Source organism: Lonchura striata, chromosome 1 (genome assembly GCF_050655825.1).
Source record: "Lonchura striata isolate lonStrDom1 chromosome 1, ASM5065582v1, whole genome shotgun sequence".
Lineage (NCBI taxonomy): Eukaryota > Metazoa > Chordata > Aves > Passeriformes > Estrildidae > Lonchura > Lonchura striata.
Window position 1 is genome coordinate 111,311,175 of NC_140703.1, and position 132,399 is coordinate 111,443,573.

General features: G+C 40.3%; 2 protein-coding genes and 2 long non-coding RNA genes across 6 annotated transcripts; 1 reads left to right on the forward strand and 3 right to left on the reverse strand.

The window, feature by feature from the left end:
- The first annotated feature begins 518 nt into the window (after positions 1-518).
- USP9X (ubiquitin specific peptidase 9 X-linked) lies at positions 519-96,274 on the forward strand. Of its 3 annotated transcripts, none has more exons than XM_021546153.4 (45): positions 519-657; positions 24,304-24,557; positions 28,169-28,314; positions 28,616-28,695; positions 32,670-32,782; positions 33,115-33,333; positions 34,542-34,657; positions 34,907-35,158; positions 35,236-35,374; positions 36,854-37,006; positions 40,689-40,793; positions 42,291-42,497; positions 43,345-43,481; positions 48,640-48,773; positions 52,918-53,005; positions 54,596-54,938; positions 56,406-56,501; positions 58,104-58,315; positions 59,828-60,068; positions 60,263-60,412; positions 60,517-60,637; positions 61,109-61,239; positions 61,538-61,816; positions 64,862-64,987; positions 67,029-67,154; positions 69,801-69,967; positions 73,219-73,327; positions 73,916-74,062; positions 74,211-74,357; positions 75,152-75,374; positions 77,650-77,870; positions 78,264-78,454; positions 78,882-79,055; positions 80,959-81,100; positions 81,269-82,019; positions 82,475-82,598; positions 83,725-83,950; positions 85,040-85,169; positions 86,807-86,992; positions 88,652-88,872; positions 89,475-89,563; positions 91,917-92,073; positions 92,505-92,717; positions 93,142-93,237; positions 94,677-96,274. In XM_021546153.4, the coding sequence occupies exons 2-45, from the start codon at positions 24,462-24,464 to the stop codon at positions 94,809-94,811; spliced, it is 7,659 nt and encodes a 2,552-aa protein (XP_021401828.1). In that variant the 5' UTR covers positions 519-657; positions 24,304-24,461; the 3' UTR covers positions 94,812-96,274. The 3 variants fall into 3 exon arrangements, with proteins under 3 accessions (XP_021401828.1, XP_021401830.1, XP_085416334.1); XM_021546155.4 differs by having other exon boundaries at positions 75,152-75,359; XM_085560208.1 differs by lacking the exon at positions 64,862-64,987.
- Positions 96,275-106,496: 10,222 nt separating this feature from the next.
- RPL8 (ribosomal protein L8) lies at positions 106,497-110,390 on the reverse strand. Its single transcript, XM_077781670.2, has 6 exons — positions 110,326-110,390; positions 109,998-110,141; positions 108,469-108,610; positions 107,787-108,005; positions 106,916-107,031; positions 106,497-106,696 (listed from the first exon to the last, which is right to left on the reverse strand). The coding sequence occupies exons 2-6, from the start codon at positions 110,133-110,135 to the stop codon at positions 106,538-106,540; spliced, it is 774 nt and encodes a 257-aa protein (XP_077637796.1). The 5' UTR covers positions 110,136-110,141; positions 110,326-110,390; the 3' UTR covers positions 106,497-106,537.
- Positions 110,391-112,074: 1,684 nt separating this feature from the next.
- Positions 112,075-112,434, reverse strand: LOC110479109 (uncharacterized). The gene is made up of 2 exons (XR_002466868.4): positions 112,307-112,434; positions 112,075-112,176 (listed from the first exon to the last, which is right to left on the reverse strand). It is a non-coding gene; the product is annotated as an uncharacterized LOC110479109 (long non-coding RNA).
- Positions 112,435-120,937: 8,503 nt separating this feature from the next.
- Positions 120,938-122,469, reverse strand: LOC146768826 (uncharacterized). The gene is made up of 3 exons (XR_014950006.1): positions 122,034-122,469; positions 121,298-121,387; positions 120,938-121,198 (listed from the first exon to the last, which is right to left on the reverse strand). It is a non-coding gene; the product is annotated as an uncharacterized LOC146768826 (long non-coding RNA).
- Between the last annotated feature and the right edge of the window lie 9,930 nt (positions 122,470-132,399).

Consider the following 132,399-nt stretch of genomic DNA (forward strand, 5'->3'; position numbering starts at 1 on the left):
GGGCACACGGGCAGCGCGTCACCGCCGCGCTCGGCTGGCCGAACCGCCGCCGCGCCGGGCCGGGCGCGGAAGGCGCTGCCGGCGCCGCCATCTTGCCCACGGGGCCCCGCCAGACGCGGCTGCGCCGCCGCCGCCGCCGGGAGCGCGAGGAGCCGCCGCCGCCGCCGCTTCCCTCCGCGCTGCCTCCCCCGCACCGCCGAGCCCTGAGCGCCGAGCTCCCGCCGCCCGGCCCGGCCCGGCCCCGCCACCCCCGCCCGACCGAGCCCCGGGCGCGCGTCCGCCCACCCCCCCGCGTGCGCCCGGTGCCCGGACGGGGCGGAGCGGAGCGCGCAGGCCCCGGCCCAGCCCCAGCCCGAGCCCAGGCAGGGCCGCCGCCGCCGCCGCCGCCGGGCAGCAGCTGGTGACGCAGGAAAAACGCCCCAGAGAGAGAGGAGCGCTCAGGGCCGGCACCCGGAGCGCGGGCAGCGGCTTCGGATTTGCCCTCTCGCTTCCCGCCGCAGCGCAGCCGAGTGGGAACCGGGGGAAGCGGAGCCGCCCCCTCAGAGCCGCGGCCTGGCATGAGACCGTGCCCCGCCGGCCGCCGGGCATGAGGCAGCGCCCAGGGGAGCTCCGGGCCGCCGCAGCAGCCGCCGCGGGACGAGGGGAAGCGGTGCGGGGGTGAGTGCGGAGCGGTGCCCGGGCGGGGCCGGGCAGCTGTTTGTGCTCCCCGGGGATGGGGCTCCGCGGGCCGGGGCGCGGCTGGGGGCGAGGACGGAGCTCCCCGGGACCCGCGGGGCGTGAGGCAGCGGCAGCGCCTCCCTCGGAGCCCCGGCGTGTCGGCCCCGCACCGCCGTGTTTTGGAGGGTGAGGGAAAATGGCTGACGGCTCCTCATCCCCGGCTGCCGGCGGGCGGGAGCGCCCGGCGCCCTCGGGGGCTCTGGCCGCCTCTCCGCGGCCCCTCTGGCCGGACCCCCCGGTGAGGAGGGCCCGGGGCGTCCCCGCAGCGCTGCACCGGCATCGCCTGCCCTGGTTCTCGCTTCCCTTCGCCCCGAACGCCATTACTGAGGTGGAGTGACTGGGGCCGCGTAGGCCCGGGCGACGCCTGGAAATCAGGCCCTGCCGAGGCGCTTTCCCGACGGTCTCAATGAAACCCGCCAGCGGCAGCTCGTTCACGCCCGCTGTAAACACTGTTAACACGTAGGCCACTCCTCTGGCCTCTGCTTCCAGCGCCCCGGCTTCCATGTACGAAAAGCGTTCGTGGCTTTTTCATCTGTTTCCTACAGTTCACCGCGCCGCTTCTCCTCAGAGTTGTGTCTTAGGGCTCGTCTGTAGCGATTTATTTTAGGCAGGACAGTCCTCTTCCCTTGCCCTACGTGAACGGCAGAGGTAGTTGCGTGTAGTTTGGCTGCAGATACTCGCTGTTATTGTCCTCGAGAAAACGGGATTTCACCAGTTGGATGGATTGTTGGGGGTTTTGTGTGTTAGTTACCGCTGCGATAACGTGTGCCGTCCCACTTTGTGCAGCTTTGCTTGTATACAGTGGGAATAGCTTTTGAAAATTACTTATTTTGATCTTGAGTGATGATTTTTTTTTTCTTGTAGAGGTATCCAGAAATGTTGGGGTAGTTTTTAAGATGTCATATTTAATTTTCAGCTTGCTCCCTGAGAAGTCCAGTTAGGTATTTTGAAGATTTGCAGTAGCGCGCAGCTGTACAGGAAAAAAAAGAACCTTTCAGAAAAGAGTTGTTCTAATTAAATGTTCAAAGGACTCCCAGGCTCGCTGCAGACATATTGCGTCTGTCTCAGCTGTTTTCACGTTATCTGTACACCTCGGTTTATATTCGTAGTTTGGCAGATGTGTTCATATCACCGGACGTTTGTATCAGCCCAAAGACCCTCTGAAGTCGCAGGCTCAAAGCCAGCACCAGGCCTGCTTTTGCTGACCTACTTGCAGAACTGGGGCCTGTATTTTTTTAAAAAGTTGTTGAACTGGGATACTGTTATAATGCATTCTTCAGTATACTTGTGGCAACACTTGCTATGACAGATCACGTAACATGCGTTTTTCAGCAGCTTCTCAGAGGCCTGACAAATAGGTGGTAAAATTTATACATTTAGGAAGGGGCTATTGATAGGTGTTTGGGGGATTGACCTGTATTGATTGTGGAATAGAAACAGTATCCCTAGTAAGAGTTAGGGGTGACTGAAAGCTGTAGACAGCTAACTTTATTATTCATATTGTACTTGGGAATTTTTTTTTTCATATTTTACTTGAGAAATTGTCAGGCCTCCCAGCCAAAAATGTTGCTGATAAAATTGCATGTTTATTTGAGCAAAACCCAAGTCATACATGAGGGAGTTGGTTTGTTTGGGCTTTTTTTTGTTTTGTTTTGTTTTCTAAAACAATGCTTTTGATTCTTGGAGTTGAAGTAATGTTTATTCTTTGAATCAACAAACTACAGCAGCTGATACCAGGAATTTCAGGGAGGCATATAGAATACGTGTATTGATTATTCTGTTGCAATACACCAGATGACAGTGATGCTTAATGATAACGGTATACAAAACCCAAAAGCATAATGATAAAGCTGCAGTGGAAGAGACTCAAATTATCAGCATGTTTGTGGGGAGGGGGTTAGCCAGAAATAAATGTAAGATTGTATCATAGTAACTTTTCTCTCTCCAGGGGGTCTTGTGCTTTTGTGTAGTTTGTCTTCAGGGTGTTTGTTTTTAGAAGCTTCTGTCTTAATCTGCCTGGCTGTTGCTTCATGCCTTGCAGAATTGGCCTTTGTGGCAGTTTGTCTGCCCATGGAATTGACAGGAAGACTGCATCTGGAGGTGGTAATCAATAAAGACAGTGGTAGCAAAACTGTTTTCCATCTCTGTGGAACACTGTCACCCTTACATAAACATTTTATTTCCCGCATTGTGGTGCCTTTATGCTCAGACCAGTGCAACTACTCTGTGTTCTAAAGGCACACTTTTAGGTTTATGCATTTTATTAATATGCTGAAATTCATAGATGAGAGACTCAAAATAAACTAAAATAGTGATTAATGTCTATTTTGCAGAATTAAATAGACTTCTGAGAAAATAAAGGTACCTGTAATACCTTTGTTCCAAGACATCTTATATTTGAAATTAAAATTAGTTTAGGACCTTCCAGTATGAATACAGCCTTGGGTAAGAGTGGATAGGAATTAATTTATTTATTAGTTTGAACAATTTATTTTTAAATGGCTTTGAAGTTCTGTTTGTGTCAGGTGTGTATTTAAAATATATTAAATTCCATGGAAAGTACTTCTGCCCTTTCTGCTCTGGTTTAGACAAGTTCATAACTTATTTCAGATATTTGAATGGAAACTACTTTTGTGTTAGGCAGTACTCTGAGTTTAGAGATATATCTGTGTATGTGTATATAAATATGTTATATATATGTATATAACGTATTTATATATATAAATATGTTATACACACATATGTGTGTATGTATTTACTCACTTTTTTTAAAAAAATACTGTTTTATCTGTTCTAAGAGATCAAAAATAGGTATGTTTTGAAAAGATCTGGATGAAGATAGCCTCATTTGTGAAGTAAATGAATCAAAGGTGTCCCTTCCTGTATTTAACTTAAAGTAGGATTTTATTTTTTTTTAAAGACAATCCAAACCCTGCAAAACTCTTGAAACTATAGTACTTTAATTCTTTCTCTTGTAAGCACAAGAGCCTTGCTTATCCAGCATTCGCAGAGACCGGTGTGAAGATATAAGAAACTTTGCTGGATTTTGTGTTAATTTGAAAACTTGCAAATGTGAAGGCTTTTGTGTGCTGTAGGCAGTTAATTGCTGGGTGTGAGCATTAATAGTAATCTGTATGTGGATTCTCTTGTGCAGGTATCCTAAGTTTTTCTTAGTGGATGTGTCTTCAACCTCTGTGTAGCTTAAATAAACAAAACCCAGTTTTATTGTCCATATCATCTCTGTTTAAAAATCAGAATTCTAAGTTTAAAGCTGTACTTCAGGGTATGTTTTGGGAACACAGCTTGGTAGTGTCTGTCTTTCTTTGTAGTCCTTGTCTTTTGCAAAGCTGGCAGCATTGTGTGCCACTCCTGTAGGTTTGTCTCATATCACACGTGTTATCTGTGATCTGTAAATACACAACATTACCTTTATTTTTAACATAACTGTGCGTTGTTCTGATATTCCAGAGCAGAGTCCAAGAAAGTCTTCTATTAGCACATACTTGCATGCAATGAGACTTGAGTTTTTCTATCTGGGTAGTTTGAGCTACTTCAGCTTCTGTGTTAGAAAAACACAGTGACTTTTTTCCATGTATTAAATCTAGTTTTTTGTTCTCTTACTAATGTAGGAACATCTGAAAGTTCTCACACTCTTACTATGAGGGTCATAATTCATTATGAGTTCCCTTTTTAGAACAATTACGCTGTATTGGCTGGTTGTCTTTTGTTTAAGGCTAGAACATGACTTGAGAATATGGTTAACAGAGGTTTCCTATGCACTTGGGGATCTAGATATTTGGTTTAGAGTCTTCAGTAGATAGACTGGGCAGAAAACTTCTGTCATTACTTTGCACCCTCAAGATGAAAACTGCTGCCTTTCGGATATATTACAGTGCACACCTGGGCCCGTTGGTGTTGAGCATGTTCTGTAGATCTGGGTTAGTAAAATAATTTAAAATGGGGTGTTGGTAACATTACAGGAGAGCTGTTAATAACTGTCCTTACTGTAGAGGATAGGAGGAAAGTAAATAAGGTCTTAAAGTAGCCAATTGTGGTTTAGTATTAAATCTTTTTGCTTCTCTTTTGGTTTTTGGTGGTTGTTTTTTTTTTTTTTTTTTCTTGAGGGAGCTTGACAGCACAACCAGTTTCTTCAGCATTTTCTGTTGTGAATTTTCTAGTATTTGTTTTATAAGAAACAATTAGTTATTCATTTTATGTAAGAGTTGAATTCAGTTTGCTTCTTAGGAAGGCTTTTTGGTTGTGAGTTGCTGACATGTTTTCAAATAAAAATTATAATGCTTGAAATGAAAACCACTGGGATATAGGTATGTTCCCAAGCTTGCTTTTTAGAAGAACATTGTTGATATATGATTTTCTTAAAGGTTTAGTTACTCCTACTATGAGAATGGTTACTTCCTTTTGGTTGGCTTTGTGTCAGTACAGCTCTGAAAGAGGTTCATGTGATGTAGATTTAAGATATAGGTGTATTTTGAACGCTGGTATTATCAACTCTTTTTCATGAAGTCAGATTGAAGATGCTTTGGAAGTAATGGGTAACTATCAGGAATGTTACTGTGGGAAGCTTTTATTTGTAGCATCCTTGATCTGCTTACAAAAACCACTGTGTAACCCTGTTTAGTGACTTAGTTTTCCTTACACATGTAACTGCTAAAAGAAAAATGTGATTTTCTTGCATTTAGATCTTTGCATGGACATTTCAGCAAATCCTGCTGTTTGGTAGTTAGCATTTAGCTGTGGATTTACTCAGAAGAGGGGAATTCCACATTGCATCATTCCTTAGAGATGTGCTTTTTTTTCCAAATTCCGTTTTTCAGCTAGGATTCAAGGCTGTGTGGAAGGCAAGACATCCTTGTTGCATGAGTTTCCTCATATCCTCTCTATTACAAATTGCAAAAGACTTCTTTTTTTAACAGAAGTGTTTAAATTACTGCTTCAAAGTAATGAAAAGTGTATGTGGAGGGAATTTCAGGGCTGTCTTTTCATTAAGCTTTCATGTAAAATACTCAAAACTCAAGTAATAGAAAATTGTCCCTAGAAGAGCCTTTAAGACAAGTAACACATTTTTTTAACAGTCAAATGGCACATGGAATGGCAGAAAAATGCACGTTCCAAATTCCATAGGGTTCAGTCCTTAAGTAATTTAACTGTTGCTTAACTTTTTCTCAGCTTCAGCAGGACTGAGTGTGGGAAGAGGAGAAGGTTTGATTTGTCTTAGCTGTAGCAACGTGAAATGGTGAAAGAAGGGAAAAAGGATTGTTTTGCACTGTGTTCAGTAAGAAAAATCAGTAGTGATGTGTGTCAGCTATGATCTCTGTTACCAGAGAGGCTTTTTTGGTTGGTGGAGGGTGTCCTTGCTGCCACTGTGGGACAGTGGGGACAGGCCTGTGTTGGCTGTGGGTGGAACTTCAGTTTTCTTGTCCAGAAATAAATTTGACAGTGGAGTGAAGAAAAGTCTCATTTTAAATATAAGATAGGAATGAACATTGCAGTCAAAACATAGTGGCATCTTGATAAATGAGCCTTGAGTTGTGTGTAGTCTTTCTGTTGTTTTAGCAATAAAGTACTTCAGTGTATTTTTTACTGTATATCAACAGGAAAGTTAAATTTGAAAGTTAAATTTGAAAGTTAAATGAGAAAGATGTTTAACTTAATTGATACGTAAATATGTTGATGTAATGCCGAAATGTTGATAAACCAAAACAGTAAACTATAGTTTAAACTATATTTTAGACTTTGTGAATTTCTGATTTAGAAATAGAATACTAATTGTATTTTAATGTGTTTTTAATGTGTTTTCCTGAATCCTTTAGCTGTGAGGATTTCCTTTTTTTTAATCTTAAAGTGTGACATAAATCCTCTGGAGGGTGAAGATTTGAGTCAAGTGGCTGGTTCTACAGTTTCAGGTTCCAGTTTTGCACAGCTCTCCATGTGTGTTGACCTGTCTTTCAGAGACAGTGTTTTATTAAGCACAGTGGGACCTTAAAATCCCAGGTGCTTTTCCTTGAATACTTTTACTGGTGTGTGTGTATACAGACACACGTGTGCAGACACTCATACAATGGGACTTTTTCTAGGATTATGTACTGACTTTTTTTCTTAGGTGAGGTGGTAATGTCAGATTTCTAAAGTGCTTTACACTTCTCTTGCTGTGCCACCATGTCTTTGTGATAGTTTTGGTAATTAGGCAGGAACACAGCCTGAAAATTCTTACAGTCTGTGTTCTTGTAGCAGTTCAGCCAGGTTGCTGTGGTTGAGGTTGACAGTTTGTCACATATCTAGTGAGGATGCAGCTGAAAACATGAATTCCCTTTGTGCTGTTTGGGAAGCTTTTTTTTTTTTTTTTTTTTTCCCCTTTCGTTCCATGTATAGGATTGGAAAAATAGGGTTGTTTTTTTGAATGGATGCAGCACCAGTTGGTTGAGTGATGTTCAGTGAGGTGATCAGTGAGTTCAGTGCTAGTGAAACTTTGCTGTAAGCTAATGTGTAATGAAAAAGCCCCAATCAGTCCCAGACTCTGGTTAGCAGGTGTATGGCTGGAATTTTCCACTTATCTGCACGATTCTGAGATTTTTGACTAGATGAAGGAGGGTTTGGTAATTCATGCTGTCATGAATGTTCCTTTTATTTTCTATCACTTTCCTGATAATGGTATGAATATTTAAGACCAGTAGAACTCAGGATATGTTGCCTGGAGGCAGCTGGAGGAGGATAGTGGTTAGTTTAGTTTCATTGTTGGCAGGTGAGAGCCAATATAAGAGTGTAATTTGGAGGTTCCACTGCACTGTGTTGGTTGATCCTTAGATGGTACTTCAGAAGATCATCTTTTTCTGAAGATGTAGTTGTACTGATACTCAGTGCACTGTTTACAAATACCACCCCGAAGGCTGAGGTGTTGTGCAGGTTATGGACTCATGTAGGCCAGCAGGGAGTAACTCAACAGTTGAGAGCAGAGGATCAAACTCTCTCCTGCTTTGTGCTCTCAAGTGTGTGCTTACACTGCTACACCTGAAATACACTTTGAGGATTTGGCAGTGTTGATGAGTCACTGCAGTTCTTTGTGGGTGAGAAAATACAATAAATAAGAAGTAGTTCACACTTAAAATGAAGACTAACCCTGTAGTTCTACTTTCAGTTAGTCTAACAGCAAAAATTTGCTTTAAATGTGAGTTTATCATTGTATGTCACTTAAGTTCTAAATTGCAGTTATCCACTAGAATTCTTTATTCCATATATTTGACATAATCTGTTTCTCTAATGTGTTTCATCAGTTGAAGTTCTTGTCTTAGAACTTCCTTCCAGAAATGAAGTGGGGGGGAGAAGCCTGAACAACCATGTTGACATTTAAACAGTTCAGTTGCAATGATTTTTCCTGTGAAAGGAATTGTGAAGAAGTTCCTTTGGGGATACATTTCTGTAGGTGTAAAAAAACTTTGCTTCTTACATAGCCTGCTGAAGTGTTTGTTTTCTCTTAAGCTATTTTCATTATTTTTGTGATGAATTTCTCTTAATAAGAAAATATTGTTAAAATCTTTGTAGTTTGCTCCTACTTGCCAATTTGGTCAGGTGTTAGTAATCTGCTTTTAAGGAGAGTTGTCTTGTCTCCACTGAATAGCTGATGTTCTGTTTCCCCAGAATTGGTGCTAGGGGTATACTTTGGAGACACTTTCTAGCTGTGAATAAGGAAGTGTCTGCATTACAGACAACAGCTTGTCACAGAGTGCACATAATTAGCTGAGTTTTTTCTTTGCCTTGCTGCATTTGTGAGTATGAGGTTGATGTTTGAGGTGCCTTGTTCTTGCACAGATTCTTGATAAATGGAAGTGAAAAGTTTGTTTTCTTCATATTATACTTCATCAGGACATGGGGTTTGTATTTCAGAGTGGATTTCTCAGCAGAACTAAAAGCTTATTTTTTAAAATATATGCATTATTCATTTTTTAGTCAAATTGTCAGATGGCTTAATGAAGTTACTTTTAAACTGTGTGTGGTGAAAAACAAATGATGCAAAGAACCTTGGGGAAAAAATTATGAATCATGGTCTATATAAGCATTTTGTAATCATTTAAGAACCATTTAGGGGGATAGTAAATGGATCCTGTGTTCCAACCTGGCCTTGGACACTTCCAACAATGTGACATCCACAACACTGGGCAACCTGTTGGAGTGCTTCACCACCTTCACAGTAAAGATTTTGCTCCTTGCCCCTCGTCTGAACCTACCCTCTTCCAGCCTAAAGCCATTCCCCCTTGTCCTGTCTCTACATGCCCTTGTCAGAAAGTCCCTCTGCAGCTTTTTTTGAAGCCCCCTTTATGTATTGGAAAGTGCTTTAATGTCTTCCCAGAGCTTTGTCTTCTCCAGGCTGAGCAGCCCCAGCTCTCTCAGCCTGTTTTTGTGGCAGAGTTGCTCTGGTCCTTTTCCTGATCTCCTCTGGATCTGCTCCAGCAGGTCCATATCTTCCTTGTGCTGGGGACCCCAGGGCTGCACACAGCACTGAGGGTGGGATGTCACCAGAGCAGAGTAGGGAACAGAATCCCCTCCTTTGTCCTGCTGCCCACCCAGCTTTGAATGCAGCCCAGGACGCGTTTGGCTTTCTGGGCTGTGAGTGCACATAGTCTGGGTTATGTTGTGCTTCCTGTCCCCCAGCACTCCCAAGTCCTTCTCCTCAAAGCTGCTCTCGTTCCGTCCTTTACCTGGCCTGTGCTTGTGTTTGGGATTGCTCTGACCCACATGTAGGAGCTTGCACTTGGTCTTGAGCTTCGGGTTCCTGTTAGTTTATATAAACATGGAAAATGGGGGAATAGGAGAATGAAGCATGTCATTAAACTGGTGTTTCCCTCCCCTCCACACCCCTTACTTAGGAGCTTTTCCTCCCATTGGATCCTTGACTCATTCAGTGAGATGGAATTGGACTGTCATTCAGTATTTTATCTGTAGAATTCTTTCTGTAAGTGCAAGTGTGACATCAGTCTAAATACTGAGTAGAATTACTTCTCTGTTAATAAGCTTGATAGCTGCTTTAGTTTTTTTCATTCTTATCCTGTTTGTTACCCAAACATTAATCTAAAAGTTGTGTTGTCTTTATGCTATTGATGAAGAACTGAGACACAGAGGCTGTGAACTACAAACCTACCTCTTGTCATAGCTTTTCAGTGGATTTTTGTTAGATATTCAGGTGTTACACAGTTTTGTTGGCTTAAGTTTCTGTTGTGTCTCCTCACTCTTTCTCAGCTTTCTCTTTCTCTCAATAGCAAGAAGAAGGAGAGGAGGGCAAAAAGGTGAATCTGAAAAAGGCTGTTATGTTCTCCAACAATGTTTTTGAACAAGACACAGAATTAACTTTGGGGAGTTCTATATAGCTGCCTTATAGACCAGATATTTTCCTTTTATTTCTGAAGTTCTGTTTCTTTCCTTGTTAAGCATCACTAAACTTCTGTGACAAATAAGATACAGACAATTTTTCTTCCTGGTGCCTCAGTTGATTACTGTTTACCCAGGGGACATAGTTCAATGGAAATGAAATTACAGTCGAAACCAGATTACTCTGAAAATTCCAATTAGGTAGGAGAAAAATGACAAATTCAGCCTTTGACAAATACAGAAAGCATGTTGTATCTGTCTCATGCAAAATGAAAACCTGTGAAAAAGTCCTAAGATGTTGACTGTCACAGTGGATGTAGCTGTTGTACTCAGCTACTCGTGCTCTGTCATCTCTAATTCCATTTTGGTTTTTACTTGAGTTTCCAGGTAATGTTTGAATTGTAGAGTTTTGCTTACAGTTTCCTAGCTCTGTTTTTCTTTTTTTTTTTTTTTTATTGTCATCAGAAGTAAAATTTTTGCCACCTTCTGTGTTTTACAACTTCTTTGTTACCTGCTTTGGCTTCATCATTAAGTTGTCTGCTTGTAGTGAAATTATTCAAAGTATTACTGCCAAATAATTTTCCTGACTCATTGCAATCTGCTGAGTATTTCACTGGCTTTATCATAATTTCCAGGACAGTTTGTTGCCTTCACCTTCTCAGACTTCTTGTACTTGGCATTATTTGCCGTGGCTACTTAATATTTCTTTTATGACTGAACTTGCGCTGTTGGTGGACTGACATTCTTGGCACTTACCACCTGCTAAACATCTTTATCTGTGTGCATTTTCCTTTGATATCAATTATGCTTGGGAAGAATTTTGCTCTTTATGACTTTTCTGTGTTGTAAAGGCTCATTTGTGCTATAAGGTATAATGTATAACATGAACCTTGATTATGTATATAACTTTTTATATATAATTGCATATATTATAATTATATATAATATATATAATATTATATGTGTAAATATATATATTAGTTAAATAAGTGCTAATTCTCATTGTCTGTATTCTGTTTCCTTCCCTTTCCCTTCTCTTCTAGGGTGTAATTTCATGAGAGATTTGCAGTGATGCTTGAAAGAGTTGGTTCTATTCATGGTTATGTGTTCTTCCTGTTTCTCCCACATTGTTAACGTTCATATGGCGTTTGATGTGGCTGAAAACTAAAATGATTTTATTCCTATCCTCCAGTTACCTTTCAGCTAGCTTGGCTTCGTGATCTGGCTGGTGATGTGGTGGTGATGCAAGGACTAATCCACAGTGGTGAAAAGGTGGTTAGGATGGAAGCCAGCAGGATTGCCCTCCTTCCCTTCTTGTCACAGTGGAGACTTCTCTGATTTCAAATGGACTGAGAGGATTTACACTGGGCAAAGGCTTGTCCACATGCAGAAATACAATGAGACTTATTTTCTAAAATTTACCAGGATATAATACTTGTACTGGGGGATGAGATTGCTGTTGCACTCTGAGATTCCAACAGTAGAAGTGAATAAACACACATGCTGTGGTAGCAAAACCACCTTAAGCTGTGTCACTCACTGTGGTGCTGGTTTAAGCACTGTCCCTGAGAAGAACAGGTCCAATGTTCCTCTTGTCTCTCCTGGCTTAGCTCAGAAGTGGGATCTTTGTAGGCTGTTTTGTGACTGCAGGGAGGGCTCATCAGCAAAGGGGTTTATGGGATTGGCAGTTTAGGGGGTTATTTCAGTGCAGGGAGAACAGCAGCAGTGTGCGTTGTGGATTTTTTTATTTTGTGTGTGGTGGGTTGTGGTTTTTTTGAATGACTTTCTGGTTTTCAGATATCTACAACAGAATTCTTAAATCAATCCTCAGATATTAGAATGTGATAATAGTTGATTTTTTTCTCCTGCATTTCTCAGTAAAGATGGTTAAGACATGCTTTTCAAAAGGCTTTATGGATATAGGAATACTGTGTTTCTGGGACTGTGGAGGGGATTGAACATAGCGGAAATAATTCTCTTATTTCCAACCCTGCTTTGTTCTTAGTGTACTTTCTAGGGGCTTCTTGTTCCTTTCCAGCCTCCTCTGCTATGTATCTTTTTGCATTTATATCAAACTACAGTCTTTTGTGTTGGCAGAAGGAACGTGAAGACAGAAGACAAAACTGCTGTTCTGTTGCCACTTCTTACTTCCCTATGGAGAGGCCAAGATTTTTGAAGGGAGTTGTTACACAAGTTCTCTGGAGCGGGTAGATAGTTTTCAGGGATTTCTGGAGCATTCGGTCTGCCTAGGAAGATGGGCTTATATGAGTTTGGTTGGAATGGAGCACGTTTAAGGCAGACAGTATTAAAAGACATGAGCTATCATCTTGTAACACCTCTAGGGAGCTTGTGCAAGCTTGATTTTTCAGGCTAAGTATCTTCTGACTGGAATGGTTGTAAGGCAGCAGAAAATGTCAAAATGTTTACTTGCAGTTATCTGGCATGGAGCAGTATAAAAACCGCCAGGCTGAGTAGGCAGTTGGTACGTTGAAATTAGTTGAAAGTTTGGCTAAGTTGGTTAAATAGTTGTGAAGAAGCTTATTGAAACATGAATTTTAATGCTGGTGTCACTTTCTTGTGTATTAGGGATATTTGAATTACACTTGACAATGATGATGGTAGAGTTTGGGTACTTGTGCTTAGTTTGTGCTGATTAAACATTACATGAAAAGCAGAGTTTAAAAAAAAAAGTGAAATTAAAGCTAGTACAGGAACAGGAAGGCTTAGATATTGGAATTTAAAGCATTTAAGAATATATAGGCATTTCACAAAGTTGTTGTTTTTGTCATGATTCAAGAACGTAATCTGCTTCTGGCTTGATACCTGTGTTAGGTGCTGTATCACACTTTAATTATTTACAATTAGCCAAGCAGTAAGTTGTGTTGGTTTTATACATTGTGTGAAAATTTCCATAATGTGTTGATAATGTCACAGAATATTGGATGTAAAGACGACTACTAAGTAATTGATTTTCTTTAGTACAGTGTTTAACATAGTTTAGAGAAGCCATTAAGTTCCATAGGCAACATGAAGAGAGCCAGAAGGGCTGAGCCTGATTTTTGCAGACCAGTTTTAAACTCCACTTTTCTACCAGAATCTTTACAGTCCAAGTGCAGTGCTGGCATTAGGTGCTGCACAGCACGGTGACCCATCAGGAGTTGTGCATAAGCAGAGTTTAAGAAACAGTGCACAAGTAACATGTAAAAATAGTGTTGTAGCAATATGCCTAATTTTCTGGCTGAATGACTTCGGCCAACATTTCAAATATTTATAGTCCTGAGTTTTGCAAAGCCTTAAGTGCAGTATATGTACTATAAATAAGGCCATGTTTTAAAGCTGCAAGTGGGACAAATCTAGAAGATGCCATTATCCTTCCCTTCAGATGCTTGAGAAAGCATGAAATTAGCAAAAGTCATTCAGCACTTACCATTTGCCTCGTAAAATGCATTAATTTAATCAGAAATTACAGAATTTGAAATGTGTTTATGTATCTCAGGAAGAAACCAAGCCTAGGGACAGCACTGAACATGAGTGAGGATTTGGATCTTGGTATGGTTTGGCACTGCCCTCCAAGCATGGAATTTTGAAGAGTTATTTTGTTTTTTACTCTGTTCCTTAGGAAGAATTTGAATTGTCAACAGTATTAAATGGCTCTAATACCTCAAAGGGAGTGTTTTGATTTAAGCTTTTCTAATTAACTTTTTTACATTTTTGTCTGCAGTTAGTATTATCTGTAAGACAGTTGGACTAGATGATCATTGGAGGTCCCATACAGATGAACAAAAGAATTCTATTCTTAAGTATTTTTGTGATAGAAGGAGGAAGTAGATACCTCATGATTTTAGCTTCATCAGTCCTGCCTACAAAATTGTGCTTTAAAAAGAAATCTGAGCTTTCTTTGTAAGCCCTGCAGCAAAAGAAGACTACAACATCCAAGGAAGTTTCAGAAGTTTCTTCTATTTATCCTCTGCTAGAGCTAGGATACAAAAGTTCTTAACAATTATGAAGGGTTTGTGCCCCACTCATAAAAAGAAGTGATATTCTGTGGATGTCTTTTGGAATTTACAGGACCCATATTCTTCTATAGTTAACAGTAGGACCTGGTTTAGAGAGACATTATGGAATCTAATGCAACCTAAAATAACAGCAAAACCTTCCTGCATAAATTGCAGAGCTGAAGTACTATCAGTGGTTTCACCACTACCCTCACAATATTTGATACAAACCCCAATGTTTTAGCAAGTTCCAAGCACTTGATGATGAAAGGAGAAAGGACCCTTGAGCACTGCCAGAGTTGGGCATCCACAATCTCCATGGGCAGCGTGTCCCATTGTCTCACCATCCTCAAATTGAAAAAATTCTTCCTCATACTTAACCTAAATTTCCCCCCTTTCAGTTTGTGCCCATTACTCCTTTTCTTGTCACTGCCATTCCTGATGAAGAGTTGCTCTCTAGTTTCCCTGTAGACTCTCTTCAGATATTGGAAAGTTGCTGTGCAGTCTCCACTCAGCCTTCTCTTCTCCAGGCTGACCAGCCCCACTTTCTCAGCCTGTCTTTGTTAGGGAGGTGCTCCACTGCTCTTACCAGCTTTGTGGCCTCCTCTGGATTTGCTCCAACAGTTCCATGTCCTTATGCTGGGGACACCAGGACTGTACACAGCACTCCCAGGTGGGGTATCACCAGAGCAGAGTAGAGGAGGAGAATCAAAACATGTTAGAGATTACCTGTATTTCTGTTGTTTCTGTATTGTAACACACTTGTCTGATTAAATTTACAGAAAAAAAAATAGAGTTAAAAAAATGAACCTTTACTGTGTGAAACCAGAATTATCAACATGATTTTAACAAACAGGAGCACATTCCTAGCCAAACCCTTCACCTAGCAATTCACAATTTCATACTGCTAATATATTACCAATTACATAGATAAAACTGTAAAATTACTAATAAATATTGCACATGGTACCCAAATGAACGGGGTGACAAACAGTCAGAACACATCACAGAGTATTGTGAGTTATCTGGTAAGCTTGGCACAATAAAATGTGCACTAGAAGAGCCAAGTATCAGGTCATTTACCTAGAAAAGAGCACCTACAGAAAACTTTATATATATGGGTGAAAATGACAAAAAGCACAGTTATTTTACAAAAGCAACTGTCTGTGAACACCACAATTGTATGTTTGTAGCAAGAATGAATCTTTGCACTGTTTTTTAATAGAAACAATTTTGGTCACAGAGCTGATAAGAAACTTAGGAATTACAGCCTTTTACATCTAGGGAAAAAATAAGTAGCCAAGAAGTTCTCCCTCCACACCAATTTGCTGCCCAAGTGAGTGGGGTGAATCAAATATTTGAGCCCATTACAGAACTTGAGAGACCATCCATTGCTGAGGTAGCCTGGCTGTTCTGGGGTTTGCAACTATTTATCTACTCCCTTGCAGTTAGGAAATAAAGATGTCCTTTTAAGATTGCTGTTTCTGTTCTCTTTGACTTTTGGGTTTATCAGAGAAGAAAAAGAACTGAGAAGTCAGCAGACAAGCACTACACAAACTGTACTTTTAACTGGCACTTTCCTTTCAGAAAAATCAGAATCATGCACACAAACAAAATCAGGAAGAGCAGGAGAATCTACCTTTTCCTCCAGCTTTTGAGAAGAGGTACAACATTTCCTCCACATAATGTGATATCTCCTCCTTGGTTCTGAAGGCCCAAATTATAAATACAGTAAGGCATTATTTGGAGCTAGGAGCTTTTAAGCTGTGGACTTCAAGAACAGAACCAATACATCTAAAATGTGTGTTTTGTAGGTCTTTTAGCTTGTACTGCAAGAAAACATTTGACTGCTTGAATTAGCACATAGAGCTGAGAAAAGCTGATACCACTACCACCTGTATATAGATACTTTCAATTAAAAGTAATGTACGTACAGAGAAATCATCTTTAAACATAACTCCTAAAGCACAAATGATAAAGAGTAACATATTCAGTAAAAGTGTTCTTTGTGCAAGTGAAAAGGGAGGATGCCAAATGCATTCCCAGCACACTGGGATCATTTTGTGCTCAAGTGCATTGGATGATGAACTTTGTTCCATGGCTTGCAGAGGTGTAGCTGTCACATCCGTTTTTGAATTGGATTAATCCAGGACCAAACTATGGATTTAACAATCGGAAGTGAGGGACCAAGAGCATTTAATCAGTCTTCAGTGCAAACTTTAGACATACTATTTTCTTGAAGTGGTGACAGATGTAATGATACAATAACAGTTACTCCACAGATGATAGATAAACCAACTGTGAATGTATTCCTTGTCCTTGCCTGAACTGTTTTAGGGCTGCCTGAAAAGGATTGGGTTTGCAGTTGGACCTGCAGTATCAGCTCAATCCTAATTGGCTCTATTACCAAGAACATGGTTTTTGGGTTGCAGAAGGACAGCTTCATGCATAAATAAACCATAGCATAATTGTAAAAAACTATAACAGTGTGAATTGAGTCTGTCTGGAAGAAATTATATTCTGAAGTTCTTTGATATTTTTTGTTGTTTTAGTTTTGAAGGTATTTCCTGTTGTAGCTCGTTCTATTAATACAAGGTAAAAGGAACTCTTACCTACTTCTTTGCATGTTCATTGGGAATTCAAGAAAAGGGCTTTATAGTAAGTGAAAGTCATGGTTCAAACCATTTAAGCATTTTAAAATAGACTTTTGCATTTACTAGCTAGAAGTAATTTAGTATGTTTGCTTTTCTTAGGTTCCAGTCTGTGCATTTACTAGTGCTTTTAATGTTTACTGCATTCTGTTCTTGAAAAGTCTTAGTGTTTTACTGTCACAACTACAATTTTCATCTCCCATCATAAAACCCCATATTATTTATCTACTTACCAGTGCCTTGAATGTAGTTTCTTCATTGCTGGGAAATGTTTAGACCAGTAGTTTAGGTAATAGAATTTTAGGGGCTGTGCATTTATGTCCCTCTTCCTTCTGTCACTGAGATACACTGAATATCCCTGAGGATGTATTTTGATACCAGTTGAACCAGTGTAACTCCCAGTGAAAGCTCCTGAGAGAGAAGGAATGGTTCTACACGAGGAGAGGCCCAGTCTTGCTCAGCACTTTGTCTGTGACAGCAGCCTGGGATGTGCACCTGTGGAAAAGCATGACTGGAGTGCCACAGCTCCCTGAGGGGAACTCTGACAATTGTCTTAACATTTGGTGGGTTTTTGTGTAAGGCATTGACTGGCTGCTGTATATTTGGATTCATCTCTGTTTACTGACACATGAGCTAAGCACTTCTTCAGAACACGAGCTGAAACTTTTCTCCATCTGGTAGCTGGAACTAAGTGTGTGAGCTGAAGACCTGTCCTTTCAATACGTTATTTTTGAAAAAATATCATGTCGTGTAAGTAACCAGGGGTGCACTGTCTGACTGTTACGTCCCAAGAATTACTGTGAGGTGAATGTCTTTTGGAGAAGGACCCTTGCTGCTGCTCTCCAGTTCCCTTTCAGGGCCTGGCCTTCAGCAATTATTGCTTTGAAGCAGGACAGTCCTTTGATGTAAGGGGTTTATTTTTTTATTTAAGTCTTCTAGGAAGCTACTTCACATGGCAGCACCTCTCCACTGAAGACACACTGACATGCTTGGGGCTGTTCAGCCTGGAGAAGGCTCTGGGGAGACCATAGACCCCTCCTAGTACAGAGAGGAGGCTTACAGGAAAGGCATGTAGTGACAGGACAGGGATAATGGCTTTAAACTGAGAGTAAGTTTAGAGAAGATGTTAGGAAGAAATTCTTTCCTGTAGTGAAGCACTAGTGCAGGTTGCTCAGAGAAGTTGTGGATTCCCCATCCCTGAAAGTATTCAAGTCCAGGTTGGATCAAAGGAACAGCTTGGTCTAGTGGAAGGTGTCCTGTCCATGGCAGGGGGTTGGAACTGGATGATCACCGCAGTCCCTTCCAACACAAACCATTCTGTGATGCTGTGAAACAAGTTAATATGTTTTGAGCATATTGGCTTTGTTGCCTTGATGTGCAGAGCCCAGTCCTTGGCCTGAATGCAGTTTGCTTTGCTTAGTATTGGGCTTCAAGTCTGGAAGTTCTCTTTCTATGCTCTTAATGCTTGCTTAAATTCATGTGCATGCTGCATGTAGGAGCATCTTGTACAAGGTGAAGTTGGATACTGTTAAGTAGATGTTTCTCAGCTGAACTTAGTCCCAACACCAGGTTTTGAAATGAAAAAGGAAAGCTCCTCAAAGAGCTGAAGTATATTTCAGGGCGATTCCCCTTTATTTTGTTATCTGGATTGGAGGGTAAATAGAATTGTATGTTTACATGCATGTTCTCAATGTTCCAGAAGCTTATGCTGCCAAATGACTTAATTTAAGGTGAATTATGTGGAACAATCACAAAAAAGGTTACTTGAAGTAATCTATTTTTAGTGGAAATAGTTTTAGTTTGTAACTATTACAGTTACTCAAATTCTGTCTTGTACTGTACGATTAAGACATTTATTGCTTTGAACTAATGTTGGAATTTGATGCAGTTGATTATGTCTCATATACAGTCACTTCTTTAAGTGGAGAAGGAATTTGAAGGGGTTTTTTTGGTAATATATGCTATTTGAGATAACATTTTCTGATTGCTGCTTATCAGGTTTTTTTTTAATGTTAATAGTTATACACTTCTTGGTCTACTGCATAGTAGCTTAATGACAGGTTTTGCATTAATCATTGAATGCATTTCACTTTCACTGCATGTCAGTGTTAATGAGTGAAATGCTGCGACCTCCAGTTCTCTATTCTGATTATGTAAATAATTTCCTCCTTCCTGAAAGATACAAGGCACGGGGAGGAAAGAAAATGGGAAATGTGTGGGGGTGTCTGTGTGTTGTAACTACTGAATTAGGTTAGTGTTACAGATTTGGGGGAGGTGTTTCTAGTTGAAAAGTCATTCTGGTTGAAATAAAGGAATAGGGTAGAAGTCTAGAATTTTTAAACTAGAATCACATCATAATCCTTGTGATGAGTCAGTATTTATTAAGGTTTTAAGAAGGCATTTCCTAGGATCCTTTCTGAAACAAATCAGTGATACCTTTCAACACCAAATTTGTATTGCTGCTGTTAAGCCTTTTTGCAGTACACATCACACTTGTGATGAAGCACATCCATGAGCTCCCGTTTCATGGGAACACTATTCTGTAAATAAATTGCTCTATGGTTGTTAGAAAGCTCTGTTATTACATGTTAAGAAACTCTTACTCTGGCATTCATTGTTACCACATGGCAAAGTAGATTTTATGACATATGTCCTCACTTGTGTATAACCAGAATACTTCAGTTGAAGGAAAAATAGGTCTGTCCCCCTAGATAGGGGTTAGGTAATGCTTATGAATAATAAAATGTATTTTGTATTTTTATTTATCTCTGTCATCTGGCACCTTGCACTTGCTTTTTTCTGAGACTCTGTATTTTAAGCAGCTAATTTGGGGAAAAGAGCTGTATGTAGTGGGGTATTCCAGTTACTTTTGAAGAGGAGACTTTGAGAAACTCAAATGAAGGACCTTCTAGAAGTCAGCTGTATTAGAAAGATGTGTTTGTTCCTTTATCATTGTATGATAAGATGCCATCCATTGTGTTATCCTGTAACAGAGTATTGTGTATATATTTGCTTCTTACCTACCACTTATCCAGGAACCATCTGATTTATTTCCCCCTGGCTTTTGAAAAGGTGCTTGATTTCTCCCCAAAACAAAATTAACCTATTCTGCTGTGTAGGCATGAGATTGCAGACTGTGGAATCTGAGGAGACGTTCAGGTGTGCAGCTGTGCTGGATGGTGAGTCTGGAAGAAGAGGCCCCTCCTGGAGGACAGTGCTGTCCTTGGTGTCCTCTGTGTGGGCAGCAGGGGCTCTCTTGGAGCTCCTGGGTGGTGCCTTCTGAATGGGGACCATATGAGCCAAGAAATCTATAGTTGCCTTTTTTGGGGGCTACTGAAATTCCAAGTAGTCAGCTGTAGCAAAAACTGACTTTCACTTATGGTTAAGACCTTATGACTTAGGATCAGGATGACAAAAGGAGATGGGAAAAACATGTCAAATAGGAATTTTCTCAGTTGGCATCAAAAGCAAGTGTCAGTGGGATCCATTTGACTCAACTCTTCATAGCCTCATAAACTGTTTGATTAGCAGTAGGAGGAGTGAGTTTGTCACTTAACAGGGTCCTGTCGCCATCTTGACCCTGTCTTAAAGCATCCACTCAGTGCTTTGGGTAAAGGTGGTAATTTTTTTTTTAATGTAGTTTGTACCTCTGGTATAGGGCAACCCTGGATGTATGGGCAGACTGGGGAATGAGATACTGGAAGACATTGCTGCAGACAGGGACCTGGGAGTCCTGGTCAATGGAGAGTTGAATGTGGGTCAGCAGTGCCCTGGCAGCCAGGAGGGACATCTGTGTCCTGAGGGGCATCAGGCGCAGCATGGCCAGTCAGGCAAGGGAGGAAATTGTCTCCTGCTCTGTGGTGGCCTTGCCCTAAGCTGGTGCGCAACAATTGTAAGAAAGATGCTAAGTTCTTAGAGAATGTCCAAAGGAGGGCCACAGTCACGGTGTGAAGGGCCTTGAGGAGCAGCTGAGGGCACTTGGTCTGTCCAGCCTGGAGGAGACTGAGGGGAAGTTGCAGCTGTAGTTACAGCTTCCTCATAGGGGCAGGCACTGATCTCTGCTCTGTGGTGACGGTGACACATCCCGAGGGAATGGCCTGAAATTGTGTCAGTGGAGATTTAGGTTGGATATTTGGGAAAAGTTCTTCCCCCAGAAGGTGGTTGAGCACTGGAACAGGCTCCCCAGGGCAGTAGTCACAGCACCAGCCTGGCAGAGCTCAGGAAACATTTGGTGAATATTTTTGGGCACATGGTGTGACTCCTGGGGATGGTTCTGTGCTGGGCCAGGAGTTGGACTGGATGATCCTGGTGGGGCCTTTCCAACTTGGCATATTCTGTTGATTCTAGGATAGTGTGCTGAAGCCAAAATCAGAAATAGTAGAAATGAGATGTATGTAAAAACTAACTTATTCATCAGAATTGAGCTGAATACAGGCAGTTTGAATTGTTCTATTGGGCTGTCTGTACACTTATATATACATACATGTCACTGCATGAATTTACATTTGTTTATAAATTATCAAATTAATTATAAACAGGTATAAAGGCAATTCTTCAGCTGAGCCAAACTGCCTTGGTGCATTGTATCTCTAAAAAATGGAATTGAATAGTCTGAATTAGAGAAGTGATGGGAATTCAAAGTTTCATGTTTTATTAGTTCTAGAGAGGTTAAAGCAGTGGTGTGTTCTCTGTGGGCATGCAGTTTGATGTTTTCTGTGAAAGATAAATGGTAAATGAATGGCTGAAGACAGGACTGGTGAACCAGTGCCGTCTAACACTGTTTAAATTGCGTGAATTGGATTATGATTGCATTTTCGGAAGTATGTTTGTATATTCTGTAATTAAAAGGAAAATACCTGAACAAGGATCTCCCTGCAATTGAGAACACACATCTGACTACAGGAAGTACTCAGATGATTTATTGGAGATGGAATGTTTTTAGTTAACTGCAGCATAGCTTGACATTACTATTATGTGTTTTGAGGACATCACACAAATTTGGAGGGAGAAGTTATGAACTCACTTAAGAAGTTGGCCTTGTCCAATGCATATGACTAAGACAAGTGAAATTCTGTGGAAGCCCTGAAATACACTTTCCTGGGAATATAATTTAAGCAATATGCATAGAGAATCATGATTAGACTCCTTAGCAACCAATCCCTAAATAAGAGGAAGAAAAAAAATAGATGAGTCCTTCATGTAAATGTTTTGTGTTTACTAGCATCTACAAAATTAATAATTTTTTTTTGCAAGATTTTGAGTAAATTAGTTATTTCAGTAGTAGCTTTCTTGTATCTTCTGGTTAAGTTGTGCTGCTTGCCTTGAGCAGAATAGAATTTACAAGAATATTTTGCCCACATCCTTCAGCTAAGCACAGAAGCAAAATCTGAGGATAAGTTCACACTAATGTCAGTCAGTCTGACAGGAGAGCTGCAGTTTGTCCTGGTTCCCTGGCTGGCATTAGGGTGTGTACTCTCTGGCCTTGCAGTGCACCACTTCAGATAATTGAAGAAACTGAAAAATAATCAGTCTTTGTACATTTGGTGGGGTTTTGTTGTTGTTTCTTTTAGTACTCTAAATTTCATGATATTCAGCCCAAAGCATTAGAATAGGGAAGAGATGAAATCAAGCAGCTTGCCCTTGGCATCAGCTGTTTTGGAACTGCAGCTGCTGGTGGATACTTCTGCCTGCAGTTTAAGCCATCCTGGACCAGGATTGTGCTGAAATGAGCTGTTCTACCATTTTCCTGCTTCTTTGCTACCTTGCTCCTTGTGCTAGCACTAGTTTTTGATGTGGCTGTTCTGTGACCCAGCCCTGTTAAGGAAGAATGGTGGTGATTAAATAAGGTTTATTGCGGTGGTGGTTGGCTTAGGGCTGTGGAAGAGTGCAGTGTGAGTTGGCAGCAGTTTGATTTCACTGGTTTATGTGAGTACCTCCAAACCTCCATCAGGTAGTGCAGAACTGACTGCATTGGACTGCAGTAGACTGCAGTGTGTGTGTGTGTGCGTGTGTATATATATATGTATATATATATATATTGTGGCAGGAAACTTACTCTTGCTTGTATTTTCTGCTTAGTGATCTTTATAAACATCACTAGAAAACAGTTAAATACTCAGGAGGGCATTTTTTTAAAAGCACAGATTAAATACCAAATACATTAATTTCAAAAATCAGTTTCTTCCTAAAGAAAGTTTTGAATTGAAAATGTATTTGTTCTGGACTTAGTAGGCTTACTGAGCCTTATGAATATGAGTTATGAAAGCTAGAGATGGATAACAGTTGAGTGTTTTGAAATAGTACAATTTTATTCAAAAGTGAACATTATTCTAGTGATATTATTAAAGATCTCTTAAGTTTGTTGGTGCTGTTAATATTGGAGACTGGGCAGAGTAGTTAGAGTGTATTCAGTAAATTTTTATTACATTTGCAATGCCTTGCAAATTTACACAATATATGAAAAGATTTTTAAAGTGTCTTGGAGAAAGATAACAGCATTGAAACTTAACTTGAGATGAGACATCATAATAAAACACTTGGGAATATGCATAGTGTTACAACAGAAATTTCACTCCAGTTGTTAACTTGAGGTTTTGGTGATTGGATCAGGAACTCAGCACTGCCAAATTCATCTTCCTGGAAGCTCATACTTTGTATCACCTTACTTGGCTTCTTTAACTTTTTGGGAACTGTTTTGTTTTATGTAGTGCTTGGAAGTGTGAGTTGCTCTGAGAAATTACGTGTCAGCTTCTGTGATTATACAATGCCTGGTGGTATAGAGTGGAATTGCTGTTATAACTTAGTGCAGCTCTTTTTGTCCGTATGTAACACAGTGAAGTTGAAACACAGTGAATATGGAACTATTGGTGTACCATTCCAAGTTTAACAAATCTGATGTCACAATTTTCTTCATATAATCTGCTTTGTTGGGATGTGATGGGCTTCATAGTGGGGCTGAAAGGCCATTGGACCCAGGCTTTTATAGGCACATGCTGGATAAAGGGAATACAGGTCAAATTCCCATGGTGAATACTGATGTGCTAAGAGGAGTTTGGCTGCAGGGTCTCTATTAGTCTCAGCTGAGGTAGAATTAGTCTCTTAACTCCCTCTGACATCTGCAGTTAGACAGTGTGAGAAGGAGAGTATTGCAAAGATTACAAATTTGGCTTTTTAGGCTCTTAACCAGGTAATTTCTGCATAGACCTTGAGCAGCACCATGAATTCAGATGGAGAATCTACTGTAGGAATTCAGGCACAAAAAGTCAGAGCAAAGAGCTGCACACATTTACTCTGAACACAGAGTAAACAGATATACATTTGGAATGTGCATTAGTTTCTCAATGGTATAAAGGCAATTGTAAGTGTAATTTTTACTTAGAACGTTAAAATAATGTTAAATATTTCAAACATTACTTTATCAGTTGTATTCAATAGAAAGAATAAGTCTAAAATAGAAGATTCTCTATAGCAGTGTATTTGTTTCTGTAATGTTCTTTTCCAGGTGTGGATTGAGTTTCCATGCGTATGTTAATACAGGATGTTGTCTTTTTTTCCCTCTCCAGGTTATGCAATGGTCTCTGCAAGATGGCATGTTCTTGAGTTGGAGCTTTTTAAGGCAAGCATATGCTGGTACTTCAACTTTACTAAGTGGACTATAATTTCTTCTCTCACATCAACTACATAAGCAGACAAAATTGCAAAGATCTGCCCTGTGTCGAGTATGACAGCCACGACTCGTGGCTCTCCAGTAGGAGGGAATGATAGCCAGGGTCAGGCTCCTGATGGACAGTCCCAGCCTCCCCTCCAGCAGAATCAGGTATGGTATTGACAATCAATTCATATAAAAATAAAGGAATTTGTTCTTTAGAAATAGTGTTCCTGAATTATTTGCATTTGTATACTTCTGGAGATATCTAGTTAAGTTAGACAGTTTTGTGTGCGTATTTGGAAGTACAACAATATTTTGAGGGATGAAGACAGTGGTATTGGTAAATATGGTTAGAGAGTATGGCATTGCAAAAAGTACTCCCTTTTCAGGCAGTGGCATAATTCTTTCAAGCATACCTGTTTTGTTGTGAAGCCTGTCTGTTTTGCATAAGAAGCCTTCTTGGATTAATATCGGAAGCTTCCTCAGAACCACATTGTAGAACCTGCCACAGATTGGTAAAGCCACACTACATCTGTGAGTTCAGTTTCTGCTCAGTTTTGCAAAAGCACTTTCTGGATAAAGCAGCTTACTCAGGTATCAGCCCTTCCAGAGCAGCTGCATCCAGGTCTCTGTTCATTGTACTTGACTTCCTGAGCTTCTCATGTTCCTTGCTTTCAAAAGAAAAGCAAAAGCTTTCATATATTACATCACAGTGTAATGATTCTTTTTAGTTGGGGAAAAAAATACCAGAGAAGATGCATTATCATGTAAATCCAAAACCATTTAAGAGAAGAGCCACACTTTGTTACTTAATTCAGTGTGAAGATGGTATTTCTTTAATACCATAAGGTTTAGTGATTGCTCCTTCTTGAGACTGAATTGTACTTTGATATGTGTGGGGGGCTGGTCCTGAACTGCCAAGGAAGTCTCCACTGTCACTGACTCCTTCTGCCTCAGTGGGATGGGGAAGAGAATTGAAACTAAAAAGTGAGAAACTGTTTGGGCTGAGATGAATGCAGTTTCATAAATGAAAGGGGTAGGGGGAAACAAGTGATGCAAGTGCCATCACTCACTACCAGCTGATGATGCCCAACCAGTCCCCAAGCAACAGCTGCCTCGGGAAAAGAACCCCTTTGTTTTATTGCCAAATGTGATGCTCTGTGGCATCGAGTGTCTTTTGGGTCATTTCAGGTCAGCTCTCCTGGCTGTGTCCCCTCCCAGTGTCTTGCCCTGCTAACTGCTGGGGGCATAGTGAGAGTCACAGGATGGGTAAGATTTGAAGGGACAACTGGTGGTTGTCTTGCTTGCCTGCTCAAGCAGAGTTCCCTAGACCACCTTACTGGGGATTGTGACCAGACAATATATCTTCAGAGAAGGAGACTCCACAACCTTTCAGGGCAATCCATTCCACTGCTTAGTCAGCCTCACTGTTACGTTCTTCCTTATGTTCAGGTGGAGCTTCTGTGTTTCAGTTTTTGCCCATTGCCTCTTGTCCTGTTGCTGGGCATCACTGGGCAGAGCCTGGTCCATCCTCTGACACCTTTCTGCAGATATTGATGAGATCCCCTCTAAGCCATCTCCAGATTAAACAGGACCAGCTCTCTCAGCCTTACCTCAGTGAGATGCCTCAGTTCCTTCATCATCTTTGCCATTATCTGCTGGACCTGCTCCAGGAGCTCCACCTCTCTCCTGTACTTATGAGTCCCAAATTGGACACAGCACTCCAGGTGATCCTCACCAGGGCTGAGCAGAGTGGCAGCATCACCTCCCTGACCTGCTGGCAGTGCTCTTCCTAATGCATCCCAGGATCCCATTGACCCTCTTGGCACAGGGACACGGTGCTGGCTCAGGGACAGCTCCTTGTCCACCAGGACCCCCAGGTCCTTCTCCCCGGAGCTGCTTCCCAGCAGGTCAGTCCCAGCCTGTTCTGGTGCCTGGGGTTGTTCTTCCCCAGTGCAGGACCCTGTATTTGCCCTTGCTGGATTTCAGGAGGTTCTCTGCCCATCTCTCCATCCTGTCGAGGTCCTTCCCAAGGGCTGCAGGGCTCTCTGGGGTATTGGTCCCTCCTCCCAGGCTTGTGTCACCAGAGAACTCACTGAGGAGGCATCTGCCCTCAGCCAGGTCATTGATGAATAAGTAAAACAGTCCTGGGCCACATATTGAACCATGGGGACCACCACTGGTGACAGGCCTCCAACTGGACCATGTGCCGCTGAGTAGCAACCTCTGGGATCTGCCATTCAGCCATTCTCACTCCACCTCACTGTCCACTCACCCTGTCCTCACTTCTTGAGTTTGGGAATGCGGATGCTGTGAGAGAGTGTCAGAGCCTTGCTGAAGTCAAGGCAGACAGCATCCCCTGCTCTCCCATCACCCACCCAGGTAGCTGTTTCATCATAGAAATAAGTCAGGCTGGTCAAACATGACTTACCTTTAGCAAATCTGTGCTGACCTCTCCTGATCACCTTCTTGTCTTCCATGTGGGTAGAGGTGGCCTCCAGACTGAACTATTACCTCTCCAGGGGTTGAAGTGAGGCTGACTGGCCTGTAGTTCCCCAAGTCCTCCATACTGTCCTTATTGAAGACTGGGGTGACATTTGCTTTCTTCCAGCCCTCAGGCACCTGTCCTGTCTCACTATGATTCCAGCAGTTCTCTCAGCACTTGTGGGTGCATCCCATCAGGGCCCATGGACCTGTGGATATGAAGTTTAATTACAGGGTCTCCACTCAGTCTTCTCAGCCAAAGGAAACTTCCTCTAGCTATTCTCCCTTACTTCCTCTAGACCTGGTCTGCTGGCTGAGGTAGCAACAGGACCACAGCTTCCCATGTCTTTATTTTGGTTATGATGTATTTGAAGAAGCCCTTGTTGTTACCCTTGAATCCTTAGCCAGCTTTAATTCCAAGTGAGCCTTGGCTTCTTCATTACATCTCTTCATACTGTGACAACATCCCAGGTGGCCTTTCCTGCTTCCACCTTATGCTATCTCCTGCCTATGTCTGAGTTCTGACAGGAGTTATCAAAGAGAAAAACAGGCCTTGAATCTGTGCTACCACTCTTCACCAACAGACAAAACACTAATGTGTTACCAGTGCTGTTTTGGTCACAAATCCAAAACCTAGCACCTTACGGGCTGCTGTGAAGAAAATAACACTCCCTGCCAAACAGATGTGGCACAGCAGGTGAAAAATGTTCTTGAGTTTTGTTTTCCTAAGTCTTGCTCTTATTGTCAGTTCATACTAATTCTGTGTATGAATAATAAGAGACATCTGCATAACAAGTTGTATTTTGCATGGCCCATCAAAGTGGATTTAACAATCATGTTCTTTGAGGTTGATTAGTAGATGGCTATAGTAGTGAGTCACTCATGTTTAGCAAACTCTTTAAGAAGGTATTTCTCGTGATTGTCTTCTTCTGTGCTTTTGTTGAAAACTGTCTCTCTACTTAAAGTAATCAACTTTTTGGGACAAGATTTATAAAAACTGGAGCTTCAGTGCATTTATTTCACCTTCTGGAAAAATGATCTGCTGAAAGTAGAACCTGTTACCAAAAGAACCCGACTTTCCTCACTGGGAAAGTAGCTTGATTTTTAAACTGGCAAGTTAGAAAAAATATAACACATTTTATGCTCTGTTTTTTGTTAATAAATCTGAAATAAAATTATTTAATATTGATATGTACTTGAGATGATTCTTTGGAATACATTATGACAGAAAACTGCCAAAACAAGTGGAACACAAGTGCAGGTAGTACTTGAAGTATTTTCCATCTTAATTTTAGACTTCTTCACCTGATTCTTCAAATGAGAACTCCCCAGCTACCCCGCCTGATGAGCAGGGCCAAGCTGATGCTCCACCCCAGCTTGAAGATGAGGAGCCTGCATTTCCACACACAGACCTGGCAAAGTTGGATGACATGATCAACAGGTATTTTCACACTTTTTAAAAACGGTGTTGATTTGTGCTTGTGATCTTGATAGTGGAATCAGAATTTTTATATCTTTGTTTCACTGGACTTCTTAAAATGCTTTTTTTTTGTTGGGTTAAACTTGTAAAGAGAAAGAAGTTTAAAGCAGAATGCGTTTTTGTTTGGGTTGGTTAGTGTAATACTCGTCAGGGCATTTAAAAATCTATCTACTGAGCTTATTTAAACGCATTACAATGGAGCAAGAATTCTTGATTTTTCAGAAGCATGATTGAAATTGGGTTTGTTTGTTTTTGAATATAGGCCTCGATGGGTTGTTCCTGTATTGCCGAAGGGGGAATTAGAAGTTCTTCTAGAAGCTGCTATTGACCTAAGTAAAAAAGGTAACCGAAAGACATTTTGATTATTGGACTGGTGTGCAAAGGTTTTTTTCTTTTTTTGAATCCCTGGTGAAAGCTTAAAAATTGTTAATTTCTATTCCAACCCTGGTCTTGAAGATTGTATTCAGAGTGCTATGCAAAATCTTCACAGATGAGAACTTTTAAGAAGCCATGAATATAGTTAGGAATAGGTGCCTTAGCATGAGTAGGGAAGTTGAATAAGCTCAGAGACATAAAAATCCTGTCATTCCTGTCATACCTGTTTTCTCTATTCACTTTGATATCAGACCTGCTGAGTTTGGTTTTTATAGCAGATACTAAAACTCAGAATTCTAATTGTTTTTATTTTTTAATAAGTTTCTAGTCTACCTTTCAAATGCCTTGCCAGAAATTTTTGTTCAGATGTGGCACTCATATACTTTTAAGAATATCAGAGAAAAGTTAGAATTTTAAACAGCATGGCTTGGACTGATAGTCCTACCAGTGCTTGCTGGTGTCTGACTTAGGAGTAAGAGGGTTCTGTATCAGGATAGTCTATGTGTTTGTTAAATTGTCCTGGTCAGATTGACAGGTTTCCTATGTGTTCTAGAAAGTTCTGTTCTTCTGGGAGGTTGCTTGTGTTTGAGTAATAGCAAGAGTCACAGCAAAATAATTTTTTAGGATATTTACACTTACCAGCTCTTTGTGTTTCGAGTATAGCATCAGGCAAAGTGCCTGCTCTTCTGCATAGGTGCTGGCCCAGGATAACTTCACTTCCATGTTAATAAGTGTTATTCTTAGGCAGCTTTAAGACTAAAAAGCTGATTGTGGTCATGATATTCTGAGTTGTCTTGATTGTTGTGAAGTCTTTTTTGCTTCGGAGCTCTCTGTGGAGATAGAAAAGTTAGGGTGCATCCTTGTGATCTAGCAAAGATAATGACATCTTGTTGCCAACACTGATTTATCAGCTGTAGTTATGCTTGGTATTGGTGGCTTTGTGTGTAACTGGGTCTGGCAGGAATCCTCAAGGAAGTGTAGGATGTTCAAGGGATCACATCTGTTCTGAAGGAAAAAAAATGTCATATTTTCAAGAGAAAGTGCAGCCACCTTTGTGTCTGCATTGTTGGAACAGTGCAGTAAAAAGAAATTTTCTGCTTGTGGTTTGTGAGAGAAGTATGTTCTGCCAGCTGTTAAGTCATCTTTGAAAAGAAAAACAACCCAAACCCTAAAAGCTGTCAATGCAGTGAAGTAATAAGAGCAGAATGAGATTTCTAACTACTCCTAACATCAATATGCTTTCCCAAAGTGTCAGGCTTAGTTGAAAGTTCCCCAAAAGAAAAGCTTATTTTTCCTCTTGAAGTTGCAAAAAACAGTGGAAATGTATTCATATGCTTTTGCCCTTTGATTTTAATTACGTTGTTGTTGTGCAATTCTAAAAAGTACTTCTGTGTTGCTACTTAATTATGTTTCCTCTTGCCCCCTAGATAAATTGCTATGTGTAAATGCTAGGATTATTGGATAAGGAGAAAACAAGGAAAGCTCTTAAAAGTAGTTGTTTACTGTGTTATCTTTAGAGCTTCTTTCTAGATTTTTTGCAGGGTTTTTTGCTGCTTGAAGTTACATGATGTCTAAGGTAGTCCCTTTTAAATAACTTCCATAGGGTGTAACTGACACTGTTTTGGTAGCTCAGAGCTTGGCAGATACTGTTTGGAAGTGGGGTTGTGTATATTTTTTAATAGATTAAACTGCTCCATTAGCTCAGTAATATCTAAAATTCAACCCCTTACTACCTGTCTATGGGAATTTTTCATATTCTGACAAGATCTGTTTCCAAAAGGAGGAACTGAAAGGACATACTGAAAAATAACCAGCTTTTGAATTACATAAGATACAGTCAGAAATGCAGAGTTTATTTAAATCGTTAAGCAACAAAACCTAGAAAGACCCCACTACGTGTTTTTGCCAAGCACTATTTTCTTGTGGTTAGGGCTCTTGAAAAGCTTTTATTCCTAACACGGCCCATGGCCATCAGCATTCTGGAGTGACTTCAGGGTAGCTACTTCTTTGTGACCCTGGCTATAACGTAAGAGTGATATTTGTATCATCTTTACATCTTTTCAGGAACTATAATTGAAAGGGACATAACTAAACTAATGGAAAGTACTTACATGAATGAAATGTCAGCATTACCACCTTCAAGTGAAAGGAGCAAATTTGACAGAGTAATGTGAATCCTGTTAGACTGTGACTTTCATTATTCCTGGCAGATGCACCCATTATGGAAAATTCTCTTTTTATGTGTAGGCATCAATGTATTATTCTTTGTTAAACAATGAGCCATGTAACTATCATCAGATAGTCTGCAGTTACTTGCTAATAGAAGAAAACCTATTTGAAAAATAGTGTTTAATAGCTAGACTGATGTTTATCTTCACAATAAATCTGGAATACTTATGGAGTATTATTAGTAATGAGATTTGCTCCAGGAATAAATGCCACGGTGAATTGGATACTATAAATTTAAAAGATAAAAAACTTGTTTATTTTAAGGTTTTGGTTTTTTATAGGCAAGAATATTCTCCACTCTTTCTTTCAGAAGGATTTTATTGCTCCTAACATTTACACTCAGTTTTTAACATGCTGCCAGAACTTTACAATGTGACACACACAAGCAAGATGCAAGGCAACTTCTGGAATTGATAACTAACTTAAACTGAAATGAGATTTCACTACATAATATAGGCCTTCAGACTTAATACCAAATCTGCGTTTTTGATTAATTGCATGGAATGGGAAAGAGAGGGAGGCTCTCAGGACAAAATATTAAATCTCTGTGTGCATGGGCACATGTGCATCCAAAAGTTGGGCCAGCCCAGTAATGGGAGTTGTTTCCAGCACCCTCTAAAGACCATCTCCGTCTCTCTCAAGATGATTCATCTGCATTTCTCTGGGACCACTACTAAGTTCCTTACTGGACCTGTATCTTCTGCATTTCCTTGAATTTGTTACTTTTACCTCTCTTCACTCACTGGTTTTGCTTTTAGCAAGTAGATAAGAGAGAGCATAAAGAAGAATGGAAGATAAAGATTGTATTTACTTTTCTTTTTGCTAGTATATCTATGGAAGTATGTTGTAAACATGGGAGAAAAAACAACCCAAATCACATGTTTTTAAAAACTTAAAAAATTATATAAAGTAGTATAAGTTTTTGAGGTGGTTTTACTGGAACATTAATCCATCAAGATTTTGGTCCATTTAAGCTTATGTAAGTTTGTTTTCGTCCAAGACTTGTTTAGAATCAGTTCTGAAACTTTCAACACCAAACCTTTGAAGTCCAAATGTTATGATTTAGCCCCAGCCAGCAGCTAAGCACCACACAGCCACTTGCTCGCTGCCCCTCTGCTGGAATGGGGGAGAGAATCAGAAAGTCAAAAGTTAAAAAACTCATGGCTTGGGATAAAGACAGTTTAACAAGTAAAACAAAAGCCTTCTGTGCCAGGAAAGCAAACCAAGGAATTCGTGCACCACTTCCCATGGCTGGGCAGGTGTTCAGCCATCCCCAGGACAGCAGAGCTCCATCACATGTAACAGTGGAGAGACAAACAACATCACTTCAAACATCTCCCCCTTCCTTCTTCCTCAGCTCTGTAGGCTGATCATGACACTGTATGGTCTGGGATATCCCTGTGGTCCTTTAGGCTCAACTCTCCTGACTGTATCCTCTCCCAAATCCTTGTGCACCCCCAGCTTACTTCCTGGCAGGGTGGTATGAGAAGCAGGAAAATCCCGGATCAGAGAGCACTGCTCAGCAGTAAAGAAAACATCCCTGTGTTACCAACACTGTTTCCAGCCCAAATCAAAACACAGCCCTGTACGAGCTACTGAGAACTTACCAACACCAGGACACTGAATCTCTGCTCTCAGCATTTAAAATGTTCGTGTAATAACTAATGAAATTCCATGTCTAATCGTTTGTTGTTCTTTCTTATTTTAAATAGGCCTTGATGTCAAAAGTGAAGCATGCCAGCGATTTTTTCGAGATGGGCTAACAATATCCTTCACAAAAATCCTTACAGACGAGGCGGTGAGCGGCTGGAAGTTTGAGATTCATGTGAGTTTTTAAAGTCGTTTTTCTGAAGAGCGTGGTAATTTAAAAAGAAAGGAGACTGCCATTGTGATTAGGGGGAGACTGTAAAAACAGGATCTAATCTTTGAAACTCAGTAGCGAGTTGTGAGAAAACTCTTGTATGCATGGATCTGGACAGGTAGTGGGGAGTCATCTTTCTGTCAGTGTTTCAGTTTATTGCCTCCAGAGTTTTGGAAGGAAATAAAACATGAGAGATGATTTGGGGAAGACTGAAACAGTGAATGTTCTGAGTTTATAGTTCATATTCATTGTACTGTCCCTTTCTACATTCTTTCTTGTTCTTTTTTTATTAACAGAGATGTATTATTAACAACACTCATAGACTAGTGGAGCTCTGTGTGGCCAAGCTGTCCCAAGACTGGTTTCCCCTTCTTGAACTTCTTGCCATGGCCTTAAATCCTCACTGCAAATTCCATCTTTACAATGGTACTCGTCCCTCAGAAACAGTTCCTGCAGGAGTCCAGCTCGCTGAAGATGAACTTTACGCCCGTCCTCCTGACCCACGATCACCAAAGGTATGAGAGCCTTTCCAGACCCATGTGTTTTATTCTATGCAGTGTTACCTAATGACACAGCAGCTGTAGAGAAGTGCTTTAAGACTGGGGGCCAAAAGCCTTCTTCATTCTGCTATTGCTAAGATGATGTGTTGCTTATGACTCCTGATTTAATGTACATTTCCTCTTCTTACTCTTCCTGTCTTTGGTCCACCATCAGGCTGTGTTGTGTTTCTGTGGTAAGCTGGCACAACTCTGCTGGAATGCCATTCCTACTGTGTTAATTGGCTTGCTTGCATTTGCCAGTTGATGGATTTACCTTCTCTCTTTACATGAAATTTTGTAGGTGACAGATTTTGAGGAGGAGATTATGTGATAGATTAGGAATTTTCTTTCCCTTTCTTTCCAGTGGTGGAAGAAATGTTTTTTAATTGGACATGAGATACCACTGTCGGTGTGTTTTTTTCAGCGGCTTTGGTTTTGTTTTGTTTTAGGGGGATGTTGAAGGTTTGGGGTTTTTGTTTATTTGGGTTTTTTGTTGTTTGGTTTTTTTGTAGTTGTGGTTTCTTGGGATTTTGTTTTGGCTGTTTTATTTTTTTAGCTGGAAGTGAAGATTAGCAATCTGTCCTGGTTTTTGAGTCTGAAGTTTTCAGAATTGATCTCCAAATGGCATTGATAAGACTTCAGGAGTTAACTGAATTTTATATACATACATATTTTATTTATATATATATGTATAATTTTTTTTTAAAGGTTTTCCTTTTTAGCTTGCTAAATTTTTTTCTTTAGTGTAACTGCTGACTATTGACTTGTAAAAACCAAGGATACAAAACTCCAGTGTCCTTGGACTTCCCTTGCATTGCTTGTTGTGTTTAGAAGACTGTTGCTTTGCCTTCTTAATGTTTTTATATGTGACATTATCACATCCAGGACAAAGAACAAATATCAGAACTGTCAGACTTTCTGTAGTAATTTAGCAGCTAAAGCTGGACCTAAATTACAGTCAATTTTATTCCTAAATAAATTAATTTGAGTAGCTCATATACAGCATCTGCTCTTTGACATGATAACAGAAAAGGTCTTGCTGCCTGTTTCTGAGCATTTCTTTAAAACTGAATATGTAAACTGTGTAAAGACTATTTTAAAGCAAATGTTGTTATTAAAAGGTACTTGAAAGTATTTCTACATAGTGCTTTGTAAATACCAGAAAATTATTTGTTTTATTACAGGGTTGGCTAGTAGATCTTATCAACAAGTTTGGCACATTAAATGGATTTCAGGTCTTGCATGATCGATTCATGAGTGGATCAGCATTGAATGTTCAGATCATTGCAGCTCTCATCAAGTAAGTTTTTTTCTAAATAATGATTTATGCATTTGCAAAAGTTGGACTCAGTATAAAATACTATGTTTGGTAGAAAGCTTAAGACTTCTATTGAAGCACTTCCTTTCACTCCATCTCTTCAGCTGGTTGTGTCTACCTTCATCATTTCATGTGCTTCTAAGTAGATATGAGTTTCTTTAATTGTACCTTATTATCATAATATTGCATGACTACTGATTATGAAACTTTCCTTGTTTTCTTTTATTTTAGGCCATTTGGACAATGTTTTGAATTTTTAACATTACATACAGTGAAGAAATACTTCCTTCCAATTATAGAAATGGTTCCACAGTTTTTAGAAAATTTAACAGATGATGAACTGAAAAAAGAAGCAAAGAATGAAGCCAAAAATGATGCTCTGTCAATGATAATCAAATCTCTAAAAAACTTAGCTTCAAGAGTTCCAGGACAAGAAGAAACTGTAAAAAACTTAGAAATATTTAGGTTAAAAATGATTCTTAGGTAAGATGCTACTCCTAATATAATATGCCACTGGTGACCTTTTTTCCCACACTTCTTACATTAAATTTTTCTCACAGGTTGTTACAAATTTCCTCTTTCAATGGTAAAATGAATGCACTAAATGAAGTTAACAAAGTAATATCCAGTGTGTCATACTACACTCATCGACATGGTAATCCTGAAGAGGAAGAGTGGCTCACAGCTGAAAGAATGGCAGTAAGTGCTCCTTTTCAGTGAAGTTCATTGCATGGATTTGGTTTCTCCTTTGTACTTGACTAGCAGTAGCTGTGTATTGTGGATCCAGCACACACTGTTTATTTTCATATACAGTGTTAGAAACATTAAGTATCATGTCTTGGTAATAAAGCACTTTAACAGTAGCCTTTCTGTGAAAAAATGCTGCATTTCTGTCAAAGTTGCTGTTGAGAATTACTTTTCAGTGCTGCTAAAATCATGGCTTAAAAATGGACCCTTGGATAGTGTGTGTTTTATATAGAGTTTTAGAAAAAACACAGAGAAACCTAGATAAAACAAGTGTGATTCATTTGAAGCTTCAGTGTCACACTAACTAGAAATGTAATGGTCATTTAAATAAGGATATAGTCTAGGTTTGGTGCTTCAACTTTTTCTTGTTAGAGTTCTAAGTGACTACTCTGCTTATCACATTTCAGAAGCTGGATGCTTTGGTACAGGAAACTCTAGATACCACATTTTTGTTTTAATCAATATTTTTGTATTTTGGATACTGTTGCTTGAATGTATGTATAGGGAAGTATGAAAATGAGCAATTATAAAACTAAAATAAGAACTATTGTATCTTAATTTTTGTGAAATCTAGTTGTTTTAAGTGATTTTTACACTGTTCTCCCCCATCTTTCTGGCTGGCCACCTGTTGTGAGGTTTGTAATCTGCAAAAGGACATCTGACAAGAAAAAATAACTGCAGTTTTGACTTCTTAAAGCAATAGGAGGAAACAGGTCTCTTTTTTTACACATTTCCTACAGTTTGGCATCTCATACAAGACCTGTGTTTTAACTGAAAATGTCTAGATTTCATGAGACCAGCTTGAATAGTGTAAGTCTGATCAAGGACAGTGTTGGAAGTGATGATGCTGTGGGATGTTTGTTTTCTCTTTCAGTGCTCAGAGCACATCCTGCTTTGCTTCACTTGGAACAAAACAGTCTAGCCATGTCAGTGACACCACTTAGAAAATTGCATCTCCTTAAATATGACTTGAGTATTTGCCTCTGGTTCAATTAGAAACATTTCAAAAACCCTAAAAGTGGCAGTACTTAAATGATCATTTTTATATGTCAGTCCTTGCTTAAGTCCTTTTTATGGGATATGCTGTAGGTGTACCAGTAGAGTTAGACGTGTTAAACAATTTGGTTTTGATACTTAATGAATGTGAATTGGAAGATAAAAATTTTGTTGCTTGAATAGAAGAGTTAAGAATAAGAAACATTGGTTTCTTATGTTTGAAATAGTTTCAGCATTTTCCAATAATAATCCAGTAATATACTGGATTATTTTAAATAGTGATTTTTTTTGAGAGGGAAAATTAAAGATAAAAGCCTTCCTTTTGTGCTGCATCTGTATTAATCTCTAACAGGTTGGATTTTTTGTTTTGTAGTTTAAATATCAGTGATGGCACCTGAATAATTTGAGATGGCACTACTTTCTTTTTATATTCAGGAATGGATCCAGCAGAACAACATTTTATCAATTGTATTAAGAGATAGTCTTCATCAACCTCAATATGTAGAAAAACTTGAGAAAATTCTCCGGTTTGTCATCAAAGAGAAAGCTCTCACTTTGCAGGATCTTGACAACATTTGGGCTGCACAGGTAAATAATTCAGCTGCTTGTCTGCTGCTGCACAGGAGGCATCTCCTTGTATGTCGTGTTGAGAAGAGAACCTCAAGGCTGTTTTTGCTCTGTGTTAGACAAAACTAAAGAAAGAATTGAGATTAAATGGTGTTCATTTTTGGGGTCTTGGAGCTTAAATTAGTCATCTGAAATGTCTCCAGTGGAAGGGGTCAGCTACACCTATATGTAAAGCCTGAGGGAGCAGTTCAGAACATGGTGCAGAGATAATCCTTTTCAAGTATGAGCAAATTTTCAACATTGAGCAGAGACGTGATACTTGATAGCTTAATATTTTAAAATGCATGAAGAAATATGTGTTGCTAATCTCTGAGTTCCTCTCGGTTGTGTAAGTTTTTCTTGGGCAGAGTGTGATTAATAAGGTTTATAATAATGACTGCTCTAGAAGTTAACTGCAAGTTCTTTTCCTTGTGTTGCAATAATTAATTTTGAAAAATTACAAATTTTGCAATGCTGAATTTTTTACTTCATGACTGGGGAGGTGGATTTCCCTAGCTGTGGGCTGCATGATTTTAATACACAGACTAGGCAGCTGGAGAGACAAAATCATTGAGAATTACTGATTATACAGAAAATTAAAAAAAAAAATAGGATTGAAACATAAATAAGGGGTAGTGAAACTCTTGATTGTACAAAAAAGCCCTCAGGCCGGTCGTTCAAGTGTGGGAAGGCTAACTCTGGTTTCCAAGAGAGGGAGAGAGGGCTGTACTGGTTTAGGCAAGGGACAGGGTTACATTTCTCCACAGTAGCTTCTGTACTATGTTATCTCAACTCTTGAGTTTTCTCACTTTCACCCATGTCACTCTCTTCCCCCATGGCACTGTGGGGTGGAGATTTGAATGAGCAGCTCTGTGGTGCCAGCTGGCTTATATCTTGACAAAGGCCAATACGAGCAGGTGGTGTAGGGGAGATCTCTGGTTTTGCAAGTAACTTTATCATGCCTAGGCTTCAGTTCCAGCGTTGCATTAACTGCAGAGATGAAACTCAATACGGTATTTACTTATTATCCCAAAGTCCTGTTAAGAAAATTTCATCATGTAGCAGAGCAATACACAGATTAATTAAGGTCTGGGATTATACTGTTAGTTTTCAGTTTGCAGTCTGTAGATCTTTCCAGACTATAAGATACCTGTGGGGGGAAGAAAAAAAGGACTTTGAGAAGTTAGTTTGCTGTTAGTAGGCCTCTTTCATCTATTTTAGAGCCCCAATTTTAATAGGAGGAGAAAAAAGTCTGAAATTTGGGGAAAAAAAGTCTCCCAAGCAATTACCTTGCTCCTAGTGTTTGGTAAAAGGACATGTGGATAAGCCAGTGTAAGTCAAACTTTCTACCCTTCCAGAAAAATGTGAATACGTCATGAAACCCTTAAAAAATGGGGATAGTCCATTTTGCCAGTTTAACAAAAGATTAGGAACAAATAGGGGTAATTTCAGAAGAAATGTTCCATGCCCTTAAATACCCAGCTTGCTCTGTTCACTTCTTATGCTTTCAGGTAGGTGGCTACTGCAGTGCTCTGGCTGTAATTTTGCTCTGTATATTTTTTGTGTGAAAGTAACTCTTATTCATGATGGTTTCACTGTGGCTTTAGCCATGGGATTATAATGGACTAAAAATTAAGAATACTAAAATCTGCTAATACAGAATGATTTTCACCTACCTCGCTACTCCTTGTGTATAGTAGTTTTTAGAAGTTCCTATTAAATGACTGCTCCTGAGAGCAGCTGGGGCATGAAATTCAGTAGTGAGGAGTTGATTTACTGTGTAGCTTTATATAACAAGCTATTTTAGCTCAGCCTCAGTGCAGCAGTGGGGGGTTTTTGCTTTCAGGCTCAAGCACTTGTGTTGCTGCCTGGCTTTAGAGGGTGAGCATACATCAGAGACTCTTAGTATTACTAAAAGTAATGCAATTATGCTGGTTTTGCCTTTTGAAGGCAACCTAAGTTTTAATTTTATTGAAGTGTTTTCATGTCTTACTAAGCCAGTGCTCACAATATAGGAGTCTGTTTGATTAAAAGAATAAGGTTGGAAGGCTATAAATGCAAGCATTAAGTTCCACCCTCTGGAGTTGCAGGGAAAGATCCAGCTGTACAAAATACAGAACGGCAGAGGTTGAGGTCTCATGACTTTTGTGCTGGAGTATTTAACTGGAACTTCACAGGCATTTCCCTGTTCCTGTGCAGCAAGTTGGCAAGTCACGCATCAGGTTCCTTACCTCCTTCCACCGTCTGGTTCTGCTTCCCCAGACTCTTCAGTGCTTCACAGCTTCCCCATACCTGTTAAAAACTTGCCAAATCGAGGTTGTTACCTGCTTTATTCTTGCTCTTCTTGCTCCCCCCTGGAGCTGGCCCTACTTCTCCTTTTATTTGCTATATTATAGATGCTCTTTCTGCCTTGTATTGTTCTCAGTTTTTCTTTCTATCCAGGAAATGGTCTGGTAAGAGGAAAAAAAATTACATTGTTTTCCAAAGTCAAGTGGAATTATGGGTTTAGTAATTCCCCTCTTGTAATCTGACCCATAACGTGAAAACAGACATTACTACTTAAAATTACTTTTTTTTAAAAATAAAAATTTATTACACCTTATAAAGAATTTAAGGCACAGTATGTAACAAAGCTATTAGTCTGGTTTTGGTTTTTAGTTTTGGTTTTAAATTAGTGATGGAAGCTTTTAGTAGGAATTGAATTTCAAGAGTGCTTATACATGTATTTTTAATAATGTACAAGATTAATTACATCAGAATGTGTATTCTAGGTATTTGTTTTGCATTTTTTATTTCTCAGAGCAAAAATTTCTACAGTGAATCAGCTATTGATTCTCATAGTCCAAATTTCTTGTTTTTTACTGCAGATGTAAAGTACAGGAAATGTTTTCCAGCCTGGGCAGAAAATTTTGTTCATGCTTGGAGTTAAATGGAACTAGCTTTTTTTCCCCTCATTGTCTTCCTCCTTAAATGTGAAAATTGTGATGTACACCACACTCTCAGTTAAAACTCTGTCTAGTATAAAACTAAGCATCTTGTCCTTAGTTGTTTCTTTGCTGGATTTGTAAGTTTAAAAGCTGCTGTACTTCAAAACAATGTCTGGTAACAAATTGTTTGTAATAGAAGGTTTTAGTTGTCTGTGAATCCACTAACACAAAGGAGGTATTTCAGCCTGAGAAACTGGCAAAATACTAAAAATTGCTTTATACCTTAAAACACCTCAATGAAATTCAGAAGTGGATTTTGAGTAATTCCATATTAAAAAAACCCCAACCATAAAAAGCCACACAAAACAACATAAAAATACCAGTTTGTAAGTTAAAATACCCTTTTAGATTTTACTGTCCTCTGTTCCAGCTTGATTTTATAGCAGGAACAAAAAAAAATAAATATTTTGATGCTGCAGTATTTATGGTCTAAATAAATACTTGTGTGCACACACACAAAGCACAGTTAAATACTTACACTTAAAAGGGAAATCTAAATATTGTGAATACCCAGTGAAGTATTCAGTTTGCTGTGCTGCTCCCACAGCATCAGCTTTTCTGGCTGGCCATCTCTAATAGTCTTCCTTATAAAAATCATGTAGAATGTCTTGCTGCTTGACTTAATATCAATTGTTAGTGGATTCTTTTTTTTTTTTTTTTCTTTTTCTTCCTGACAGGCAGGAAAACATGAAGCCATTGTAAAAAATGTACATGATCTCCTCGCAAAATTAGCTTGGGATTTCTCTCCTGAACAGCTTGATCACCTGTTTGATTGTTTTAAGGTAATTTTGTGTTTTGATTGTATTCAGGAAATGGGTTGTGAGGCTGTTTGTAAATTTGTGACTTTTTCAGTGTCTTTCTCCTTTTAGATTTGCTCAATTTCTGTGCGTTAAAAGACTTCTTAATGTGTAACAAGAGTCTGTAATATTTAATTCTAGAGAGGCTGTTCTTTAATGAGCACTCCTTGTGAGATTTTTTTTTGTTTACTTCCTGTCTAAAACAAAGGCCCCTTATTTTGTTTAGTAGACAGTTTTGTTTTCTGGTTTGAACACTTCAGGAAAATGCGGGTCTGTGAAGCCTTTAGTATTAAAGTTACATTTAGCAATCCTAGAAATATAGAATTTTCCAAATAAAGTAAGTTATTTGTCTTAGATACCTTTTTGCATTTGTTCCAAATTAAGAAGTGTTGGTGATTTAATAAATTATGTTTCTCTCCTGGCATTAGAGTAGGTTTTGTCAGGTTTACTGGGTAGTACTTCTTCTGATCTTTTAAGTAGAGGAGATCAAGGACTTCCGCTCCCTGCTACCCCAACTTCCTCTATATCATGTAATAACTTTTCTCAGTTTAGCTTACATACAAAATGAAACAGTCTCAGGAAGATAAAGTTGAATGTTTATAAACACACAGTGATTTGTTTGAAATGACAAAACAACTTGTTTCTGAAAGTTTATGTTATTCACTGGCTTTTATGTAGAACATTTAACATTTGCAGCTTCCAGTAGTGGTGCTCTCCAGCTTGTTTTACTGTTTCACTTTCAGGACATGATCTGCTGCACTGCTTGAAAATGCAAGCCAACTTTTCAGACTCTGTTTTCTCTTTTTAGATAAATTCGTTATAGTAATATTTTGGCTTACATGCAATTTGTGCTTTGTTTAGTGTGGTCTTGTAGTTTGGTGAATGTGGGTGTAATGTTCTGTAGTTCAGATACTTAAACCAGTGCTCAGAAATGCTGTGTGTAAACTGTTGTATCTGACCTTGAGAGATGGATCTGAAGTGATGGTATATTGAAAACTTATTCAGGAAAAGGTTCGTGAAATGTGGGGGCCATATGTTTCAGTTTGATTCAGAGGCATGAATGATACTAAAGTTTTACTTATGTAGTGATTATAAGTTATTTAAGAAATCTTTTAAGTGTAAGAACAGGAGCTTTGTGAAAGCATTTAAAAGAAACAGTTGAGTCCACTCTGATTGTTGGTGCAATTGTCAATGGCAATGTTAACTTTTGCAAACACATCTGTGATCTTTAAATAAAGAGCCGTCTTTTTTTAAACTTTGGGGTGAATATGCTGTAGTTGTAAATACACTACTGAAGAGAAGATCTCTTCAGTTATATCTGGCTTATGTATTGCTCTAATTTGCTATTTGTTATTAATGACAGGAATTAATGTTAAAGTTCTTTATGTAGTTGCATGACTTCATTGTTGCATCGTTTGTTAACAGTGCAGGTTATGTGTGGAATTTTAAAACAAGACATATTTTTTTAAAATACTGTCTTAGGCAAGTTGGACAAATGCAAGCAAGAAACAGCGTGAGAAACTGCTGGAGTTAATTCGTCGCCTTGCAGAGGATGACAAGGATGGTGTGATGGCACACAAAGTGCTGAACCTTTTGTGGAATTTGGCTCACAGTGATGATGTGCCAGTTGATATCATGGACCAGGCTCTTAGTGCCCATATAAAAATCTTAGATTACAGCTGTTCACAGGTGAGTAAACCAGTATGAAATCAGTCTCTTGAGTTTCCTTCCATTCCCCACAAATAATTCAAGCTATTTGGAAATTTAACAAGAGTGATACTTAAATAAATTTGTATGGTTCTATCAACGTCCTAGTACTATTAAAATGTTACGGGACCTATTTTAATCAACACCGTTGGTGCTTTAAAGGGAGAGAGAGAGTGTAATACATCACTTTGCCTGTCTTGTTGCAGTTGGTGACATACTGTAACAAGCACACTGGAAGAATTGGAAAAGAACCCTACCAAAGTAAATAGGGAGAAAGGAGAAGCAACCCCCTCCCCCCCCCACCACCCCCTTTGCTTTTTCCCAACTTCATAAAAATTTGTTTCAGTGAGTTTTGTTGAGCTATTTTTTTGTGCCAGTAAGTCCTTATGTGTCTTGTATATTAGAAAAGATCATTTTCATACTATTATACCCTCTCCTTTCCTACCCAAACTTCTGTGAAAGTCTGTCACAGTAGTAATTAATTATGGTTCAAAATGAATCCATTATCCATCTTCTTAAGAAACAGTTTTGCATTGTTTCTTGATATTTTATGACAGTGACTAGAAATGAATGGAAGAAAGAGAAAATTATTCAAACAATATTATTTATTGTTAAATAAGTAGTGCTTGAGTGCAGGGAGTTTGTAACACACTGGTAGCTTCTGCCAGCATGTAGTGCTGCTCGGATATTTCTGTTATGCTTTCATGCTTCAAAACTCAGGTGATCCAGTATTTGTTTCAATTTGAGTGTTCCATTATGGAAACAAAGAAAGTGAATTAGGGTAGTTCTGCAATATGCTTGATTTTGATTATAAATGCTGTTCTTTAAGGATCGAGATACACAAAAGATCCAGTGGATAGATCGTTTTATAGAAGAACTTCGCACAAATGACAAATGGGTCATTCCTGCACTGAAACAAATTAGAGAAATTTGCAGTTTGTTTGGTGAAGCACCACAGAACTTGAGGTAAGAATGGGATTCAGCTAAAATTTTGTCTGTTAAAAGTTGTATGGGTTGGAATTTTTTTTTTTTTTTTTTCAAAATATCAATAAAGTCTAGGTAAAACCATGACCTGTGTTAGAAGATGGACTTGAGTTTGTCCTAGTGTGTATAGATAGTATCTAAAAAGTCAGACACATAAGTTTGGTAAGAGAGCAATAACTGCTTCTTCATACATGTTTTTTGTAATTTTTATGGTAATCTAGTGGAAAATCTGGATTTCTTTTTCAGTTATTCATGGAGTATCTTGCTTAACAATGGAATTAGCTTACAAAACATAAATATGTTTTACTTGTCTATATGGCTGTATGCACACACATACATACACAAACACAGCCACCCGTCCTTGTTCTTTGATGATAAATTCTTGCAGGTCATCTAGTTCGTATGCTTAAAATCAAAGATAACTTTGTGCTCTGGGTGAAATTCTCTACTGATTTTCTGTCCTGAATGGAATAGATTTGAAATGTGTGGCATTTGTTTTATTGGGGTGAGGGGTTTCATTTGATGTTTGTTTTTGAAAAGAAGAAATAATGAGAAGCCATTATCAGTTTGGACTTGTTAAAGTATACATAATTATTTTAATTATTTTAAATGTCTTCTCAGTAAGCAAGACTGAGCCCCTAATAGTATTTGTATTCACGTCAGAATTTTTACAAACTCCTGAAAAATATTGTTGGCTTAAAAGTGCTGCACAATTGCTTTGATTTAATTCTTGTAAGCAGATAAAGTATTCAAGTCAACATTGCTGTTACAGTCAGCTCACAAGAAGGATCAAATCAGGGAAAGTTGAGGAAAATAAGCCACAGTTGGCACAACACTGTCTTCTTCCCGATAGTATTTTCAGGAGCTGTGATAATGTTGTATTCCTGGGTTTTTGAGTTTTCTTTTTTAATTTAGTTTGCAGCATACTTCTCAAATTCTCCGTATATTTTAATTCCTTACAGTTTTTCATTAATGATTGTTTGAGGTTTATCAAAAAAAGTCACAAAGTTACGTGCCAGTTAGCAGAAAAGTTTTCTGTGTCATGGAATCCTTAACCTTTTTCATGCTGGCAATCCTTAACCTTTTTCATTCCAGGCAAACCAAGCTACCTGGTTATTCAAGTTGAATGCATTTAGCACAGTGCCCTAAGAAAGATGCTTTACTTTAAGTAATTAATTACTGAAGCACTTGAAGCATTCAAGGCACTGATTTAGGTTTCTGCTCTGAAGTAATCTTGGAAGGAAGTGAACTTCTTTTGCTTATGGAAGTGTAGGTTTCCTGTATGGTCTGTGTACAGTTAAATGGTTTGAATGTCTTTCCTCTGTTTTTTGTTTGTTTGGTTTTTTTTTTTTTTTTTGTTTTTTTGTTTTGTTTTTTTTTAAATCTGACAATATCTTCCTCAGATTTCGGGTTAGTCTGCATTGCAGTATGTAATAGCACCTTATTTTTATGCACAATCTGAAAACAGACATGGCAGGAAAGTGAACTTGGCATTGAAAGTTTTAATCAAGGAACTTAAAAACACTTTATTAGCAAGATACTGTTGAGGGAGTTGTTTTAGTCAGGTGGTGTTACTGCCCAGGTGACTGGGAAATTTGCTGAGTGAAAACACAGTTTTGAAATAATCAGTGACTTTCCAGTCCTCTGAGTTTTCTCATAACTCTTAATATTGATACAGTTTGGAAACTGTAATGCATGCATGCAATACCTTTTCCTATCAGCTTCCCTTATCTGACTTAAACTTTTAACATCCTTCTAGAATCTGGAGTGAAATAGGTCCAAACAGGTGTTTGTGACAACTGCCTCAAAGACATGTCACAGAGCACATATTCTTTGTGCTACTCTTTTGAGGTGGGTCAGCTGACTGGCACTGGCAATGGAAACTTTAGTTCAGGTCAGCAAGTGCTGCTGATTCTTGGCAAAAATCTGTATAAATTATCTTATGAGGGGGAGGTTTTAATTGTTGCTAGTTATTCATGCAGTTGAACAAAGTGTTGAATTGATTATACAATTGCTGTGGCAAAATTTAGCTCCCTGATCACAAATAAATGCTGCATGTGTCAGGAAGTTCAGCTTAACCAGAATTGCAACAGAAAATAATATTTATGTGAGTACAAGGACTCTTAGGGGTGCAACGATGCTTATTAATACTTAGGAATAGTCACCTTTATTACTGATAACATTGACCTTTAGTCTACAGATAATCATCATAATTCTCTCTGTGTTGGGTGGTAGAGCCTCCAGTAGACCAATATCAAATGCTTAAGTTTGACCTGTATCTACCTGAGCAGTAGAAGACCAGTCTCTTAAATTACTTGCCCAGGAGAACTAACTGAGCACTGGGAGTTCAGTGGTTTTATAGTGCTTTAGGGCAATAGTGATGCTTCAAGTCACTTTTTAGCCTAAGTAGTAGAATTTGTGGGGATTCAGTTGCTGCAATTCGGATTTTTCATCCAGATAATCTGCACTCTTTTAGTGGTACATAGCATTTGTTCAGTTGGCACAACTGTCACCTTGAAAAGCTGAGTTACATATGTAATATTATATTGGGTGAGTTATATGTGCAGATAAATAATTCTTTTAAATCCATTTAAATTGTTTGGAATTTTGCCTTTGCCAGTTTGCCAGTATTTTTCTAACAAATAAGCATTCTAGCTATGTTCTTTTTTCATAATCCAAAATACGTTGTGTTCCCTTACAAAATGTTATTTTTTCTTTTTATACATTGACTTTTCGTATCCATTTAGTGTAAGACAATGAAAATATGAATTTTGCTGTTAACTTCAATTTTTCAAGCTTTTCAGTTATTGCACATTAATGAGTGTCTAGTAACTAATGTGTAATAATATTAAAGGTTAAATGATTGTATCCCAGGGGCAACATCATGTTAGTCTAACCTTAGATGCATAAGGAAAATTTTAATTGCATGTAGACTTTGTCTTAATACTAGAAAACATTCTAGAAGCTCTTGTCAGATCAACTTTTTTTTCCTGTGCCTAAAGACAGTAATTTTGCCTTTGAGTCCATCCTAGCAATGAATCAAAATAATATTGGAAGAGTTGCTCACAATCACTGTTGTAACTCACAGCTGATAACTCTAGTTATTTCAATTATTAAGCTTTTCAAAGTAATTTCTAACCAAGATGGATCCATGTGCAAATGTACTGTTTGTGCATGTGGCTGAGAAAAGAGAGAAATAAAAAATATCTAACACAGAACATTGTAGTCTTCTGCTGATATAGCTTTGGGTTTTCTGTACTGTGAGATTGATACGAATGCATAATATTGTGAATATAAATACACACTCTAATATCTTTGGTTCCACAGAACCCCCTATCTTGGTTCTGTTTGTTTCTTTAGTTTTGTTTGATCATATGTATTTCCAAAATAATCAGTGTTCTTATTTTCTGTTATCCTTTGTGAATGCAGTTCTCTGTCTAGAGGTAACGTCTTGGGTAACCACTAAAATAGACATCCAGTCTTTTTGGTAGATTTGCTGCTGCTTTATTCTCAGTAAGGAAGTCGGTGGAGATGGAATGAAACATAATTAGAAAGTTTCTTAACATGAAAACAGAGAATGTTTTGAATCTATGAAATCCTGTATGTTTTCTTTTTTCATGCTTCCATCCATTTTGTTTTCTGTCTGAGAAATGTCTGGGTATTTTGAGCGTTTTTAACACAATTTGTGTTTGAAATGCTATTTTCAAACTATTTTAGAAAATTCTGTGTGTTACGAAATTTCATCATCTGAAAACCACAGTGCTTAGCAGCCCAAAGTCTGTTGGCTGCAGATAACAAAATTACTGGTAGGGTGTTGGTGGCTTCTGTCTTTTAAACCCAGATGGACACTGATCTTTGTCCAGTGAATCAATTTATCTGTTACTGTTACATCTGCAGTGAAATGTGGGTATCAGCTGCAAAGATCACTGTCAGCTGATGCTGGAACTTGGATTTCATGCCTTCCCCACTGTTCTCTAAAGGTGTGGAAGTACCATGGAATGTTGTAGGCCATGTCTTATGGACACCCTCTTTCCCAGGAAGGATGAGAATTCCTACCTGTAATCCACTCAGCTAAGTCTGAGGTCTGCTTGTTGAAGTGTTGCAAGAAAGGAGAACAGTTTTGAAATCACATCTCTGTTTCTTTAGGGCAGGCTATGGGATCAGCTGAGTGACAGTGAGGAATGCTGCTTTCCCCCCTGACACTCACTTGTTTTCTTTTTTTTCTCTTTACCATGGAAGGGCAGTTCTGGTTTTTGCAGTCAAGATCATTGCTCTGATCTACAGCTACAGTAGTTGAGACACTTTGAGAGTGTTCTGCAGTGATGAGTCCTCAGGCTTTAGAATTTGATAGTGTTCATGGCATGTGGGTCTTGGACACAAGCTCTCTTTTCTTTTGCAGTTTGCTTTTATCATCTGAATATATCTAGTGTTGTTTAAGAGAAACATTTTTGGTCAGGTCTTGATAATACACTTAAATTACAATTTAGTTGTTTATTTGAGAGATTTCCTTTCTTGAACTTTTCTGGGGATTTTTAGGTTATATGCTCTGTGTAATAGTTTTTGGTATTTTGTTGGGGTTTTTTTTGCATGTACCAACATTTTTCTACATAGTTATTGTTAGGAAAAAATCAATACTGTTTTTAGGTTTTTTTAAAGTATTGAAATAATTAGTGTGGTTATTGGCTAGTGTATTTTGACTATGGTATTGAGTTTTACTTGGTGTTTTAATGTTAACTATAGAAAGGATTTCAGGTGGCTGTGGGAGAAACCAGGGTTACACATATTGTGGTTATACTATAGTTGAGGGTCCCTACTGTGTGTTTTGGGCAGGTGTTTATTTATCTTCTGTCTTGCTGCATGTATTCTCCCTCCAGCACACTGAGCTGCTCACATTGCTTTGATTTTTTCCATATATATTGTAACCATATAATCCTTATAAATTAGCTGCTTTAGTAACTGGTAAGAACTGTTGATACATCAGAAGATAGAAAAATATTGTCAGAAACTTAATCTGTGTTGTGTTTGAGATGTTGTAGGAAAATTTGGATCTTGCATCAAAGATGTGTCTCTTAAATTGATTTTTGAACTCTCTGGTGCAAAACTTCTTTCATTTCCTCTAATATTTGTATTTTAATTTCAGTCAAACTCAGCGAAGTCCCCATGTGTTTTACCGACATGACTTAATCAATCAACTTCAGCACAATCACGCCCTCGTTACACTGGTTGCAGAAAACCTCTCTGCCTATATGGAAAGCATGAGGCAGTATGCTAAAGGTGAGTTTTAACATCAAAGTTGCTTCGTGGAGCATAGGAGAACTCCAGTTGAAAATGGAGTTAAAAGTAAATTCCTATAATAAATAACTATTAAGTTAATGAATTTAATTTTCAGGCATCTGTGGGGTTAATAGGCTTTGTGGTAACTGATTGGATAAGAAAAGCTTAAAATAGTAGTATTTTCTTTTTTATAGTTGAAAATGTGCATTTTACAGCAGAATATGAGAAAGTGGCAGCCATTTTTTATGTGTGGATTCATAAAAATGATCTTGCCCTTGCCTTACTTAGGCTAGGGTATTTTTTTTTTGTGGAAAGTTCTAGTAGTAAACTTCTAGTTTTGAATTTTGAAGGCTCCTTTGACAAGTTTTTTAATCACCTCAGTTTGCAGCCAATATATGGAATTTGTCAGGGAGAAGGATTTCAAACCACAGGGATACCATTTATTTTTCCTGTGTAACTCCCACGTCTGTTCAGGGTCTCTCACCATGTTTGTTATGAGCAGCACTTGGGCAACATATTGTGTTAGTATTTTTGTATTTTAGGCTAGATCCAGCTTTTGCTGATGAATTTACTCTCTTACTCTGGATTAACTTGTAGCTAATGAGGTAGAAGCATGGAAGTGAAGGAGAATAGTGGGCCAGGAAATTCGGTATAGTGGACCACAGTTCTTTAAATATAAAATTACGCCAACAAAAGTGAAAGGAGGAGATCTACATTCCTCCTTCCCCACCACTGACTTTGCTGACTGGAACCAAGGACTGTTCTACCCTGGCCTCACAACAGCCTGGCAGCCTTTCTGTTGCATCTCAGATTTGACAGAATATGTTCTGGAGAGGTTCAATGTAGGTCATTCAGAGAGGACAGGATATTTGCATGTTGGAAAGCTTGTAGCTGCCAGTGCACAGGAAAGTGGCCTTTTTGAAATTCACGTGTTTTGGAGCATTAAATATATATGTGTGTGTATATATATATGTATTTCATATAAGAGATATACAAAATACATACTTGTGGACTTGTGTAAATAGTGGTGCTCTGTGAAGATGGTCACTTCAGCGAGATGTAGGCCAGTGAGAATAACATTCAGTGAAATCTACATACTGTAACTGCATTTCTCTATTCAGGAACACATGGAGGGTTTACCCTAACTAATAATAGCATAGCACTAGTTAATGTTAGAATAATACTAAATTATTTGGTCTAGTTCTCAGTATTAGTGTAGGAACTATTTTTAATTTATCTTGTTTTTTAATTCGCAAGCCAAAAGGTCATTTTTGAAAATATTGTTTACCTATCAAATTGTTGAGGGCAGAAGAATAGGCTGATGACTTGCATGATTCTTTTCCCAAAAACCCACATTGCCCTGGCCCTCCCCACCTATAGTGACTCAGTTAAGCAGTAATACAAACATCTTCAGTGCAATAGGAATTACAAGTGTGTAAAGGGTTTAAATTTAATCTAATTATAAAGCAATTAAATCGCTATTTCTTGAGATGGAACTGCTGCAGAACTTCTCATTTGTATCAGAGTACAAAAGCAGAAGAATAATAGTGTGGGTTTTTTTATTAGGTACTTTATTACATTATTAAGGGCAACCAGAAATCTTCCTCATATTTCAGATTCTGTCCTCAGACTGTAATCCACAGTTCCTGTGCAAAAACTCTTAATTTTCAGTTTTGTATACTAAATAGAGCAGAACATAGAATACTGTGATGTTTGTTTTCCATGCCTTCATGGAGAGGGAGAAAATATGCCGGGGGGCCATATAAATGAAAGGGAAAGAAAGAAGATTATGCATGTGAAGTCAGAAAGAAGTGGAGGCTGTAGAATTAAGCTTAACTGGAGAAGGTGAATAAGAGAGAGGGGGGAAATTCAAGGCAAAGATCCAAACAGCACAGGTCAAACATATGCCATAGAAATAAAAAATCCAGTTGTTGACAGATATTCTTGGCACTTAACACTGCAATTACTATGTAATTTGGATATTTTAAAATTAATTTTGAATTTGCCATATGTTTGTTTTCCTTGAAATCTGTGAAATAGTTGTGTTTGGTGATGGAAAAGTGTTTCTATTCTTCTGTTATTCACTAATGCATAGTGTTTTCTGGGATACTCTCCTTTAATATGTTCGCCTTTTTAAGGTTAAATAGAAGCCTAATCTATGTTTCTGAATTTTTTCCATGCTCTGTGGTTTTCCCTTCTCTTGAACTCATCCTTTTCCTTCAGCTCTGCAAAGTCCTCCATGAGATGAGATAATTGCTCTTGGATTTTGTAGTCCTGAAGGAGGTCGCAGTTTCATCTTTTCAAAGATTTATCAAAGATCTTCTGAAAATTTCAATTCTCCTTTATTTCTCTTTTTCTGCAGGAATAAAAAATCTAAAATGTTAATGAAATGGTTTTGTAGAAACTGTGCCATATGATCTTCTGTGTGTGTTTATCACTAATTATACTTAAATTTTCAACCAATTGTTTTCTGCTCCAGTGTGTAAGAGGAATTTTTAAGGAGATCACACTTTGACTTGCTGTGGGATGTACAGAGTAGAAAATAAATCTGGAAGATGTAGAAAGAATGTGATACAGAAAATATTTAGGAAAGTGGAATTTTTTTGTAGTTCAGAGTTTTTCAGAATTCTGAAGCACATCCACATTGCCTTTCTGCAGCTGGCTGGCTTTGAGTTCTCCTGTCATTGCTACAATTTATATTACAAAATCAAACACAAAACCCTCTCTCAACACCCAGCACTTCCAAGTAATCAATTTTAATTTCTCTGCAATATGCTTATCTACCCCGATTTCTTTTCTGCTGGAGACACAGCATATTTTACTGGTCTTCTAATTCTTAAATAATTATTGTTTATATACTTTTTTATTATTTCTTCAGATTTTTTTTTCACATTTCTCCTTTTGCTAATTGCTCATTTATGATCATTCTATGATTTAATTTTTAAGGATTTCTGATGAACATAATGTCTTCAGTTTTGCAGACATTAGTTAACTACTGGTTTTCTCTTTCCCCTGTCACTCAGTATTTAAGGCAGTGTAACTTTTACACTTGGATATAGAGAGGAGTATTTATAACAATTATTTTTCTCTTTATTTTGAAGCACTGATGTACTTCTTTTTGCCCCCCTGCCTGATGTAATAGGAGATACTGATTTTCAGCTCTGAAGATAAATTTTAGTATTAGTATTGATGTTGTCATGAGATGGTCTACCATGGCTGGGCCAGCTTAGTTAAAGGCAATCTGTACATCTTTGCAAATAAAAAATAAAACATTAATTAGTTTATAATGGAGCTGTCATAATGAATGAGTCATGATGAAATATTGCTAGCACAGATAAAGGTAATGCAAGTGCAGATCGAGATTGTGTCTCTTTAATTTAAAAAATCAAAACAACAGCCAACTACCAAACAAACCATGTTCCTGTGAACAAAATCACTGTTTGTTAAGAAAATATTATGCTGAACTTTGACAAAATGCAGGAACAAATTTGACTTCATGCCTTATTTTCAAAAGATGACTTCTGTTTCAAGCTTGTCAGTACTACAGGCATTTGGGGGTTATGTTTGGAAACTTGCAGTAAATAAAATTGTCTTATCCTTTCTTCCTCTGAGTGATGTTGTGTGCATAGCTATGTATAAAGGTGGTAAAGAAATGGAGTCATGATTTCCTCTGGAGAGGAAAAACCTTAAAAATCAAAAAAATGAAATTTTGGAAAAGATGCTGTGTAACCAAACTAAAGCATCCTCAGAAGAAAAAAAGCGCTGGATAATTGAGTTACATGCTAGGTATACTTTTATTTTCAACTGACTTCTGACTTCAAACTGACTATTTGAAAATAGGAAAAATTTATTTGAATAAGTAGAGTGCAAGTTCTTAATTGTTCTGTAACACTTTAATTATACTGAACAATGAGCACATGACTGTTGATTTGATTATGGAGTTCAGTAGTCTTTGCCTGTATGTAGCATAGGAAAAAGTGTTAACTGGTAGCAGCTGACTGCTGAAAACTCTTTTCATACCAGTCACTGAAAATGTACTGGGCTTGGATTATATTCAGAGTAACAAGTCTTCAAACACATCCTGTCTTCTGGAGTCAGCACCACTTTTCTGCATGTGTTGTCTAATAAAACATTTTATTTGCAGAGCATGGTGAGTATGATCCTCAGACTGTGAGACCAGGAAGCCGATACAGTCATGTGCAGGAAGTACAGGAGCGACTGAACTTCTTACGGTGAGTTTTAACTTTTACCTTGTTTCTCTTCTTTAAGAATACTTTGAATGCTTTTTGAAGAAAAATGCTTTGCATTTCTCTCTTCTATAGCTTTAATTTGTTAACTTCTTTAAAAACTCAGATACAAAAATACATTGAATAGTTTTGGTTTGCTTTTGTTTTTTGTTTTTTTTTTTTTTTTCCTGGAGGACTGTTATGCTACTGTTGGAATATTCCAACAGTAAAAAAAGTTTATTAGACTCTTGGGACTCCAAAACTCTTATTCTGCACTAAGATTTATATTGTTTCCTTCCTGTGTGCAGAACCTTACTGACTTAAATATAGTGTGTGGTGGATACAGTTACATTCCTATTGGGGTAACTTAGTTTAAAATTTAAAATATTTCAAGCAGGGATATGGCTGTGTGTCCTTATTTGTATGACATCAGAATAAATCCATGATCATAAACTGACACATACTTTTGTCAGTCAGTGATGTTGTGTTGGCAGCAACTGAGCCCCAGAAAGAAAGAGCAATAAAAAAAAAAATTATTTTGATGATTCTGGCCAGTTCCTGTTGGAGTAAAATAAGAAAACAAAAGATCTCTGCTCATCATAGAGCTGCGGAATGCTGATGCTTTTTAGGCTAAGCCTCTCTAAGCATTTTCCTACTTGGTTTTAACCTTGTTTTAAATGAGTAAAAATACTTGAACTGTAATGCTTGAATTACTTTTTCCTTGTTTTCTAAAGGAGATTTTCTTTTGCTATTTAAAATTTTACTGAGAATTTTAATTAACTAAACTGAAGTGTTAACAATTTAATGAAATTATACAATAGCACATGGATAGCATACTTAATGTATCACCCCTGCATGTTCAAGATTGTAACTTCCTTAGATTTAAGTTCATTATTTGTTAATGTACAGAAATGTATGAAGTTCCGTGGAGAAAGTAGAATATGTGTAGCAATTTCTGAAAAGCAGTGTCATAACTCAGTCCCTGGTTTCTTTTGCATAAAAAAACTTTTAATAATAAAAATTAATCTAAAGAACTTTGATTACCATTTGTTCCTCCTAAAGCATCCTTAGTGTTTGATCTCAGAATTGAAGTTCTTAATAATTGTTTCATAATAATTGAACATAAATTTAAAATTTGCTTAAATAAAAGGGAAAGTTCATTGATTTCTGCTTCTGGCTCTGCTCCGTGCTATTGATACCTTTTTTGCAATTTTGATAAGTCAAGTCTTAAAACATAGTGAATAATTGCAGAATTAATTTATTCTCATATGTTGTGACATGATTTTTAAACTAAATAGTTTACATTAGGAAATGTGCATTTCCTTATATATAAAATGTTGGTATTTTTGTGTAAGGCGCTTTTTTACTGAATTGTGTTCTCTTTTTTTTTGGAATTGATTAGACTTGATTCATTCAAACTTGCTAAGATATCATGGGGCTGATTATGAGTGGACTGATCATGTAAATAAAGTTCTCATACTTGTCACATATACATGTATAATGTTCATATCCAACTTTGTGCCTGTATTTTTACTGAATTGTAACTTTGGATGTGTATTAGACAGTGCTGTTAATTGTCTCTTTGTTTTGCTCAAGATTTTTATTGAAGGATGGTCAGCTGTGGCTCTGTGCCCCTCAGGCGAAGCAAATATGGAAGTGTTTAGCTGAAAATGCGGTTTATCTTTGTGATCGCGAAGCCTGTTTTAAATGGTATTCCAAACTAATGGGGGATGAACCAGACTTAGACCCTGACATTAATAAGGACTTCTTTGAAAATAATGTGCTTCAGCTGGATCCTTCCCTATTAACAGAAAATGGAATGAAATGTTTTGAACGTTTCTTCAAAGCTGTGAACTGTCGAGAAGGAAAGCTAGTAGCAAAGAGACGAGCCTATATGATGGATGACCTGGAATTAATAGGATTAGACTACCTTTGGAGGGTGAGTTAATTGAAGGAAGCATCTGAAAGGTTAACTGCTAAGACTTTCTCAGTCTCTTTATGCTTTTAGGAATGTATAATGTATTAGTATTGGTATTCTTTTTCTGTGTCAAACCACGACGGACTAAAATTACAAAATCCGCTTTTTTTCAACTAAATGCATGGCTTTTGACCCTGCTGTCTTCCCAGCAAGTATGCAAGTTGGTAACTTTGCAGGCTGATGTTAAAGGGAAAGTTATTGGAAACATAAGTAAATTTATGTATGTGCATGAAATTAAAAATGTGCCAATACTGTTGAAGAAGAAAAGCTCCTTCCAGGTGAAATATCTGTAGATTTCTCTTTTTTTCAGATGAACATTATAATTAAGCTTTGTTTCATGCTATTCATAAGCTATTCATAAGCTATTCCATAGCATTCCTTTTAGTGTGGTAAACTGGAATGATTCTAGATCAGATCAAGTGATTGCTAGTCTGATTCCTCCTCTTACAACCACAACTTTTTGGCTAAATAGGATGGTTTTCTAGGATCTGTAGATTGCATATAACCACCTATTCTATGTATATAGAATCTTCCTTTTCAACAGGAAGGCTGGAGCTTCCTGAAGCTTGCGAAATCTGCTGGTGAAAACCATCAGTATTTAAACTGTAACCTAATTTTTTCAAAGCATTTCTAGTTCTCAAGAGCTGCATTAGAGCCCACAGTGGTGCATTGTGATGTGATTATCATGGCTGTGTGTCTGTAAAATGTGTACAGCAGCAGTCTTCAGTAATTTTGGGTTTGGCTTGTTGAAGGGTTGGGTATTTTAATCCCGGTGATAATATTAAAACCAAAGTAGATCCCAGTTTTTCTACAAATAAGTTCACATCATGTTTGTGTACAAGAGTCTCCACAGAATGTTAGCATGTTTTGATTTTGGGAATCATCTTATTCTTATCAGCATGACAAAAGTCAGGAAGCTTGAGCTCAGTACCCTGCACAGGTTGTCTGTAAAGCCTGCTATCAGACCCCATGATTAGTAGTTAAAATTTAGATTATCAGGTTAGAAGCAGAATTCATTTGCTTGTCCCCCTTCCACCTATTCAAAGCCATTTAAATACTTGGAAATTTTGTCTGGTGATGCAGATTGTTGAAGCATCTGAAGAAATTTCCTTATTCTCTGAAATGAGAAAATTTGGAATGTTATGTGAACATGAATATATAAACACTGCTTTTACTCTGTTTATAGAACATCATCCTTTTTTTGCCAACTCTGAACTTCAAAACTAGTTAATTATTAATTTTTACTCATATAATCATCTTGATTGTAAGTTGTATTGACTGTATTTTGTAACTAAGGATTTTAGTCCCTTTCACCTCATATGATAATTAGACATACTATTGTGTCGAGATACTTACGTAGTTTTGGTTTTAAAACTTAAAACCAGAAAGTTTTAGGAAATGCTAATGCTTTTTTTCCAATTGTGCTAGGTTGTGATTCAGGGAAATGATGACATTGCAAACCGAGCAATAGACCTTCTTAAAGAGATCTATACTAATCTTGGCCCAAGGTTACAAGTTAATCAGGTAAGAAAAAGCAACAAGAAGACTGAACAGAATAAAAACTAAAATAGTCTTTAAAAAATAGGCTCTAAATAATTGTCTTAAAAAATCAGTTTGCTGATATTTTTGTAGTTGAAAGATTTGAAACAGGAAATAGTTTCCTTGTTTTGGTGGGTGAGTCCAGCTATCAGATTCTGGGCAGATGCAAAACTGAAGTTTTTTCTCATAATTGTAGACTGAACTCTCATTAATTTTTCATACTAAGTTCATCTGCTGTATTTGCTCTTGTTACTCAGAAAACAGTTAATGTTATATAAGGAAAATCTTTTGTTGCCCTGTGAATTGTGGCATTTACTTATACGAGTATGTTCAGTGACTGGGTCTGTGGGGTGTTGTCACAAGCTAATGTAATATCTTTTTTCTGGCATGCCTCTTACAAAGGTCACTGATTTTCTATGTAGTGGTCAAGCTGAGGTCTAGCAAATCAGATATTATCTCCCTGCATTAATATTTAGTGGGAGCTGTAATTCAGTGGACAGAGAAGAGATACTGGGTTTCTGTAAGGTCAGGGAAAAGGATGTCATACACAGGGTCCTTGACAGGCTTGAGTAGTGGACTCTTGAGAACTCTGTGAAGTTTAGCAAAGCCAAGTGCAAGGTCCTGCAGCTGGGCTGGGGCAATCTCAGGCACAAATATAGGTTGGGGGATGAACAGATCAAGATCAGCCCTGCAGAGAAAGACTTGGGGGATGATGGTTGAGAAGAAGCCCAACATGCACTGGCAGCCCAGAAAGCCACCTGTGTCCTGGGCTCCATCAACAGCAGCATGGGCAGCAGGTCCAGGACAGGGGTTCTGTCCCTCTGGTCTGCTCTGGTGAGACCCCACCTGCAGTGCTGCATCCAGCTCTGGGGCCCCAACATGGGAAGGATGTGGACCTGCTGGTGAGAGTCCAGAAGAGGACATGAAAATAATCAAGGCCATTCCAGCCCAAATGATTCTGTAATTATATGACTGCACAAATGTATTGGAGGAATATTGTCCTTTGAACAATCTCTGGGCAATCTCCAGTTGATAACTTGCTTTCTTAGAACTCTGATATTCTACTTATCTTCAAAAACACTTTAAGAGCTGCCAATCTGCCAGGTCCAGCACAGCTACTCTAGGTGGTGAATTCACAGCCATTCAAACTGTATTTTCCTGCAGTGGCAGCTGGCTGGAGGCTTCTGTCTTGCTGTCGGTCTGGGCTTACTAAGCATGCATTGGTCTGTCTGTCTGCACATGCTTAGCTCTGACACTTCCAGAAATGCTGGATTTACACGCACACAAGAATTCTTTAACATAGTCTGAGAAATGGAGAATGTCAAAGTCCAATTCAATGTCCTCTCTCCAAGTTTTCACTTTTTCATTTACATACAGTATAGTTACAGGTGCTGATGACATGAGATTATTGAAGTGCACACTAAATTAGAGCTGTTTATTGATGGAAGTTGCTGGAATAAAACAGGTTTATTGAGTAACTTACCTCTTTTGGTTTGGGGGATTTTTCTTCTCTACCATATGATCATCCTTCTGAAAAGATGGATTCTAATATGTCTTGTAATTACACCAATTTCTTAATGTAATTAGGTAGTGATTCATGAAGACTTCATTCAGTCCTGTTTTGATCGTCTAAAAGCCTCCTATGATACATTGTGTGTGTTGGATGGAGATAAAGACAGTATCAACTGTGCAAGACAAGAAGCAATAAGGATGGTGAGAGTGTTGACTGTTTTAAGGGAGTATATAAATGAATGTGACAGTGATTACCACGAAGAGAGAACTATTCTACCTATGTCAAGGTATGTGAAAGAGCAGTATCATGACTTTGATTTCTATTAAACTAACACAGTACTATTATCCTTGGCATTTTTACATTCTTAATGGTTTCTGTTCAGGAAACGGTTTCATGGTGTTTCAGAATTCCCTTTTCTTTGCTAAGATATGAAACTGTATTTTAAAAAAGTGTTTTTAAAGATCAGGCAAATATAAGTATATATAAAAGGGGCAGCAGGCCTAAAAATAAACTTGGTAGTTTCTTCTGTAACTAGCACAATGTGCCTTGAAGCTCAATTGTTTTGGATCTAATTCTTTTTTTCAGATAACTGCTTAAAGGCAGTACTATTCTTTACATTAGCATTGGCAAAACTTTTTTGTTTCTCATAATCTTATTATCAAAAACATGTTGTAAATATATATATTCACCTTCCAGAATTGTTTGTAGAGATCTCAATCTTACTTTGCAAGATTCAATTTTTAATTATCTCAAAGTGAAATATTCTGTAAGCTCCTCACAAGAAGAGGAAGAAGAGAACCAGTTCTTTGAAATATATTTATTTTCTGTACCCCTTCATTCTTCTTATAGTTGTCCTTGAGTGAAAACATAGTTTAAATCCTTGGTGTCTCTATGAATTTATGATGCAGCTAACATATTTTTAAACACGGTGGAGGTTTTTCATCCACTTATTTTAAATGACCTTTTTGTCAAAAGAATTGGTGCAATTGCTGTTTCTTCATGGTATGTCAGTAATTTGCAGTGTTGCTACAGCTTTTTTACTGCATATATTGATTGATTGATGAGTCCTAACAAAGTTTTCTTGTTGATTGTGGGTACATCTTTTTTTTAATGGTCTGCTTATTTGATTAGACTAATCTTTCACAGGCCTTGTTAGCAAGGAGCTTTATGAGGAGTTTTTTCCTTTTGTTACATGGGATTAGTTTGTTAGATTTATCTGGGCACATCTTTCTTAATGAGCTCTCTGCCATTGCAGGGAGTGTAATCACTGCTAATGTGAAACTATTTCTTCCTTTCTTGATCTCTTCAAACTTTCTTTAAAAGATTATGATTTTAAAAACTGGAATTCTAGCATAAAGCTTACAACAGCTTTTGACAGAATGCATTAAGTCTTGGCAACCTGATTTATTTTTCTGATCTTGATATATTTAAAGCTTGAGTTGCTTTGCTAAAAGAGAAAATATCATTGCCAGTCTGATTAAACTTTGTTTGCACATTTTGATCCAGAAGTTACAAGACAGAGAACTCTGAGATCTAAAACTTCATAAGAGACTTCTAAAATTTCTGTCAGTGTTCCTAACCTGACTGTAAATTTGACCATATGATTAATGTATTTGTACTGAGTGTGCCTTCTTGAAAGATCCTATGTATGTTGTTGCCATAGTGGCTGGGGAAATCTTGCACTGGAAAATACCGTGTAAAGATCTGATGTTGAAATACTGGGTGCAAAAAATGCAGGAAGGAAAAGAATGTATTTCATGAGGGCAAAAATAACTTTTGCTTTTCTGTTTATTTTCAGAGCTTTCCGTGGTAAACATATCACACTTGTAGTTCGTTTCCCAAACCAAGGCCGGCAGGTGGAAGATTTGGATATTTGGTCTCACACAAACGACACGATTGGCCAAGTGCGGCGTTGCATCCTCAATCGCATTAAAGCCAACAGTGCACACACAAAAGTAGAGCTGTTCATTGGGGGTGAGCTGGTAGATCCTGCAGATGACAGAAAATTAATTGGGCAGCTGAATCTCAAAGATAAAACGGTAAGTGTTGCAGGCTGTGTATTTACAGCAATTTAGATGTTCCCTTTTGTAAAGGCTTTAAAAAATTCTTGCATGGCATCATTTATTTTTGTGAAATAATTCCTCATGTTATACCATTAACATTATATCAGATGCTTATTTGTTAAAGAATCTTAATTTTTGGAGAGTATTAAAACTCTGATTGTGTTTTTCAGCTAATTACAGCTAAGCTTACACAGATAAATTCTAATATGCCCTCAAGTCCAGATAGTTCTTCTGATTCTTCAACTGGTTCTCCGGGCAACCATGGCAATCACTACAGTGATGGTCCAAATCCAGAAGTTGAAAGCTGTTTGCCTGGAGTGGTAAGCATATTCTGAAATTAACAGTTCAAGTATGTTTTTTCTTACACGTTGTCTTTGGCTAACAATTTTTATATGTTTTTTTATTTTAATTTGCTTATTTTAAGATCATGTCACTGCATCCTCGATACATCTCCTTTCTTTGGCAAGTTGCAGACTTGGGCAGTAGTCTAAATATGCCACCTCTTAGAGATGGAGCTCGTGTTCTTATGAAGCTCATGCCACCAGGTAAAAATTAACTTGATCCTTTTTTTAATCTTGTAATATGCTGTAAAATAATTTCTCTTCTGATACATAAAAGGGAATAAAGGGGAATATTTTCTACTTTGTAGTGATTTATTGGTACTGTAATTCATTACTGTTGTCCTAATTAGGACTGTAAAAGATTTGCCAAGTAGTTATTTCTTGTATGCTATATGAAGTTGTATAGCTTGAAGCTGGTAATGGGGTTCAGTGTCACAGTGCAGTGAAAATGGGGAACATTGTATTTTAAAGTGGTTTTGTAGCATTGCTTTAATAGGATCGCTTTTGACTGTAATAATAATTGGAGAACACTCTGTAGTCTGATTTTGTCTGTAAGTTTTTGCAACTGTTCTGATACACTTAAAATTTTTCAGATTTATAATTGTAAATAGTACTGTCTTGTTGTGGAGTACTTTTGCTGCAAAATGCTTATAAGTTAATATGTTTTTATTGCAGATAATACTACGGTCGAGAAACTAAGAGCAATTTGTTTAGATCATGCAAAGCTTGGAGAAAGTAGCCTTAGTCCATCCCTTGATTCTCTGTTCTTTGGTCCTTCTGCCTCACAAGTGCTGTACCTAACAGAGGTTAGTGATGCTTTGCCTGTTCTTTAAAAATTGTCAATTCTCTCTGTGGCAGTCCTGTCTGTAACATTATGGAAGCATAAGATCAAATTCTGGTTTGAAATTAATTTGAAATTCTGGTTTTGAAATTACTAAACAATTTACTGTCATAAATGTGTTTGGCCAGTGCTCTCAAAGCATTGCTTATGTAGTATTACTAAAAATTCTCATGTTCAGTCATCTATATTCAAGCTGGTGCTTGGATATTAATTTCCATTAGTTAACTAATTTCCATTAATTAACTCTGTATTTTCTTCTACAGGTGGTTTATGCCTTGTTAATGCCTGCCAGTGCACCTCTGGGAGAAGATGCCAGTGACTTCCAGTACAACTTCCTGAAAAGTGGTGGTTTGCCTCTTGTGCTGAGCATGCTGACCAGAAATAACTTCCTGCCAAATGCAGATATGGAAACTCGAAGGGGTGCCTACCTTAATGCTCTAAAAATAGCCAAATTATTGCTAACAGCAATTGGATATGGCCATGTTCGAGCTGTGGCAGAAGCTTGTCAGCCAGTTGTGGAAGGCACAAGTACAATTTCACCGGTAATATAAATCTTCCTTGCTGCAAATAGCATTCTGCTTTGTGTTTTATAATGTGTGCAGCAACATCTCCTTACTTTTCATTGACGGTCTGTTCTTTGAGTCCGTTGCACATCAAGGACTCACTGTACTTTCAGATAATATTTTGCGGTTCTAAAAAAGTAATCAACTTACTAAATCCTATTTCTTAGTGACTGTAAAAAGTTAGGTGTGAGATGCACTTGCTCTGTATATGATTTTCAATGGTTTGCAAGATTGACAGTGAAGGTAACTTTTAATTTTTTACTCTATTCATCCTTCTGGAAAATGTCCAGCACACAGCAGGATAAACACATTATGATGTGTGAGCAGCTGGCTCACAGGTTGGGCACAAAGGGTTGTAGTGAATAGTGACAGAGTGGTGACCTGTCACAGGTGGAGTTCTGCAGGGCTCCATCCTCAGCCCTCTGCTCTTCAACATCTTTATAAATGACATGGATGCAGGACTGGAAGGGATACTGAGCAAGTTTGCAGATAATACCAAACTGAGAGGAGCTGTTGATTCCCTGGAGGGGCAGGGAGGCCTTGCAGAGAGGTCTCAAGAAATTAGAGGAGTGGGCAATCACCAACCATATGGACTTCAAAAAGGGCTAGTGCCAGATTCTGCACCTGGGATTGGCAACCCTGGATGTATGGACACACTGAGGAATGAGATGCTGGAAAACAGTGAACACAGAAAGGGACCTGGGTGTCCTGCTTGGTGCCCATTTCAGCATGAGCTAGCAGTGCCCTGGCAGCCAGGAGGAACATCCTTGTCCTGAGGGACATCAGGCCCAGCATTGCCAGCCAGGCAAGGGGGATTGTCCAGCTCTGCTCTGGGCTGTGGCAGCCTCACCTCGAGTGCTGGGGGCAGTTTTGGGCACCATGATACAGGAAAGATGCAAAGCTCTTAAGAGCACATTCCAAAGGAGGGCCACAGGCATGGTGTGAAGGGCCTTGAGGGGAAGCCATGTGAGGAGCAGCTGAGGGCGCTTGGTCTGTTCAGCCTGGAAGAGACTGAGGGGAGACCTCACTGCAGTCACAGCTTCCTCATGAGGGGAAGAGGAGGGGCAGGCACTGATCTCTGCTCTGTGGTGACAGTGACACATCCCGAGGGAATGGCCTGAAGCTGTGTCAGGGCAGGTTTAGGTTGGATATTTGGGAAAAGTTCTTCCTCCAGAAGGTGGTTGAGCACTGGAACAGGCTCCCCAGGGCAGTAGTCACAGCACCAGCCTGGCAGAGCTCAGGAAACATTTGGTGAATATTTTTGGGCACATGGTGTGACTCCTGGGGATGGTTCTGTGCTGTGGGCCAGGAGTTGGACTGGATGATCCTTGTGGGGCCCTTCCAATTCAGCATATTCCGCAATAAATGTGAATACCCCATTTGTTAGGTTCCATCCCAAATAGTTTATTGATCTATCAACCTGTCCTCAAGATTACACAGAGAGCCCCACTTCAGAGCACTTAATTCCTAAATACTGACTGAGATCCATCTCTGAATTGAAGAAGTACATTCCCCTTAAATCTTAAACATAAGTACCTGTTCTGGTTAGCTGCATCTGTAGGAAGATACATAATTAATCATTTTTCAAGTAAATCAAAACTCTTAGTGATTAAAAGTAAGTTAAGATCCCTTTTTATGTCTCATGTTAGAGTATAATAGGAATATATTAAGGCAGACATGTTTGCCACCCTGTCTTTCATCTGTTTAAAATGAGGAAATTTTAAAGCCCTGTTTTCTTACACCAGTTATTTAAAAAGCAGTTTGGAACACACATTGCATCACTTGAGTCTTGAAGTATTGTAGAAAACAGACTTAGGCTGACTTCTTAGGAGATAGTAACATTTTTCCACAGCTCCTGACTTTCACTATTTAGAAATGCAAACATCTGATTTAATAATAATTGATTTGTTGGAAGCATAACTTTCTGTCTTGGCTTTCCATCAATATTTAAGAGAAGGAGGCAACTAAGGTTATGTGTCTGTAGTTTTTAAGTTATTGGTCTGCTGCTGTCACTAGTACTTTTTAAATTGTTACTTTCTTCCTTGTTTTCATAAACGGTTGAATTAATAATGTTAAATACAGTGTTCTGGTACACAGAACTGATTTATCCCATATAGATTGCTGTTGATTACTTCCAATAGCATCCAATAGCCGATTGACTCTGGAAGCTGTTAGTCTTCAGTGGAGGCTCTGTAACTTTGCTCCCTAAATCAAGTGTCTTAGTGAAGCTGACAAAACAAGGGATGTGACCAACACCAGACCTTACACAGCAGCATTACAGTGTGTCTTTTGAGCAGCATTTGAGATGGGCTTTTTGAATGAACTGGTACAGGACAATGAAGAAACTATTCTGTTTTAATTTGTAACCACAGCACACCGTCTTTTGTTTTTCTGTGAGAAGGAAAGAACCATTTCAGGTTTTGTAAAAACTACGGAGCTCTGGCAGACTAAGGAGAGAGGGATCTACGCTCAAACCAATACAAAAATAACCCCAAAAACTTGTCTTGCTGTTTCTGTTTTGAAAATATTATAAAAAACAGGAGGGATAATTTAGAACAGAATTTTTCAAGAGTAACTTAAATGTTTAAAATGTACTTCAGTATATTAAAAACTGCAGCCATATTCTGTCTGGACACTCTTACCTAATCCAGAGGGAGACCCAGTGTTTGACCAAACCCTTTCTTTCCCACATCTACTGAAAGGGAAGGAGGCATTCTGAAAATTCTGTTCACTTGAAGTAATCTGATCAATAAACAAGCCCCCAAACCTAGTAAGTTTTGAGCAAGTGCCTTTCCTTTTGACTACTAGAACTCTGTGATTGTCCACTGCAGGATAGTGTCTTCAGGTGTGATGGTATCTTTTAAAAAATGAGGAGATTTATTTATGTTGGCCTTTGCACAAAGTAGTTTTCCTTCCAAGGTCTTATCTACTTCTACCAAACCTTTCCAAGTAACTTTAGATCTTCATATCTTTTTGCTTTTTTGTTCCCATGTAAAAGTAAGCATGAGAAATACTTTCTTCCAGATAAACCAGGCTACGCATGACCAGGCAGTGGTGCTACAAAATGCCCTACAAAACATTCCTAATCCAACTTCAGAATGCATGCTGAGAAATGTAGCAATACGTCTTGCACAGCAAATATCTGATGAGGTTGGTGAATTCCTTTCTGTATCACCTTTTTCCTTATAGCATCTTTTCTATTTTCTTAATCCTTAAATTTGTTGCTTTGTAAGACACAGATTTTTCCTTTTAAAATGTTTAACTAATGGTCGTATGAAAGAGAAAAATCTCAAATCATTGCCAGTTTATCTTTATATATTGAAGATTCTTTAATGACACAAATGAAAACCTCAGTAAGGCTAAACAATGTGCTTTGCAAACATAGTGGTCTTATGTGTATGGTGTGGCCAAAGCCCATTTAGATCTGGAATCAGGAGTCTTGTTATAAAACATGTCAGTGAATTCAGCTGAATTCAGCAGGAGCTAAAATCATGACTGCTTTATCTTCCTCTTCCCATGTACATCTGGATCCCTTGGTTTCCAGGGTGGAAGCCATAAATACTGTGTTTCTGTACATATAGCATATCTGCAAAACTATCTCCAAAACATGTCTGAGATGTCTAGATAGAAGATGTTACTATATTCTTGTTCTTGGTGTTGACAAGTTCACTATCCTTTGAGAACAAAGGGCAGTGTCTAAAGAAAGCACAACATGCTGCACTGCAAGACTTAGCCACCTGCCTTCATCAGTGGTGGTTTTGCATCCACAGGTGTAAAATCAGCCAATTCAACTCTGATTTAATCAAATTTCTTCTATGGAAGAAATTTCTTCTATAGAAGAAATATCTTTTGAGGCGAGATGTGAGGAAAGGTTTTTTAATTCTGCCTTTGTATTTCCTAGAGGCCTGCTAATAAATAAATAAACTATTTTTCTTTCACCAAGCACACCAAAGCAAACAAAATCTGAACGTGTTTAACAGTATTGCTGTGGAAGAGTTGTCTGTAATTTTCTGAAATTATGAATACTGCTATAGATCCAATTTTCATATATATTGTAGTTTGTCTTAGAAAGGTTTTTTTGCCTTTTCATGTTTTATGGTCAAAGACTCTTTATAACGGATCACACAATTAAAAAAAAAATCTGTCATAGTTTCCATAGGCCAAAGAGAAGGCTCTAGCACAGAGAGGAATAATTCACCTTTTTTTAAAAATGTTGATACTTAAAGACTTTGAAACTTCAATGAGATTTAAAAAAACTGTTGTTTTTCTTGTAATACTGTTGCTGTAAGGTTGCTTTGCTTATAACACATATAAAATACCTTTTATTTTTCTTGGAAATACTGTTAGTGTTCATATCAGTACAAGAATGCACATTGTTCAGGTTTCCTGATGCAGATGCCTAACTAGCTCAGCTTCTTAAGAGTCCCCTTTTTTATTGTCTTAGCATTGGAAAGATGAAATTGCAATCCATCTGTCTGCCTTCTGCTTTTAGAGATTACCAGTTTTGTGGACAATTCTGTTTTGAATACAGACTTCAGATAAGTTTGGTAGTTTTTTTGAAAGTTGATGTGAACCATAAATAATAGCAGTTGGAATATGTTTTGTAATGTGTGTATATCAGTAGAAACTACTGGTTGGTAACTCAGACCATGCACAAAGTACTGAAGAGTGACTCTGCATTCATTTAATCCATGAGCTGTGTTCTTATTCATGTTCAACCCTCTGTGTCTTGAACATGAAGCAATCCCTTTATATAATCATCATACTTGATAGCATCAGTGTGTTCAAGCTGGCTATCAGCTAGCATGGGGAGAAACACTAAAATAAGTTCAACTTTTTGCATTGCTTAGGAGTCTGGCTGCCTCCAGATGAATGCTTGGTGGTTCCTTGTTTTTTATTTTTTTTTTTTTCCAAGATAAAGAAGGTTTTAGCATTGAAATTGGTAGTTTCTGTTAAGTCTTAAAACCAGAGTTGCCTACATCCTACTTAAAAAAATTAAATTTTACATAAGTGAAGTATAAATACTCTTCAAAATACATCATCTGTTTTACATTTAAGGAAAAAAATCTTTGTTAACATTTTAAATCTTAAATTTTCTGTGAAATACATTTGTAGGAATTTAGAATCCATTGCAGTGTTATTTGCAGCTGTATTTTAATGTTGCTTTAGTTAATTTATCTTTTTTTTTCAGGCTTCAAAATACATCCCTGACATCTGTGTTATCAGGGCCGTACAAAAAATCGTTTGGGCATCAGGTTGTGGATCAGTTCAGCTTGTTTTCAGCTCAAATGAGGAAATTAGTAAAATCTATGAAAAGGTAAGAATTCCTGAACAGTTACTTTTCTGTATTACTGTTTGTTTTGTACAAAGGGGAATGTTGACCTGGTCAGGTTTAGAGTGTGATGACCTTTTAGGTGGATACAATGATATATTTCAGTCTAGTATGTCACTGTCATAACACAGCTTAATTTTCTGTTCCAAATTCCTTTCCTCAGTAACTGGTGAAATGTAACTTGAATGTGGTGTGAGTTCAAAAACGCACCAGTTCTGTAACTGCTGTAACATGTTTTCAGCACAGTTAGATTCTGCATTTAAATAAGGAATAAGCATTTCCTGCAAGGCTAATTTGTCTAGTCCTCAGACTTAAAAGGTCTGTTCTACAGAAGTGATTCAAGGCATATGTGCACTCTAAAATGAGAAGGAAGAGCTAAGTGATGCAAGAAGCATTGGGGAAAAAGATTTAATTGCTAAATCTGTATGGCTTTTCTTCTTTTATTCATGATTCACATGTGCTTTACACTAGTTGGGAGTTCTGTATCAGAAGATTATCACACATCTTGTATTAAGTAATGTTGCTTACAGTTACAGGAGATAACAATCCGGATTTGGACAGTGATTTTAAAAAAGCGTTTCCTATTTTTGTCTTGTAAAATCAGGTTTAGTACTCATCAATACTTGCCTGAGTGTGAAAGGAAAAGGAATATGTAGGGAGCTTAATTCTTGGTGTACTTGCTATTGTGTTTAAATGGTCAGTTGAAAGAAGGATATTTACTTCAGCAAAATGCAACACCTCTCCATTAGCTTCTATTACTGTGACTTCTTCAAGAAATAAATGGGGGTTTGTGGGGGTTTTTTTAGGTAATACTTCCATATAAAGCATGATTTAGTTCATGTGCCAGTCCAGGCATGTGAAGATAAGCTCTTATATCTATATATGGGATGCTTTAAGAGCATAATAGTGCACTAGAGAATGTATGCCTAAAAGAAAACAGACCTTAATGTGTTTTTTTTAACATTTTTCTGTGTAAAAATTTTACAGTTAAGTTCTGTAAAAATATCTTGAGGTAATTGAAGTTCTAAAAGAGGTGAAATCTAAGCTGTGCATTATTGTTCATCCTTCACATGATTTTGTGGGGTTAATTTTTGTTGTTTTGTTTTTGTTTTTTTTTTCTTTTTATTCTTATTGACACTTATATGGACATCTGTAATAAATGGCAGCTGCATTTGGTTTCTACTATGCAAAAGGGTAATAAAAATTGAAGGGGGAAAAATTGGAAATTCAAAAGAGGAAGAAATTGTAGAAGAAATAAGAAGGGGAAAAAAGTACCCTTTGTTAATATAACATTAAAAGAGAGGAAAGTATCCTAGAAATAGAAGAATATCACGGAAGGAAAGACACAGTTTAAGAGAACTGTTATCTGGTTATAGATCACAGGAAGCAATTTTTATGATGGCTTTATAAAGATCAAATATAAGGATATACAGACCCCCAGCTCTGGGTGCCCAAGTGCAGAGAAGTACTTCACTGAATGTAAAATGCACTTTGCCTTTCTCCTGGGTCTCTGCAGCTGTGCAGAAAGAACTTTCCCTTCTAAGCAGGGCTTCACTGCAGAGCAGGTGCAGTTCTGCACTTGCTGAAGGCATTCTGCGTTTGCTTTCTGATCTTGTGTCAGAACTGCCACATCCCCCTGCTGCAGTGCAGTGACTGTCTCTGATTTTTTAGTTATTGTGCATAGACAAAATAGTGTTTGTTGCCAGAGTGAGGCATATTTTGGCCTGTTCACAATTAGTTCTCTCCTCTGCATTGTAATCCCTTCTTTCTGCCTAATTAATCTTGATACCTTTCCACATATAAAACAAATATTTGATGCCTCTAGTTAATGTGGCTGACCTGCACTCATGATTTGTAAATGATAAATTGAGACCTGCTCACATTCAGTTTCTTTGGAACTTCTTGAACATAATTACTTCTAGATAGAGCAGAGGGTTTGCCATTGTTCTCAAAGTATTTATTTTGACAAAATATGCCAAAATAAACTCAATTCATTCAAGTGTTTAGTTTAAGAAGTAACCTCTTCACCAATTAGCAGTAATATTATTATTTTCTGTGTCAAAAATCATGACAGCAGCTACGTTTAAAAGTTGAACAGTTCTTTCATATTTCTGAAAAATAGCAAAATGATTAATAAATTCTAGCAATATTAAAAAGCTTCTGGTCAAATAAGTTGTGAGTGTCAAAGCCTTGTAAAACTGGATTGATGAATTAATTATACAGTACTATAGCCTTTCTCTGTTTAAGTAGTAGAGTTTTCCAAATTTTAAATGCCATTTTTTGAGCGGTAGAGAAAAACAAAAAAACCCGAACAAAACACCAGATGCAAACCAAGAAAAACTCCCAACAGTACTAACTGATGTAACTGTTGCCTGCAGTTGTCCTGTTTAACTTCTCTCTCCATAAGTTCATGCTTGACATCCTCCTGTGAGAAGCACAATTCTGGAAGCTCAAGCCATCCCACATAGTGCTTTGGCTCAGATCTGAGTGCATAAAATACTTGGCAGTGATCATCACTTAGTATACAAAGCTGTGGTTTGTGTTTGTGTTCAGTGATATACCTTGGAGCCAGTTGGGTTTCTTGGGATTGTTTTCTGTACCCACTTTATGCACTCTTGTTTGTTTTCACAGACAAATGCAGGAAATGAACCAGACATGGAAGATGAGCAAGTTTGCTGTGAAGCTCTGGAGGTGATGACCCTGTGCTTTGCTTTGATTCCAACGGCACTGGATGCACTCAGCAAAGAGAAGGCGTGGCAGACATTTATCATTGATTTACTATTGCACTGTCACAGCAAGTAAGTTTTGGTCACATCTATTATTTTACAATTCAAAATGAATATAAAGCCTAAGCGCAGAGCAGTGGCTTCAGCCCATTTGAAATTGTGATATGAACACCCCAATAGGGTGTTTTCAGAAACCATCCAGGTGGAAAGTTGTTAATATGTTATTAAACTTGGCTGACAGTGTTTTGATCTGTTACTAAAGAGTTAATGCTATTTTTTTATGATACTGTTGTTTCATTAATATTCAAAGTTTTCTTTGAGAAGTGAGAGAGCTCTGAAATTAGTAGTGTCTTAAGTTTTTTCAGTATGTTTTAAAAGGAGTCAGATTATGGTGCTCTCAGATAAATGGGGTCAGAATTTGAGCAGAATCTATGTTTTGGAGTTTTTGACTTCTAGATAAACAGGTTGAAAGGTCTTATGTTTAGGAATATTTGCCTTAATGAAAGAATCAAGTATCATCAGAGCATCTCTTTACAGTTAACTCTTTGCAAACATTGGTGAAACTGGAGGCTTACCAGAAATACCACAAGCTTTATTAGTTTGCAGCCTGTGTGTGGTGTAGGGTGTTGAATTTTCAGTTTCACTGAAGCTTGCATGTATCACTCATCGTATGGAAAAATAGTCAACACTGTCAGTACAGGAAGCTACCACTTCTCTCATATGCCTATAAAACTTGTGACAAACATGATAATCTCACTTAGAATGGTGCAACTGTTTATTGTTACATGATAAAATAACGTAAGCATGAGTGGAAACAGAAGACTGCTTTGTAAATTAAGATGGTGAAGTTGAACTAAGCTGCTGAAAAGTTCCTCTTCTGAATTAATGTGGAAACAAATCAGTGTTTGCAGTGCAGAGAAAGTTTAGCAAATACCAAACAGAACTCTGAATATCCTTCCACAGCTATTGTTCTCTAATCTCCTATGCTCCATCTGAGAACAATGTGAGCAAAAATATGCATGTGAGAATAATTTTGATGCACCATAAAAGACAAAGAAAGAAGATGACCAGTTCAGATCTCACAAATAGGATTTTCTAGAAAAGATCAGATGGATTGCCTTTTAGAGTTTGACTGGGACTTCTGTTTTCTCAGAGCATATCTGTGCTACCTAAACTGAGAAACAGAATGAAAAATGTTTAATACTGAATGCTAGAATAGTTTTTCTCCTACAAGGTAATTGATTTTGTAGAGGTGTCCTCTGAATGCAAGACTGGCTTAGTTAAGAGGAGATAGGCGAACAGTTAGTTCTAAATAATCCTGGAACCCAGAAGTATTCTGCTGATCTCTGCAAAGTGTTTGGTGGTCACATGTATGTGGCCTAAACACATTAAAATTCTTTGTGCTGGTGTAAAGCAATGGCACTTAGACCCACTGAAGAGACTTTCTTCTATTAACTGAACAGAAACCTGTGTCCTGGAGCTCTCAGTAGAGCAGGATTCAGGTTGCCAGCCTAAAGGGAGGTGCTTGACTTCCAGCTCTTCCTCCTGCTGAGTGTGAGTTCATTGTACAGCTCATGTCCCGTGTGCCAGCTCTGTGCTGTCATCATGTGTCTAAAACAGCATGAGATGCCTGTGCTCAGGCAGCTGCATCCCTCTCATGATTCCTTAAGAGCTCTTAGATGGTTGCAGCTTCACAGAAATGTAATACTTGTGTTCAAAGACTTAATACTCAGAAACATAACAGTGTGAGGCATGTCACATTGGTCACATTTCTCACTGTAGGAAAATATCACCTTTGTCTATTTCATTCTGCCTTCAAGTGCACAGAGCTGAGGAGTGTCTATGTGATGTATCCAAAGTACTTGAAGGATTGTATCTTAAAATAACTTTCTGTGAGATTTTCTACAAAAACATCGTCTCAGCAATCAGACGCCATAAAATGTCAATTATTGTAAAGAACAAAACAGACCAGCCCCACCCCACAGTCTGCTGCAACTCAAGAGCAGAGTAGGAGAACTTGCAAAGATCAGGGAAGGGTGACAAGGGAGATCAAAGCTCTGCAATGACTTCCATCTGAGGAGCAGCTGAATAGCTGGGGGCACTTCATACTGGAGGAGAGATGAATGCTGGGAGGAGAATACTACAGAGACCCTTAAAATCAGGAGTAGCAAAGGGAGAACAAATGGAGAGCTGTGTTTCTTTGTAATAAGACCTTCTTGAGCATAACATTTAAACAGTGCAAACCTTCAGTTTGGAAGTGATTTGAGGGGTTCTTTCATGAACTTGTCCAGTGAGGGCCATGCGATACTGCTCTTGGTAGTGTTCTTGAACCACAGATTGTTAGAAGCTGAGAGAACATTCTGGAGAAGTGTCAGAGAACATTCTGGAGAAATGTCACTGCATGATTGCTTCTTCTTGTGCACTTTGCTTTGTGCATGGTAGCAGAGATGGGTGCTCAGCCACATGCATCTTTGCTCTCACCTCAAGGTCATCCTAATGTGGCTTTGAAATCATAGTCACACATGAAAAAGCTCTGAAAGGAATAGGATTCTTTGGTGTGCTTTTCACCCTGACTCCATGGGCACAAATCAGAGAGCCACACGAAACAGACATTGCAAAACTCAGTTTTTCATAATTTGAGATACTTTCATTAAATCATTCATTCAGATTCATTTGTAGTCTCTTCCCACACAAAAAGAGTTGTTCCTAACAGTTTTGACAAGACATACTGCTCAGACAATTAATCCTACAACATCAAAGAAAAGGATTTGCCCTATTTTTTTTTTCTTACTGAAGCTTAGCCATTCCCCTGCATTGCTCTAGTGATTAGATTAGGTTCTAAGGTGGAAAATTTATTCTAATTATAGCCACTTGAATTTTCAGGAGGGTCATCATCTCTCACATCTTACTAATGATAAATTTTGATCACTTCAAAAATTCTCAGCAAACTGCTGCAGTGACACATAAAAGCAGTTTTACTGGAATAATTCTGGTTTGCCTTACCAGGTACAACTGGTGCTTGATTAGGAAAAAAAATTACTTAGGATTGCAAATCGTTGTGTTATGCAATATTTGCTGTCAGTTGCAAAGGTGTGGTGGTTAGGTGTTCATAAGTTTCTTTTTCTTGTACCTTTGAATATTTGATTTGTGGAACAGGTTTTGTAATATAATTCATGCATCTGAAATTTCACTGCAAGGAGAAATAAAATGATGGGTAGGGAATAATTAAACTATTCCTGGCATTAAGCAGATAAACACAAATTTAATTAATGTCCTGTTTGGAATGGAGATCGAATTTAATGTTTCTATTAAACTATTTCCAGAACTGTTCGTCAGATGGCACAGGAGCAATTCTTTTTAATGGCTACCAGGTGTTGCATGGGACAGAGACCTCTCCTTTTCTTCATTACCCTGCTGTTTACTGTTCTAGGGGTAAGTTTTCAGAGATAAAGTATTCAGTATGAAAGTGCGTGTAAAAAGTAATAGGATAAAATACCTGCAAGAAAAGACAAATTGGTATTAATAACAGTCACTACAATATAGATTGCTTCTGACCTACAGATTGCTTCTGACAAGCAACAGAGATGATTTCCATTTGAGATAGATCAGGGGAAAAGGGACTCTTGCATTTTCTGATAAGAACATGAACAATAGGCTTTGATGTCTGCATTTGATCTCTGGTGATTGTTAACCTTTAAATAAAAATCATTAGCAGGTTAGAGAGATACCTACAGTTAGTGCCTTCTCCTACTGGTCCTGTCAGGGCTTTTCAGCTCGCCATGCTCATGGGCTGTCTTGAACATTTGATCAAAAATTTTAATTTGGTTTTCTTTCTCCCACTGAGGTATAGAAATTAGAAGTCATATAGAAGTCATCCATTAGCAGCTAAATACTTCTGAAAGGTTAAAAATTACCTTACACTTGGTTTCTTTTTTGTTTACTGTGAGATTTAGGGGAAATATGTTGGTGTTGCACTGTAAGTAGAAGCTTGCATGAATTCTTTGCTTTTGATTTGCACAGAGCACTGCAAGAGAGAGAGCTAAGCATTCTGGAGACTACTTCACCCTTTTAAGACATCTTCTTAACTATGCTTACAACAGTAATATTAATGTACCCAATGCTGAAGTTCTTCTCAATAATGAAATTGACTGGCTTAAGAGAATCAGGGTAAGTTTCAGGATCTAATTAACTGATAATTATCAGTTTATTCCTGAAAATTATGTTTTTGTTGCAAAACTGTAAACTTTCTTGTAAACTGCAGTTCTGAGCTTAATGTTTGCTGTGTGGAGTATCCTAACTTTCTCTTAAATGGCAGGATGAAGTAAAAAGAACAGGAGAAACAGGTGTCGAAGAAACGATCTTAGAGGGTCACCTTGGAGTAACAAAAGAGTTGTTAGCATTCCAGACACCTGAGAAGAAATACCATATTGGTTGTGAAAAAGGAGGTGCTAATCTCATTAAAGTAAGTTGGAGTTTTTTGACCTCTGGAGGGGGTTTATTTGTTTTTGTGAGGTTTTAGGGTTTTTGGGTTTTTTTGGGTGGTGGATTTTTGGCGTTTTTTGTTGTTTATTTCTATCTATAAGTAAGTAAAAAGAAGCTTCACATCTTGTGGGCTGTATCCATAAAATGATTTTGATTGGAGATCAATGTTCTTGATAAAAATAATTTTTAAAATTGCGTGTTTCATTCATAAAGTGTTTTTAACATTCTCATTCTTGCTGTATTCCAGTACTTGACAAACATCACACAACAATAGTGAGCTAGATACAGGATAGTACTGTAGGGGACTGCTTTCCTTCATTACCTCTGTAATGACTTCCTTGCACATACTCTTAATTAGTGCTATTAATGCTTAGGGCAGGTTTGAACAAATGTATCACATCTGAGCATCTCTTTAATCAGACGTGTTTTCTTTGTACCTCTGATATTATAGAGCAGGAGTGTTGGTTTTTCAGCACTAATTTGATAAAGAGCTTTGTAGATAATACTGGTTTTGCAAAAGAAATTTTTTACCAATGAATAACAGTACAGATTTAACTTACACTGGGGAGGTGGGTTTGCAGGGAGCCACTTTAGAGTGGAGTTCTTCTGTTCTAAATGTAAAAGCTCATTGTGCTATTGGTCTCAATTTTTACTCTTCTTTTTTTTTTAAATACCCCTCTGGTTCTCTAGACATTCATTTATGTAGTAACCCTTACTCCCTTATAAAATAATTTCCAGGGTAACAGGTGATTTATTGTCTTTTTTTTTTTCCAGGAGTTGATAGATGATTTCATCTTTCCAGCATCCAATGTTTATCTACAATACATGAGAAATGGAGAATTGCCTGCTGAGCAGGCCATACCAGTCTGTAGTTCACCAGCTACTATTAATGCTGGCTTTGAGCTCCTTGTTGCACTTGCAGTTGGATGTGTGCGAAATCTCAAACAGATAGTAGACACATTGACTGAAATGTATTACATAGGTACAGCAATCACTAGTATGTAATACTTTTTAATTCTCTATTTTCTACTCTTTAATGTATATATCATGTATAGGTTTTGTCTGTATTATCCACTGAACCAAATGCTGAGTTTTTTTGTTGATGGTTTGTGGCTGCTTTTAATGTTGCAAAATCAGTTTGCCAGTGTAGTCTTAGTTTTTCTTTATGCAGTAAATATACTGACTTGCATTCCACGGTTACATCCAAATTCCAGCCCCAGTCACAGCCTGACCCTTCCTGTCCCAATCTCTTAAGTACTTCCCTCTGTCCACACCAGCTCCCAGGAACCTATTCTGTCTGTATCTTCTACTTCTGTCTCACCATAACAGGCTCTTGCTAACTAATCCCAGAGCCTCAACAGGTATCTTCAGTTTAGTTTTAGAGCCAGTTTCTTGGTTGCTCATATGATTTGTCATCATTGTCCACACACAGACACAGTTCCTCTGTCCTGCTTCTCTTTTTAGTTCTGAATTCATTCTCTCCTTTTTCAGGCTCATTTTTGACCTTGTCTCAGTACAGCTCTGCACTGAAAGAACTTTCTCCCTCTCACTGGGGAAAGGTTGTAGTGTTTGCTGTGTGTTCAAAAACTTGCAAATGTTAGTGTTTCAAAAGCCAATAGTCAAATGAAACTTGGGCTGATTTTCACAACAATGGCAAAAGGCTTGTTTTTGGCACAGATTATTGTTGTCATAAAAAAAGCATTTCTTAAAAGTGATCAAGCAGGAGGATATTTTCTCCAGCTCTAAAGGGAAACTGAAACCATTCTGCTGTAATATTAACAAAGGGAAAGGGGGAAAAAAATCAAAAACCACCAAACAAAATCCAAACACCATCAAACCAAGGAAACCCAGGCTCATATGATGAGAAAGGCTGGGAGAGTTGGCGTTATTCAACCTGGAGATGGGAAGCTTACAGGGGTACCTTATTGTGACCTTCATTACTTAAAAATGGCCAATAAGAAAGATGGAGAAAAAGATTTGTACCAGGCCTTGTAGTTACAGGACAAGAGGCAGTGATTTTAAACTTGAGAATAGAATTAGATTGGACACAAGGGAAAAATTCTTCACTGTGAGAATGCTGATACACTGGAACAGGTTGCCCAGTTGTGGATGCCTCATCCCAGAAGTGTTCCAGGCAAGGTTGGATGGGGCCCTGAGCAATCTGGTCTAGTGGAAGATACCCTGGCCCATGGCAGGGAGTTGGACGAGATGATCTTTTAAAGGTCCTTCCAACCTAAACCATTGAGTGATTTAACAGATGTTTAAATTCATAGAGTTGAGCCAAAACCATAAGCAACTAAAAATAGTATCCAGAAGTGGAAATTGTCCACTCCCTCTCAGATTGTCAGAGCTACTTGCTTGTATGGTGCTATCAGTGAGTCACTCTTCCTGTTCAGTTCCATCTCAGATGAATTAATTAAAAGGGCAGCTTTATGGTGTTCCCCTCTGCCTCATCCTTCTTCCTTCACCCTTTTCTGTTGGGAAGTACTGTACTTCTTACCACCTCACAATTAGGGGGATTTCATGGCATTCGCTTCCATTGAGGTGTTTGATAAGCACAACAGAACACCAGATCTCTGTGGTATGTCAGAAGAGAGAACACGTGTGAACTGTGCATAGTCTGGGATTCATATACCAAATCTGCTTGTAAATAAATATGCATGCTCTCTTATATCAGAATTTCTTGTGTTAAACTACAGACAGAACAACAGGTTACCTTAGGTGATAGTAAATGTTCTTGAAGAGATCTGAGGGACCTGAAAGAGAAGACTCAGGAGGAAAAAATATATATCAAGTTATATAGATAGCACTTGCTAAAACGGTTTCCCATCCTGGCAAGAAGAAGCGAGGCTTAAGTGAAATTCTATACTTTTTTTAAGGATTGTAAATTTTTTAGAGTGGTATAATTTTTGGAAGGTATAAATTGGTTATATTCCATATTCATTCAGCTGAATTTTTCAGCTAAGAAACTTGCTGGTATTGAGGAAAGATTTCTGTTTCATGTATAAATTGGCTAAATTTTTGCCTGACCACCTCTTTAGTTATGCAGTAGAAGAAAATGTTACAATAAGATTACAGATAGAACTGTCCTTCATAGAAATTGTGTTAATTTTAGCAAAAGCAAATTTTCTTATGGAACATTGTTTTTTATTAAATTGCAGTATGATACAAACTAAGAATAATTTTATGCAACTGCTCTTTGTACTGCATTGATGCCCTCTTTATTTTACAACAAAACAGTTCCCTGACCACTTTGTGCTGTTTCCTCTTAGCTTGTGAAGCGCTCACAGAATGGGAATATCTGCCACCTGTTGGGCCTCGGCCACCAAAGGGATTTGTGGGACTGAAAAATGCTGGTGCCACTTGTTACATGAATTCTGTCATTCAGCAGCTGTACATGATTCCAGCCATCAGGAATGGGATTCTTGCAATAGAAGGCACAGGCAGTGATGTAGATGATGACATGTCTGGGGATGAAAAGCAGGACAATGAGGTAAATTTAATTATATAAAATAACTTAATCTTTAAATTGTTATTACTTTTTTAAATGAAAAGGTTATAATAAATTTCAGTTGCTACTTAATCACTTTGATTTCCACTGATACCTCTGGGGAAACTGGGATAATATTTCATACTTGAATAGATTCACTGCCAGAGGGCCACCTCAGAAGATCCATGTGGCAGGGTTGGCAGAATTCCTTCTCAGACATTTCTACTGGAGAGCACTATACCTTATTCCTGCCACCACAACTTTGTTCATGCAAACAAAGACAGTATTTGGGTTTTCAGCTGAGTATGAAGCACCTTAGCTTGTCAAATTAAACAAAGGAGTAACTATTAGACAGCTACATCTGAAAGTGAATTGCACAAATTTTCTGCTTTTCAGAGCAATGTTGACCCACGAGATGATGTCTTTGGTTATCCACATCAGTATGAAGATAAACCAGCACTGAGCAAAACTGAAGATAGAAAAGAATACAATATTGGAGTTTTGAGGCATCTCCAAGTAATTTTTGGCCATTTAGCAGCTTCCAGGCTACAGTACTATGTACCAAGAGGGTTTTGGAAACAGTTCAGGTAAGTAGAAAATTGAGCATTGATGTTGGTTCACTGGATCACTGAAGTGCAACAAAAATAATCACAGTAGAATGGCAATGATGTAAAGTGTAAATTAGCAGAAGCTCTATCTGCCTTTTCACCATTCTGTAGAAGTCTGTTAATAAACGAAATAATAATAATAAACTAAAGTTTACAGCAGGGTGATTCAAATTTTAGCAGTTTTTGATAGTGAGACTTCAAATTAAGTATGAAATTATACACAAGAGCTTGTTTCTACTTACCAGAAAGTGTCATGGTCACAACAACAGATAGTGTAGTACATCAAAACCCAGCAGTTTGACTCTTTAAGGAGGAGGGGTTAGGAGCTTGAACAGTATTTTTTTCCAAAATAAATTGTTGGCAAACAAAACAAAAACTATTTGACAAAATGTGCTTTCATTTTCAGACTCTGGGGTGAACCTGTAAATCTACGTGAACAACACGATGCTTTAGAATTTTTTAATTCGTTGGTGGACAGTTTAGATGAAGCTTTAAAAGCTTTGGGCCATCCAGCAATGTTAAGTAAAGTTTTAGGAGGGTCCTTTGCTGATCAGAAGATTTGTCAAGGATGCCCGCATCGGTAAGTGTTGAAGATTTAAATATTTTTTTAATAGAAAAACAACCCATGTTTGTGTCTTTATAAAAGTAATTAGGGTCAAGAGTGGGCTTTTTGTGTTGGTTTCTTAAGCTAATAGATTTTGCTGCCTTGTTTTTTCTACAGCTGAACATTCATTTGTCTACAAGTGCCTTGTACTTAATCATTATTGTTTCTATTTCATAGATTGTATGTGAAACATTGTGTATTGATCAAGACAGGAAAAGATTATGCTTTTTCACATTTAAAGTGAAAACAATTGTAGAGACCAAATGCAATGTAGAAAGTTTTAGTACCAGGCCAACAATTGTTGCTGTCTTTGGTTTTCCATAATGTGTGTTTAGAGCTGAGCCAAGCAGAAATCTTCAGTTCCAATGAGTAAAACTGTTCATACTCACCATGGAACCTGTAATTAAGGATAGTGGTGTAGAAAGTTCATCTTTTTTTCTGAAGACTTCTGCTGTATTTGTAGTTAACTTTAAATGTGAATACTGAAATTCAGTTTTGTAGAAGGCACGTAGAAACCACCTATGCCAAATCAGACTGAAAGTCTGTAGCTCGCTGTTTTGATGATAAATGAAGGAATAGAACTTAGTATTGTAAAGTTGTAATTCCCCAGACTTTTTAATTTATCTCTCTTTTTGTGATGGATGATTGCATGCAAAATTCAGGATGGCTTAATGATGAACTTAATCTTTTTAGCATTTGGCTTTTTTTTATTATTGTGTTTATTTCTGTCACTATCAGTTAGCCTTCTTACTGTTCAGTTCATGTATGATTCTTTAACAGTACATATCTCTGTACATTGCTATTGCAAATTCTCTTTATTTTGAAAGCTGACCATTTCCTTTAACCTCCAGTTAGCAATTAAAATACTGGAAAAAATTATACAAATGGATTTTATTGTGGTAATTTTTCAACTTCAGTGACCTAATGTATGAATAAGAATAATTTGTAAGGTGAGCATCATAGGTTTCATGGGTTACAATGAGTGACTGGAAGTGAGTTGAAATACTGCAAGGTAAAATGATAGCACTGATTTCACCTTACATGCAATGGGAAATTAAATGGCAGATCCAGACAGCAACAGGAGTTACCATTCATTCCTGATATTATGTATTATCCTGAAGTATTTCTGTGTTTTTTGAACTCTACTGGATTTGCATAATGTTACTTATTAATAAAAATATAGTTTAGGGAGAAGAGAACTGATAGTAACTAAACTGTGGATTCGTGTATGGCAAATTAGCAGCCTTTCTATATTTTTTGTAAGCTATTTATTGGATGAATGAATATTGCTGTTGGTTGAAGTGTTTCTAAATATTTATTTATTCAGCCTTTGAATGCTTGATTGCATATCAGGGAAACAAGCCCTTCAGGGTTACACTGGAATAGATGTGGCTTTTTAAATTTATTCATCACTTCTTTATCTTTAAAAACAAAAAGTTGTTTCCAGGATGTATCAACTGGTTGTCTCTCAAGCACTCGTGGTTCATTGCTAAAGATTTGTTTGTAGATTATATTCAGAACACAGTGTCAAAGCCAGTCATAAACATTCAAAGAGGTTTTATGAAGATGGTGATTCGAGGTTTTTCAGATGGAAAATAAAACGGCTTTTTGGTTTTTGTTTGTTTGTTTGTTTTTGTTTTGTTTTTCTGAATTGGCATCTGTTTTGAATTACTGTGTTTAGGTGTGATGCAGTATTTGTGTTTATCACTCTAATTCCTGACCATAAAAATAAGGTGTACAGATACTATAATGTACTTGTAGGAAAGCTGCAGTTAAAAATAGTTTAGTTCTTTCACTGCTTACACACTGTAGCACATGATAGACGTAAAAAGTAGAACATATTCCTACCTTTCTTATACATTTATCTGTTAATTGCTAGGTACGAGTGTGAGGAATCCTTCACAACTCTGAATGTAGATATAAGGAATCACCAAAACCTTCTTGATTCTTTGGAGCAGTACGTTAAAGGAGATTTATTGGAAGGTGCAAATGCATATCATTGTGAAAAATGCAACAAAAAGGTAATATTCCTTATATATTAAATTGGTGTACAGCTGTGATGTTACAGCTGTACTAAATTCAGTCTTAGTTCATGTTTGGGGATAAAAGTCATCCTTTCATTACTCAGTTTGGTATTTGGTGAGAGTATGGAAATATGAGAGCTGGTAACTGTTCGTGTCCTTTCTTAGGTGGATACAGTGAAACGCTTGTTGATTAAGAAGTTGCCTCCAGTTCTTGCAATCCAGTTGAAACGATTTGATTATGACTGGGAAAGGGAATGTGCAATCAAATTCAATGATTATTTTGAATTTCCACGAGAACTGGACATGGAGCCTTACACAGTGGCAGGTGTAGCAAAATTGGAAGGGGATGATGTGAATCCTGAAAATCAGATAATACAGAATGAGCAGTCAGAAAATGAACACTCTGGGAGCACAAAATACAGACTTGTGGGTGTACTTGTGCACAGTGGCCAGGCCAGCGGTGGACATTACTACTCCTACATTATCCAGAGGAATGGTGGAGATGGTGAGAAGAACCGGTGGTACAAATTTGATGATGGAGATGTGACAGAGTGTAAAATGGATGACGACGAAGAGATGAAAAATCAGTGTTTTGGGGGCGAGTACATGGGCGAAGTGTTTGATCACATGATGAAGCGAATGTCCTACAGGCGCCAGAAGAGGTGGTGGAATGCTTACATTCTTTTTTACGAACGCATGGACACGATAGACAAGGACAATGAACTAATAAAATATATTTCAGAAATCGCTATCACCACTAAACCCCACCAGATTAAAATGCCCTCAGCCATCGAGCGAAGCGTGCGCAAGCAGAACGTGCAGTTCATGCACAATCGGATGCAGTACAGCCTGGAATATTTCCAGTTCATAAAGAAGTTGCTTACTTGTAATAGTGTCTACCTAAACCCTCCTCCAGGTTAGTATGGTAGTGTGATAATTATGGATTCATTTCTTGCAAGAAGAGTTTTGGTTTGTGTGGCCAAGGATTTATCTAGCCACTGAAAATTTGGTGTGTCCTGCTTTGAATACTCTTGTCCTTCTGCAGTTAAATACCTCTTGTTGAGTTGTTCATCTGTGATAACTCAGTTGCTGTACTAAATCAAGTTAAAATACTGAAGTTTGAGGGCTCTTTTGTTGAAAACAGTTCTCAGAAGTGAGATGCTGAATTTGTAAAAGATATATGTTAGCGTACAGGTACCTGTATTAAAGCTTACATTTTCACGTTACACGTTATAGAAGCTAAAGGCTATTTTGATCAAGTTTCTCCTAAAATTGGAACATCATATCAGCAAAACAGTAATCTGAAATCAGTTAAATTATTAAAAATTGCTTTTACTTTGTCTACATGTGAGTATTCTGATTTTTCTTTAGGACAAGATCATCTGTTGCCTGAAGCAGAAGAAATAACTATGATTAGTATTCAGCTTGCTGCTAGATTTCTCTTCACCACAGGATTTCATACAAAGAAAATAGTCCGTGGCCCTGCTAGTGATTGGTATTTTGTCTTTTAAAAACAATTACAGTTTTGGAAGTTTGATGTCTGTTAAAAGATTCCATTTAGTTAGTTACATGGTGAAGGTGAAAAGGGGCAAAAATTTTAATAGAAAATACTGGGAAGAATTTGAGCCTTAAAATATCCTGCTGATCTGAATAGCTTCAAATTTCATTTTCAGACACAGCTTAACTGTATTTTTGTCTGTCTTTTAAAAAGAATAAAAGAATGGACATTGTCACTAGCACAGAACCAACAGGTTATGTTTTCTCACAAATTCAGAATGGTTTTTACATTGTTTTAGTAGTTTTAAACAAAGCTCTTTACAAACCACTGTTGCAGCTTATATTTGAATTCTGTTCGTGAAACACGTGTAATAATCTTTGAGACACTGTTGGCAGAGTACTTTATGTACACTGCTACAGAGCCTGTAATTCAAGTCCACACTGACAAACAGTCCCATCTTACTCGTTTTAGTCCTTCTGCTGGTGAGAGGAGTGTGGGTTACTGCTGGTCAAATTGGAGAGAAAATCTGGTATTCATGGCCAGTAGTTTACCAGCTACTAGTAAGTAGCTGTGTAATACTGGCAAATTTAGGGTAGCTTAAGTTACTCCTTCTAAATTAAAAGATCAAGAAGAGTTCAGATATTCTTGCTGAAAGGACAGAGTAATGCAAGGCCCTCTTTGAAACAGATATTTTAGTCTTTGGGTATTGGTTTTTCATTTTGTGGGGTTTTTTAAGATCTCTAAATGAGACTATAAATTCTTGTTATGTTACTTTTTTAGTTGTGTGTTGTTTACACAGCTTACGAAATCCACCTGTGTTCTCTGCTGCTCACCCTTTTCCCCATTTCCAGTACAGAGACAATGGTGGCTGCCAAAACAGGACCTGCTTTGAGGAGTAATTAGGGGGTATAATGCTATCTTAATTCTTATGGGTGATAGAAGTAAAATGCTACAGTTAAGTGTTAGGTTTTTAATTGAAGGATATCTTCCATATCATTTTGTGAACAAAAATGTTTGGGAATCACCTTTAATACATATTTTCTTCAAACTCTGCAAAAGAACATGTCTGCCAAAATTCCCTAATGTTTGCATTTGGTCATAACTGTGCTATCTCCTGTTTCAGGTATGATGCCCTGTGCATCCTGCTCCGTCACAGCAAGAATGTTCGCTTTTGGTTTGCACACAATGTCCTTTTTAACGTTTCAAACCGCTTCTCTGAGTATCTCCTGGAATGCCCCAGTGCAGAAGTGAGGGGTGCATTTGCAAAACTTATAGTATTTATTGCACATTTTTCATTGCAAGACGGACCATGTCAATCACCTTTTGCCTCTCCTGGACCTTCCAGTCAGGTATTTAATTTTCTAATGAAAAGCCTTTGAAACTTATTCTTGCTTCTTCATGATAAGCATTTAATATAAAGTAAAACTCTGGAGCAGATGCATCAGTGTTGGCTGTACAGCCCATTTTGCACCACAAAACAGAATGTAACTCAACCAGTTAAGAGAACTGCTGTCACAGGTCTCAGTTTCCCCTCATTTGTAAATCTCTGTGAAAGCTCAGTGAGAGCTTTGAGCTGGGAGTGTGAAATCTTAAAAAAAAAAAAAGTCGTTATTTTAGTGAAGTAATGTCTCAGGAAGTAAACATTTGATTTTATTTATAACTGTAAGCAAACAAACTCCAACAAACAAATACACTAACCTGAAAACCTGCAGGAGTTCCCTAAGTTTTAATTGCATGTATCTTGCAACAGTGCAATTGTCAAAAATAGTAACTTAGTGTAGGAGTAGACAGTGAATTGTCTGATTTTGCACGCACACAACAAAAAAAAGCTTACGCCTTATTGTGATACTTGTGATAACAGTGTTAAAAAGATCAACTTTTTTGAGCCTTTGCTTTGTCATGTTTTAATGTCTCGTTTTGCTTACATAGTCCTATTTACCTTCTCAGAATGTTTTCACTACTGTGTCCAGCCAAAGAATTTGTTAAGAATTAAGTTGAAGCTCCATAGACTTAGGAAGTGTTTTGTATTGTGAGGTATTTGAGATATACCTGTAGAGGTGATTTGGTTGTCTCAGTCTAAAAAGTTAATAGTGGAATTGTATGTGTGTTTCTTGAGTATTTAGGCTATTGGAAAAAAGGACCTGCTTTGAAAAAAGCCCAGTTTTTCCAATCTGCTATTGGAAAAAAAGCCCAGTTAAAAGTTTCTGTAGCTATAATTTCTTGGACTTAGATGGTATTGAGTGATGGGAGTCTTACTGCCTGTCTGTGTCTTTTTGTCTGCGTGAGACACTCAAGACTGACCAACTGCTGGTACTTTGGAGCTTGTATAAATCCCATTTATTTTAACCAGTTCTGTTCTCTGTCATAGTAAAAAGTAGAAACTAAATAAAAATATGATAGATTCAGCCACTAACAGTAGAACTTGTTTCTTTCTGCAGGCTTATGATAACTTAAGTTTAAGTGATCACTTACTGAGGGCGGTACTGAATCTTCTAAGAAGGGAGGTATCCGAACACGGGCGCCACTTGCAGCAGTATTTCAATCTGTTTGTGATGTATGCCAATCTAGGTAAGCAAATTGCTATTACTGGCAACACTGTAATAAACTGGGACCTTATTGATGATCCACTTACAGAGATAACAGCAGGAGGATCCAGTTTTCCATCCTTAGGCAGATTGTTATTGTTCTGTGTCATATAAATGCTCCCTAGGATCTGTGTTCCTCCTCTTTGGAGTTTGGGGCTTCATCCCCAAACATCCCCCATTCCCTATCATCCATGGAAGATAAACATGAGAAGCTTGGAGCTGTAAAACAGTGTCCTGCTGAGAGAGGGTGGGGGTGAAACTTTATAAAATACTTGACTGTTGCTGTTTATCAGCTCATGCAGGAAGTAGACAATTTTAAAGGAATTTAATTTCCTATCTCTAAAATTAATCTAGACGATTGTGTGAATTTAATTACACCTGTAATGTCTATTGCTTTCATATATTTTGCCTACCAAAGCATTCTCTGTCTGGCAGGCTTCTGTCATGACACCAGAGTAGAATGAGTGTCATGGCAGAGAAGAGAGATGCAATTCTTCTGCTCCAACTTCTCTTTTCTTTCTCACTAGCTTTTCATAGTCAGCGCAGTTCAGGCCTCTCAGTAGGAGAGCACTCAGAGGCCAGATAGAAAAATATAATTTTATTTGTGAGTCTGATCATTATCACAATATACCCTGCAGAGATAAAGCTGGAAATACTAATACAATAAGCAGTTGTCCTTGTCTTACTACTGTTACCTGAAGGCTTCTGTATGAGTGTAGAGTCTGTTCAGCAAAAACCACAATAACGTAATTCCTACATTCTGTGGAAAATATTAAATTGTCTGGCATTTTGAGAAATAAAATAGTAGATTGTTCACAACAAAGTGAGAGGTCAGTTCTACAGAGGATGCAACTACACAAGTATCTAGCATAATCAGAAAAAATGCCCAGAAAACCCCAGTTACACTTCTCCTTATCAGCAAAATGGAAGGTAAGGCCCAGTTGTATTTCAGAATAAGAAAGACTTGGAAATGTATGAAAAATCGTTACTTTTAAGCAAAATAAGAAACAGAATGCAAGAAGGGATGTAGTGAATTTCCTGGTGAGTACTTGTGCAGTATGTGCATGGTATTCTTGCAGTAAAACCAGGTGTAGCTTTGGATTTTTTGGTTGGTTGGGATTTTGGAGGTTTTCTTATTTATTTTGTCACTTAATTTGCAGTTATTACATCGTGTGGCACAGTAAAAAAATGTCTTAAGTTTGTGATTGATGTATCTAGGACATGACTGAAAATTAACAAAATACACTGTGGGGGTTGGTTTTCCTATCCTGGGCCTCACAATAAAAGGATTCATTTATTGTCCAAAAGACTTCTCTGAGGTTTTACTATTAACACAGATGCTACTTGTGCATTGCTTAAGTGCTAATGAGCACTGTGAAGAAATGGTAGTAATTTACAACTGTCCTTCAATGTGATCTTTCAGCTGTATATAATTTTCTTGTGCATCTTTATTGATTTGATTATTTTTCCCTCAGAAGGTATAAATGAGGGTTTAATAAAACCCAACAACTCAAAAGTTATGAGTTATGTAAACTCTTATTATTTTTCTTTTTAAAAATTCTAAAAATATTTTCAGTACCAGAAACTAGATTTTTTTTTTCCCCTCCCTACCCCATAAAGGTGTAGCAGAGAAGACACAGCTTCTGAAACTAAATGTTCCTGCAACCTTCATGCTCGTGGCTCTGGATGAAGGTCCAGGCCCTCCAATTAAGTACCAGTATGCTGAGCTGGGGAAGCTGTACACTGTGGTGTCGCAGCTGATCCGCTGCTGCAACGTCTCATCACGGATGCAGTCTTCTATCAATGGTACAGTGAATCCTAAATTTGCTTTAGATCCATTGACTAAACCAGTAAATGTCTTTTTGTGCATGTTTAGCTATTATTTATAAAGTGGATCAGCTGGAAAAAGGTGTTCCTTTTATGTTTAGCAGCTACTTTCACTTAAAGAAACAAATCTGTTCGCCATAAGCAAAACTGATTTGTTATACTAAAAAGACCAAGACGGAAATTTGTTCTGTATTTTATTCCTTATTCCTTAAAAATATAGGGGAATAATTAGTAAAGTAGGAGGCTGTTCATTACAAAATAGTAATGCTTTTAGAATATTTAAGCCCATTGTAAAGAGTTGTCCAAAGATGTTTTTATCCTGAGTAGGTGATGAAAAATAGACTACAGAAATAATCTGTACAGGAGAAATGCTACAGCAGGTTTTGAGATAACTGATAGTGCTTAGCACTGAAGAGATGTTGCATTGTTTTGGATAGCTCTTGAATATGATTTGATGCTCGTTCACACTCAAGACAACAAACAGAAGCTAGAACTTCAATTTATAAAATATAAGAATCAGTTAGAAATTGATTAACCACAGTGTAAATCATTAACATTTCCAGTAGCTGAATAGAGTGCAGTTATTTTTGAGGAATGGTGACAGGATATTGGGCCATGTGGACTTTATAGCCTGTATCTGTACACGTTCTGCTAAGCATATTTTAGAAAAACCTAATTAGAAATCTGTAGAGAAGCTATTTAATGGGAAACTCATTACAGCTTGATGTGTCAGGCTATAAAGTCAATAGGCTAGACTGTGCTATAGCGAGATTAATGAACTGAAAATTTTACTGTGCTGTAATAAGCTTCAGAATCATGTGGCAATTTTGGCTGGGTTTTTATCCAGTGCATTACTTGAAGCTTAAACTGAAAAGATACTTTACCTGTAAAAATAGTTGTATATTCAATATATTCATAATACTGTACTAAAAATATTATTTCTATGAACTTTACTTTGACTACTAATTACAATTACTGTTTGCAAAATAAAGTTATTTTTTGCTTCAGCTTATGAAACTAGGAAAGTCCTCCCTAGTCTTCTGTGCGTCTTCAAACAATAACTCAAAACACTGCTAAATTTAGAAACATCAGGAGCAAATCAACATGCTTACACTACACAAAACAAAGCTGACTAAATAAGATACATTAATTACAAAAGTATATTTATTCTCTACACTCCAGAGATTCAAATGGGACTGCTCTAACATAGATACTCCCCTGAACACTTTTGCATTGTCTTGTGAAGTAAACAGACATCGTGTCCTTAAAATATGACTTGGGCTGTGTTACACAAGCAGTGAAGTAGATAAATGCAGGAGATAAGAGGGTTTCTCTGAGGAATCTCAGTGATTTCTCCTCTTGCATGTGAACATGTCTCCAGCTGTTCTGCTTTGATTGTCACTGCATAATCATATCAGAGAGGGAGAAGTAGCTCTCTCAGGCAGCAAGTGTCAAGCTTCATAAACATAAAAATTAGTTATTTCATACTATATTTTTTCAAAGAAAGTCAGCTGTTAAGGGAGGGTTTGTGTATTTTCTCCATTTGTATTTTTTGATGAGTTAACACCAGTTTGTATTTTAGTATCTACACTGAAGGTACTTCACCACCTTTTAATCTGCAATAACTGTTTGTTCCAGGTAATCCTCCACTTGCCAACCCTTATGGTGATCCTAATTTATCTCAGCCTATAATGGCACTTCAGCAGAACGTAGCAGACATTCTGTTTGTGAGAACTAGTTATGTAAAGAAAATTATTGAAGACTGCAGTAATTCTGAAGAGACCATCAAGTTGCTTCGTTTCTGCTGTTGGGAGAATCCTCAGTTCTCTTCCACAGTCCTCAGTGAACTACTTTGGCAGGTAAAAATAAAAAGCTAGAAGAAAGATGGGAATAAAAATATGAATGATTCTGCATTTATATGTAAGAATGTTGTATTAAATACTGAAGGGGTGCTTGATAAATAAATTTCCTCAAGATGGCATCCTCTGTCAGTATTTACAGTCTTAGGTCTGTACATCTTGTTGGAGCACTGTGGGAAGTGCTTTATGAATTTAGGCAAGCAATCAACCTTTAACGAATGATGTGTTAAGGGTGGAAAGTAGACTGAGGTGGTTTTTGTGTATTTCAAGAGCATCTGCTAAAGCTTGTTTTCTATCCATAAAAGAGATTTGTAGATGACAGGTACTTTCTTCAGCATATCATGCTTGGGGCTTCAGATCAACTGTGTCAGAAGGTCATAAAGACACATTTTGTCCTTTACAGAACCTACTGTATTTAAAAACAAAACAAATCAAATGAAATTGCAACCCACAAGATTCCTGATGACACTTTATAGAAAAGAAGTATTGTATTGTATTGAATCTTGAAACACCTTTTGATTAATTATGTTCTTATATTTCACTGTGTATGCTGCCTGCCTCAAAGAATGCTTTCTTGTGTTCTCTGCATTTTCACTTTTTAGGTTGCATATTCATATACATATGAGCTTCGTCCTTATTTGGATCTGCTTCTGCAAATCCTGTTAATTGAGGACTCTTGGCAAACTCACAGGTCAGTATTTCTCTGTCCTTTTATAATTCAATATTGTTCTGTACAGATTGTTTTTCCAGTGGTTCTGTTGCTAATCCTTTCATTAGGTTTGTTTTAAATATGTATTAAATCAAAATTCACAAATAAATCAGTTTTCTGTATTTTTGTCTGAAATGTTAAGTACAATTTTTAATATTAATTACTGTAGACAAGTTTGCTCTAAATCCCAGATTTCTCAGATACAAGAGAATATGCTGTTTAGGTTAAGGTTATACTTCCCTGTGAAGTGCTCAGATTGATTCACAGAAACGTCCCCTTCAGGTGATGTGACAGCCTGGGCTTGCTGAGGAGCATATCAGATACAGGAGTGGTACAAAGACACACATGGAGTGTGAATGTGGGAGGAGAGAATATTTCACATTTAGATATTCTCTTTATGATCACGTTTCAAGAGAATTGTAACTTCGGCATATTACATATTAATCAGTTGAAAACCTAATTTTTATATGTCTACAGAATAAAGCTTTTGAAAGGTATTAAAAATTTCAATTACTGCAAATACTTTATCTGAGAACAGTTAGTTTTTCAGAAGTTTAATATAAAAGTAGGTAAGATAACACAAATGTCATCAATGTGCATCAGTGTTGCAAAATGTTACTGTTTCATAATAAGCAGTTATAGGTAATATGGGATTTACTGAATCATTTCCAACTGTATCTCATAGGACATTTCAAATACTTTCAGTGAGAGCACATTTGTTGGGTATGGGAGTGGACTCCTGTCCTTAGCTGTGGAAGCAGACTGCTCATTTAGAATGTTACCAATTGCCTGGGCTTATTTTAGGAGGAACTCAAAGGAGATGATGGTCTGGCTTAACCACACTCCAAAATATGACTGAGTTGTAGGGATTTGGTAATTTTTTTATGGGATTTGCTATGCGTATATAATGCAGTTTGCTTATATTACCTTCTTGATAAACAAATAATTCCATTAAGTAAATCCACAGAATGCTGGAGGATGGGCATACTTTAATAGATATGAAGTAAAAGAATGGATTTTTGGGGTAGAACTATAGGTGAGAAATCATGGAAGTGGCTGTTGGGGAAATGCTGTATTTGGGAATAGCAGGGTATGAAGGAGGTGGAATGTTGTGGGGTGGCTTCCCTGGAGAAGTACTTCACTCCATGTGCCATTGCAATGTCAGGAGTAGCGCTGCTCCCTGGAATAGTGTTAGGTTTCCACAGGATATTAAATGGCCAGCTCCAGTCATCCACTACTTCTTGCTGCCACCTCTGGCCTTAGCTTCAAGTACTTGTCTCTGACCTGTTCTTGGTTTTGCTGTGATAATCTAAGATTTTTAATGATTTTTATCTTCTCTTCCAATAAAAAAACCCAAAACCCAACGAACCACCACAAAACAGTGAAATTGTCCATTGGAAATTGTCTTGTAACTCCTGAAAAATGAGTCTGATCTGACCCTGGGCAGTGTGTCCCTTGGAGCTCTGGTGTGTGTCCTCTGGTACTGCAGGATCACTGCTGCTGGCCCTTGGCATCAGACCCACTCTCTTAAATTTCTCTTGATTTGACAGGTTCAAGTGCCAATTTTGGAATGGTGCGAGTGCCATTAAATGAAATTAACTGAAGTAAAGCTCATCATTGCTTTACAGATGGAGCCTGGGCTGACAGATGCCAGGGCTGTGAGGAAAGAGGGCAGTTGCTTTCCCTGCCATGAGTGTAGCTCTTTGAGACACCGGTGTGGGTTCTGTGCCCCCTCTGACTTTTTTTCAAAGCCAAAAGTATGTCAGTTCTCAGTTTTTGCATAGTTAAAAGGTAGTAATTAATTCCTCTGCCCTGTTCAAGAGCAGAAGGCACAGAAACTGGGTTTAGTTCCAGGGAATGACCAAGTCCGTTATCCCATGCACAAATATGTACTACTCATTCCCCTTCAGAGGAACTGCATGTAAAAGGGTGTATTTAAGAAGCATGATTGAGTGTAAACCATTCTGTTAAGGATTTACCTGTTCCAATTCTGTAAAGACCTACTGGGTTAACAGGGCTCATTTGTAAGTGCAGTAGATACTTCAGTAATAAAATTGAACTATTAAAGTTGATTACTGTGACTAGAATTAATCATACTTATATTTTGTATGTATCTTGTTCAGTTATATTTTTAGCATATTTGGTAATTTTAAGAGTAAGTTATATATATGACATGTCAGGTTAATTTTCTGATTTTTAAAAAAACCTCTTGACTAACACCAGAAGTCAGAACATCAACTATCCCTTTTGTAATTACATTGTATATAGACCCTTACTTGAAATGCTAAAACTCTTTAACACTTAAAGTTTTGTTGTTGTTTTTGTTTTTTTCTAGGATTCACAATGCACTTAAGGGAATCCCAGATGACAGGGATGGACTCTTTGACACCATTCAGCGCTCAAAGAATCATTACCAGAAAAGAGCTTACCAGTGTATAAAGTGCATGGTAGCTCTCTTCAGCAACTGCCCTGTAGCTTACCAGATCCTTCAGGTGATACCTTTTATTCTGTTTCTTGCTGCTTTTTTCCTATTTCCGTGTTTAAAAAAAAAAAAAAAAAAAAACCACCAAAAACAAAGCAACAAAAAAACAAGTCCCACCATTATTCAGTTTTTAACACCTCAATTAAATTACACCTTCCAGGGGCAACTCATTTGAACCTTCTGTATGAGAAGGTCAGTATAAGGGATTGAAGGCAATCTGGTTAAATTCACACTAATTTGCAGCTGTGATGGAGCTGAAAATCTGAAGACTTCATTTCAAATTTTAAGTTTTCTTTGGGAAAAAAAAGGATATTTGTGACTCCTTTAAAGAGCAGCAGATGGGTTGGTGGTCTCTGACAGCTGATTTATAGGAAAGGAAAAATACTTCTGTTTTCAAGAACAGAGGAAATAATTGTGAATGGTTCATTTTTCCATCTGCAGAGCAATGGAGATTTGAAGAGGAAATGGACCTGGGCAGTGGAATGGCTTGGAGATGAGCTGGAGCGTAGACCATACACTGGCAATCCCCAATACACCTACAATAATTGGTCTCCACCAATACAGAGCAATGAAACATCAAATGGCTACTTCCTAGAGAGATCACACAGTGCTAGAATGACTCTTGCAAAGGCTTGTGAACTCTGCCCAGAGGAGGTAAAGAATTAATTTGACTTTCAGTTAAGAAATTGAGTAAAGTGCTTCTGTAAATAATTAACCATAGCAACAGTCTCCACTCATTTAAGAGGGAACACATTTCATATGGATTTTTATTTTTCAGTTTTTATTACTGTTCCTGTAGACATCTGTCACTTAGAGAATTAACAGTATAAAATTGAAATTGTCCATTTGAAGTAGATTATGAATGGGTCTGTATTTCCAGTAATACATTGATAGAGGGAATTTTTGTTTAGTACAATACAAACTGTAGGTGACAGGGTGGGGTGGAATTTTTCTCTGAATGTCTAAAATATGACTCTAGCATGACTGAAACAATCATTTGCACATAGAATTGGTTTGGACTAAAATAACTGTAATATGTTTTTAAAAAGTAAATTAAATGGGCTGTTTCAAACTTTAGGAACCAGATGATCCTGATGCCCCAGATGAACATGAGTCTTCTCCACCTGAAGATGCCCCACTGTATCCCCATTCACCTGGTTCCCAGTATCAACAGGTAAAAGCTCTGAGTTGAACTATTAATTCAGAGTTTCAGGTTTGCTTTCTTAGCATTTATGGTGACTTAAATGATAGACATTTAGCCAGGAGCATGTTATTGTCAAATACCATGTTTGGAGGAATAAAGGCACACCTCCATTTCACCAGGGGCAGTTGCACCATCAGAGCTTCAGGTGAGAATTTTATCAGATCAGGGATTAATCATCCACAGAAAGAGCAGAGAGATTGATGTAATCACAGCCTAGTGCATACTGAATTTGATTCTGTTATATTTATTGACATTGATAATATTTTGTGAGGTGCTTTGTTGTTTTTAAATATAAAATCAAGTCTCAAGGCCTGAATTTGGATAAGTGGAAGGCTTTTGGAAAAAAAAGTGGATGGCTTTGTGGCCATGTAACTCATGCTATGAACAGTGATCTCTAAATCTTAAGTACATATAAAATCCAAATCTATTTTTATGTTAAATGACTGCTTTGTTAATACTTTGCAGTGGAAAGTCAGATCTGGAAGAAATCATAACCAGGGTCTTCTTATTGAATTGACTGAATTATTGGATCCCTCATTTAATTGCCATATTTTGTTCCTATTAATTTTGTATATTCCAAATCTGCTAATTTAATTTCCTTTCCTGCCCAAATCCATTTCCCCTCCATCTTGCTTTCCTTACTTGATGTTCTCAGCAGAGCAGTTGGTAAGTCATGCAGATTTTCCCAACTCCTTCCTGAGCTCCTGAGTTCAGACACATTCCCTAACCTCACCATTGCCCTTGTCATGTGTTCACTTTCTTGCAAGAGATAGCATTTCTCACTAACACACACCCAATCCTCATGCTCTTGGTTTCTCCACAAACTGCAAAACAGGGATAAATGAGGTGGTTTTGTTTGCCGGATCTGTCTGTGACTTTTTAAATTGGGGCAGAGCATTTGCAGAAAACTGCTGGTCTAGATTTCATTCAGTTCTGTGACATTGAGGTTTCCCCCTTAAAAATTAAAGTATGCTGCATAAACAAAGGTTTGCTCTTCCCATTGTTTTAGGAAAAAAAAGTCAGCTGGTTGAATCTGTTAATAAAATATGTGCACAGTGTAATGTGGCAGCACATAGGCAACCTCTCTTGGTCTCCTTTTTTCCTTTCTTGCTGCTTTTGCTTTGCATGTAAATGTTTGTGATTCAAAAACTGAGATTACTGTTTCAACTGATTATTTTATCTTTACAATTTGAAAGTTTGTTTCCCTTGTATGTAAATTTTCAAGGTAAGTGAAAGGTGTGAATCAGAGGAATGAAGCAGCTGAGATGTGTGTTCATATGATGTAATCACACGAGAAGTTGGTGTGCTTGAGGATATTTTCCATGGTCTGAGTGGAAAGGGAGAAAACAGGGAGTCAGGAGACAGCCCGCAGGGTTAAATCCCTTTGAAATGTGTGTGCTTTGTTGCAGAATAACCACGTGCATGGACAGCCATATACGGGCCCGGCAGCACATCATATGAACAACCCTCAGCGAACTGGCCAACGAGCACAAGAAAACTACGAAGGCAGTGAAGAAGTTTCCCCGCCTCAGACAAAAGATTAGTGAAATGCACATAATCAGTTAACTTGCTCCATCAAGACTGTGCACCCAGGCCTTACAGTCCAACTTTTCTCTGTGTCTGGCTAATATTTAAAACTAGAAAAACTATTCCTAATCAACATGGAGTGGAGAGTCTATTCACTGTCTTATCTGCAGAAAATTGCTGTCAATATATAACCCGCCTGCAGTGGAAAGTGTATAGTGTTTTGTAATAAATGGCCTGATGCTAATGTGTAAATGGCAAAGGTGTATATAGTATATTAATGTTTGACTGTTAATTCTTGAGCAAGAAACATTTTTTTTTGTCTTGATGAGACTCACAGATCTACAAAAACAAAAAAAATAATTTCTTGATATATCTGCTGCGCTCTGCAACCAGTGTTGCCTGCCTCATGGCAGTTGGATCAACTCCTTTACGAAAAAGCCTATCCATGTCAACCACAAAAATAGTTTCATGTTAATTCTTTGCCACTGGAGTCGATTTTACTATGAGCAACGTAATGGCTGGTAACCTTTTAATTATTTGGTTGATGTGGAAAATTGGTGATGTAACATTGTTTCTAGATCTTTTTTCATTGCCTTTTTCATTCTGGTATTAGGTTAATCACTTTGAAGCTATAGTTATGCTGTAACATTTAGCATGGCTTCACACCAAGTTAGTGTAGCCAATGAGGGAAAAAAAAAAAAAAAAAACAAGCGTGACTGCAGTTGTCCCAATGTGACAACTGTATTGCTCAGAACTTTTTCTTCTTACACCTAGACTATAAAATGGGGAGGGAAAATGTGACAAACAAGTGGTTTTCAGTTTCACATATGTTCCTCACATCTGATGTTTGACAGTTCTCTCTCTGGGTGGGATAAAGAACACTTAGTTTTCAGTAATAGGAATTTAAAAGATTTAAAACAAATATGCAAAAATTTGCTATGCCAGGATGCCTGGAGCATAATAGACTGTATTTGGTGTGCTTGTTTTGTTTCTTTGGTAGAGCTTATTAGATAAACTTCTAACACTTTCCTTCTACTGCATCCCAGTGAAGTGGAAGTCAACAAAATCACAGAGTACTTGTGAGTGCCACTGCACCAAGTTAACTTGCTGGTTTCTGCTCGTTCACAGTTCTACTTGAAAGCGAGAATTGTCTTAGCTCTTTATCCATTATACAGAAAATCTTAACATTAGAAGCAGGGTTTAAATATAAAAAAAACTACTGGTTAGTCAAATACAATTCTGAGGTATCTCTATTCCAGAATAAACATTTGTTTAAAGACTTAAAGAAACGCATCAGTAAATACTGTATTTAAATGAAAATTGGTAACTTGAATGTGTGTAATTTTTTTGGAACCTGTCTAAAAACCAAATACCCCTGCAAAACAGATACAGCCCACCCTATACTATTTAAATATTTTGCTGTTTTATTTTATAGAAATTATTTTGCTGAATTCACAAATAGAATTTGATTTAAGAAGAATGTTTTGTCCTGTGGTGTGTGTTGTTTTTTGGGGTTTTGTTTTTTAATGGACTGCACAGAAAGGTGAATTCTGTGCAGTGGCACTATGCTGAATTCTGGAACAACAGTCACATTGAGATTCTGTGCACAAAAAAAAAATTGGCCCTCAAGAATAAAATAATCAGGACAATTACACTGTAAAAGTTTCTTAATGTGATTTATCTTGTACTTTTTGTATGTTTTTATATATACATATATATATTTAAGAGCACAAGCTTGATGGTGTTTTTTACAAATGAGTTGATAGAAACAAAGCTGCTTATCAAATTAAAGGTCTGTAGTTTTGAAATGAACAATGGAAAATTCAGTCCAAGTGCATTCTTAGGCATTTAGTGTAAGGGAGAGACACAGAAGATTTTTGAATATGCTGTGTAGCAATGATCACTTTTATGCTTCCATGTTTTTCCTAGTGCTCAAGTTAATTCAGATTTTCTTCATAGTTTTTTAGTAATACCATTTTACCTGGATTTAGTAAATTTGGATAACGTATTCCCATTTATGTTTGGGGATGCTTGTTGGAGGTTTTAACTACAAAAATTCTACCCTGAGTTCTCAAGTTGAAATATTTATTTGGACCAGTAATTGTTAAACAGGCTATCTCAGAGGCGATTATTACGTATTTTGTACTACATAGGTAAAATATATAATGTGCTAGTTCAGCCTTGCCAAATGTGTTTGCTTTTAATAGTGCAATGATTGTAGAGACATGTCAAACCTGTGACACTTTAAGGCTGTGGCTTTCTCCAGCCATACCCAGCCCTGCCCCAGAATTGGGAATGGCTGCTGTGGCAGTTGTTTTCCAGGCAGCAAACTGAGGATATTTTGCATCTTTGTGACATGAAGAAGGGTAAACCCATATTGTTTGCTGCAGCTGTTGCTTTTTAAACAGGCAGCTCCAGTGTAAGGTGCAATGTTTTCTTCACTCTGGGCAAAACCATTTTGAATTGTACTTCTTAACAACTGCTGTATAAGCAAAAAGTTTGATATGCACGTTTCTGTCGCAGCATTTTGGCAGGTGACTTCAGGCGATGCACCTGGCGATACCTCGTTGGTGATGGCACACTCTAAAGCAGTACCCCTCAAAGTGCCTAAAGATTTAACTCCCCCATCACTGATTTCAGTCCTGTTTTCTGTTTAGAACAGTTTCTAGGGAATCTCTGGTCTTCCATATAATGAGCCAATAAATAGTAAAGCAATTCCTTGTGTTCCTGGAAGTGTAACATGGAATACATAGAAACTGAAAATCCATAGGTGATGTTGAGTCGGGGTTAGTGTGTAGTTTGACTTTGGGGGAAATCCATAACCTTGCTGAGCAGAATTTCTCCATCTTGTACATTTGGATTGTGGTTGTTTAGTGACTAAATTAAGCTTTTAACACTTGCTGCTACTGTCAGTGTTAAAAATAGTACAGCCATATATAAAAATAATTCACTGTTTGTGTATCAGTAAATGTACTAAGTTTTGGTCACAGAGTTGGTCATCTGCACCTGTGTTGCCCCTTTGACAAGAAAGAGATGGCTCAGGGTTCTATCAAAACTTGTTTGTCCTGCAGGACACAAACTTGTGGGAATGGACAAGCAGAACAGGAGTCTGCTTGACTTGGAATTTTTCATATTATTTTCCCAGCTGACTACGAGCTGTGAAAATTTGAGTTATCTGTTTTTCAAGCTTGTGTATCTTGCTGAAATTGAGCCAGAAAGAAATTAAATTCTCCCATTGACATTTCTTTATTTTTCTGAGTGAAACTTTAGACAACATGAGAGATTTGTGTTACCATATTTGCTATTATGCCTTCTCAGCCACTCTGTTGTGCCTAGCTTGTGTGTTTTAGCATATGTAAAATGAAAAAGCACTTATGGTTCCAAAACTTCCTGTATATTTCCTGAGATCCAGGAGAGAATGAGATTAACCATTCTGCCAAAGCTAAAATGGGCAAAAATTGGCTGCTGTAGCAATTTACTTCATTTTTGATTTCAATAAATTTTGTCTACCTCTTAAGTCTTTTGCCAGGAATGAATAGGCTGATTAACTGTATCAGGGCAAAGTGGCTCCATGTTTTTGTTGGTGTGAGTTTCAGTTATTGGGCATTGCAGGGCAGCTTTCAGTGCAATGAGTTTAACTAAAAATGAAAGCTAAAGACTGATTGTATAAATTAGAGGAAGAATTGGTATGTTGGGAAATTTGCAGAGGAACCAATTAAGTATTTAAATATCTTAGTTAAACCTTGTTAGCCCACACTTTCAAATCGACATTGAAAGTAAATTCTCTCCCCCGTGATGAAAGACACACCTTTATTTTTGGGAGGGTGAGATGCTGATGCCAACCTCACATTTCTTAGGACAGGTGTGGGAGTTTCCCATTTGTGGCTCTGCTCCAGCAGAGCATAATCAGGACAATGTGATCTTGGCTGTCTTCTTACTTTTCATGCTCTCCATCATATTCATGATACCACTTTCCCACAGCCATGAGGCCTTGGGAGTGAAGTCTGCACCTGCCCTGCCTAGAGCCAGACAGAAGAGGCGTTCTGGGAGCAATAGGAGGTGTCTTGTACAAACCACATGCTGCACCGTGGTGCTGCAGTGGCAGAAGGCAAAGTGGAAGGATGCCAGCTGCTTCCTCCTGCAGGATTCCTGCTCTCCTTGCAGGTGGTCTGGTGAGGAAGGTGACACCAAACTGCTCTTTAGAGCTCAGTGCATTTTCTCCTGGCTGGCAGCCGGGGTCAGAGTGAGCTGTGTGTGCCCTCTGTGCCATTCCAGGTGTCCCTGTCCCTGCCTTCAGCAGAGTTGCCATGTCAGCACAGTCATTTGGCTGACACTTGCCCTCTGTTCCACACTGGAGGAAGGGCTTTAAGCCAGCCTGAGCACTGTCACTTTTCACACTGAAACTTCCTAAGGTTCTTACCATAAATTTCCTTTTCTTTCTGAGGTATAAAAGTCTCCCCCAAGCTTTAAGTGTCCAGTAACCATTCCTGTGTCATTTTTTCACAGGAGCAAGTGCACAGCCCCACTCCTGTAGTGTCTTTTAGGGGTAGGCTGTGTCTGGAATTGTGTTGACAAGAGATTCCAGCCATTAAATTCAAACATCCCGATCCTGCACTCTGATTTTCTAATGCCAGTTGTAGTGGATCCATGGATTTCAGCAGCATTTGTGTGAGCTCAGTTGTTTCAGCACTGTAAGAGGGGAGGTTGGTGATATGTTGGGGTCAAGCCAGCTCAGTCAGTGGGTGGCACAGAAGACAGAGCTCTTGTTTGCAGGCAAATCAAAACAAGCACGGGGGAACCAATTTCTGAAGGAGAAAAACACTCCTGAATAAGGGCTAACTTTTAATCAGATTTTTAAATACCCAACTTGGTATTTTTTAGCTTTAGAACTCCTTGAAGCCACTTTTTGATAATAAAACTGTCCTACAGGCTGTTTCCTTGGAAGAATTTAATATAGCCTTAAATCATATCAGCACAATTCTGAAATGACAGGGTCATTGTTCAGTGGTCAAAATATTATGTGTAAAAAATGTCTTCTAGTTTTTAACCATTAGATAACCTTGAGTAATGAAAATAAGAGGAAAAAGGTTCTATGCCTTCATCCACAATCTGACCATAGCAAAACATCTAGTGCAGGAAAATAAGATCATTCCCTTCTGTTTCTGTAGTATTCAAAATGTCTGACAATTTGTTCTTAATTTGCAACTGCTATTCCAGTAGGTTGATGTTTTTTGCCCAAAGTGATGTGAGCTGCACAGTCTGCATTTGCAGTGATGTCCCCTTTAGTCCACACCAGAGCAAAATGTTTAAATGTTTGGTTTTCCCCTATAAGCCGTTCCCTGATCCACTTTTGTGTTGTGGTGCTGTGCTGTTCCTGTTTTCATACAATGCCCAGGGCTGGATGAATGCTTTCCAAGTGTGGTTTCACCTGAGCCATTAAGTGAGCAGTTCTGTTCCTTTGCTGTAGTCATACCTCTGTAGGTGCAGCTTTTAAAGGTATTGGCCTTTTTTTGTAGCTTTATTTCTCAAAATGCTGCTCAGTTCTTGTCCCTCATTCTTAAATTCCTGTCCATCATTTCTTGCAATTCTTTCTTACAGAGTTTTTCACTCTGAATTGCAAGGATCATTTTTATATTCAATATTTTTGTATTTTGGAATCAAATCCCTTCACTTGCCATGATGGTTGTTTACCTCCTGTTTTTACCTACACCTGCTGTCCTGCTGTTTGCTGCTGCAAGAAAAAAAAACCCAAAACCCCCCACATTTGCCAGGCAGCCTGGAGTCTTTCACAGTGCAGTAGCAGCAGCCACAGCCTTGACCAGGTGGGCTTTGTCATCTCTTAAATCTCATGTATGTGGGGTAGGAAAGCTTTGTGCTACTGATAGCAGTCTGGAATTCTAATAGGTTGTAGCTTAATGGTTTTCTTTGGTTGGTTGTTGTTTGGGGTATTTTTTTCCCTTCATTTTCTATATTGAACCATTATTCTACAGGTGAATAAAAGCAGTAGGTTTTGTTGGAATCTACTCTGGAAAAGAAGGCAGATTGAAAAGTTGGACACTTAATATACTTGATTGTATTTAAATATCTGGTAGGTGCTTTAAAGTCCTCAGAAGGTCTTCTGGAAACAAATTCCAAAGCTTAGAAATGTGAAGATTATTTCTTCAGGACTTACTGATACTCACCAGTTCTATCTGCGTGCCCTGTGTGTGACTAACGGCAGGTGAAACGGCAGAAATGGGAATGTTTTGCTGAAGGGAGAGGTCATGCTGTGTGAAATCCCTGGGCAGCTGGAGATGTGCTCTGCCTGCCCCCACTCCCCTCCGGCAGCAGCTGCCGAGCCTTCGCGTGGGACCTGGCCTGAACCACGGGGCTCCCGGGCTCCAGGAGCTGCTCCGAGCAGGAACTTCAGATTAAGTAGCATGTAAAGCATTTTCTATTCTTCTTCCTCTCTAAGATCTGTACCGAGTCCAATCCTCTGAGCAAATAAAGGCAGGGAGTGGGCTGAGCGAGGGCCTGCGCAAGCTGCTTCTGTCAATACTTTCTACCTCTTGTCGTTCATTGCGGCGGCTCCGGTCGTGTGAGAGCTGCCCTGGGCCAGGCCAGGCTGCACAAATACCTGCTGGGGCTGTTTGCTGGGCAGGCACGGGCAGTCCCTGCCTCCCTGGGGATAAATGGAATCCTTTGAGGTACCTGTGTTTGCATCCAAGCGAAGGAACTGGCGTTTTTCAGGCGGCACCACGAGGACTCACATTTCTCCTCAGCCTCTCGTGCTGCCTCCCGTGTGAAGTGGCATCAAACCCTCTCACAATTAATGTTCAAATAACGCAGCAGTTGCAGGGAGGGACTTGGTTTTCCAGCTGTTTGGTGAGGGTTTAGAAAGGGAAATGTGGGAATGTGAAAAGCTAGGATTCTGCAGATCAACCCAGGTGTTAATCTAGAACAAAAAAAAATGTTACTGATTGCTACTGTGGTTGTGTGTAAGACTGAAATGCTGAAAGAGAACTGTAACCCTCCCACTCCGAGTCTGAGAGAGACCTGGCGTTGGCATTCTGAACACTTCTGCAACCTGAACCAAAAACCTGCTGGGAATGTAGACTTACCATAGAGCTGTGGAAGAAAACTTCAATCGTGTCACTTCTCTCGGTCTTCAGAGCAGTCAACATGGTTTTGATGTAGGTTTTAGATTATGTATATATAAATCTGATTGAAGTACCAACAGCAAACCATAAATAAAATGTGGACTTAATTGAAGAACGGGCTAGTGGAGGCCTCTTGTGTTGAATTTATTAAAATACAATGTAAACAAGTTGTTGGTGGAGGAGACTCGCTGTGATGAAGACAGGGAAATAAAGCTGGAGTTGAGCCAGGTTTGCTGCTGCCTTTGCACCTCCTGTAGCACCCACAGAGTGGTTTGATGGTGCTCTGGTGGCTGGAGACAAGCTGGGAACGCTCCTGGCATCATCTTTGTGCCTGTGAGGGCCAGAGGCTCTGGAGTGGCTGCTGCTCCAGGGACAGTTCCTGTCACATTCCGGCCAAGAGGAGCTGGTGCAGCTGCTGGGGAGCTGCTGTGATCCCTGTGCCTGCCACGTGCCCCTTGCTCTGCTCTGCCAGAGCAAGGGCCATCTCCCAATGGAAACAGAGCTTCTGGAAACCTCTGGTTCCCCAAGTTTGCTCTTGAAGATATGCAAATGAAAGTGGAAAATAGTGGCAAATTTCTGGGAATTTGTGGTACTGACATGAAATTTAAAAAACAATTTAAAAAGAACTTTATGGAAGCAGGTGACACAAGAGGGTCCAGCCTGGCATGAAGAACTTCTTTACAGTGAAGGTGGCAGAGCTCTGGAACAGCTGTGGAGTCTCCCTCTCTGGAGACATTCCAGACCCACCTGGATGCATTCCTGTGTCCCTGCTCCAGGTGACCCTGCCTTGGCAGGGGGATGGACTGGGTGACCTCCAGGGGTCCTGCCAACCCTGACAATTCTGTGATTCTGTAACACCTGAGTTTATCCTTGGTCTTTTCAGTCGATGTCACCCGAGTGGATGTGAGTGTGAATCCTCTGCACATTGGCATGGTGGCAAAACTGAGAATTTAGGGTACGCTTTGGATGTTTCCCAACAGATCGCTGCGGGTGGGGGATTGCTGTAAACTGTGAGAAGAAAGCTTTTGATGAAGACAGCAAAAATGTAAAACAACTACCACAAATGTTTCTGTTCTCACATTTCTCTCTGAGAATTTGTTAATGCCACAGGACAAAAAAAGCCATTTTTTAATTTAACCTCTGTGGAGGCTGTAATGATTTATTGATCACCTGACTCCCTGAAACCTTTTAGAATTTGGGCTCCTGTGGTTTTTACATTAGCCGAAAATACAGCCTGAAGCATTTCCCTTGGATTTAATAGATACTTACCTGGTAACTTCAGCATAACAGTCAGGATCATTATCTTATTGCTGGAGCTTGTTTCCCTTTCTCTTCTTTTTGCAGAAACTCCTTGGATGGGTTTGCTCTGGCTTTTTTTCACCTTGCACTGTTTCCTTACATTCCCTCTGCAGCTCTTCCCTGCCTGCACCAGTGTGTAGCAGGCTGTGGATGCTCCAGCACTGCTCCCTTTGTGATTTCTCACTGCTGGGGGAGAGGTGGTGCTGTGCAAAGCCCCGGGGCAGTGACCCCCGGGTGAAGAGACCCTCCCTGCTGCTTCCACGGAGGTGTGGGGAGGGAACAGTGACCTAATGAGAGCTCTGTTACTGGGAAGGAATTTGTCATACCTGTCCATGTTTAGGTAGCACTTAGTGCTTCTCAACAAAACACCCTTAAAAATATAAAGAAAATGCTGTTTGCTCTTTCAGTAGATGGAAATTTGAAGCCCTCCTAAAGGAAGGCTTTAGTGCTTCACTGCTATGTATTTTTTAAAAATTTTATTTATTTTTAATTTTTTCTTTTAGCAAACAAAGCCATATACTGGAAATAAGCTCTGAGAATTCTGCAGGAACATTTAACATCTTTCTTTAAAACAGTTTGCTTCACTTCAAGATTTCTGCAACTGCGCTAGTCTTTATGTGAGGGGCTTTAATAATATAATAATCATTATTATTATTGTTTTACTAATGAGCATGGCTTTGGTTTTTAAGTTTGACTATATCTATAGTAGCTCATATCTTCTGTATGGTATGAGGGTTGGGAATTGAGATGCTCCTCCATGAAGTGAAGTATCCTGGATATAAACCATATAAGCAAATCAACTGGGTATTCTGTCATGTTGCTAAAACAGTTGGTTTGAGCAGGAGGTTGCTGATTATGATACGCAATTAAAGCATAATTACAACACATTACATAATTACTCCCACAGCAGGGGGCTTGGAACTAGATGATCTTCCAGGTCCTTTCAACCCCAAACCAGCCAATGATTCCATCAATGAGCTGTGGGGGTAGAAGAAGGGCGAGACCACAGAAGGAAGTGTGTGCTTTCTACTGAACCGGGTTTGCGTTTATTTTGCTTTATTTACATTTGAAAGTTTCTGTGCTGGAGCTGCCTCAGTCAGCCGGGACCCCTGCCCTCCTAGGGCCGGTTTGTGCTCTCCTGTGCTCAGCAGCTCCTCAGCTCCTGCTCCTCTGCACTGTCCCTGGCCTGGCTCCTTTCTCCTTTCTGCAGACTGGGAGGGAGCCTCTGCCCTGCTCAGCCCAGGCAGGGGACAGCGACTGGCTTAACTTCAGCCCCATTTTCATTCTCTGCTCAGTGCTTTCACAGATCCTCCCAGCCTGAAGCTAAGCTTGTTAGGAATTCACCTGTGTATTTTTATTGGTATTTTTAAAGTTCTTACTTCATTGTTAAGTGTCTTAACTTCCTCAATCATTCTGTAGTTGACCTCTATTCTACAGCTTAAATTACACCTTTGGTTTAGAAAGTATATTTCAGTTTACTTAAATTTTTCATTGAAGGTTGGTTTCTTTACAGCCTTTCATTGTTTATTTTCTTTATCTTACTCTCTCTTCCCTCATGTTTCTTTTCACAGACTTTCAGCACTGGAGGTGTTGGGGCTGGAGGAGCATTTTGCCCCTTGAGTCTTCTGGTCGTTTGCCAGGATCACAGTGGCTTTTTAAAGTTCCACGTTCATGCAGGTAACAGGAAACAACTGAAATATTTGCAACTGGAGTTTGGTGAAGGGAGAAAAATCTTTGAAATCCTCATACTACTGTGTGAATTTAGACTTCTGGCATTGCATCCTGTATGTTTACATTAAATGTATTTGGAGCTACATTAAACCCTGTAATATGCTACTTATTTAGTAATTTGTATGAATTACTCCCTACTCATGGACTTGATATACTGACTGTGGCTGAGCACTGGTGGGCAGTGCCAGAGCCTGGAACAGCAGCAGAGGCAGCCAAGGATCAGTAACCATCTCCCTCCCCAAAAAAATGTATGGGGCCAACTGACCCAAATGTGGTCGGAAACCATGGCTTTCTGTGAGTCCTTTAGGTACTTTTAATACAAATTTTTGTGGAACATCAAATACTTCAGCTGCTCTTTGGATGGTGTTTGGGAACAGTATTACACTGTGGGCCCTGGCAGGAGAGCACAGGAACCCAAGGGCTTCTGACCTCATGGCAAGAACAGTTGGGAACTTCAGACCTTGGTGGAATTGGAGCAATATAAACAAACAAAACTTGCCTTGCTTTGCTTTTTCTTCCTAGTGGGATCTGATGCCTTTCTCCAAGCTGTGGTTTGGGCTTTTTAAGTCACCTTTCCCTCCCCAGACACACATGGCCAGCTCCAGTACTGGATTTGTGGGTGGGTGTAGAAATTATTTTTCCCACTTTGCATTCCACTGGATTCCCATCAATGCAAGTCACTCCCAAACATGGAAGTCTGGCCCTTGGCACAGACCCCTCCAGCACAGCCAGAGCTGCTCCAGATCAACAGGAGTCCTGGCTTTGGGTGTGCTCGGCCATGAAGGTGAGCCCCATCTGCTTTCAGTGATTTTTCCCTCCTGAGGCCAGTCCAGAAAAGCTGCAATAAAGCCATTTTGCACTAAACCTCATTAGTTTTCCCATTCCCCTACAAAAGCTGGCTTTTCACAGGACAGCTGTTCTTACAAGAACACAGCTTCCCAGTGGACATTAGTGCTACTGAAGTACCTTGGAATATCCCACCATGACCAACCTGCAAAGGGGAGATACTTAAAGCTGTCTGAAGCTGTCTCCCCTTCCCAAAAACTGATGAGTAGAAGGGGCAGTCTCTGTGACACCCTCAAAATTTTTAGGCACCTTCCATTTGGCTTGAGCCTCACAGTTCCAAAAGGAAGCCCAAACCTTGCAGTGAGAGCAGCTGGAATACTTCCCAAGTTTGCAACTCTCAAGCTTCCCAGGCCCCCAAAAGATAAAAATGGAAAACCATTATGTTAGAGATTATGAACTCTGACAATTGAGCATCCCTTCAGCCAGATTCCCAAGTTTAACCACAGGATTACTTGATTGCTTTGTCCGGCCTCAGCTTCCACAGAACCAGGCCAACATGAACATCTCACCAGGGCACAAGAGCATCCCCAGCAGTGTTACTCCAGACTGGAAGTGCTGGCCGAGAGAATTCCTGCTCTCCAAGGCAAGGGGAAAACCCCCTGAATCTCCACTCACAACCTCCTGTGCCGAACACGATCCCAGTTTTATCCCCACCGCAGCAGCGGACACCACGAACTCCACACGAGCTCTGTAGTACAAATTTATTGTGTGGCCCCCAGGGTGGGAGCTCAGTTCTCCTTCTCCTGCACAGTCTTTGTGCCCCGCAGCCGCCCCGTGCGGCGCGCGGCGATGAGCCCGACCTTGCGTCCCGCGGGAGCGTCCCTGCGGATGGTCGAGGGCTTCCCGATGTGCTGGTGGTTGCCTCCTCCGAAGGGATGCTCCACAGGCTGTGCAGGGGGAAAGCAAGACAGCGATGTAACCACAGAAACTGATGGTCAACAGAAATGAACAGGTTAAAGGGGACAAAGGAGTAACTGCTTCACTTCGCACCATCAATGCTGCTAATTCACCCTGTGGCTGCACATTTAGCTTCCCTCCCAGGCTCATCCCAATATCCCACAAATCTTTCCTGAACTGTCAGAGGGACAGACTCCAAACAGACTCACGTTCATGGCCACACCACGGACACGTGGCCAGCAGTTCCTCTTGGCCTTGTACTTGTGGTAGGCACGGCCAGCCTTCAGGATGGGCTTGTCAATACGGCCTCCACCAGCCACGATTCCTGCAGGGAATGGCAGGAATGGTGACACCCAAACACAGCACACACCAGTACCATGGAAAGGTAACCCACAGAGCTGAGCTACAGCCTTCTTTCTCATCCAATACACACGGGATTGAGCTTTCTTTCAAAGCACTGCCAGTTTTACTGCTACGATTTCCTGAGCAACATTAAGTTTTTCAAGTGAAGTATGAATTGAAAGAGCTCAGGGGACTGTGAAGAACTTTGAGGTCAAATACCTGCTTGTTTCATGATTTACTGAGTCAATTTTACTGGATTAACACACCAGATTAGAGGCAGGCAAGTGTCGCCAGCAGCCATTTCAGCTGTCAGGTGCACAACAAACCTGGTGCAGCCTCTGCTTCTTGGCAGTGGTTTTGTCATTCCTTGTCAGACCTCCTGGAACACTCCACCCACCTGACACCAACAACAGGCTCCTTCAATGTACCAAGAGCAGAAGATCAAAATGCCATTTCCCATGTAAGTCCTTCCCCAAGACTTTGGATTTCACAGGCTGAGCAATTCCACTACAGCCTGAGGACAACGAGCATCTAGTTTTCTGTCCTCTCACTAGGTCAAACCTCCAAATTTAGGTTAGCAACATGCAAATATAATGCAGGAGTAAAATACAAGCCAGGCATCTGAGCACAGACTGTCCACCCTGCACATGACACTATTTCCAAGATAAAAGTGGGGCCTTGTTTGGAAGAGTCAGTGGCAAGAAGCCCAGAGACAAGTTCACAGTGATTGCTCCTTACCCACAACAGCCCTGTTTGCAGAAGAAATGACTTTCTTGGAGCCTGAGGGCAGCTTCACTCTGGTTTTCTTGGTTTCGGGGTTGTGGGAGATGACGGTGGCGTAGTTCCCGGAGGCGCGCGCCAGCTTCCCGCGGTCGCCGGGCTTCTCCTCCAGGCAGCACACGATGGTGCCCTCAGGCATGGTGCCCACGGGCAGGACATTGCCGATGTTCAGCTGGGCTGCAAGGAGCAAGAGAGCAGCCACAGCTTCACTGGGGGCCCTGGGCTGGGGTTACAGCGCTGCTGAGCACGGGAGAGCAGCAGCACAGACCCTGCGGCAGGGTCAGCATCCCGAACTCCAGGAGCTGGGACACCCAGCCCAGCCCAGCCCGGCCCGGCCCTGCCCAGCCCGGCCCGGCCCTGCCCAGCCCAGCCCAGCCCAGCCCGGCCCTGCCCAGCCCAGCCCGGCCCAGCCCAGCCCAGCCCTGCCCAGCCCAGCCCTGCCCAGCCCAGCCCAGCCCAGCCCGGCCCAGCCCTGCCCAGCCCAGCCCTGCCCAGCCCAGCCCGGCCCAGCCCAGCCCGGCCCGGCCCGGCCCGGCCCAGCCCAGCCCAGCCCGGCCCAGCCCAGCCCGGCCCGGCCCTGCCCAGCCCAGCCCGGCCCAGCCCAGCCCTGCCCAGCCCAGCCCAGCCCAGCCCTGCCCACCTTTCTTGCCGCAGTACACGAACTGCCCGGTGTGGATGCCCTCGGCGGCGATGAACAGCTCCGTGCGCTTCTTGAAGCGGTAGGGGTCGCGGAAGGCGATCTTGGCCAGCGGAGCGCCCCGCCCGGGGTCATGGATGATGTCCTGTGGGAATGCAGAGCTGCCTTAGGCGGGACACGGCCCCTGCCAGGGGCTCTGCAGGAACCAAAGAGCTTCGGGAAGAGGGGGGTGGTCACTGGGAGGGTTTTCAGCAAGACACCCCTCAGGGCTGAAGGGTCACGTCTGATACAACACGAGCCCCAGTACCTACATCCCACCCCGTGAGGTGGGCAGGCCCTGGCACAAGGTGCCCAGAGCTGTGGCTGCCCCATCCCTGGAGTGTCCATAGCCAGGCAGGATGGGGCTTGGAGCAGCCTGGGATAGCAGGAGGTGCCCCTGCCCATGGCAACAGGAGTGGAAGTGGATGAGCTCTGAGGTCCCTTCCAGCCCAAATCATTCACTGGTCACAAAATAACGCCTGGGTAAGTGTGCTGTTTGTAGCTAATCCTGTCTGAGCAGTTTTATCCCTGGCATTCTGCAGGTATCCAGTCTCTCCATACTAAGAAATCCACTTTCACTTTGCCCAACCACCTTTGGGCAGGACAGAGCTGGGCACAGGCAGTGACTTCTCCATGTGTTTCCTTGGGACTGAAGCATTTCTAACTTTCTGCATTCAGGTAAAACAAAGTTTTTGAAGCTCCTAAATTATGAAGCACAGACAGAAACATGTGCTTTCTGTTCCTGAAGCACACTGGGATTAAAATACCCAGCCATGTATTTGCAGACAAGTGACTCTGACACATCTCTAAGATGTCTCTGTCTTTTAGGACAGCTCACCAACTGCTGGTGCCCATTGCTGACGTTTTTTCAGCCCTGTTGGCCAAACCCCCTCTGTATGATGAACTTCAAGTCAAACCTTGCTACCCAGCTGCTATCATCACCTCGGTTAGGTGAGGGTGAAGAGAGTTCTCTCTGCAGCCTGAACATGATCGTGCTGTAGGACACTGAAGGGCTGCCCAGAGCATCCAGCCAGTAGCACTGCTGGCACTCCACGGTCCCTGACACCCCAGAACCACCACCACACCCCAAATACAGGTACTGCCTTGCTCATACTGCTCAAGACTAAAATGATGGCTATCCCTTGCATTTACAAAGATTTTGGGGTTTTATTGTATTTTTTTAAGGTGCAGTTAACTACATGGGGAAACTGCCCAGCCATGTTTCCTGAGTACAGGGAATTCTGAGGCAACATAAAATCACGCTGATACTGCCACTCTTAGCAAAGCTCCAGCAGAAAATCCTACTGCTGACCAAGCGTGCCCTCCCTGCTGAGATGTTCTCACAAACCTAGAAGAGTTTGACTTTTCAGGGAATAGGATGTATCCGAGAACAGAGAAGCCAGAATCCGGGCCAGACGGGTAGGGGCCGGCCAGAGCGCTGCGGGCACGGCGGCAGCGCAGAGCAGCGGGGCTGGGCCCCAGGCCGCCCGTACCTTGACGATGCCCTTGATGTAGCCGTGCCGCTCGGCGAAGTCCACGGCGCGCAGCTTGGCCGGGCCCTTCCTGTGCTTCACGTGGGCGCGGAACACGGAGCCCGCGCCCTTCCTCTGCCCGCGGATGACGCGGCCCATGGCGCCCTGCGGGGACAGCGCGGGGACAGCTCAGCGACACCCGCCACACGCTCGGCGGCAATCGCCACACGCTCGGCGGCAATCGCCACACGCTCGGCGGCACCCCGCCCCTGCCCCGGCCCCCTCCCGCGGCCGCCCGGGCGCGGATGGCGGCGGATGCGGGCCGGGACCGCGGCCGCCCCGCTCCTACCTCACCGCGGCCTCCCCGGGAAAGACGGAAGCGCTGACGTCACGGCGCGGCGACGGCCGCGTTCCGGCGCGGTGACGTCACGCGGGAAGAGGCGGAGCCCCCGCGTGCGCGCGGCTCCTCCGGGAGCGGGGCGGGAGAGAGCGGGATAGGGCACGGGGAACACGGGGAAACGGGGAAACGGGCACGGGAGAGCCCCGGGATGGGGCACGGGGAAACGGGCACGGGAGAGACCGGGATGGGGCACGGGGAACACGGGAAAACGGGCACGGGAGAGCCCCGGGATGGGGCACGGGGAACACGGGGAAACGGGCACGGGAGAGCCCCGGGATGGGGCACGGGGAAACGGACACGGGAGAGCCCCGGGATGGGGCGGGCACGGGGAACACGGGGAAATGGGCACGGGAGAGCCCCGGGATGGGGCACGGGGAACACGGGGAAATGGGCACCGGAGAGCCCCGGGATGGGGCACGGGGAACACGGGGAAATGGGCATCGGAGAGCTCCGGGATGGGGCGGGCACCGGGAGCGGGCACAGCGAGCTCCCGGGAGCTGTTGCGGCCAGACGGGAGCGCTCCGAGACGGGCACGGGGAGCTCCGGCGGTGCGGGGCCGCGGCTCCGATTTACCGCGAGGGAAATGGCAAAAGCTCTCCCCATTGCCGCGGCTTGAGTTTGCAGCGCTCAAAGCAGCGGCAAAGGCCAGCCTGAAACACTCAGCGCGTGTTTCAGGGGATAATGTAAACAAAACCTATGCATTTTATACGGATAAGTAGAAAATGGATAGTTAAAAATAGTCCACAGTGGTGATTGGTGTCTCCGAGCAGAGTGCTTCCACGGGCAGTGCCCATCCGGTGTTCAGGACTCGCTTCCCTGTGTTTTAAAACGCTCCTCGACACACTGCGAGGGGCCAGGGAGGAACGGGGGGTGGAGGGGGCTCAGAGTTCACAGCTCCCCATCTCCAGCACTTTTTTCACACAATCACAGGTTGGATTATGCTGGAAAAGACCTCGGAGATCATCGAGTCCAACCTGTGACTGGACACCACCGTGTCACCCAGAGCAGGGCACTGGGTGCCACATCCAGCCTTTCCTGGAACACCTCCAGGGACAGTGACTGCACCTCCTCCTTGGGCAGCCCGTTCCAATGTCTAACACCTCCTGTGAGGAAATCCTTCCTGCTGTCCAACCTAAACCTCCCCTGATGGTCCTCTCCTCAGGCACTGGTTACCTGGCAGAAGAGACCAGTCCCCACCTGGCTACACCCTCCTGTCAGGGAGTTGTAGAGAGCAATAAGGTCACCCCTGAGCCTCCTTTTCTCCAGCCTAAACATTCCCAGCTCCCTCAGCCTCTCCTTGTGCTCCAGACCCTTCCCCAGCTCTGTTCCCTCCTCTGGCCTCTCTCCTGCCCCTCAATGTCCCTCCTGAACTGAAAAGCTCAGAACTGGACACAGCACTCGAGGTGTGGCCTCACCAGTGCCCAGTACAGGGGGAGAGACATTTGGTTTAAACCTAAAACTAGGAGATCCCAAGCCTGTTGTGGGATCTCACATTAACAAGCAGGGACCCCGAGCTAAGAGCTGCCATGCCAAATCCTTCCTTAAACAGCTGGACCAAGCTGCAGTTTGTAGGAGAAGGCTCCAGCCATCACAGATGCAGCTGGATCTGGAATAATCAGATTGTACTGTGCAGTTTAAGAGCTGTAGGTTTTGGGTGAAGAAGTAACTGAAGATAAAACCCCAGCAAGTGCTTTAAGCTGCCTTTGCCAGATTTTAATCAATATTAATTAGGGCATAATTGAGAGATACAGCAAAGCAGAGGTAATCATCTTAGTGTTCCTAATCAACTTGTGCTTCGCCCTGGAAGGGGAAATGAAAAGTGCCTTAACTTCTTTAACAGCCCAACAAATTTTCTGCATCAGAGGCCACTTTTCCAGAACAGGTCACTGCCAACGACCCAGTTCACTGAAGAGGGACTATTTAACCTTACTTGGCTCACTGGAAATTAGGAAAAGCTCTTCAGCCCCACACATGCCATTGCTTCTCTCCTGCAGCTGAAGAACTTCCTCATCCACCATGTCTTGACAGATGAGCTTCTCCACCACGGTCTTCCTGGGGCTGTGGAGCTCACCCTCCTGTAAGATGCAAAACCCCTTGATGAAAAGGGCTCAGAGCCAGGATCCTTGTCGGATTCAGCCCAGGTAAAAGGATTTGCATGGCCAGGAGTCCACCCTGCCCCTCTGCTGGAGGTCACCATCCCTCACACAGGCAGGGGGACAGCTGCTCGTCCTGGGCCCCGTGTGACAGCTCAGTGCACGATGGCACATTGCCACTCACTTTGGTTTACACTGAGTTTACATTCACCCTGAGTGGGGACACCTTGAGAATTTCATTTATGGTTCCTGTGGCAGCAGGAGTCTGGTTAGTTTTTGCTACTAAATAAGGCAAGAGACAGATCTCTAAGGAACTAGATAAGAACCTGAATTTCCAAATAATGCCCATAAACCCAGCAAATTACATTGGTCACTCCTCTTTCATGTTCTTAGTTAAGGACTTAGTAATCACGTAAGAAGTAGTTGTGTAATGATTTGGTACACTCATCAGGTTCATTATACAGTATCAACTATGCTTTATTTTCATTTTATTGATATTTAATTTGTGGTGCAGTCTTCACAGTGCTGTCATCATCTGTGAAGCTGCAGCCTCTTTTGTGGGCTTGAGCAGCTGCCACCCTGCCCAGGTACTGCTGCAACACAGAGGGTAAGGCTGGAACGGGATCATCCTTAATTCCTCCCTGCCAGCTTTTTGGGTGCCCTGAATATGGGTAGAAATGTCTGTTCCAGAAGAGTGTGAAGAGTTCTGTGTTTGCCATCATCACATCAGAGGCTGTCTCAGCCTTTCCTCCCAGTAGTGCTGACTGGTTGTCACCTATTTGTGTCACTACAGGCTGTATTTAAGCACACCTCAGGATCAGAGCATGCTGCTGCCCAGGGCCCCAGTGCTGGTACCACCCAAGCAGATTCTGAAGTATTTTTCCATCAGAGAAAAACAGGAGGAGGCTGGGAATAGTATGCATCTAGGTCCCTATGCACTCAAGATTCCTTAGGATGCACACACAAATGCAAAACCCTGAAAGCCTCCAGGTTTTCCAGCCCAGATAACATTCAGAAATCAGAGAAGAAATGCAAACAGATGACAGAACTTCATTAATGATGATGTAATTTTATACCTGATTTCTTCTTATAAGAGACAACATTAGTTAACACTTTCATCATCAAGGAATAACAACATTGTATTACCTGGCACATCCAAGCATGGACTGAGCTCAAAACAAGGTTATTTATTTACTTTAGCTGTGCTTTCAAAACTAATGGATCCAAAGAAATGCAAGCGAGTGGTTTACATTGGATGGCAATAAAAAATACTGCCCGGGTTTGTCAGAACAGTGTGGCTGTGTGCTGTGCCCTAAGAATCTCAGTGACAACGAAATACAAGTGTGGAGCACTACCAGGGATCGTAATTCTCTGTAACTTTGAGGAGTGGAGGTGATGCTGTGGTTTGAAAAGAGGCCCCCAGGCCCTGGGCTGATGTCATCTCCCACATCCAATCTGTGGGATATTTCTCAGCCTGAGGAGGAGGTGGCAGGGCCAGAGATACAGTGGGACAAGCCCATGCTGGGCGAGACAGTGTGAGCCACAGGGCTCCTGACAGCAGAACAAAAGCAATGCAGGTATTCCCTGGCACTGCACTGCTGTGCAGCAGCTGCTCTCGTGCAGCTTTGAGCCCTGAGATTCTTGCCTTCAGGACATCGTCTCTTACAGTTGTATCCTGGTTTGGCTGGAAGAGAGTTGATTTTCTTCCCAGTAGCTGGTACAGTGCTGTGTTTTGGATTCAGTATGAGAACATTCACAGCAACAAGTAAAACATCAGCATGCTAAGCAGTGCTTACTCTAAATCCAGGACTTCTCAGTGTCTCGTGCTCTGCCAGTGAGGAGCTGTGAGGGAGCATGGCCAGGACAGCTGAGCCAAGCTGGCCACAGGGATACTCCTCACCACAGAGTGTCTGTCCATATGAACTGTCCATATTGGCTGGGAGGGGCTGACCACTGCCCAGGGACAGGCTGGGTGGTGAGCAGCTCTACTCTGCATCGCTTGTCCCTCATGGGGTTTATGCATCTCTTTTTTTCCTATTATTATTGCTGTTATTATTTTTTACTTCAAGTATTGAACTGTTCTATCTCAACCCATGAGTTTTGCCTTTTTTTCAATTCCCCTCCTCATCCCACAGAAGCAGGAGGTGGGTGAGTGAGCAGCTGCTGGTACTTAGTTGCCATCTGGGATTAAACAACAAGAAGATGCTTTGCTTTAAGACATGACAGCCTTTACCAGTCTCGCTGTTTCTCTGCCAGGAGTTACAGCTGGTGGGAAGAGGAGCAGAGGCAGAGCCACCATGCTGGAATTCTCTGGCCAAAGCCTATTTTTCCATCAATACTCAGGCTGTGCTAGAGCTGGGAGAATCTCCCTAAGGATTCTCCAAGCCTGGAGCAAGAACAGGGTTGTCTGGCTAACCCAGACACATCCTGCACACCTGCACAGATCAGGGGTCTGGGGCTCTCAGGAAGCCTTGGCCTCCCAGGCACGGGAATCCAGATGGAAGTCTGATGGTGCTAGGCAAAATAGGCTGTGCTTCCAAAGCACGGCTGCAGCACATCACAGCCTGATATTTTGGAAGCAGCTTCATCTTTTGGCTGCTTCAACTACAACTGTGAGCTGAGCTGGCTGATTCATGGCCCCACATCCTGATTCCAGGGCAGTGACACAGGGAAGCACCCGCACTGCTGGGCAAGGCCAGGTCCTCTATCTCCACAGCTACTTCCATGGGACTGTGCCTGCTGGAGCCCATCCCTCAAGCATCTCCCCTGGCTGGCTAATTTGTTGGGATAATAAAGGATAAAAACTACTCCCTTGATTCTGGAAGGGCTTTGGCAGAGCCGTGGGTGCACCCGCATAAATGCACAGTGGGAACAAGTCAAGGGTGTGTTGCCTTAATTAATCCTTTCATGACAGTCACAAGCTAATTTGCTGAAGGTTAATTGCACTGTAAATAGCAAAAGGGGTGGTGTTCTGCTTGCAACAGATGGCAGCCACCAAGAAATTTTGATGAGATTGCTGTTTGGAAAAGGGGAAGAAACAGCAAGGTTTCTCTAGGACCCTGCCTTGAAAAGGAACTGAGAAGGGAAGCCCTTAACTCTGTGTATCTTTTGAAAGGGGAGGAAATAAAGAATGGCTGTGTTTTCTCTCTGGGAATAGTATGCTACTAGGAATATAATCCTGACCTCCTTTAGGTGGGCACTTGCCTCCGTTTGTGGTTTTATTGACCTCTCAGGGCTTTGCCTGGGATTAGGAACTGACACGTGGACTCCTGCCAACCTGCAGCATCACAGTTCCAGTCTGCAAAAATAACACACCTGCTAATCCCAGCAAACATCCTCGGGGAGATCCCATTACTGCTGCTCCAGAGCAGGGCACAGGGGAGTCACCTGCTGCCACCTGGCAAGGGAAGGGCCACAGCCAGGGGCTCCTGTAGGGACTGCAGAGGGGACAAAGCCTCATCTCCTGTTCTGCATCCAGAAAAGCTCCTTGGACTCCGAGGAAACATCTTGGGCTTGCAGTATCTTGTACCCAAAAGCAAAGGAGCCCTTTGTGGGGATCCTCTTGCAGCAGCCCCCCCAAACCACCCTCAGCATCCTGGCAGGATACAGGCCACTCGTCTGCATTCAGCACTCCTGCCTTTCCAGAGAGAAAAGTCCTCTGCAGAGACACCACAGGCCTCCGTTCCACTGACTGCTCCCAAAATAAATACCTCTGCTCTCCCCAGAGGAATTTCTCCTGAAAGGATCAGCTTCTGTTTGCTGTCTTGAAATAAACAGTCTCCCTCAGCTGTACCAAGTTTCCTAGCCTGTCTCATTCCTAAACTCTGGAGGGAATTCCAGGGAAATTACTTGAGCTTTCCCTTCTGCTCTTGCATGAAGCAGATGAGGTCGCTGACCACATGACAACCACTTCATCATAATTGCAGCTCTCCTCTCAAACCTTCCCTGTAAATGCAGCACAGGGTGACCTGGAAGGAAACCATGCTAGAAGAATGGTAGAAGAATAATAATAAACCATGCTAGAAGAATGGTAGAAGAATAATAAACCATGCTAGAAGAATCCTGGCCGTGTCCCCTTTTGAGTCACTGTTCTCCTGGCAACCCCCGGCTTTGGCAATGCCCCTGGAATTCCCTGGGTGTGGCAGAGCCATTGCCCAGGGGCACTCGGGCAGTGCCAGGGCGGGATTTAGCACAGCAGCACGGGATAAAATCCCAGCAGGGCAGAGGACAAAAGCCGATCCAGTGACTGTGCCTGGCGCCCCAAAGGGAGCTGCCGCCTGCGCAGCCCGGGCTCTCCGGCAGGGAATGGCTCTGCCGGCCTTTCCTGTTATTCCCGGCTATTCCCGCATTCCTCGGGACAGGGGAGACCCAGAGCCGCCGAGGTGGAAAATCCCCATCAAAACAAAGCAATCGGCACTTCACGTTCTGCTCATTAATTAGGTTCTGGTGACCTCTAGAGGCCCTGAGCACAAAGCGCCTGATTTCTGCGGCTCCTTCCTGAAACAATGAGCACGAGAATTCCGCTTTATTTTAGCTTCAAACCAAGATCCATTTTAGCCTTAGCGAGGAAGGCATTGAGGAACAGTAATTGGTTATTATTCTTTCCTTGTTGTTGTTCTTTCCCTCCCACTAAACGCGGTAATAATAATTCCCTGTGTGCAGCAACCTCAAAGCCTGCACAGTAACTGGTAAGTATTCACATTTTTAAAAGAAATTTGCTTTGTGTATCAACAGTAAGAGAGGAGCTACTTCTCTCCCGTATCTCTAACCATATATTGATCTAATCACTGATCCTGGAAAAACTGTCCAACTCTCTGGTGAGATAATCCCATTGCTTACAAGTATCAAAATTGTGTGGGTTTGAGTTGCAGAACACAGCCTTTTGTGCACGAGTCCTTGCAAGGCAGAGCTCAAACCCTGTGCTGGTCGTCTCAGACTGGAGCAGGACCATCTTTTCTGAAAAATTATTTTCAGCTGCAAACAGGGGAAAATTGACAATCCACCAGATTCAGGGCCAAGCAACACTGTATGTAGGGAAATTACCTTCTGCCTGTATTGTAAAACAACAATCAAATTGCCTGCAGGGGAGAGTGATGCAAGAAAATGGGTAAGAAAATAAGTGGTTTTTTTACTCATATGTCTGGATCATCTTATTTTTTTCTTAATGAGATAAACGGGGACAGCTGATGGAGAAGGGGAGAAATCCACTGAGCCAATTTTCTGTCCTCTTGAGCAGCTGAGATACAGGACTGAAACCATACTAAGGAACTAAGAGAATTGGAAGGAGAGATGGAAGAGGAGTGAGACCCTGGCCAGAGAGACACTGGGGAGTTAACAGAGAGAGGCTTAAAGCCATGGAGAAGTTTAGCAAGAAACAGAAAATCTGGAGGAGGTGAAACATATCTGCAGCAATGCACAACTCTTCAGCAAACTTGCAGGGATGTGTGGGAGACCTCCTAAAGATTTCTAATTTAAGAGCACCCAGCTGTACTTCCAGATTTAGCTATTAGCTGGTTTTCCTACGCAACACCCCCCTTCCCAAGGGGAAAAAAAAAAGGTTTTTTTCCTCCTCGAATTTCCTAATGTACCTCCTACCAACACTTCAATGGCAACATTTGTTTGGTGACAACATTCCTGGAGGCTACAGCCGGGGCAGTTTGTGCATCCATCTTAGTAACCAAACACAATAGCACAGGATTCTCTCTTGCTTGATAGATGTCTGTGTTCCCACAAGACAGGGAAAAAGTATATGTTTTGGTAATAATTTGTTGTTGTTGTTTTCTTATGGCATAATGATGGATAAGGTTTTTGAAAAAAGAAAATCTAATTATTTTCTTGGGGGTTGTTTTCTTTTTCATATTCTCTTGCTTTGTTCTCTTCCTTTGCTGTGTAGGCAATAGAGCTAAAGGGATTTCATGCCTCAAAACAGAAAGGAATTCTGAGCTACTGAGGGGAATTAGAAATGGAGGAAGGGAGAAAGGTTTATAAATAGATTTTTAAAGAATTTTTATTCAGACTGTGTAAAAACTCTTCTGAGATTGATTGAATCAAAACTCCTGAGAAACACATGGGAGAAAAGCTCAATTTGTTAAAGACCTGCATTCTCCTCTATCTTCTAAGTGCAGCCTACAAAACTAATTTGATTTTGTTGGTCCTCTGAGAAGTCCTTTAGCAAGAGAAGGCTGGGGGTGGGGGGGAACCTCTCTTTTTTGATATTTGTGAGATAAAAAGAAACCCAAGCTCTAAGGCCAGTTGCATAAGCTTTGTAAATCTCTCTGAATTAAAACAGAAAAAGCATTTCTTTTGTAGTTGCCAAGAAATGCTGGCTCCATAGAGTGCACAAGCGTGTTTAATTTACACAGGTTCATTGGCTGGATACTTTTGATCAATAGTATCACAGTGCTAATCAGAAAATGACAGGTACTTTTCATGTGGACTTTTTCTGGGTAAAACTTTTGAACTTTTCTAATCTCTTAACTGAAAATGAGGACAAAATATTGCTCCTACCTTGCCTCCAAATAGTGGTTTTCCTTCCTTTTTTTCAGAGATAAGAGAAAGAATAAAAGGAAGGAGGTGAGAAAGAAAACAAACATAAAATGGGTAAATAGAGAAGTAAAATTCCTCCTCCCTCCAAGTAACTGTCAGGGGTTTTTTTCCATTAAATATGCCATTACATTTAGGATTTCCATTTCCAAATGGGAAAAAAATGCGACTGGCTCCAAATATAAGAACAATGCTTGGGGGCAGGCCTAAAGTGAGCAATAAATCAGAGCAGAAAATGTTTTGCTTGGGGAACACATCGTGATTAGATCATAAATAATCCTCTTTTCTTCTATACGCAGCACAAAGTAAGCACAGCTGTGAGCACGGGCAGATGTTGGTGCACAGACACGTTTGCACACACAGAGCACTCCCCCCTGTCCCCAGGGCAGGTCTGGGGACAGCACAGGAGGTGAGGTGCTGTGGCAGAGGGGGGATGAAATGGTGCCAGCTGAAACCCTCCTTAAACCAGAGCAGCAGAGCCAGGCAAGCAGGGAGCACTGGGAGATGCCACCAGGAGGAAGCAACCCCTTGGATACACAGCAAACTCTGTGTATCAGTCCTTGCAATAAAAAACTGCTTATTTCTTAGTAATCATGGCAGTCACAAAGTATTTGTTTCTCTGTGGCAGGACCACATAATGGAGGAGGCTGTGCTGAGAGAGAGGTTTGACAGGATGTCTTCCCAATTCTCAACCCAGACCCAAGCACAAGGTTTATTTTCTCTCTTTTGGGCCATGTTGCTGGCCTTGCAGAGTTTGCCCTCTCAACAGGCACAGTGGTACTAATCATTATTATTGTTGTTATTATTAATATTCCTTGTCCATCTGAACATTTCCTTAGTAAATTTTAGCACCAGAAGTGAAAGGGTTAAAGACCTTAAAGACCTCTGAGGAAAGGCAGCTTCAGTCTCCAGGGATGCTTCCAAAATTCTCACCTGAGGTGACAGATACAAGTGGGAGCAGACCTGTGGAAATTTCCAAGATTGAAACAAATTCAAAGCAAGTCTGAGGTATCTAGAGGGATCCTGTGTGGGCCAAGGCTCTTTTGCAGGGGGAAAAGCAAATCCATCCACCTTCCAACAGAACTTGCTGGGATCTTGGAGGCAATTTCCTCCCTCTTAGATCTTCCAGTGAATTTTTCCATGACAGGGATAATCCAAGCTAATCACTTCCATTTGACCCGGTTTAATCACCACCTTCCTGAAATGGAGTTAATAGGCACTTAATTCTAAACAAGTGAGGAGGATGGTTCATAAAAGAGCTTGGAAAAATCACTCTTCTATTCCTAACACACTCTCTTCTTTTTTTCACCCCCCTTTTAATTTGTTACCCAGAGTTGGTAACTTGTGAGGCCTAAACCACAATACATCTTGAGCTCACTAAGCTAAAAATACTGACTCACCAATCACAGCATACTAATGAATCCTCCACAGGAAAACGAATCTGTCATTTCCCTTCCCACAGGAACACGCACAAGTGGTTAAATAACTAAAGATTTTGTACAGCCTCTCTGCCTGTGCCATTGTACACTGAGATCTTGATTCAGGTACTGGAGGCACACATTTCCTTTCTTTCAAGAATTAGTTTTTGGCATATTATTCCACGTCTGTCATTCTGCAGCAGCACTAATTTTAATTTTGCTTTGCAAGTATGACAGCATTCATAGAGTCTGCTTTTGAGATGTTTCTGGTTTTATTCTTTTAGATACCTGTCAGGAAGCAGTGGGAGCAGGGCGCAGTGCCCTCCCTGCCACGTTCCAGAGCCAGAAACTGCTGGGATGGGGGTCCCAGATTTGGCTCCTAAGGGCTATTGTGCACTCAGGGCCTTGGAAACCCCCCAGCAGGGCAGCAGTTAAAGCAAAAAGATGTTTATAGGTGTAGACTATTGTATGTTCTCATAAACTCATTTTTGTCACGTCTTCTTGAAATCTCATATAAGCAGAGATTTTATTTTTTATGACTGTTTATTTTCTATTCAATTGCTTGTTTGGTTAGAGCTCAAATGTGGATCTTTGAAATTGTCTTCACTGCCTGGAAAAATCTCACATGTCATGATTGGGGCCCGAGTGGATTTACACAGCAACAATCTCAATTGGCTGTAGTCTTCTCATCTCTCACTGATGACACCTTCACCCTCTGCCTTCAACACCAAGGCTGTTCTTCCACTGAGGATGGGACCTTGGGATCATCTGTGGGTAGAGTGCTCAGTCTTGACATGGGTGTCTGCAGTGAGTGGGATCTGGTGATCCCACAGATCTGCAGTGAGTGGGATCACACCGATTTCCTACCAGGACTTCCCTTGTGCCCCAGCCAGCAGCAGGAATCACAGAAGTGCTGGCAGTCTTCAGTCTTCCTATTGAGTAATTCCTGGCTTCCTGCTATTGAAAACGTCATTCATGGCAATGTGGTGGTTCAAGGCACAGTCTCAAATAGCAGATGTTTATCTTACCAGCCCAAGACCTCTTGTGTAATACTCCTGTATTCCCCCAGGCCAGTGGGAGTGGGGATGAAGGATTTGGGGGCAGCTCCAGCACTCCTGCTGGCTGTGCATTCTTGCTGGGGGGGCATTGCTAAGGAATGGGAAACAGGAGAGCTGCAGGGCTGGGCTCTGACTGATGTCGATCCTGAAAAACGACTATTTAATAAACAAACAAGGCATGAAATCCCCCACCAGCACTGTTAGCAGGGAAGTGGGTTGCTTGCAGAGCCTCACTGCCATCTACCATGTGAGGCTGGTCTATATTTAGCCCTTCGAAACTTTGCAGATAAGAATTCTCTTGATGCGAACCGAAACCTTTGACCACCACAAAATCCACAGCAAGGCTCCGTGTTCCCGCTTCTCCCCTCGCTGCAGGACAGCCCTCTCATACTTGGCGGCTGAATCATCAGGTTCCCAGCCCAACACCCGGCTCCAGCAGCCTTACCACACGGGAGGCGAGCAGAACACGTGTTGCTTAAAACCTGACAAAGCAACACTTGGATTTAGGTCAGGCACAGCGAACAGGAGCTACTTGCGCGCTGTACCTGGCTCGGAGCCTGATGAATTCGCACCAGCCCAGACATGCAAAGCGGCATCTGCCTCTCCCTTTGCAGTTTCTGCCCGGCCAGCGCCTTCAGCCCGTCGCTGCGGGGTTCTCCTGCCCTGAGCTCGGGCTGCACGGTCGCACGGGCGCTGCCGCAGCCCCTCGCCGGCCCCCGCGCATCCCGGGCCGGCCCCGCTGCGGCCGCCGGTGCTGCGGGAGCTCAGCCTGCTGACGGCCGGCCGGCTCACAGGGCATTCCGCCTTCTGTGGAGATGGACGGTGAATTCACCTTGCAGCCCGCGGGGATGGACGGTGAATTCACCTTGCAGCCCGCGCGGATGGACGGTGAATTCACCTTGCAGCCCGCGGGGCTTTTATAGCCTTTGTCTCTCACCTCACCGTTCCTTTCTCCCTTCCCATTTTCCCCTGGCTGCTGTCACTTCCTGGTGGTAGGGGCAGGCTTTAATTTCCATTCCAGAATTGGCAGAGGCTTTTAACTCTGGATTTGTAGAGGCTTCAGTTTCTAGTACCTTAACTCCTTGTTCACTGGTTGTTGGAGGTGAATTTTGTCCTTTCTTATCTTTTGGCCCATCTCAAGATCCAGAGGATTCCACACCTTAGTGCAGCTTACTTTGCATTAATGAAGTTATGGACAAATAGTATTAATCTTTCAATTAATATAAGTGTTATTATTCCACAATAAATGCATGGTTAGACATTTATAGAGATTATATTTACTTATACTTTATAAACAAAACAGACAATTATAAATATCACACATAAAATATGATTAATTTAGCCATAAAGATTTTATTGGCTTTGCCAATTCCTGATGGAAAAGAGATCCAATCAGGCTGAGACTATAGTAACCTCACCTACAAATTTAAGACTGACTTGGTGGTAGGAGATTAATTTTTATGGGATCACTTGGGATTAGCTAGCATCTTGAATATATTGTGAGGCTGTACCAGAAACCAATTTAGCACGGCTCTATTTGTTCTCCAGCTTCTACTCAAAGTTTAACTTGTACATGCCTCAATCTTGAAATTATTTTAAATGCTTCTATTAAAAACACACGAGAGCGAGGCACAGTCGACCGCAGATTGACTTCTCTGAGACAAGTCCTAAGTGCTGGGATTCCTGAGCAGCTTCCAGGCTGTTCTGAAGGAAAACACACAGCCCCTCTCTACAGCACCCACCCCCTTGGCCTCTGCACCTGTGTGGTCTGGAAGGCCAAGATCATAGAATGCAATGACTCTGGCCTTCCCAATTTTTCTCTGCTCATTGCTTTAAAGCAGTTAAATAGTAAAACTTTCTTCACGTTTCTAATTGTACGTTGGTTCTCATATGCTTGGGCATCCCCTCCTTAGGAGCCAGAGTAACTTCCCAGGCCCGGCATTTTCAGTGCATGTCTGGAATTCTGGTGTGGAGCAGTGAGTTTGGACCCTAATGGTCCCTGTACACTGCAAGTGTTGATTTGGACATAATCGCTTCTTGCCTTTTCTCCATAAAATGTGTATTTGTATCAAAAGTAAGAATCCTGCTGGATATTTTTAGTGCAGGTTCCATGGATTTTGGCTTTTTAAAAAAAGCATTAAATGAGGGACTCTGAGTTCTTCATTAAGCAGTGCATTGTCTGTACAGCTGCCATACATTAAAGGAGCTGGAATAACAGGGGTGCAATATCCAGTTTCACCCAAATGAGGTTGTTGAGCAGGATCCAGGTCTATATCCACAGAAGGCAAACACAGTATTTAAACAGAAACAAAGCCTTCGATCTATTTCATTATTTACTAAGTGCTGCCATGGTGCTTAGTGCTACATAAACATTCCCTGCCCTGGGTTATTAATACTACCAGACACAAGCAGGTTCAAGGTTCAAAACACCTTACAGGAGATATCCCCCCAACAGGAGCTTTAAGGACGAGTTAAAATGACAAAGTGTCCATAGAGGAATCCTGTTGATGGAATTTCAGGCTTCAAAAATAGCTGTGTGTTCCAATAGGAAGAAATTCACATTTGAGGACCCAGCTCTCCACCCCTCCCATATAACTGCCCCTCACTGACTGTAACATGGCTCTGCCATGTTAAGTGTGTGAGTGATGCCAGTCTGGCCTTTTCTTTGTACGATAAGGAACATTCCACCCCTCCAACAAATATGGAGAACTAGTAGTAGATCAGATTTTGGGGCTTATACTGCATGATGATCCCAGAATTAGGGAGAATGAGAAGGTTCTGGCCTTTAGACTGCACAGCTCTGGAAATGGTGGGGAGTCACTGCAGGGTCCCCAGAAGGTGTTGCCAGTGGGTGGGCAGTAAAATGGAAAATGTTGCTCTGGAGGAAAGAAAGGACTGTTCAAGGTCAGCCTTTTAACTCTCATAGAAGGACTAAGGGACACAAGCTATTTGGAGGCACCCATCAGAAGAAAAAGGAGTATTTTACTTCAAGATAACTTAAACACATTATAAATTCTTGAGAAAGGCTGGGAAAATTGTTTTTAAACACATCAGGTTGAAATAACCCCAAAGGTATATAATTCCTTGATGAAAACATCACTGAGCATTAAGAAAACTGTGTATGCATGCTTAGGTCAGTGAAGATTACATCTTATATAAGGCCATTTAAAAGACAGAGCTCTCACAAGAATTACAAATTATTTGGGGCCCATGAAAATCATCTTGATTTTAATTACAACATTATAGACAAATCCACAAAGTTGTAAGTTCTGCTGGCATGGAGAGCAACCATTATAAATCTGGACAAGGGATCACACAGCAATTGTAAGTAATGACTGTGAGAGATTTCAGTGCTAGCTATTTTTGTCTTTAGAAATGTTTTTCATTTCAAAAAGTCATTAGCACTTGTGCTCAGCCAAAACTTGCTCATAAGACTAAGCAGGATTTCTAAACATAAACTGTCCTTAAAAGGACATGTCAGCTTCCAACTAGCCTGTTTTTAAGAAGAATTTTAAAGATGTTTCAGGACATGAATCCCTGGGGTGATGCCTGTCCTTTTATCACAGTACTTTACTTTTTTTTTTTTTTTCCTTTGGCACTTTACCTTGCCCTTTTGCAGCATCAAAGACACCACATAAGCTCAGGGAACCAAAAAATAGGGAGGTGAAACTGAGAGCCTGGAAAGCACTGTAAAAACCTGAAAACAAGCCAGAGGAGCTAAACAAAGAACTGAAAAGGTGTATCTCCTTTTATTAATTTTCAGATCCAGATATTGTTTGGAAAGGAGACAAAAAATGTCAGGTAGTGGTGTCCCTGTATTTTAAAGTTTAATTACAGCCAATACTGCAATAAAAAAGTGGAAAGATGGACACAATTAAAATTATCTTCTGATATTAAGATGACTTTGAAAAAAATATTTTTTTAAAGACAAAAATTCAGCCAAAGCATGAGTTCACCACATTTTAGAACAGGCATACAAGAGAGTTCCTCTATCCTGGCACTTTAAACCAGAAGTTTGTTATGTATATCATGATCCAATGTCATGATGGAGGTGATAGTTCAGTGGGTACTGAGGGGCAAACTGGGAGAGGAGTCCCTCGGATCATCAGAAAAGAGCTATACAACTCTTCACTGCATTATATTATATAACATTTTTGTCAGCAGCCCTGTCCTGCCAGTGGGATTTGTACAGTTGGACCCTTCCTCTTGCTGAGACCCTAAATGACAGCAACAAGAATCTTTCAGTAAGGCTGGCCCTATGAGGCTGGGGCCTGAGATGGTGGAACATGGGAGCAGTTGAACAGGATGGAAAGTTCTCTAAGGCTAAAGGTCTAGAGTTAAACCACACTGCTTCTGCCAGGTTTATCTCAGTACTACTCATATAATTAGTACCACTCAGCAAAAAACTCCCTTGACTTTCTGATTCTAGCTGTACTGTCATTTGTCCTGGAGTCTGACAAGGATAACTGTGTGTTTATGCAATGTTTGGTGATGACTTCTTGGGAAGTTATTTGCAAAGATAGAAAAACCCTACCTCTTCCTGTTCATTGGAATAGTCTAGATGCCAGAAATTTTGTGACTGACTAGATAGAAACTTGTACAACTAGACCTGTACAATAAGAAGTATCAACTATTACAATGTGCTGATAAATAGGAAGTCAAACAATTAAAATACCAGCCAAGAATCAGTTCCTATGAGAATGGAAGGCAGAGGAGGGTGAAGAGGTAGAAATGCTGACAGTGGGGTGGATACATCTGCAGTGGAATCCTTTCCCTTCTCCTGACCCCTTTTTAGCAGCTCCTTTCTCAGATGCCAAACACTGCTGCCCCTCTGAAATGAACCTGAATCCAACTGAAAGCTTTGTTTGGGCTTTTCTTACCTTCTGCATTGGCTTGAGAAGGGCTGCAAGGAGAGCCCTGAGAAACAGTCACAGTGAGCCTTGCCCAGCCCAGTGCCAGCTTTACTCCAGATGAAGAGGTCTGGAGCTGGTAATCCAGATCACCCATGCAAAATGAATTCCATGCTTAAATGAGCATGCACATGAGCCTGTCATTATAGGCTCCTACCACATAACTTCAGCTGCCTCACGCTGAACACCCAGCAGGCAAAAGCCCCGTTGGAGGTGCTGTGTCTCCTGTTGACTCAGCAGGATGACAAACCTCCTCACTGGTGCCTACAGCCAGCCTGGCCATGCTCCCCCTCCCACTGTGCCAGTCCCTCCCTAGGCACTTTTCCATATACAGCAGGCAACTCACATGCTACATACACATCACTCCTGGTGCCTGCTGCTATCCTACAGACAATTATAAAATAGCTATTGGGAAATGGCAGAGCTTCTTTAAGAGACAACCTGATAAATCTTGGGATAGAACCCTTCTTTCTCCTTTTGCTTTCTTCTTTCCATTTGTTTTCTCAGCTTGCCCAGCATTTGGCACTGCTGTAAAAGATGTTGAGACAGAGAGTTTAAAAAGTAAGATAACCTTATCCTGTGTTTTATATAGATCCATTCATGAAGATCAGAACTTTCTATCCTGCAAGAGCAAAGAGTTAATATCCCTGAGATATTCTACTGTTCTACATCTGTAAAAAAGAAGCCAAAGCAAACCTAAAAGAATTTAGTATGGAAAACATATTCCAGCTTCAATGACACACTGGGGTTTTGTTTAGGTTTCTTTATTAGGATGAGTCACAGTATGTAAACTTCACATGCAGTTACCGAAGTCATGTGTCTGCCTTATTTTAGCTTCAAAAACAGCAGCAATGCCAACATCCTTTGCTGCCTGTGAGACTTGAGAAGCCCTGAAAGCCAACAATATTATGATCCCCTTGTAAGCACTGTGTTGCTTTTTCACCCTTAGGCTAGAAAATAAAGAGGATGATTCTCCAGGTGAGCCTTCTCCACTTTGGGTGCTCCTTTTAGGACCGTGGCATTGGTAATGCTGGCTGGACTCTGCTGCTGTCAGCAATGGATGGATCCCCATTTGGGATGGTGTGACAAAAAGATGTCTCATTCTCTGTCTCTCCTGCCTCAAGCAGAAGTGAGCCACACACAGGTGAAATCAGCAGAGTTGTTAGCGCTGGAAGTGCCACTGCTACTTGCATTACTGGATTGCTCCAATCAGAAGTCCAGTTAGGGTGAGTGGAGTCCAAAACCAACTCCCCACCCCTGTCCCCACCTTTCAGCTAGGCCCTGCAGGAGGCTGAAACTCAGCAGAGAGGTTCCCACTGCTCCCATTCCCCAGGTGAGGCCGTGCAGTGCAGCTCTCCAGTCCCATTCAGAGAGGCAGAGCAGATTCCCCTGGCTCAGTGAGTGCACTGCCCATCCTTGCAGGTATAAAAGGGCAGCATGCAGTCATCTATATAAAGAATGTTCTTCAGATGGGTTATGTATAAACTGCCTGATGGCAAGGGTATCAAATGAAGGTCGAACATCAGAGACCTTTAGGCTATTACGAAATATGACTCATGGATTAGTTAACTGCCTGTCAGATTTTCCATTATGAAATTTAACCACAGCCCATATCTGCACAGCAGCAACACCTGTAGAAGTGCAAACAAACAAGTGGTTATATATGCACTTGCACTGAAATGGGTCAGCAGATGTGCTATGGTATCAAAAGAACCCTTCTCCTTATTAATGAACTATTAGCTAAAAAACAAAAATGAGAGAAGGGGGAGAAAATGGTGTGGGAGTGAAAAAACCATTGTTTTGAAGTTCCTGTTTGCCAAAGAATCTGCAAGATAAATCTTTATAGTACAACTGTATCAGATGGATCAACATAAAAATTCCTCACTGCAGAATATCTTTATTATAGCCATGATGAATATCTGTGCTTCCTAATCCAAGCATTTGCTTTTCATGAGCGGAAGTTAAAAAGCAACTACTCCTGTTCTAGAAAATTACTTTTTAGGCACTAGACTAAAAAAAAGAAGAATGTAATAAATCTTGTTTCTGAAAATCAGTGAAAACATGTAGCCATTTGATGGAAGACACTCATAATTCTCTCAGCTGGTTGTTTGGGGGTGGCTGTAAATTCAGAAAGGCAGAAGATGTGCTCTGAAGTTTTACCATGGGAAGTGGAGGCTTTGACCTGTGTGTCACTGGTTTGACTCCACAGGTGAGAGACTTGGCTCACCTAATTTTAGATGTCTACTGTGCCTATCAATGCACCTGAGCCTGTTGCCCTGTAGGCAATTTTAAAGGTATGTCTTATCTGATCTATTTTAAATATCTACTTTAGGATGAGATGATTCATCACCTCAGTATCTTTTTCTTGCTGTGGCTATATCAGGGGCTGGAGGTGACTGGCTTGGCTGGAGAACCTTTCATGTGGCCAGAGATGAACCCAGCCTGAATGCTCTGCCCCTACAAGGCCAGCAGTTTATGGGAAATGAGTTGGTTAACACAGCTCCTTGCTATGCAGTGGTTTGTCCATATCATAAAGCCACCACCACATCTGGCACAAATGAATGCTAGCAGGCTGAAACAGCCTGGAGGCTACTGATTAAAGAGGAAACCTGAGCCACTTTGATGGATTTCATCATTACATCCTATTCTTGCCTCTAGAGTTGTCCCAGATCACAAGGTAGGTATGGAGTTCTCACTCCTCCTACCACTGTGGCATCTAATCTGTGAAGACATAAGTCTCCATTTCCATGCCTGTCAGTCCAGCTCACTTCATAAACACTGCATTAATTTAAATGCTGAACTGCTGTTCTACAAGAAGTTCAGAAGACATAAACTGTAAGGCCTAATGAAAAACAATTCAGTCTCAAGAAGCAAAGTCTGAAGAGGGGCAAAATAGCAGCACAAATACATAAAAAGCAACTACAAAGAGGAAGGAAATAACCTATTCTTCCTGTTTACTATGGAGACTTCAGTTACTCCACAGTGAGGTGACATACAACAAGCTGTGCAGCCACTTCTCACTGAACAGCAGCATTTTTCCATCTTTTAGACAGTGGGGAAGCCACCAGGAGCTGCTCTCTCAGAGAGGCAGCAGCAGCTCCTACCTCACTGCAGGCACTGAGCTGCCTGCCTTGGAAAGGGGTGGGAGGGTTACAGCTCCCCCGTGTCTGTGGGTGTCTGAAAGGAGCTGAGAGCCCTTGGCTCACTAAGCAGCTTTTCAGTCTCAGCATGAAGCAGGGGTTCCTTCCTCACAGCTGGGGAGCAGGGGCTGTGGTGATGTGACAGCATCCCGAGGCAAGGCCCTGCCCCTTAGGAGAGGCCAGTCGGGGTTGGGAGCCCTTCCCCACTTTGGGGATGCAGTTGGTATTCTGGAGATCCAGTCTGATGAGCATCCACCCAGAGTGGATGTATATATTTAGTCTTAAGGAAGTGTGATGGACTAGATGTCTCCAAAACCCTTTATCTTTAATTATTTAAGTGGAAAGGTTGCAATGTGCACATTGAAGCCTGAGCTAAGTCTCCTACAAGGGACTGGGCCAGAGTTCCAGCTGTGTGACTTGCACTGCTGACCAAAGCCAGCAAGAGGAGCAGGGTGGCCCTTTGAAGACCCATCTAGAAAAAGAGAGAATTTTCTAATGACAGTAAATTTTTAAATAAAACCTGCCTTTCAGATGGAAGATTCTTTTTCTGCTGCCATCTGAAAGATTATGCTTCTGGGTGCTCCTCTTTACTACTCCTTGTTCCTCTATAGGGAATATTGCTCCAACATGATATAAACAAGGTAGAAAACGTTAGGAGAGGTGGGGATGAGGGGGGAAGGGGAAAAAGTGATTTAATTTAAAATAAAACCAGAAACAGGTTTCACTCAGCCACATTCATATTCTCATACTCACAAGAGCAGCCACCAGGCACCAGGCCAGCAAGTTTAAGCCATTTAACCAAAAATCCAGGCAATATGAAGTTTGTGCCCAGGTAATGGATCCTGGATCTGTGTGATGCCATAGAGAACACAAGGGATACCAGCTCTGAAGTCCTTGGTTATTCTTGGATTGGTGACTATGCACAGGGTTTGGGTATCTTCTTGTAGCTCTTTGGAACTGTCAGTATCTCCACCTGTCTCAGCTCTGGCAGTCATCAGGACTAATCGCGTTTTTTCCGTATCTGAATGCCCTGAGAGACAGCAGGTCGATGCCCTGTGGTCTTTATGACCTGCTAACCTAGTGACATTAACTCAGGCCACCAACCTTTGCATTACAAGTCCCTGCACCACCCCCATTCCCTTGCTGGTGATCCTTCCCCTGCCAAGTGACAGAACCAACACTGCAGCAACAGCAAGGAAAATAGGAAGAGGGACCTTCTTTCCCCTTTCTCCCAAAGACCAGTGTTTGGTTTGCTTCATGGGCTTTGTGGTTTGTCCTTTCAACTCCTGGCAGGGCTGTGGGGAGCTGGGGGTGTCCTCAGGACCCTGACAATCCTACAGGCATTTCTGAGCTGTCAGTCACCCTCTCAATAAGGAGCAACACCGGGCATTCCTCAGATGGCCGAGGCCACTCTCTCAACCCAAGCACTCCTGGCAGCTGCACATTGCACAACCACCATCTGCAAAGGTCACACCTTGCCAGGTGCTCACAGCTGGCAGATGAAGTCAGACCCTGCACACCAGAGGGGAGAGTGCTGGCAAGGGGTACTTGGTCAGTGAGGCTCTGAAGGGCTTTCAAAGAAGATCTAATGTTACATTTATGTTATATAACATAGAAGCTACACTTGGTATTTAGAAATGGTAATTAGAAAAGGCTTACAGAAACTGAAATGAGAAACATTAGTGCCTCCTTCAAAGTATAACTGATGCTGATTAATGTAGGAGCCATCTTGACTAGGTGCCTATTTTGATTTAGGCAATTATGAGCTTACTAGTTCAAACCAGTTCACAATGAGAATGTGAATCCAAGATTTACTGATGTGCCTCTTTCTTCTTGCTGCTATGAGTCTCTCTTCTTTTGTCTTCATCTTCTCTTCTTTGGGCTTGCCTACAAGAGAAAGGCACACTCATAAAATTACAATCTACTTGTAAACCAATAGTTAACTCCAGGCATTCATTCAAAGAGGGGCAGTAGACGGATACTCATGACTTTGCCGTATTGAACAACACCATACGGTTTTGTTTTTTTTTTTTTTTTTTTTTTTTGCAAAGGACTCAGTTTTTAATGCCTACATGAACAGAGTGGAAGAAAATACCTTGCACAGAGGCAGCAGTCCCTACTTCTGTCCTGTGAGTGCTGTGGATTGGGCTGTCCTGGTAAGAATAAGGCTGCAATGGGCAAGAGCTGCTCCACAGCCCGAGCCAGGGCAGTGACAGCAGCAGTCACCTGGTGTTGTGCTACCTGTGTCCAGCAGATTGTGGCTCCTGCAGAGATCAAGACCATGCCCCCAGCCTTTCTTCCCATCTGGAGGTTACAATCTGCAGAAGGAGCTGCTGGCTGGACTCTCTTCGTTCTGATGTAGAAAAACTGACTGCTTTGCAAGTTCTTCCTGTTCCTAATTGACCTGATCTAACCTGAAGTAACCCATTTGTATTCCTGCAGAGGAATACCAGGGAGTCCACATGGCCTTTTGCCCAGGTTTAACTTCATTTCTTTAAAGCAAACTGCAAATTAATAGTATTGTAACTTTCCTGTGCAGGCAAGCCCTTAATTTAATTGGAACACGTAAAACAGCATTTGGAGAGACAAAGCAGTGCATAAACATGGAGAGTGAGAGGCAATATAATTTGGAGTTCAGTGGTGATGATGGAGAAATCTGAATGCAGATAAATAAAAATGATTAAGGTTTTTAAAATTCAAGCTAGCAAGGAATCTAGAGATATGGAAAAATAGAGCCCAACTCAGAAATTTCCAATGTTCAGAGAATTGCCACATTCTCTCCATTCATTCTTCCACTTGGGACAACAACCCTTGGTCATTTTAGTCAAAAAACATTATCTCTTCCATCCCCTAAAAGTCTG

Bases quoted from the DNA above. Each gene is read 5' to 3' on its own strand.
- USP9X (XM_021546153.4), top strand. From the start codon at position 24,462: ATGACAGCCACGACTCGTGGCTCTCCAGTAGGAGGGAATGATAGCCAG. The intron at 33,334-34,541 runs GTATGAGAGCCT...GTTTTATTACAG, and splicing joins CTGACCCACGATCACCAAAG to GGTTGGCTAGTAGATCTTAT. The intron at 34,658-34,906 runs GTAAGTTTTTTT...CTTTTATTTTAG, and splicing joins ATCATTGCAGCTCTCATCAA to GCCATTTGGACAATGTTTTG.
- RPL8 (XM_077781670.2), bottom strand. From the start codon at position 110,135: ATGGGCCGCGTCATCCGCGGGCAGAGGAAGGGCGCGGGCTCCGTGTTC. The intron at 108,006-108,468 runs GTGGGCAGGGCT...TGCTCCTTGCAG, and splicing joins CGTGTACTGCGGCAAGAAAG to CCCAGCTGAACATCGGCAAT. The intron at 107,032-107,786 runs GTAAGGAGCAAT...CATTCCCTGCAG, and splicing joins TGCAAACAGGGCTGTTGTGG to GAATCGTGGCTGGTGGAGGC.